We start from the raw sequence: 103,391 nt of genomic DNA, 5'->3' as shown, positions 1-103,391 counted from the left end.
GTATAAGTACGGGCGAAATTTGGTCACTTCCCACACAATTGCCAAGCATTCTTTTTCAGTCGTGGAATAGTTCGCCTCCGAGCGTGACAAGGTGCGGCTGGCATATGCGATTACGCGTTCGAGACAATCCTGCCACTGCACAAGGACCGCACCGAGGCCGATGTTGCTGGCGTCTGTGTGCAGTTCAGTGTTGGCTGACTCGTCGAAGTGGCCAAGGTACTTTGCAGACGAGTCCGGAGGTCTTCGAAGGCCTGTTGTTGCTCCTGGCCCCAGGAGAACGGTTCGGCATCTTTCGTGAGGCGGATGAGGGGCTCAGCGATCTGGGAGAAGTTCCGCACAAAACGCCGATAATAGGCGCAGAGACCCAGAAAGCGGCGCACACTTCGCTTATCGGTTGGCGTGGGAAAAGCAGCGACAGCGGCTGTCTTATCGGGATCAGGGCTAACTCCTTTAGCGCTCACGATGTGGCCCAGAAACTTCAACTCCTGGAAAGCGAAGTGACACTTTTCGGGCTTCAGGGAAAGACCAGCCGAACGAATGGCGGCGAACACAGCACGTAAGCGCCTCAAGTGCTCTTCGAACGTGGTGGAGAAGATCACAATGTCATATAGGTACACGAGGCAGGACTGCCATTTTAGGTCGGCAAGCACTGTGTCCATCATCCGCTGGAAGGTGGCAGGAGCCGAGCACATTCCGAAAGGGAGCACCCGGAATTCGTACAGACCATCCGGTGTAATAAAGGCGGTCTCTTCCCGGTCGCGCTCGTCCACCTCGATTTGCCAATAGCCACTACGTAAATCTAGCGACGAGAAGTACGTGGCGTGGCGTAGCCGGTCCAGGGAGTCATCATTCTGTGGCACAGGATAAACGTCCTATTTGGTGACTTTGTTTAGACGCCTGTAATCAACACAGAACCGTAGGGTTCCATCCTTCTTCGCCACAAGAACAACAGGCGATGCCCACGGGCTCGTCGACGGCTGTATCACGTCGTCCTGGAGCATTTCTTGAACTTGCCGGCGAATGGCGTCACGTTCCTTCGAAGAGACCCGATAAGGCGGCTGGCATAACGGTCGCTGGTTTCCGTCAACAATAATGCGGTGCTTTGTGATCGGAGTCTGCCTGACCTTGGAGGTCGAGGCAAAACAGTCGCGGAAAGATTCGATAATGCCCTCCAGGCAGCGTTTCTGATGAGACGGGAGGTTCGGGTTCACGTCGGTCTTTATGGGAGTGGTCGGTGCCTCCACTGATGCCGGGATTTCGGACAACGCGTGCTGTCCCGCGAATTCACAAAGTTCTTCGAAGTACGCAATAGCTGTTTTGCCAGGCAAACACTGAGGTTCAGAACCAAAATTGGTCACCAAAAGTTCGGTTCGCCCACTGTTCAATTCAATAATTCCGCGAGCTACGCACACTTGCCGACCCAGGAGCAGCGAGATGTTGGTTTCAGCGATGCCACGAGTGCTGGGGCTGTTATCGCACTCTACGGTAACAAACATGCTGGCTCTTGACGGGATCAACACCTGGTCATTACAGACGCAAAACTTAGCCCTGCGTGGCACGGTATCGTCGTCGACAGGGCCTTGGGTGGAAAACGACACGATTAGCTCCTGAAGATTGATGACGGCACCGTACTCCTGAAGGAAATCCAAACCGAGTATGAGGTCCTTGAGCACTCGGGTAACACAGCAAAGCAACCAGGGAAAGTAACACCGCGGATCTGGATTTGCGAAGTGCAGACACCAATCGGAGTTACGACATGGCCACCAGCTGTCCGGATCTGCGGCCCGGACCAAGGAGTTAGAACCTTCCTCAGGGCTGTGGCTAACCGACTGCTCATTACAGAAAAATCGACGCCGGTATCCACGAGAGCGGTAACGTCATGGTTGTCGGCGGATACCGGAATTTCGGCGGAAACCAGTCGGTCGCAGCGCGTCGTTGATGTCGTCGGGTCACGTCGTCGTTGATCGGAGTGTCGCGGCGAATGTTCGGGTGGAGGCTCTTGACACGTTCCAGTAGCGGCGGCCCTACCCCCGGAGGACGCCGTCTTCAGATTTCCCGATGTGGGGATGCGCCTCTGAACTGGCCAGAGGACGACGGGCGGCCGGGCGAAGAGAACCACCTTGGGGATGGCGATCGGGACTGGCGTCGCTGCGGGGTCGAGGACTGCACGTTATCGGCCAGGTACAGCTCCATATCCGGTGGTCTTTCACCGTAGCGTGGTCGAGGTGCGTCAGGTGAAAACCCCCTTAAACCCATTATGCGGTAGGGGCAGTGACGGAGGATGTGGCCGGGCTCCCCGCAGTGGTAACAGAGCGGCCGATTATTTGGCGTACGCCACACGTGCGCTTTGCTCATGGGGGGCCTGAACGCCTGCGACATGGGTGGTACTGGCATGGCAGGTACTGGCAGAGATGGTACTGGCACGGGAACGACGGGGGAAAAGGCTTGCATCGCTGGCCTAGGACTTCGTAGTGCTTCGCTGTACGTCATAACGGAGGGCGCCGGGTGTGGAGCGGGAGGCGGCTGCACAGCTCGTCGGATTTCGTCACGGACCACGTCCGTTACGGCAGCGACACTAGCCTGTGGAACTTCGAGGCGAAGTTTCGCCAGTTCCTCGCGAACGAATCTTCTTACAAGCTCCCGAAGCTCCTCGGCGGGCAGCGACGTAGGCGTGTACTGGGAAGCGGCTGCTACGGTAGCCTGACGACCGTAGTGCGCACCTCGTTCCTGCAGAGACCGCTCGATACTCGTTGCCTCCCTTGTGAAGTCGGCCACTGTTCTTGGCGGGTCACGGACCAGTCCGGCAAGGAGCTGCTCCTTTACGCCGCGCATTAGGTGGCGCACTTTCTTGGCCTCGGGCATAGCAGGGTCGGCTCGGTTGAAGAGACGCATCATGTCCTCAACGAACATGGTGACGCTCTCATTTGGCTGCTGGGACCTGGAGTGCAGAGCGACTTCCGCCTTCTCTTTTCTTTCACTGTTGCCGAATGTCGCCAGCAACTCACGCCGAAAAACCTCCCAGGTGGCAAAAGAGGTCTCGTGGTTCTCGAACCAGATCTTTGCCGAGTCCTCTAGCGTGTAGTAGACATTCCTCAACTTGGGCTCACCGTCCCACTGGTTGAAGGCTGCCACACGGTCGAAACTGGCCTACCAATCTTCAACGTCTTCAAACCTGTCTCCGTGGAACGTCGGCGGTGACCGGGGCGCGTGGAGCACGAACGGAGCGTCAGCTCCAAAACGTTGAGTGGTCTGGCTGCCAGTGGTTGTTGTCATCTTCCTTGGCAGTTTTGTCAGGCCGCTAAACTCTGGCTGTAGGCCTAGCAGGCGGCGGCTCGCTTTGTGCACGGGGGTTGTGTCTACGCCCTGAGAACTGGCTTCAAAGGCGTCTTCAGAGTCAGTGTACATGGGACGTTACCCAGCCGGCTCTACCAAATATGTCACGGCTAGGCAGTCGGGACGGCCAGGACACGTTTTGCTGTGCAGCGCCAGGTAGCAGCGGACTCCCGAGGGGACCACACAGAAGAGAGGACGAAGAAGCAGCCCTGCCCGCCACCATGGCTAAGGCTAGCCAGAATAGCGGGGAAGGCAGTTCGGCCGGGAGACGGCGCCACGAGAGTACCCAGGAATGTGGCAATATTTAGTAGAAACCACCTATATCAGTCCGAAGCTCAGAAATTTAGTGACAGCCAGTGTCATATAATGGCTGCTGTTCCCGATCTCCTTCCCAGAATACCTAAGTGTAGTACAGTATGGTTTTGACTCGTTCACTTACTGTTACACACAACCATTATTGTAGCGGTTTAATCGCTGCGAAACGTGCAGTACTTCACTGTAGGAAATCATACACGCCGTGGCGTATTTTGTTTGCCATTCATGCATTAGCAGTGTTGTCTCTAAACACTCCTTTACACGAACTATTCGTTACGCAACTGCAGCGCATCGGACGGGAGTTAACGGCGCATGATAGTTAGGTAGATAGCGATGTGTAACTCATGCCGGTCATATCCACAGGTGGCATCGATATGTACTGAAATCAGCTTCCACTTGTGGTGGACAGGTAGAGTGGTTGTTGAATTTTGGGATATTGAGGAGTTCACTCACGAACAGCCGTCACAATGGCGCTTGCTTTGCATGAGCATTTAACTGTCCACAAAAGATTGCGTTGTTTTCATTTGTCATCAGTGCACGTTTTTCCATCCGAAATTTCACATGGAAAATGCCCGTGTCTAGTGCAACCTCTCACGTTTGTCACTTGTTGCGGGCAATGACTGGAAATAAACGAGGCGTTGAATGAGGGTGGCCATGGCCAACCTGGAGAAACAAAATAAATATTGCCGCTACTTGGTTGTGATCCCGCAGCGACGCGAACAGATCAGCTTCCCTGGCCACTGCACGAGATAACTACGCTACTGCCGCAGCCCATCACGCCTCCTATTAAACTGCAACACACTCTCGCACTGATCACGGCACGTCCCCCTACTCGATCTGCGCGCAAATTTCGAAAGGAAAAGAAACGCGCTTTCAATAGCGCTTTGAGGAGCGTGGTGCTGGTGTTCACCTGCAAAAGAATGCCTTCGTTCAATATTTTTTCTTTAGCAAAAATAAACTGCGAGAAATATTTTTTGTAGTTCATTGTAACTCAATGAATTTATTCTTTTTCTCTCAGCAAAGCGGCAAACTTTTTTTTTGGTGGCTTACTGTGCGGCAATCCTGTGTGCTGAACAAAATTCTTGGCAGAGCTGGTTGCTCTATTCCTTAGGAACAGTGCAATTGATGAGAAACAGTAAGTAGGATACCCCACACCTTTGTTGCGCTCTCGCAGCTATAATTCGCTAAAAGCGCTGTGGCTAATTAATATTGCCGTCGTTAGTACTTGCTAGCTTCTTTTATTGTTTCTTATTCCGCTTTTCAGCCGTGAAGCCATCACGCATGTATACTCATCTTAAGTGAAGTGCTTTCTACGACCAATAATATGACTACATACATTAAGCGCCAAGCTTTGACCAGTCGTGGACATCACTGTATAACATGGTTTACGCCTCTGTTTCTGCCAGCGTGACGTTACTGGCTAAACTAAAACACGTCTATCGCATACATTCTTTCTATTACACAATACTCATAACAAACAGAAATTTCACTTTGCAGTCGTTTTCGCAGAAACAGTGACGAAATCAAAACGTTCTAATGTAGGCTGCTTAGAACAAGCACAAGATGAAGTAAAGGAAAAAAATTGCTGCCGATAAAGGGAACAATAGACTCTTAATACCTAATATATTTGCAATTACTAATCATGCCCGAGGTTTTAGGTGAAATTCAGTAAAATTGTACAGCTTTTAAAACGTATTTTAAGGATAAGTTTTAATGCACAAAACAGACAAGATTTTTTTGCCTTGGTCAAATATTTTTTTAATTCTGCAGGCATTTCCGTCTGACCTTTACTTGCGTTAAAATTTCAATTTGTGCTTTTTGCCGCCATCACCTGACAGTGCACAATAGAAAACCCGTTATGAAAACTGTGAGCTTTGCTGGGCTGTTGGCGACGTCATGTCAGTGGGAAGAAACGCTGGCCTGTTTTCTCGCAGCTCTCTTTGTTTCAACTTCACTTGAACGCCTGACAAACCACATCGGGAAGAAATGCTTTCCAATAATGCTGACAATGAAGCCGTATCCTCCTGGTTCTCTCGCTATCAAGGTAATGTTCCTTGTCCCCAATCGCAAAAAATGTAAAAGAAGAAAGTGGCGTGTAAGGACCTGTAATTAGTGCGTGTCGGCAGTGTGTGCCATCAGAGCGGGTCCGCACGAACTGTCAATCATTCATTACCGGATTAATTAATAAAATAGGTTGTTTATTAAATATTTAATTAAAACGGATCAATTATTAGGTCACTAAGATGACAGTAAATAATTAGTTTGGTGAAATAACTGATTACCTGAGTTAATAAATTACTTAACAAATCAAGCGGTAATTTAATAGAGCCTGTGAATTGGTACTTATTTATATAAATAAAGAATTCAGTTGCATTAAATTCAGTTGTCATCGAAATTGTTAATAAATAGGTTAATTAAATTATCAATGAATTAATCATCCCAATTAGTAAACCACTTCTTCAATTCAATGGCAATTCAACCTAAATGCTGATCAATTAATAAAGTATTAATTCATTAAATGTTTAGTACTATGGTGTGCTTGCTAGACAATCTAGCAACGGGACCAACGTCCTCGGATGAGAGAGAACCGAAGTTCGAGCGAAAACACGAGTTCGAAACTGCAAAGGCGTGAAATAACGAACACGCAGCAACAGGATCGGCAGCAGTCAGAGAAATTTTTTCGCATTACTACACATAAGAAAACTTGAGTGCACCCTTGTCATTTTTGCTCAGTGAGAAGAAAGACAAGTTCGACATCGCGCTTTTTCTCCTCCAATTCAGCCATAAAGCACTGGCTCTCCGCATGAAGCAATTGTTTCCCATCAAGCGGTGTTTATTCTAGAAATGTATTGTGATGGGTGTTGTAAAGACCCTCGTATTACCTTGAAACTCGCCTCGATTCTGCCGTAAGTAATAAGGTTATGTACCATCGCCCCATGAGCACAGCCTTTCGTAGCGAAAGCTACATTGGCTACGAACTTGCGATTTCACTGTGGCGGTGCTCCGAGGAGGCAGAGAGACCAACCTTGAGCCGTTGCCTAGCAACTGCCGCAGCTGGCGGACGCTCCTCGCTCGGAGCGCCATCTGGCATGAGGTCACACCGCGCGCCACGTCGTTGCGCTCGCCTCAGCTCCCTTCGCCAGCTGTGTCGCATGCCTGATAAGACGTCGGATTGAAAAGGAGAGCTCGCGTGCATCGCAACCACAGTTGAGGCGGCAGTATGGCAGAGTATCTCAAGCGCAAAAGGGCGGCGGATGCTGCCCACGTCTCCGCGTCGACAACGGCCATTGGTTTGGTTGCCTTTCATTCCGTGTAACCTGGCTCAGCCGAGCTGAGTCAGGGCCATTTTTTCCTTTCGGGTAAGTATTCTTGTCTAGTGCAACTGTGCTTCGTTTGTGTAGAGTTCAGTGTAAATCTCAAACTTTTCTTGGTGGTGGTGAAAACTTTATTTGGAGGGAGGGGAGTTTGGGACACGTAGGTCCTTGGGCCCCCGCACGGCCCCACTGCACTCAAACGTTTATTTCCCGGAGGCTCATGACGCTGGCAGCCCGGCCTGCGGCGATGGCTTGCTTAGCCGGGTCCTCTGTTTTCTTTATGGGCAAGGTACTCTTGTATGATGTGCGCTTGTGGAGTTCGCTTCTTACGAAAGCGTGTGGGGGATGATCGCACACTGCGGGGAGGTTGCATGATGGTGGAAGTGGTTTGAGCTTGTACGGCGTCCCTGGTAGTGGTAGTCCCTGGCACACGATTTCAAGGTATCAAATCACAAACTCAAATCACATTAGTAATGGCCTTAATGGATGCGCGTGGCTGACTATGGGTAGCAGAAGTGCTCTGGAACTGTACTGATTCTAAGGGCATACGCCATGTCGGCATAGGTCTTATGTATTCACGGCGAGGCTGATTGGTTTCAACATAAAAGCGACTTATGGGTGATGCTCTGTACACGCCTGTTGCAAGACGCAGACCCAAGTCGTGCGCCCCTTCTCACAGTTTTAGGTAAGATGACAACGCTGATCCGTACTTCGTACATTCGTAACACCTAACATACTAGAGAATGGTGAATGTGTAAAACACACTCGGACTCCCAATGTTGGAGGAAGGGTATTGAAGGCAATGGCAGTTGCGCACTTCAATGCAGTTGCGCAACAAATGTCGCCGCTTTGTATTTCCGAGCATCTGAGGCACAAGTTGTAGTTGTTGCAGACGCCGCTGACGTGATCGGTCCACATGCAGTTCCTGCACTGCAGTGGTATATCTAGGAAAGGTCGAACTGGGTGCCAAAAGTGCCTAACCTTCACGTATTTCAGTATACAGTCACCCTTGATGGTCCGCTTGATGCATTTAGACCTTCTGCTGTGCCGATCATGAATTATTGAAATGCTGTTGATGGCCGTCGAAACATGGACAAGTCGCTGTGATAGATCGGGATGTCGACGTTGCAAACTACGCCAGTTGAAATCTCGCTGTCTTGGAGGATAACAGCGCGTATGCTGATATTTTATAGTTTCGTGATAGAGGTTGGACATTCTGGTGCGCTTCACTCCTAGACATCAATGTCAATGACGTATTTATAGGGGTTTGCAAATTCGTAGAAAATATAACTGGCTTGCCTGGTCAGGAGTTTCAGGCTATCTGTTGGTTGCATTGGCACAAACAAACCAGTGAGGGCCGGGGCACTTCGCGCTATCATGATCGTTGACGGGACATGACTCGGCTTGTCTGCATCGCCTGCCCTTTTCCTTGCTGCTAATGACCGGTACAAACCCATCGTAAATAGGTCCACGAGAACATGCGGAATTTGTGCTGCCTCAGCAGCTCTTTCAGGCTGGATGAACGTAGCTGCATCAGATATTTTCAAGATAAACGCTAGGTGGATTTCCACCGGCGCGAAGTAACCCCCTCCCACACTGCAACTCTTACAAGGATTCATCGAAAGCTTCGTTCTTCCAAGCCAGGAGGGGAGAGGATAAATGCACATGTACATTTCCTCTCATCGAACATTTATTTCACGAGCAACAATTTTGTTCGATAAATTTATGCTTTGTCTCATGGTGCCTCGGTACGCAGCAGAGGTGGAAAACCCTGGCGTTGCTGCGGCAAGAGGATGGCTAGTCCATGTTGGTAGTGGTTTACAGGCACTGCTATGTGCTCATCCTTTTCTAGCCACTGCCATGCTCGTGTGTTGTCCCATGTTGTCCATCAAGCCAGTGCGCGTTGACATGGTACTCGTTTTTGTCATGATGAGAAGCGCCAGCTTGCTTTTACTGCAGGACAGCTGCAAATGCAAAGCACAGAAAAAGAACATTCGACAGCGCAAGCTGTGCGAAGCACACGAAGAAAAGCTGAGTGCGGACGCTAACTATGCCGGAAGGTGCACTAACTTCGTGGTCTGTAGGTCTGTGCGGCTGCATTTAAGAGCGTTCAATATCGCTATCTCTAAAAAGTCAAAGCAGTGTTTCAACTTTCAGGCAGTGTTTGAGAAAGTAACCCAATGTGACTTATCGCTGCAAGTGAAGCCGAGTACAGAAGTGACAAAAATACACTGGCTGCTAGTAATTCTTACCAAGGACATGCTGCTCAGCTGCGACCCAAGTGGTACAACCCCGGGGAGCCAAGCAGAGCCAAAGAGGGCTTCTGGACACCTAGTGCTCTCAACAACTCTCAAACTGTCAGCCCTTGTAGATGAATAAAGTTTTTCCTTCTCCGCTCGCTCCAAAGGACATACTGAAATGATGCACAAATACTCATTTCGAAACCGACGCCATTGGTGCATTCCGGGTGCATCACTACGTTCACAGTGAAATTACTACATAACACCCCTCACCAATATGTCCTCAGTATCTGCATTACTGGGCATCACAAGGATGGTAACTGCTAAAACTAGTCACGTACATGCACATATAGTGCAGCTCTTATTTATTAAGACCAACCAGTTTAAAATATATTGTTATACAACACAGTAAAATAAAGATAGTTCTGAGGCAATAAATGTTAGGTCTTGATAATAAAGCCTTCAAAATGCATGCGCCGCGGACTTCTTGACCAGCTCTGGCTGCAAGCAATGATGCGCTCAATCGCGGAGGCAACGCATGTGCACACTAGCTACCAGGTACCGCCATCAGATGGCGCCCGAGGCTATGGCTCATCATCATCAACTTTTCCCTCTGTCGTGACGCCGTGAGCTCCCGCTATATATATTGCCATCAGTATCACCAGCTCCAGCTGCCAAAGGCACAGGAATTGCGGTAGCGTGTTAGTGAACCGTAGTTGTGGCTTTCGCGTGCTGCCACCAAGCGTTGCAATTATAGCATGATGGATAAGCAGCATAGTAGCTACACGGATGAGAGTTAACCCTCGAGCACTGCAAGCGTGTGGCGGGGAGGAAATTAAACGTGGCCGAGAAGTGCGTCCGAGGATGCTGGAACCAAAAGGATGCATTCAGAAACAGAGGCTGCAAAAAGGGCGCTTTCCAAGGCAAGCCGTGCGAGTTTCCCGACCTGGAAAAAGAGCTGCTCTGATATGTGATGGAAGTGCGGAACAACACCTACGCGCTGACAACAAATATGCTGCGCAGCTTGTTGTGGGATGAGCGTGCACCAGATCGCACTATCAGCTCGGAGTCGAAATAGGTTTGGTTTGGTTTATGGGGTTTAACGTGCCAAACGACTAAGGCTATTAGAGACGCCGTAGTCGAGGGCTCCGGAAATTTCGACCACCTGGAGTCGAAATACTCCGCTGGTAACGATAAGTGACGAATGGTCGTAGAATAAATGCCCGTCATTCCCTTATTGGTGTGTTTGTACTTCAAAAAAAAAATTTCCCGCACATCGCGTGTATGGGCCACACCCCGAAAACTGGCCCTCTAATCTGAAAAAAAAATGGCGGCGCTTACACGTACGCGTTTATACGGTATATCCACATGGGTTGGTCCCTTTTAACGGCCATGCACCTAAAACTCATAAACAGCAAGATTTAGAAGACATATCTTGTTATTTTATTAATAGCAAGCCGGTACCCAGATTGGGAACAGGTACAATGCTTGCACGTATTAAGGGTTGATCAAATGTTCTCAAGAGACACTATCTGCTCTTCAGCACTGTAGCCAAGCAATTGCTACATCCCCAGAGTATCCTATCAAAAACGGGGAGCAGTGTCATCCCAAGGAGCTTTGAAGCTTCATAGGCACCTCACGTGCCCTCGCATGTATGTCCACATGCCGTCGAAGGCATATGAAAGCTTGCTTTGAAAAAGCAATTAAATTTTTTTCTATGCAAGGCATGGCTTCAGATTTATTCCAGCAGTCTGTTTCTTATGGAATCCACATTCGGCTGCATATATATTACATTCCAGGCTGTGTTAAAGAAGCCGATTAATTTATTTTCCTCCAGTTATTCTTTCCCACAACTGCGCGCTGCGGATATACCAACGTGCGAAGTTTTGTCTGAAACGCTGAAGTGCTAGGCTATGGCACAGAGTAAGTGAATTAAAACCGCAACTGTTTCGTCAAGGACACCTTTCTCGTGCTTCTCTTGCTTGCATGGCTGTACAGCTTTGCGTTAGTGCAATAAGTGTCCATGGGGCCCAGTGCCTTTTCCAAATATTTAATTTGTTTGCACCGCAGAGGTCAGCGTAGGTTCTCTACAAGCAAGCGGCTTCGTGTCTGTGCACAAAAATAAAAGCCATTAATATACTTGAGTGTAGACATCCTACACACTCTAAACTTACACCGGGGTGTGGGTACGTTTCCCTTCTGTACAGCTGCGATGTTTTAGCGCAACTCATGGAGCAGACTTGTTCATTGAAACCGTTTAGCGCAAACTGTGCTAGACTCAAGAGACATGAATGATTGTCCCTATTGGGCGGAACATTGCACGGGCAGCGTATTCATAACTGAATGACCAGTGTGGCGTGGCAAAGCCTACTTCGAGTGCCTTAGTAGGTGGGCCAATAGATACCAAAGAGGTGATCGGTGGTTTATGCGACGCTGTAGCTCAAGATTTTCTAGCTAAATTTTTCAACAATTGCAAATCCCTTGCCTTGGCCATTAGAAACGCACCTCCTATTTTGAGCAGATGGGGTTCGCCTTCGGTGCCTCCTTTGTTTGCACGCATTACGTCACCTAGACACCTTGAACGAGATATGTAGAGTTTGAAATCTCCTCACGGCTCGTCACAGATGTTGCCTACTTTCAATGCCTCAAGATATATCAAACCCAAAGAAAAATTATTTTTTTCTTTGTTTTGATTGGACAGTGTTGAATGCATAACTTCACCTTGACGCTGAAACCTGCGAAAGAGATTCAGCCAACATATCAGTCGCAAAGAGTTCATGATAGGCTACGTAATGTGCTAAACTAGGCGGAAGCTGTGGTCGTGCTATTCGTTGCCGTTTGTTCGCGCCTATGACGGCATGTATAAGTTTATGACTAACTTTGTGGCCACCTTGCCATCACTACGTTCACAAGCTCACCTCTCGTCGTGATTGCGTGAGGTAACGTGAACGAATGTCGAATGTCTACGCCACGGAAGTTTTCTTAGAACAGTTTATGTTGTAAAAAATCACATACCAGTGTTTTAGGACAATAGTTGCATGCGAAGCTTTCTTAAATCAAGATGCAGGTTGGTCAAATGACCGAATAGTCTGTAGAGGGCTACCTACTTCTTGTTCTCACCGCTTTGTATCGGTGGCTGTTTTCATCGTCCTAGCTGCTGAAGCGGGCTGGCTCTTGTCGCGTCATCCATGAGACGACTGCACAGGTTACAATGCAACGGGTGGACCTTCACTGATGGCTCGATCAGCAGAGGCTTTTCCTCCTGCTAATTTACAAAGGCAGAGCATGCTCATTACAAATTCAGCTGCTACTGCAGCTTTACAGGTGATAACAAAATTACTAGGAACAAGAAAACAATAAAAGCTGCAATGCTTTTCTGCTTAGAGATGTCACCATATATCATGCGTTGGGGTGCGCAGGTTGATGTGTAGCGAGGAATATTCAATTCTGGTGAAAGAATGAACAAGATAGTTTTGTGGCCCACGCCGGCTCCGGTCTACACTACGCAGTTGGGCAGATGAGATCTAGAAGTCTGCGGATTAAAGTGCTATGTCTGGCGCATGAAAGGGTTAATTTTAGGAATATAAGAGAGATTTGACATGCAATGGATGTATTTTGGCTTATCACGCTAATTACTCATGTAAATTGTCACATTTAAAGCCCCAAAAGGCTATGGAAATGCCGTAAAGTGCGATTGAATTCAACCACCTGATACTCTTTGATGTGTACTGAAGCTGAGCGGCATGCGGGCGGTTTTGCAATTCACCTCCATCGTAATACAGTGAGCTTGAGGAAGCGGGTACGTTACCCCAGGGGCCTTGAGATAACAAGCCGAGCGCCAAAGCCATTCAGCTACCGTGGCGGGGCTACTACAGACACCCTGAGATTGTTTAATGTGCTCTAGAATATCATTGCACATCCGTGCTTTACGCCTTTGCCTCTATCCAAACAGAGCTGCCACGGAGAGTATGATCTGTGGAACTCGCCAAAGTAATGAATATTTTATATTACTTTTGGGCGGTGGAGCATTGTGCCTCTCAGCAGTTGTAAGAGTGTAGCCAACACACATAAACACCTAGCTGAGAGACAAGCACTCAATGTTCCTGTGCACTTCGAAAACTTCACAAAAATATTACAGATTGCACATCGCCTGGAAAACAGGAAAAACCTCAAAACGTCACAGCAAAGTGTCGCGCCAATACACAACGGGAGTGGTCACAGCGATAGTTAGATTAGAGCAGATTCATGTACTGGAGCAGTGCGCTCACGAGAAGTCGCTGCAGGCAACGAAGAGCCCACTGCTGCAAGCGGGGAGGTGCGAAGCGGCCGGCGATTGTGCTCAGCCTTGGCTTCCAAAGAGGACGCAGAGTCTGCGCTGGAGAAGGCGGTGAACGATGTTAAAGACATCGCGGATGGATACGTACATTGGAGAAAAGTTGGTTCGTAGCTCAAAACAGTGTAAATTCCCGGGTTCAGTGTAAATCCATTGTAGAACGCGGACCCTGGTGAGGTGGCTTTTACGAGCGGCGTGTCGGACGCACGGAACTAGCCTTGTAGAAGACTCTCGGGATTGGCTACCTAACTATCGAGGAAACGCCAACTACTCTGACCGAAGTGGAAGCTGTACTGAATTCCCGCCCACTTACTCATGTTTATACAGAGCCATATGAACCTGAGCCTCTTTGCCCCGCTATGTTTCTGAATGGACGATGACTGACCTCTCTACCGGCGCTGCAACGAAAGGAAATTGCTGCACTGACATGCAACCACATGCGACATGTGATGTCGACTCGTGGTAAAGCGTTGGAGAGGTTCTGGAAGCGCTGGTGCTCTGAGTGTTTAAAGGAGTTGCATCTGACGCATTCCAGAGGCATTCGAAGTGGAAAACATGTTGACATTGGCGACGTGGTCCTCTTAAAAGAAACTCTGCAGCCGCGCCAACTGCGGAAGCTCGGAGTAATTCAAAGGGCTTTCACTGGAAGAGACAACAGGGCAAGAGCTTTTGAGGTCCGAATGCCAGGGAGAACAAAACTTCGGCGTCTAATTCAATTAATATACCCTCTGGAACTCCCTGGTTAGCAAATGACTTCGTCATTTCGGGGAGAGTGTCGGAGACGAAAAGGGAGATAAGATGCGGCGCCATTCGACATGCAATTTCGTCGGCCAGGGACCCTTGTGCATGTGCGCGTGTGTGAGCGTGTGCGCGCGAGCCGACCAAGCGGCAGGCGCCTGAAGGGGGTTCCCGCGGCCGTCCCTCGGCGACCGTCCCTGAACCGGGCGGCGGGCTGTGAGGTCGGGCAGCGCGGTTGCCGGTCGCCGTTTTCCGGGAACTCTGACTGTCCAAGGTCGGCGAGACGGGAGCGGTGGCAGGAGAGGGAGAAAGCAGGACTCGGCCCGGCATCGAAAGACAGTGGTTTTGTGAGACGCTCAACGGAAAAGCCGTGCTTCCAATCTGTTCTGTAAAGTTTTCTTGTTTTACCGTTCGTGCTTCCAACCTGTTCTGTAAAGTTTTCTTGTTTTACTCTTCGGCCAATTAAACCAATCAAGTTTTATCGGAGTTCCTTCTCTGTGAGCGAAACTAACGAACGCGTACGTAGAGCACGTACTCTCTCACGTACAGTTAGAATAGGCGCACGCAGTCATGAACAGCACCACACAAGAAACCTAATGAAATATATCCAAATGGCAATGCAGGCAATTCGTGTGGTGCACACAGTGCCAATCCTGGCAACCAACTGCATGCCTCCACTGTTGCTGATGTCACGAGGCGCATGAAATTTCCCCGTATGCTTGTGGCCTCGAGGAGTTAAAGAGGCCGATGCTAAATTGTTCCCGAGACTATGTTGCCGAGAACAAAATACGTCAAACAGTGGGGCACTTCGGAAGGCAGTCAGCGTATGCACTGGCTTGTGATAGCCTTCATGTGAAAATGAAGGCTGTAAAAAATATGCACAGGGAGGTCAGCGGACGGCCTCGCAATAAGACGGTAATGCGTACCTCGACAGACATGAGATAGCCGATGGGTGATGGAATGGTTTGGTTATACTAAAACTTGGTTATGGCGTTCAGATAATTATTTGCAATATTTCACACAAAATATACACACATAATCCACTCAGAATTCACACAGAATATACAAAGGGTCTCAATTGCTCAGGGGCTGCGCCATTCTGATGCTCAGCTTAAGTTCACGAGCTTAATTACGACCGCTGCAGCCACTGCTGAATTTGGATGGAGGTGAAATGAAAAATTACCGTGAATCGACACTTTCTGGAAAGGTGCGCTCAACGGCGGAAAAGGTCATTGTTAGAGCAAAACTTGATAGTACTGCGCTGAACTGTAACCATAATGAATGCATTCACAAATACAGCACTATTTTATATTACTTGTAAGCTGTCAGAGTATCAAAGTATCTATATGTGCCAGGAGATGGCGTTATTCAATGTATCTAGTCAGCCATGTAGCGGTGTTTGCAAGGGCTTTAAATTGTCCCACTTCAAAGCTGCGTAGAGCGGTGCTTCTAGACTGTCTCGGGTTGCGACGTTGAGAAACTCGACAGAACAGACGTGGAATCATCTGAATGAGAGGCGCAACAGCTGTTGCCCTGTATGACTACTTTGGTGCTTTTACTGCAAATGATGCCTTACTCAAAGGCGTGGCTGCACCAACCAGCAAAATTTGCTGGAGGGTGAATGATGCTGGTAGTTGGTGCACGGGTATTGGTGGAGGTGGGTGAAGGCAGGATGCGGAGTTGGCTTCTAGGCGGTGATCCACAATGGGCAGCTGGATTTCCCACTAAGTCTTTGATCTTCATTTTACAAATCATGTGCTTCTCCCTTTGCTGCATGGGTTTCTAACTGGTGAAGGTCTTGTGGAAGGTGTAAGTAGGTGGATTAATGCTGGGTGGGGTGTTTGGAGGGTAGAGTAGGGACAGTGGTTGGTGTATGGAATGTCTGGAGAGTGAAGGTGGGCGAAGGTGGATTGCAGAAGTGAATTGAAGGAAGTAGTAGGCGGTAAGCACCCCAGAAGGTGGGGGGAAGTAGGTGCGGAGGTGCTACTGGAGGCGACAGAAGCTGCATGCTGAAACTCATCGCAGGACAGCTCTGATTGTGCAGTTCATCAAGGGCTATAGGGCGCCTGGCGCCCTACTCACGGGCTATGTGTGTACACTGCAGAGCCCAGTGCGACAGCTGGTTGTGCCTGCGCGTGACGTGACGGTGGCTTTCTAAAGGGCCCGGAATAGCGGCTGGTGACACCTGCAGAAAAGGAATGATGGATATCAGGCATGGCGCTGCAGCAACGCACTGACACAACGTCACACTGAGACGCGGTTCCTCACAGCACTGCAGATCGGCCCACAGTGTTCAGGAAACAAAAAAAAGGCAGTAAGTACAGAAAATACGGCTATCTCACGCGTGTTCTGAGAAAATTCACGATGCTAAATGTACTTATCATACAATGCGCCGATAAAGTGACCAGTGGTATGCGGCAGCGAAAGCGCAGACAAGGCAGGAAATCCAAAGCATAAAAGCTGTGGCAACGCCTCGACGCAAGTCCTGCTCCCTTTCAAAATGGCATTCATGCAGATATGGTTATGGCACAAATATTTCACAGGCAAAAAAAACAAAAGGAAAACGGAAGCATTACCAAGATTGTAAGCAGTTATTGAGGACGCAGCAGGCATTGAAAATGAAAGTGAGTGGGCATGTACAAACAATTGTCACTGAATAGAATTATATTGGAACGACTAAAATATACTACACACTTCGCATAGGTAAAGACGTCAAAAAAACTTAATCATGGAAATACGATTACAAAAAGGATCAAACAACTCTTCCTGCAACCGATTTAAGAAGAGGGAAGCTTGTAAGGTAATGATTCCTTGGAGTAGTTTTCCCGTGACATGGGTACATTCCCCGTTTCACCCTGACGGGTCTGACGACAAGATTCATTCTTTTTCAGCCACCAAGATGTTATCGCTGGTTTTAACCGAGGACTTGAAGCATACCAGCAACCAGTATCTATAGATTTTGAAATGGGAGAAATATCATATATAGCAAAAACAGATCATGGGAAGTATAAGGGTAAGGAACATCTGCTAAACATCTCAAGGCTTTTTTCTAGAGTAAGTGCAGATTAGGCAAATTTGTGTCACCAGTAGTGCCCCAAACCAGGTAACAATATTGGAGTCAAGACATCACTTGGGAATTGTGCAGCATGATTTTGAATTTTTCGGGAAGTATGCTTTTGACTCTGCATAAGACATGTACAGTAGAGGCTACTTTAGAACAAAGATGTTTTATGTGCTTATTCCATCTTAAGCGCACTGAAAGTTGACACCAAGGACCTTTACAGAATCAACTCTTTGCAATATATTGGTGCCTAACTGTATATTAAGTGGCTCGGAAATGTGTTTTCCTTTCCGCAAGTATAGCACAATCTTTGTTTTATTTGAATTTATCCCAAGATGATTTGCATCAACCCGTGTCTGAATGTCGGCCAACACTTTATTTGCACAAAGTTCGATGCCACTTTCACAACTACCTGTATTCAAAACGGATGTATCATCCGCAGAGGATACAAACTGCACATTGTTTGTGTAGCGGATTACGTCGTTTATGTAAATGGAAAACAAAAGTGGTACTAGAAAGCTCCCCTGTGGTATCCCGGAGTTAATGTGCGGTGTAGATGACTTCACATTGTTTAGTTCTGCATATTGCGTTATATATTGGAAACAATTTCAGCAAGGCTTGCGCGCTCCCAGGGAAACTGTCAGTGTGAATCTTGGAAAGGAGTATATTGTCATTGACTGAATCAAACGCATTTTAAAGTTCATGTATACAGGGTGCCCCAGCTAACTTGGACCAAGATTTATAAAAAAAAATCTAACCGTTCCTCAGAACTAAAATCGCGTGGATTTTGTTTATTTTAAGTTACAGTACCATTTTTTTCGCGCGTCCTATTTGAATAATTTCTCGATATAAATAAATTAACTTTTTAAATATAGCTTGAAATGTTCAGGCGTCAATAGGAAAGTTGTGGAGCTCCACAAATATTGTCCGACCCAGACACTTCCAACGAGATAGAATTAGCGTGACTGTTTTTATTGGCGAAAACGAAAGCCCGCAGAGTTTAAAAAATACCACGTGACAGCGCGCTCCGTGCTCCCGGATGCGCCGCGATTACAGCGCTCTCATCCGTGCTTTGCGAAAAACGTCACTCGCTTCTCGCCTTTCGTGCCGCCCAAGACAGAGCGTCGTGTTGTGCTTGGTTCCAAGATAAGCGTCAGTGGGTACGGGCGGCAGTTGAAAGAAAGCACGGCTCCCGTTTCTGCGGTGATAATTGCATTGTCACGTTAGCAGAATTCATGCGGAGGAACGATGGATATTTCATAAGTTCGAATTTGGGAGCAAGATCCCAACAAGCAAAGACATATATAACAAGCCTGATAACGTCGTGTGAATTACGCTGAAAAACAGGAGCCGCGCTTTCTTTGAATTCAAGCCCGAACCCACTGGCGCTTATCTTGGAACCACGCACAACGCTAAGCCCTGTACTGGGCAGCACGAAAGGCGCCAAGCGAGTGTTTTTTACAAAGCACGGATGAGAGCGCTGTAATCCCGGCGCATCCGGCGCACGGAGTGCGCTGTCACATGGTATATTTTCAAAATACGCGGGCTTTCGTTATTCCCGAATAAAAAAATGCAACGCGAAGTCTATCTCGTTGGAAGTGGTGCCTGGGTTGAACAATATTTGTGGAGCTCCACAACATTCCTATTGACGTCTGGACGATTCAAGCTAGATTTAAAATTTTAATTTATTTATCTCGACTAATTACTCAAATAGAAGAAGTGAAGAAAATGGTATTGTAACTTTAGATAAACCCTAACAACATCCTTGTCATTTCAGTTCTGAAGAACGCTTAGTTGTTTTATGAATCTTGGTCCAAGTTAGCTGGGACGCCCTGTTTATACACGCACACACCTGGCAGAGGTTGCCGACCGCCCGGTGTGCAGTCTTCAGGCGCACTGTTCCCACTTCGCGTTATTGATCAATTCGCTCTCGCCCTACCATAAGCTTGCCGTCCCGGTTAGCTCAGTTGGTAGAGCGACTGCTCCGGTGAAGCGGTGGTCCCGGGTTCCAACCCCGGACCTGGACGAATTTTTCTTTAACTAAGAACTTTCTGAGAAAGCTGTATAGCTTTCCTTTGTAGCCGTATGGCTGCGCTTGGGTGGATGCCAATGAGTAATTACTCCCTTATTACAAATTTACTCCACCTTGGGGGTTCCCCTAAAACATTTGACCAACACTGTTCCCACTTCGAGTTATTGATCAATTCGCTCTCGCCCTACCATAAGCTTGCCGTCCCGGTTAGCTCAGTTGGCAGAGCGACTGCTCCGGTGAAGCGGTGGTCCCGGGTTCGAACTCCGGACCAGGACGAATCTTTCTTTAACTGCGAAGTTTCTGAGAAAGCTTTATAGCTTTCCTTTGTAGCCGTATGGCTGCGCTTGGGTGGATGCCCATGAGTAATTACTCCGTTATTACAAATTTACTCCACCTTGCGGGATTCCCCTAAAACATTTGACCAACACTGTTCCCACTTCGAGTTATTGATCAATTCGCTCTCGCCCTACCATACGCTTGCCGTCCCGGTTAGCTCAGTTGGTAGAGCGACTGCTCCGGTGAAGCGGTGGTCCCGGGTTCGAACCCCGGACCAGGAGGAATGTTTCTTTAACTACGAAGTTTCTGAGAAAGCTGTATAGCTTTCCTTTATAGCCATATGGCTGCGCTTGGGTGGATGCCAATGAGTAATTACTCCCTTATTACAAATTTACTCCACCTTTGGGGATTCCCTTAAAACATTTGACCAACACTGTTCCCACTTCGAGTTATTGATCAATTCGCTCTCGCCCTACCATAAGCTTGCCGTCCCGGTTAGCTCAGTTGGTAGAGCGACTGCTCCGGTGAAGCGGTGGTCCCGGGTTGGAATCCCGTACCAGGACGAATCTTTCTTTAACTGCGAAGTTCCTGAGAAAGCTGTATAGCTTTCCTTTGTAGCCGTATGGCTGCGTTTGGGTGGATGCCAATGAGTAATTACTCCCTTATTACAAATTTACTCCACCTTGGGGGTTCCCCTAAAACATTTGACCAATACTGTTCTCACTTCGAGTTATTGATCAATTCGCTCTCGCCCTACCATAAGCTTGCCGTCCCGGTTAGCTCAGTTGGTAGAGCGACTGCTCCGGTGAAGCGGTGGTCCCGGGTTCGAACCTCGGACCAGGACGAATCTTTCTTTAACTGCGAAGTTTCTGAAAATGCTTTATAGCTTTCCTTTGTAGCCGTATGGCTGCGTTTGGGTGGATGCCAATGAGTAATTACTCCCTTATTACAAATTTACTCCACCTTGCGGGATTCCCCTAAAACATTTGACCAACACTGTTCCCACTCGAGTTATTGATCAATTCGCTCTCGCCCTACCATAAGCTTGCCGTCCTGGTTAGCTCAGTTGGTAGAGCGACTGCTCCACTGAAGCGGTGGCCCCAGATTCGAACCCCGGACCAGGACGAATTTTTCTTTAACTACGAAGTTTCTGAGAAAGCTGTATAGCTTTCCTTTATAGCCGTATGGCTGCGCTTGGGAGGATGCCAATGAGTAATTACTCCCCTATTACAAATTTACTCCACCTTGGGGGATTCCCCTAAAACATTTGACCAACACTGTTCCCACTTCGAGTTATTGATCAATTCGCTCTCGCCCTACCATAAACTTGCCGTCCCGGTTAGCTCAGTTGGTAGAGCGACTGCTCCGGTGAAGGGGTGGTCCCTGGTTCGAACCCCGGACCAAAACGAATTTTTCTTTAACTACGAAGTTTCTGAGAAAGCTGTATAGCTTTCCTTTGTAGCCATATGGCTGCGCTTGAGTGGATGCCAATGAGTAATTACTCCCTTATTACAAATTTACTCCACCTTGGGGGATTCCCCTAAAACATTTGACCAGTCTTACGATGAACTAAGAAAAAAATGCTAAGCGCCGGGAATGCCCAATATAAACACTATCGCACTAATAATTGCTGCAATTCCGACCAGAAAGTGCCATAGCATGAATGCTGCAAAGCAGGGCACTGCTAAAAATTCGCTGTGGCTTAGCTTGGTTAAGCCCGGTAATTGCGAAAGCAATATCCGTACCTACGCCATGGGACAGCTGGTAGTGTAGCTGGTGGTGGTGCTTGTGGTTAGACTTGTGGTGATGCATCGTTTATACAATACAATCCAATCTAAACCAATCCAATCCATTCCAATGCAATCCAATCCAATTCGATCCGCTCCAATCCAATCCACTCCTATCTAATCTAATCTAATCCAATCCAATCCAATCCAATCCAATCCAGTCCAGTCCAGTCCAATCCAATCCAATCCAATCCAATCTAATCCAATCCAATCTAATGTAATCAGGGTCAAATGAAGGTCAATGGTGGTGACCGCCGCGGCACGGCAAAGGCGTGAAAGTGCAAGTAGTATTGCTTTGGTGGTCACCGGCGCGGCACGATGGTGGTCAACGCCGCGGCCCGGCAAAGGCGTGAAAGTGCAAGTAGTATTGCTTTGGTGGTCACCGCCGCGGCACGATGGTGGTCACCGCCGCGGCACGGCAAAGGCGTGAAAGTGCAAGTAGTATTGCTTTGGTGGTCACCGCCGCGGCACGGCAAAGGCGTGAAAGTGCAAGTAATATTGCTTTCGCAATAAAAGAGAGAGGAATAATGAGGAAGAGGAATATATGTAGCACGACACTGCGATCATTGATTATTGGGCTGGTGCTCCGTGCGGTGCGGTGAAAAGGCTCACCCCTCTCGTGTGCTGCCTGAAGCGGCCCCCGTCTCTCGCAGTGCCTGGCCCAAGTGGTTGTCGGCCGACGCTTCGGGGCTGGGCAGCTGCCGAGATTGGTTAGCCACCACCTGGAGTGAAGAATGATTTCCACAAATGGCAACTCAATGGGGGATCCGATTAAGGGGCGGATAGGTACAAATGTCGCACAGTTGCACTCTTACGGGAATGAGGAACAGGTGACAAAATTTCCGACTGGGTCGTTCCTCCCGAAATCTTTGCCCACTTAGAAATTGAATGCGCAAATGCTACACATAAAAAAAAGTGCCAGCTATATACATTTCCTTTGCTGCAGTATGACTGCGCTTCGCTTGATGGAAATAAACAGTCACTACCATATTTTGAACATTTGTGTACAGTCTCGCACGCCTAACGAAGCATACATAGGTAATCCCTTCGAGAGAAACTTACAACACACTATTGATCAATAACATCCCTTAGCGAAAAAGAGGATGTGCTAAAAATGCATTTCAAACGTATTGTATTAATTTCATATTTATTTCGCATTTTTTTGTCCCTATGCTTAAACTGCAATACGAATGCTTTCTAAGTATACTAGGAATAATATTTTAAACGTTCTTAAAAATACGTGAAAAGTACATTTTTGCCCGCTTAGCATATTTATAATGCATTAAAAATATAATAAAAATATACATTAGAAATGTACTAAAAATATACATTTAATACATTAAAAATATGTTTACTCGGGCTTAAAAAAAGTCTACTGGGCGGCTCCATGGAATGACACGGGTTAATTCTTCAACTGGAGAACAAATCGTACGTGGGTATTTATCATTAATCAACAGGAGTCTGATATTATAAGGTAACGTGATTGAATGGGAACGGCAGATACCTACACAAAGCATACCAAGACGACAGCGACACAGCAAACAACAAATCCTACGACAAGCGCTATACTTGGCTTGCCGTATATATACCCAGCGAAAGCGACGCACTATTTTCCACGGTGAGGCCTTTTTTTGCGCAAATACTGTGGGCTGCCAAATTATCGCAGAAGTACCCTACTGGTCGCGTTCGAATCTCGGGTTAATTGAGAACGGAATTGCTAGTTGAAACTCGCGTCAGGCGCAGGTCAGGAGTCGAACTGTCAACCAACAGATACATGGGCGTGTAATGGTACGTCCACACTAGCGACAAAAACGCGCGCGACACGCCGCGCGCGGCGAGCGGTGCTGTCGCGCGCGCCAAGATTCACGAAACGCGGCAGCAACGCGCGGCAAACGCGCGAATGGGTGCGAGACCCATTTTTCGCGGCAGCCGCAAAACGACCACCAATCAGAAGCGAGCGAGCCGCGCTGTTGTGGCGCCACCTGTGGCATATGCTAAGAATCATAATGTATGGGCTCCGTGACCCGCGACGGTAAATCTCAGAGGCCATTTCCAGTCAAGGGGGCTGTTTTTGTTAAGCCTTCCCACACTGCCACCGAGACGTTCGACGACGATGGAAGCATTTTTGGAAACGGTACGCGATTATCCTTGCCTGTACGATAAATCGCACATCGATTTCAAGGACAAGGATCTGCGCGCAAACCGCTGGCACATTATTGGGCAGCAATTTGGGATGACAGGTGAGTAATTGGTGAAATTTTCTTAATGTTTCGGGAACATGTGTGAGCATGTCATTGTGTTTGTATACCATGCAGGCGAGCAGGCAGCGGGGAAATTCAAAAATTTCCGCGACCGCTGGCTGAAAGTAGCCCTCGAGAAGAGGAAGGCCTACAAGAGTGGTGCTCCTGGCAGAGACGGGAAACCGAAAAGCGATTGGACATATTACAATCTGCTTGACAGTTTCCTGTGGCAAACTCCGTACTACGCCGAAAAGTAAGATGCACTTGTGAAGTGTGGTTCACCTCTGTTCCCGCTCGCCCAGGGACCTGATCTGGTGCATATATTGGAATATCTGCTCCCTGGGTAAATGTATGCTCGCTAGTGCATGGGTGCATTTGCTACCGTATTCAGAAATGCGACTTAGCTTTGCCGTGGCTAACGTGAACGGCTGGCGCGCCGAAGGAAGCGAAATGACCCTTTCGGGCATGTTCATTACATACGATTCTTGATCTTATTTTGATCAAGTCCAGTCGCGGAATTAATTTCTGAATCCGGCCGCTCTCTTATCATGTTCAAGAATGGTGCTGTATTGTTAGATACATTGAAGAGGCAAGTGCCTACGCGCCGTGCGCGAGGCGCATTCGTGCGGCGCACGGCCGGACGTATTTCTTCGTTAAATACGGAGTTTTCATCCTAGAACACATTCATACATGTCATTTTTACGTAGAAATAATAAACTCGGTTGCTCGCGGTTTTCTTTTCTGCCGGCCATGCGCTCGCCCTTTCTCCATGTTGCAGCATTTAGCGACTGCATTTGTTACCACATACCTACCACTCCAATTTTCAATATTTTTCTGCCCCCGTCGGATGGCTGCGAATCCCGTGCTTGCAAACTCATATTTCACTCCTCTCGCATAGGCGACATTATCAAAGCAGTTGTTATGAAACTATTAAATTACTCTCACTTTTTTGTTGCTCGGATTTTTACGGTACGATGCAGGACATCGTTTATTATTTGCATATAGCCGCATAATTGAGAAATGTTAACCTATGTGCGTGTATCGTGAAATAAATACTCGCTGTGTGGTTGCTTTCCAGATTAACCACGAATATCCCTTTGCCACAAGATGGGTAGGTGCTAATCCTATGTTTAACTATGTTCTTGAATGCTTAAATTAGGTGTTTACATAATGATTCCTGCCCTCACAGACACCTGCAGCAGGCCGAAGAGGCAGTGTCAACTTGGAGTGCTGCAGGCGATTGGTATTTTGTTTCTTTCTGTTTACGTATTGGGACCTGCATGTGGTACTGTGACAAATATTCATTCAACATAGATAAATCATATGCAGTTGGCCCAGCCCATCGCCTGCTGAACAAGTACTGGATGAAATGTATGCTTTGTTACATTTTATTAGCACTACCATGTATCACGTCTACTTACTTCTGTTTATTATTTGTTGATGTCAATGCAGATGCTGTGGGAGAACTACAGGCAATTCGGATGAAGACAGCTGTAGGTGGGTATTTGTGAATTTATTGTGAATGATCAATCATAGAACACACATGCATGAAACACTCTTGCTAAATGAAATAGTTTAGTGCTTACAAAGACGTATAATAATGCATTGAATAAATTGTCTTGCTGGCAGTAAATGCTGTGCACCACATATTGGACGTTTCATATCCTGTTGTCACATCGAAACACATTCTCTATGTATTTCAGCTTGCTCGGTCCAACTCCGACTGAGGCTGAAGCATCTTCCGGGTGAGCTTGTCTCAAGGAATGTTACATTGTATCTCTCTTAACGGATGATATTTTTCTTTTCATGCGTCACCAAGGTCCAACGGTGGCACAAGCACAGCCCAGCCTCCAGCGCAGCCTTCCCAAGTGCGAGTTTCGTCGACACCACAGTCTCGGTAGCTCTGCTGTTCATTTTTCCTGCAAAACATTTTATGTGTGAGTAACTGCCCATGAAAACTGCGGCATTGTCATTACAGAAAAAGGAGAAAGAATGACACTTTTGAAGAAGCTGTCCAGGAAGCACTGGGTAGCTGCAGCAGCACACTGAGAACAATCGAGACTGCTAGGAAGGTGGCAGCACCCAGGGCCAGCCCACCAGACGAATGCCAGATGGCGGCAGACTGGATGGCCACAAAGCTGAGAAAGCTTCCGGCAAGAAAGCGTGCAGAAATACTCTTCAAAATTCATTCCCTTATTTTTGAGGCCGAAATGGAGCTGCCCGAATGAGTACATTCCGGCAATAAAGAATGCTCTCCAATTTGTGCAGCATTATTGTGAATTTATACGCCTGCAACATATGTTTTGAGCGAATGATTCAAAACTGCATCATTACCTGTATTCCCGCGCGGGTCACTATCCTCTCCTGCCATGGCACCCGTCCTTCATTCATGAAGTAGGTTGCCAAGTGGTTGCGCATATCCATAGCTGTCCTGCAAAAGCAACAAAATGCAGCACCATCAGTGGCCAAACAAGGGAATCCTGATTGTGCATGCTTTCACTTGCGAGATAGTTTACCTTGCTGAATGATATCCAGACATAGTGATGAGGTCCCCCATGCCGAGCAGACTGTCACTGCCAGCTCTCCAGGATCCTTCTACGATGTTCCCTTCCCAGTCCTCATGATCAGTGAAACCCGGTGGGCTGTATGCAGATCGCGATTGCGGAAAACTCAGCAGGAAGTTGTGCAGTACAACACATGACTTAACAATATTTTGTGTCGTTTCCTCCGATGCCCGAAATGGTCGCCGAAAAATTCTCCATCTGCTTGACATGATTCCAAAGGCATTTTCAATCAACCGTCTTGCTCGGCTCAAGCGATAGTTGAATGTTGCCCTTTTCAGGTACTCTTGCCGCTGAGCTGGGTCATTCCTGAACTTCTGCAGCTCTGAGAAAAAGGAAAACTGTACACCTCAAGCAATTCATTTTACTATATGTGATAAGTGGCTAAACCAGTGTTTTCTATCGTGCAGACTTATATCTCACTGATTTATGTCAACTGAAAGGGTTGCAATTTAGATGTAGAGTTCAATGTAGCTTTATTGATCATTATAAAAGGATCAGAACACCATACTTTACTTGAAAAGCAGCATAAAGAGTGTGTTAAAGGCAGAGATATCAAGTGGAAATAACTTCCAACTGACCTCGTCTTGGATAGGGCCTCATCATGAATGGCTTCAGCGGAAAAGCTTCATCGCCAACCATGTGGTATGGAATCGGACCTATTGAGCCAATGCTCCTAGGCTGAGGAATGCCCAGCAAACCCTTTTCCAGCACTTCCAACAGAGGTGATCGCTGAAAGATCCCGCTGTCACCTTCACCGCCGTAATGGCCAATGTCTACATAGGTGAACCTAGAAGTAGACACACATTAGTACAATAAAGAATACACCCCAGTACATTCTCTATTTATTTTGCAGTTGTCTACGAAATTGGGTACTGAATTTGTTATTCTAAGTTTATAATAAACACAAAGTTTGCAAAGGCTTCTGTTGCAAATTAGAGCACACTGACAGTTGAGCTTGCTGTGGTGACATGAGACCTCTTGAGTGCAAGCTGAGGAAATCAACACAGCAAAGTTCCAAGCATTGAAAGAATTGACTTACTTGTAATGTGCATCACACACAGCTAGGAGGACCACACTGAATGTTTTCTTATAATTTAAATTCATCGATCCTGAGTTGTCTGGGCATTGGATGTGCACATGTTTACCGTCGATGCTTCCTATGCAATTGGGGAAGTGCCAAAATTCTTCCATGTCTGCAGCGATCTGAAAATAGCAAAGGCAACCCTATCACTCATATTACGTACTCGACCATTACAAACTCGTGGTACAGAACGATGTCATATTGAACTATTACATGGTATCCTTAGAAAGCACTGCTATACCTTGTTTACTCAGATTTCAGACAACATGAATTACACAGCTTCTCTGCTTACCTTTAGCCACTCCTGGGAAGTTGCCGGAAACCTTAAATACGTTGACTGAAGAACGTCCCAAAGTACGGAAGTTGTTTCTCTGACAATTTCACATGCCGTTGACCTCCCTGTTAGAAAATTGTACGATAAGCTCCTGAAGGTGTCTCCGTTCGCAAGGAACCTGTAAAAAATTCATATAAACCTTTATTTTGAAATTAACATTCAACACTGTTCTCTACAATATATTATTTGGGTATTCCACACTAACAATGCAAATATAATTTCAATAATAACATAAACAGTTAAGCAAATAATTGCTGATTAGCCTGCTCATTTTTGCACAACCGAAAATACCGAATGAAGATAAACTCGGGCTTGACGTGCGAGAACAATGAACTGACAATGTGGCACGCCATAAGTAAGCGTGTGCGTGCGTGCAGAAGCGGGGGGGGGGGGATTTTTGGTCGCCTACGGTTCTTGAGCGTGTGCACCAATGCATGGGACACAGGTATTTCGGTGCGTTGATCTCGCACTGAAACCATGGGCTGTGCGCTAAGCTTCCCGTGCGTAAATACGATTCCATTTAGGTGTCGGTACAAGTGTAGCATATACATTCGGTATTCCTGCATTACCGAAAGAAATAGGGTTGAAATAAATCTTACCGTATCGTCATCGCTAGCCGATCGTGAGCAGAAATGGGATCCCGGAACGGTTTCACCTGCCGCTCTATCAGGGGCCGCACGAGACCGAGCAAAGTGTCGAAGACACTCAGCGGCATTCGCAGGTAGCTACAAGAAACGGCGCAATCATTTGTGAAACTCTACGATCTGCAGGTGGCACGCACTTAATCGAAGAAGTAGTTATCGATCCCACTTACTCTCTGAAGTATCCTTCGTCTCTCGCGCGCAAGCGGGGAAGCAGAGTATGCGCCTGGCCCTCGGTGTCCCTGTACCGCCATATAGGGCGCACCCAAAACCTTCTCGTCCGCTTTCTGGCACGTCGGCGTCGCACAAGTAAAGCACAAATAAGTATTACAGTGTTCACAGTCACGAGTAGCTCCTCGTCCGTATCCGACATGCCCGAGCGTGGTCGGCAGTGGCGCAAGAAAACACAGACGCTTCCGATGGAACGAAATCGGCCGAACAGAGAGCGCGTTGTCACGAGAAGTATCGAATGGAACGAGACAGCGCGTGACTCCACGCGCCGTTGCCGCGTGCCGCAAAACGCGACTGTGGACTTGCCCGCGCGCGTCTGCCGCGCGGGGGCTTGCCGCGCGCGGCGTGTCGCGCGCGTTTTTGTCGCTAGTGTGGGCGTACCATAAGGGAGCCGGTCTGCCCTGCCAGACGGGGTCCTTTCCGCTGGCTTATTCGGACCCAGAAGTACCCAAGGCGCTTTTGCTGGTATAATGCTATCACGTTCTCACACGGAAATGTTCGAATGACATTGAGTGGAATGACATTCGAGAATAGGAATGACATTCGGACTCGACGGACTGCCGCGGTGCTGCACGACACTTTCGAAACGCATTCGAAAGCCTCAGCTCGTTTTCAGTGTACAGCGACGACGACGACGGCGGTCACGCTAGTCCGACAACGACAGTATATATCACGCTGAACAACAGCATGTAATTATAGTGAAATATCTAGTTTACTATAATATGATTCTAGAGGGACACGTTTTTCAGGCCAACGACACCGACGAATCCGGTCGGCGGACGGTCAGCCTTGTCGGCGGCCTAACTCTATGTCGGCGGCTGATCGAGAGCACGGTGATGAGGCGGCGGTGTGTATATGCTCGCGCTTCTAAATGAGCGAAACGAACGGCTATATTTCACGTGTGCACACCTGAACACTCACCAGCGATAAGCGCTTGCCAAATCAATTTCAGTCGACGACGGCTCTGTTCCCTTCCGCGACGACTAAGCCCAGCGAGTTCGCAGGGTTGGATCTGTGATTTCGGCGGTTGTGAAGAGCGCATCACAAGCTTTAGCGAATGCAAATAGTCACCAGGTGTAGTTTTGGCAACAGTTACCTGAAATCAACTATTGCTTACATCGCAGGGCACGCGTACGATGAACGGGAATCGCCGGTGTGACCCAGACTGCTGAGCCGTGCTTTACGGCCAGCAACAGTCGTCGCCGTCGCTAGCTTGTGGATAACAGTCGCCAGACATACTTCTGGATAAAGTAGTTTAAAAAAAAGTACTGGTCACGTCGGAGAAAGCCGGGACAAGAAGCGAGAAGCGCCAGTCCTGCGCGATGCCAATAACCCGGCTTTCTCAGGCGTGCGATCGCATCATCGCTTCCCACACATTGTCGCACTGCGTAAACAAGCCCGAGTACAACCATTAAAAAAAAAACAGATTGTTTAATAGAACGAAAGCGCAGATTGCGTTTTATGTTATGTTATGTAAACAAGCGATGTAAACAACAGTATGAGTGCAGTCGTCCTCATCGGCGCACTCCCGGGGAAATTTCATGCTGACGCGGTTAATATTCATTGGCGTAATATTATCTTCAAGCACTCCCTTAGACAGAACACGTGTAGCATCGTTAGATGACATTCGGTTGGAAGGCATTCGAAGCGCCCGTGTAGCAGGGGTATAAGTGGTGATCACCTTCCTGCTAGAAGTTACCATAAACGAAAGGATGACAAGAAAAGGAAAGTTTTCACTCTTCGCTGAAACGTCATTTCGAGCCCTAGATTGTTCCACGGTAGCTTGAAGTGTAATGCAAATATGTTTACGCGGCCAACCCATTTGTTAGAATTTAAATATACTTCAGACGGATTAATTGCGTATTTACGAAAGTACACTTTAAATAGATGGCCAGCACCAAAATGCGATCCCGAAACTCGATTTTGAGCATTAGATTGTTCAACGGCAGCTTGTAGTGCGCTGCAAACATGCTAATGCGGACTGCCAATTTGCTAGAATTTCAGTGTTCTTTGGACGAATTAATTGCGTATTTACGGAAGTACACTTCAAATACATTGACGACACGCAAATGCCATTTCCCGAAACGCGATTTCGAGCACTCGACTGTTCAACGGCAGCTAGAAGTGTGCAAAGACGTTTAAAAGGACTGCCCGTTTGTTGGAATTGAAGTATATTTCGGATGAATTAATTTCATATTTACGAAAGTTCACTTTTAATACATTGACATGATGCTAAAACTACATACATATACGTTTACAAGGGCTGCCCGTTTTCTAGAATTGAAGTATACTTTCGATGAATTAATTTCATATTTCCGAAAATACACTTTTAATACACTGACAAGATGCTAAAACTGCATACATATTTTTTCACGTATTTGAAAAGTGCTCGAAGTATGCTTTAAGTGAGGTATCTTTGGTACATTTTAAAAATATATTTCGAATACCAAGCATGAAATTTCAGGAACGTATTTCCTACATATTTTTAGTGCATTCATGAATACAAAATATGTTTAAAATACAATTTAAATAGCCCACCGTATATTCCAAACGTATTAGTTTTTTTAAGGGATTTCAGGCACGTATGCTCTTGCAGATATTTGGTATTACAAAACACGGTGCCCTTTCAACATGCACTGATTACAGATGCACAACAACGCAAACAACACTTATCTACCCGCTCACATCCGCGCACGCCTCTGTCCAAGGAAAATTACAAAATGGAAAGAGCTGAACTTTTTAAGCCGGAATATGTTTTAGCGCAGCACATAAAGGAAACAAGCGTGGACTGGAAGCGTTTTTTTATCAGATAAAAGGCTGATGTGTTTATCAGCGACACCTGAGTGTGGCTGAAACGAAAACGATATTTCTCGGCGATATAGGCGTAAGATTGTGAAGGTTATTGTATAACGAATCACTGCATTACTCGAGATATGTTCGCGCGTTGTTTCTAAACAGTTGTGAATTTTAACACATATCTTGTTCCCTTATGTGCTGCACTAAAAAGTATTCCGCTTTGAAATCATGAACCAAGTAGGCCCTAAGCAAACGCTGCTTAAATAGCTGAGATTGAGACGCTATAAAATCGGACGACAAGGAGAGTCGAGTACAGCCATGTGCACAAGTTTACAAGACCTCGACTTTCCTAATAATGGTATGCAGCCCTTACGCGCGACCCAAAGGAGGAGCAATGCCCCCGTGTGATTCAGACAATCCATACAGTATTTCTTTTCTCCCTACAGCTTCAATTTCAGCTGACTGACGCCGAATGTCAGTGCATAAAACCAGTACACACGTCGCCTACGTATATTAAACAGTGGAGCTTTCACAGTTCCGTCATTTGGTGGGAGCACACGTTACTAGCAGCGGGTCTGTAGAGTTACACTTAATGTCACAGCGCGCGTAAACAAAAACGCCAACGGGGGTGGCACGGCAAAATCCCAGCGCTATTTAATTGCCTGCAGCACACTGGAACATATCTTTTGCAGTTGTTTCATTACTGGAGCGCTGGACACCACTAGCACGAAACTACTCCCTCGCTTTGCCCTTCTAGTTGGTGGTCGGACGAAATGTTCAGTCGACTTATGTAAAACTGCTTCGTTCGCACATGCCACTTGCAGAGAACATCGTTTGTGGTAAATAAAACAGTGGTTACATCCAGGTTTAACTCTACTGTTCGTGCCGGTTCTTCCAACGCAAAGACTAGTCGAAGTCGCGAACGACGTACGCGGACATGAAGCACCGCCCACCTTGCTGGTCTGCAGCACGGAAAGGCTGAAGCTCCTTCGCACAGGCCGCACAATGGCACCTCCCACTGAGCGATGTGTGGGAGATGGTGTCTGCATCCTGGCTGGCATCTTCTTCTGCACCTATAACGGGATACCAAAGCAAAAGTGTCTATAAGCGCGCTCATGAAGTCACGTCTCGGGGTACGGAAAGAAGTGGAGTCCAGAGCCGGTGAAAAAGCGCATCTCCGAGAGGCGCTGTAATGGTTGGCAAAGCGGCAACACGCATGCCTCCTGTTCAGTGGAGCGACTTCCTGCATATGAAGAGCTGCGCAGAGCGTGAAGACTCCACAGACAGACACAGCCATTTGAAAAATAACACTAAAATAACGTGCTCGTATTTGGATGCAGTGCTATATGGCACGTCGTCGTCAGTGGCTTACACACGCTTTCGAGCTGGAAATTGAACTGTCCCCAGAAAATTGTGTCCACACAGTATCCGAAAGCTTTTGAGTTGATCAGACCCTTTATGTATTTATTTGTCTGTGCTTCATCTTGTCGTAAAGCAAGCCCAGTAGCACGCAAGCTTAAACATAGTCCGGCCTTTCAAGCTTTTAGCAAATAACAGATGAATGAGATCATGCTTAGGCTAAGTGTGCCTTCATTGTTAGGACTCGTTCACCAAAACGCTCACTAAGCCGCTCGAGCAAATTAGGACACTGTTCAGGTCATTATTTATCTTCATCTCCACCATTAATCTTCGGCAGGGAAAAACAAAAATAACATATTCAGATATCGAGCAACACAAAAGTAATTCAGCGCAAAATAATTTTTATCACTCATGTAATTGTACGTTTCATTATTTTTCACGCCCATATTCAGCCATCACTATTACCAACCAAAAGGTGCCACCACCTTCGCAGGCAAACATCTCCTTTCAACACATATTGTTACGTGACGGCAAGCGAATGAAAACAGAGCTGCACGACATATGGCGAAAAAATGATTTAATATCGGCGGCCCTGGCGCAGGCGCCCGTGCCAACTTGGTCGTGTTCCATTCCGTGACAATGTTGTTATCCTCGGCAGTCCTGGACTTAATAACTCTGCGAACAACTTTGCCATCAGGAAAATTATTGCTGCTTCCGTAGTTTGTCACTCTCATTAAATAATTATTGTCTGTTCAATGTTTATCCACAATAAAACTTTTCCTTTCTTTTCGAACAATTTTCATTGAATAACCAGGTTCTCGTTTCAAGGTCGTGTTCGTTTTAATTTCTGTCGTTTTGTGCCTTTTTCCTACACAACTACAATGTTCTGTGTGAATACTGTGCTCATTTCTGTTATGAGGATATTGCGGTCTAAAACATTAGCGTTTTTTCCCTAAATTTCTGACTTATTTTTAAACCCTCCCCCCCAAAAAATCAATAAATAACAGCCGCCATTTCCGACAGCTTAACGCTCTAGTACGAAGATCTCGAAGCAGGGCGGTGGTACACAGCCATAAAAACACGACAGGCACAATTAAGGCTGCTTACGTGCGAGAAAGCACAAGCCCTCCCGGTCAATTTATGAACGCGGTCGCCGCGCGCGCATCGGCGCGATGTAACCCGATGATACACATCTGGGAATTCTACCTCAGCATGGCTCTACGCAGCCGCCGCAGCCGTCCTGGTGGCGCGCTAATCTTGTGAAGGCCGTCGCCGCCGTACTGCGGTCCGCGCTCCACCTTAAGGGAATGGCGTGATAGCTGATGGGTTGATGCCCGTATATGACAGTACAGATTCCTAAGAGTCCTCTTGGCGCAGTGCAGCAGCGGTTAAGCGCAGCGTCACTACCTTCAGATGGAAGGTGCTGCCGCCCGTGGGACTTGTACGATCTAGGTAACTCTTTCCCAGCAACCTCGCGTGGCCGATCATAAATTTAATCACCTTCTTTTAAGCGCATCAACGAGTGTTATCACACACACACATGCACACACAAGAAGGCAGGTTTTCTCACAATGGGGCAAGTAAGGCTGCCGCCTGAATAACAGTTAAAAGGATAAGCTGCGTAGCCCGATGCTGGTATCATCTGATTTACCTCACTCCGCCCTTTGTCCACTCTGGTGGAATTAGATGAAACCCGGGCTGCCTGCGCCATTCGTTCGACAGGCCGCGAAATGAGCTCGACGAGAGGCCCACGGGGATCAGCAGGAGAGCTTGGCACAAGCTGGCCTCGGCTTGCCTGCATTTTGAGAGAAGCATGAATTTAGTAGAGAAAAACTCGGAGTGTGATCCAGCTTAACGGCGGCGCTGTACACGAGACACCATTGCATGCTTCCAGAAGGGAGGAACAAATGTACATTGGCAAGCAAGGCCATTTCTTCGAAAACGCCGATCGCTTTCACCTTGACTTCATGACAATGCCCTAACAAAACAACCCACACTGATGTTCATACTTACTTGTTTTGGTTACACACGCATACATAGGTAATATGAGCTTGGAGCATAATAGCCTTAGCTGTTTATGCGCCATTAAACCCAACACAAGAAAACACATGGGTGTTAACTGAGAGAGAAACAGATAAAGAAATTATCGATGAACACTTCGAACACTTATCAAGATTCGCATTCGCATTCTGTAATGCGCATTCTGTAATGTTCGCATTCTGTAATGCGAACGAAGGCCGAAATGACCACTTTATAATCTTTACAATGAAAAAGAAAAGGGCTCTCGAGAAATGAGCAAGGGACCGGGAGACACCACAACAAAAATGCGGCAAGCGAAAGAAACATTGACGTGAAAAAAAAATTCAAAAAAAGGAAATAGAACTGCCGTTATCGGGAATTTGCCACGCTACTAGCAGCGCCCCTAAGCGTTACAGCCTCTGCGGCTTCATTAGAAAAAGTGGTATAATTTGGTACAACTGATCGTACAGACAACGGACGAGGTTTTTTCTCACGGGTTAGATTCTATAGCTTACCCCCAGTATAACTCACACCCAGCCACGTTTCAATGTCTCGTCCATTCTTCGCCCGAAAACCATTCTACGTTTAAACAATGCGCGCCTATGGAAATGACCAATATTCTGAGTAATTTTGGGTGCCGATTTCTGAATGATGTACAGTTCTGATCGCTTTTGTTTCAGGAGCTTAAAATTGATCAGGATCTGTATGACCATTACAGTTCGCGGGGCGCGCCACGAAGAAGAACAAACACAGGCAGACAAACTATTAGCAGAGTGGAAAGGCCGGCGTGCCTTATAACGCAGCAGGTCAGCCCCGGCGCCGGATGGCTAAGAGCTTATGCGCAAAAGCGACCCGGTCAGCCCGTTGGACGAGTCGAACCTGAAGGCCTAGCTCCGAGCTGCGCAGCCCGGTCTCTCGCTGCTGCTCGGTAGTGATTAAGTGGGAAGAGGGGTGATAGGGCAGGTCCAGATGATGTGGGACAGGGTAGCGTGGCCACAGCAGAATGGCAGTTGGGAGTGGAGAGGGCAGGGTGGATATAGGAGAGAACTGTGATTCGGAAAGGCGTTGGTTTGAAGCTGGCGCTAGGAGATTTCGTGCGGTGTAGGGGCCTGTCGAAGTCGGTAATTTCGAGTATCCTTATAAGGGGTTAACCAGTCTCTCGCTAACATCGCTCCGTGGTGGGGATGGGGGTTGGGCTTCGCCCGGATACATACAGCTTCGGGCTTGTGAGTGGGCCGTACGTTCCATTCAAGGGAGGAGTGTGCGTGATAGATTGTAGGATGTGGAGGGTGACGGGATAGATGCGACATTTATAGAAATTATTGCGCTCTTGGAGTCACTGATAATAAATTTGGTGATGAATTTATGCTCTGCAAGCCGCGCGCAACCATAGGCGCATCTCAGAGCAGGGCCCATGTCTTCCTCTCCCCGCGACCTTGGGGAAGCAGGGCGCGCGCGGCCCTCTCGAGGAAGGAGCAGGAGGGAGACGCTGCTATCAAGGAGTGCTTCGGTGACTCCTCTCTTTCTTGGAACAGCCACCCGCTTCTAGAAGTTTCGGATAAGGTGACTTAAGAGCTTGTTGCGTGCTGTTATGTGGTTCTCGGTCAGGCTTCGTCAAAGGAAGTGGAGAGGTCCCGGCTTTCGAGAAACAGTGAATAGCGGGCATTGAGATCGAAGGCCCACTTATTCAGTCAGTCAGCTTAGGAAGCTCTCTCCAAAGCGTCTGGTTCTTCTTTGTATATTTCTTTCTATATTGTTTTCATCGGTGTCCCATCGCTCGTCCATCTTCTGGCTGTCTGCTTCGCGTCCAACGCTGAATCGACGCGCACCCTGAAGTAGTGTTCCGCGAAAAGAACCTGAACTTTAATAGAGATTTCTATTGTTCAGTACTAGATATGTCAAAACAAACTGAAAAGTCGAAATGTGACTTTCGCAAAAGTTACCCAACCTAAGCTTGCAGAGCTACAAGCCAGTGCCTCCACACACACGTATGCGTGGACGAAAGCCGAGTGGTCACGTTCTTACATATAGCCTTTGCTGCCGCCGGGTATTCTTCTTTTACAGAAAAATATGCAGCCGCTATTTTCTTGTCGTGCCCCACCTGGTGGCGAAACAAGTGAATTAGACCGCTTTCGCGAATTCCTGGCAGCGATGGCTTCAACGTCAAGTCACCTCATCGCCAGTCCGTTCGCATTATTCGCGAAAATGCTCTCTATACAGTCTCTACAAGCCTACCGTATAACATCTGCACAGATTGTTTCACCTAAGACATTCCACAAATTGTAATAACAGGCTTTTGGAGTTAGAAGTGCGTTTTTTTCCGCATAGCATTGCCAGTGATGTGGTACATCAGAATAAAGCTACGACGTGCTAATTAGCGTGCTGATTAAGTAATACCGAATGGCTAACTTTTTTTACTGTTACTGCTAGGCTTCTTAATTACTGAGAGGCGTGTACCCCACCGTCAGTAATACCCGTTTCAGTTTTTGAAATGTCAAAAACGCGGTTGACCTCGGCGCTGTGATCAAATAAATTTTTGCCTATTTTGACGAGTTATACATGCACCGGACAGGTTGCTTTGTGTGGAAACTTCTCGAAAGCACATCTATTTTTGGAGCGATGTAGCCAAAATTTGTTGGGCCACAGCGCCGAGGCTAACCGCGTTTTTGAAGTTCTAAAAACTGATATTACTTACCGTGGGCTACACGCCTCTCACTTATTTAAAAGGACCCAATTGTGGTCGCTAAAAAGCTCACTGTTAAATGTTATTCAAAGCTATGTTTTAACTCAAAAAGCCTACGTTTAAGAATTGTGTGATGTCTTACGTGAAACAACGTGTATATTTGTGTAACGGCAATCCTTGAAACGTCAAATTCAATCATTCCTCATTTGAAGTGCAACATCGAAACAAGGCATCAAATGTAGGTACGCACTCCGCTCCGTATGCATACTGATTATTTTTTACATTTGAGCAAATAAGCACCGAATACCTATGCAAAGTATAGATTACATTTTGCATTATAACAAAAACTGGTGAAAATATTTCTTGAAGAACGCTAGTAAGTGCAGTTGCCTTACCCAGTTTGACATCAAGCTCTTCTATGGTGCTCCCATACTTTAGTGAAGAGCCCGAAAATGTCATGTTAACAGATGTCTCCACAATGAGACGACAAATTCTATTCCGCAAACATTGGGAGCGAGAGCACGTCACTGGTCAACAACAGTTCCTGAATTCGCAGCATGTCTTCTGACCCGCAAACGTTTTCCCGACCCTGCTTTCATCATTCCACACTCGAAGTTCCCCACCTTGCGTTTCCCTCCCACCCTCCCGAGTTGTAAGAAAAAATCTCGGACACGAGCGTACATAGCTTAGAATTCTGCCGTCCACTGCGGCAATACCGAAGCTGTGCCCGCGAGGAGCTCTCGAAATGCAAATCCCGCCCACACGTCCGGTCTAGTATGTCAGAGCGACGACCCCTTTCATTGGCACGCGATCTGATAAGCCTTAAAAGCAAGCCGCTAACCCATAAGGCAGCCAAAATGCGTTTGTGCTCAATAATTTGGCACCTATTAAAATGTTTCTAAATCTATCACGACGTAAGCTGCGGTGACGTATCGACACCACCTGCATTGCTAAAATAAAAATAAGAAGTCCTCCTGGAAGACATCAGTGATGAGTACATATTACACAAGCACGCTTCTCATCTTCAGGACAAGGCTCAGGAGAGAGAGTACTGCGTGCAAAGTACCACTTTGCCCTTTCCATTTCTTCTTATATATAGAACACGCTTGCAGAAGCCAGAGCAGACGGCTCGGATGCAAACTGCCGGATATCGACATGGAATATTTCGCCACGGTCAGAGGAACTAAAAAAATTGACACACGATTACGGTAGCGGGCAATGCAAAATTTGAAGACAGCTCTTCACACATTCAATTTTGGGTTATGCTGAGGTAAAGAATTTCAGGCAGGCGTGTTTCTATATCTGTTGCCACCCTTCGGAATCTTCCCATGGCAGCCATCATCCTGGCGTCCCTACTCCTTCTCTCGCCGTTTCAGGTGGCGTGTCACTGCTACTACCTGCCACGGCTGTCAGGTGGCTGTCAGGTAGCGTGATACGCCGATTACGCCAACGCCGACGACTACAACGCGGAATGCAGAAAAGGGTGCCTAAATGTTGCGCTCTCAATTAATTATATGCATCCTGCATTTTTTTTTCTCAGACGCTTTCTTAAGCAACGCCCCGACATGTTCCATTGTCGGGAAAAACTAAGCGGGACACAAGTATTTCCAAAGAACAAAGAATAATTTTAGAAAAAAATATCGGTGATAAGCAGCGTCATCTATTCGAAGCGCACTCTGAACTTTACGATGCCTACGAACTTTACGATGCCTACGACACATAGCGTATCACAGCACCAGTTATCGCGGTACCCGGCTTAGTTCATCAGCACCTCTTTATAGCCTCACCTACACCTTTTCCTGGGCTGAATGGCTTAAAACAGCTTTACACTGTCGAGCACAGAAGTGATAGTGCCCAATGCTGCTTACTCTAAGATATAAAAATACCAGAAAAATTTCTCTAGAATTTCAAACCGAAGTGATCCGCCCAGCCCTCACGGGGGAAACCGGACTTGCGAACAATTGTCGTCTTCGTTGTGTGCGGTGACGTTCACTTTTTCGATGTCACGAAGCGGATTTCTCCACAGGCTTCTGTCGATTCATGCTTGGCCGGAAACTGCCTCCGTGTCGTTTTTCGCGCCCTAACTTCGGTTTGCCCAAGTTCGAAAGGGCAAACCTGAACGTGGGCAGCTTAAGGCATGGGAAATGAGGACATGAGTTTGAGATCATCATCATGAGCCTTTACTGCACGAGGAATCCTTCTGCTGTACACTCCTAGAGGTTAAGCAGAAAAGATGGAAGTGGGCCTACACTCTAAACACGAGTACGCCTAACAGAATGTTAAAAGGGAGCAAGCTGTTCTCTGGCGTACTTATTTTATATAATAGGGAGTGCGCTGTAGAACATCTTAATCCGCATTTACTCCTTCCTGTTTAGAGAGCAAGAACTACTTGGAGAGCCCTCGACAGAGACCTCACGAGTGCATCATCATCATCATCATCATCATCATTATCATCATCATCATATGTATTTTAATGTGCGGACATTTAATACGACCTTGTCGAAGACGCTAATTTAAACACTAGCAAAATTACACGAATTTACGAGCAGAAATCGTCTCCTGACTAATGGGTATAAAACAAAAGCTGTATTATTTGGAACTAAAGACAAGCATACTAGTAAGCAAATCTATCTCATTAAATGCAACACTACTGAAATTACTTCCAGTATTAACATTAAATGCATCCGCCAATGCTCTCCCCCCCCCCAATGTTTTACCTGCATTCTCGATAACACTGGGGTGTTTTTTCATATTAGGATGCAGAAGAGTGTTCAACTTTTTCCAGTTTATAACAGATCAGGACATTTTGTCGTTGCAGAACATATTTATACAGTAGATGTCTTCGGATTTTTTAACATTGCTGTTAGTTTATTGCGGAATGATTTGAACTCTTTGAATATTAATGGATCGTTGAGAGGTTAGCAGTTCTGAGGCAGCTGCGACTTTGAAGGCTTCATCAATGCATTCCTCGTGGTCGAAATCAGCACTCTAGGCACACACCTGTTATAACACGTGGCGCACACGTTCAGGCAGTTGGGAGGAACAAGCCGTCAAGTTTGTGCTTTAATTGAGATTTCCTGCACGGCATCTAAACATCTCTGGTATATTTTTAAAACTTATGTGTCAATTTGGCAGACGACAAAGATGGCTGAATCTGCTTAAGAAAAAAAAATGGATCAGTGAATGTTGCTAAGGCTAAAGAGAGACGCGTTGGAGGAAACTGCTTGCACGAATGAGTCGGTGTTACTATAAAGTTTGACAGCCTCTGTGCACGAAATTTTGAGATACTCTCCACTGATTATGTACCTCCCAGTTTGATATTGAAACTCTTGCCACGTGATGCATAGCCGAAACATCGCCGATTTTGAGAACGCCATACATACCGGTGTCTCCATGGGCTCGGCAAGGAGGTGTGGCCCCCGCACCTCCACTCGTCGACTGGGCATCGTTCAGGGATGTCATGATGACCAGAGAGCACTGGTGGCATTGAAAACAAGGCGGCTGCTGTAGCAAGACAGCTGCCGAGTGGCAGCCTGTGGCATGTCAATGCCTTTTGAAATGCCCACCTGAAAAGTACAATCAGTATTTTTTTTTAAATATGGTTAATGGTTTATGGGGGTTTAACATCCCAAAGGAACTAATGCTCTGATGGACGCCGTAGTATAGGGCTCCAGAAATTTTGAACACCTGGGGCCCTTTAACATGCACTCACATCCCACACTGCATGGGCTTCTAGAATTTCGTCTTCATAGAAATGCAACAGCCACGGCAAGGATCGAACTCGCATTTATTGTGTTTATTACCGGAGAGGGGCCAGTAATGAAACCGTTGTTAGGACCTCCATGTTGATGGAATAAAACAGCATCAAGCAATTTTGACACAAGTATGAAGCAACCAACAAAAATCATGCACAAGAAATTGAATACATTGTGTTTAATGCAGCCATGTTTAAGGAATGCATAATTGTCAGTAGTGAAGGAGTTCCGGAATATGTGTGGGTGTTTTGGTTGGTTGGTTTATGGAGTTTAACGTCCCAAAGCGACTAAGGCTATGAGAGACGCCGTAGTGGAGGGCTCCGGAAATTTCGACCACCTGGGGTTCTTTAACGTGCACTGACATCGCACAGTACACGGGCCTCGAATTTCTCCTCCAAAGAAATTCAACCGCCGCGGCCGGGATCGAACCCGCGTCTTTCGGGCCAGCAGCCGAGCACCATAGGGTGTTTTAAAATGAATACTTGCTTTAGGAGACTTTAACGCATCGTTATGAGCATTCATTTTAGGAGAAGGGAGACTTGGTTTGAGTGCACGCCGAGATTTTTCGCACGCATATGTGCGCTGCAATGTGCGCAGAGAACAAAGTTTACACACTTGATTTCATCCGCATAACTCTTGTGTCTCGTACAAATACAACGGGAATTACCTGAACACGCGTCATCATACAGTGCGTGGAAGATTCAAAGGAAGCATCTTAACCTCACCTCTTGCACTGCAGCCGCCTGTGGCTGGCCGCGGATGCACCACTGTGAGTTGCATCCGCTGAAGTGACAATGTGCGTGCAAAGGCAGGAAAGTCTGCTTCAGCTGGAGCGATTGAGCCAGGCATTGGCTTCGAAGGAAGACAACCAGACTGGAAGGCAGAAGTGAAGCCAAGATTTAGAAATGCAACACAGAGTAACTTGGGCATTCCGGCTAGAAGAATTGCATATTACGCGAGACTGACGACAGTGTACGTTTTTCATTGCGGTAATTGTGCTCTTGAGTAGTCCCTAAAGTGAACTATACTTGAAATATAGGAGGAGTAATTACTCATCAGCATCCACAGAAGTGCAGCTTTAGGGCTCCAAATAAGGCGAATTGAAGTGTGAGTAACTGGTTTCAACTGGGAGTAACTGGTTCCAACTGGAATCCAGCTGGTTCCACCCGGAGACCTAGTTGCGGCCAAAAGGGCAGCAAATCTGTCTAGTTTGCCGCCAAATGGGAGACATCAGTTTCCAGTCGAGAGCCATATGGGAGGAACTGTGGACCAACTGGGAAGTAAGTGGTTCCATTAGTGGGTCGAGTGGGACAGAAAAATTCTCATTCAGGGCCAACTGGGCAGAACTAGTCATGGGTAAAAACCAAATTGGAAGTTTTAACGTGCGAGCATTAAACAACAGCCCCATGCCGAAGAAAAGCCGGTATCGTCAGCAGCGTTGGCCATGAGCAAACAATCAAAGAAACATTAATAAAGAAAACTGAGTACAAAATTGGCCGAGGTAAGTAATCGAAACCAGGGCCCCCGGAATGCGAGACGAGCACGTTAACAACTTCGCCATGCCATCTCAATGGTTTCGACTGAACAAAGGCACGTCTAGTGAATACGCTGTTTACTTAGAAGGGTGCTTTAGAGGCATGTACTGCGGTGTGTATTAGTAATTATGAGCATGGAAATTACAGAAGTCGCAGTTAAGCTAGTAGCAAAGTACGTTTCCGCTACTTTCCCTCTTCGCCTGATGCACACGTAGCGCCATCAGGCGGTGCCCTCTGAAACCGCTCCCTCCTCCTCTTCCTCTTCGCAATGTACGCGACTGCCCCAATAGACAGCACGGGACTGCAGCACCTCCCGCTCGTCTTGTTGGGCGCAGTGGGGCCGTGCGGGGGCGCAGGAAACAAGCGGCAAACAATACACTAAACATCTAAGGTTCGTTCGCCACAAAGCTTGCGACTTGCTGCCCGTTCGTTCGTCGTGGAAGCTACGCTGCCGTTTGTTGCATCGGGTTTGTCGAGAACAATGTGGCGACGAACTACGACTACAACTTGACTTTAGGTGAGAAATGAGAAAGAAAAGGAATGAGAACAGGAACAATGAAGGAGAAGGGAATATCGCGTCTACTCTTAAGGCGAAGCTTAAGCGTCCTTCTGATTTTATTAAAGTCCCTGGCAGTCTTCCTGTGCAATGACATTATACCAAATCGCGCAGAAAATTTGGCGCTTCAGTTCCATCGCAAATGAGGTCCTTGTGGCAGCAATTCTATTTTAAGGACTAGCGCTCAGTAGCGAACCGCTATAGTCCCCAGCCTTGGCTTCGAGTGCTGCTGAGAGATTTAAATGTGAATCGTTAATTGTGGCTTTCCAAGAGTGATACATGAGCTATAAAAGACGGCGCGCTTGATGGCTCCGTATTCTTTAGACCATGAGTGGTTCTTTAACGTACGCTGGCATCGTGGATCAGATGGGAGCCTTTTACATTTTGCCCCCGTCGAAATGTGGTCGCATGTGGTTTCGCTCGAGGTTACTTCTCGCGGGGCCGCAACGTACTTCAAACAAACTTTATTGCTGCTGCTTAGACCCTGACATAGGAAGCAGCAACCGGAAAAAAAAACATGCTGTTTTACAGTATATGGCAGAAGTGCAGCTGAACTGGAGATTTACTGTCCTGCACAGTTCAATTGGCTGATTGTCATTAGGAAAATAGTTACTCCTTCGTGGGTTCGCTGTTAAATTCAATAGGCCTGTTTACATTACAAAAACAGTTACTCCCTCGTATTTGCCTGTTGAATTCAATAGGCTAGTTGACATTAACAAACAGTTTCTCGCTTGTAGCTTACTTGTTAAATTTAATAGGCCGGTTGACATTACAAAAACAGTAGCTCCCTTGTAGGTTCCGTGTTAAATTCAATAGGCCGGACGACATTACAAAAACAGTTACTGCCTCGTACGTTGCTTGCTAAATTCAATAGGCGTGTTGTCATCACAAAAGCAGTTACTCCCACGCAGGTTGCTTGTAAATTTAATAGCCCTGTTGACATTACAAAAGCAGTTACTCCCTCGTAGATTGCGTGTTAAATTCAATAGGCCTGTTAACATTGCAAAGACGGTTACCGCCTCGTAGGTTGCTTGTAATGAACCACGAAGGGCAGTAGATATGCAAAGTACTATACCGGGCACTGCAGAATTATCTTTAGCATTTGTTGCTTGTGCCATAGAGTTCCATCGAGTGCAGTGGCCTGCAAAATGCGGCGGCGTGCAGGACGCTGATCAAAGAACTCATAATTTCACAAGAAGCACTTAATCCTAACATAAAGTTAACGTCTCTTGATTTTGTACTGAGTCGATGCCATCGCGTACCGTGGAATCAAATTGTTTTTGAAATTTCTCCCATAATGATATTTTGCGCATGCCCTTACACGCCAACTATTTAATTCTGAAAGGGGAGCAGTATACAATACTCCTACAGCTGCACTTCCCCACCTTTTAAACACTGCAAGCGCAAGCGTCGTCCGCCCAATAGAGCAGCGCCCTCTCATGTACCGACCCTTTTCTGGATGGCAGCGCGACCAGCAGCTTCCCGTTGCGGCAGCTACGCATATGAGGGGAATTGCGATACGGTTTCGAAGGAGGTTATGGCACATTCCGAGACGACGTTAGCTGGTCGATGTAGACGCAGCCCCACTTAAAGAGAAAATGGTTTACAGAAAGCTCATTTGAATATTTAAAAATCGAAAGACAGTTGAAAGACTGCGGCTAAAGGCTGACGCTGTTTAATTTGCCGCACACAGAACACGCATTGCCCAGCATCGTTGGCTCTGTGTTTCGACTGGGACAGGGCGAAATTATACCTCCGATCAGTCTCGTATCGGGCGAACGGCCCATGCGCTTTCGAGCTTGCGATTCTCTGGCACCATCTCTGGCCAGCGGCGCCTATCTTACCTACGAACAGACCACGGCGCGTGCTACACTGGTGCCGCGGGTGGCAGGCCCACAACCTGCTTGCAGCCTATCACACCCTTCTCTTCAAGCTTCCGTCGCTATCAGCAGGGGGCGTGTGCAGAGAAAAGCGCGTATATAGCGGAAGGTAAAACCACCAGCCTAGAATTATCAAACTGCGCAGCCAAAATGTAGAAGATAAAACAAATTTATACAAAATCACTTATCCACAATGAATACAACGAGTAAGAAATAGAAAAATGAAGTAGTGTCGTATGCGAGTAAAAAGAACAGTACTGTTGAGAGCCGTGTGACAGACTTCAGTAACTTTCTTCCTAGTTAATTTGTGAAGTGATTACAAAATTTGTAAATACTGCTATTCGACTAAAAGTGTAAATTCGCAAGACCTAGATCACGTGAAAAAGGCGCAACCTGAAAGATTAAGAACAAGGTACCATTTATGAACATCTTTTGAGAAACAAAAAAGAAAGCCTACGGAATACAAAAGTGATAACGTTGTAACCGTGTTACTTGAGTGCGCCATGACGCGGTTTCTGGGGACAACAGATACCGCTCATCGTCAGAGTGCGTTCCCCGACATGACTGCGTTTGCAGTGGGCCCAAGATACCCAGCAGTAACTGTACGCTCGTCGGCGGCATTCATTTTGGGGCGGTTAGAGAATGTACGTATATGATACTATCTTATAAACATTCCAGACTGCCGTTTTTCGTACGAACTACAACTTCTGCATCCATAATATTTTCCCGAAGACAATAGTAAACAATTAAGGTAATTAGCCTTCAGTGTTCAACAGATTTGAAAAAACGAGCATTATCGACGACTAGGACAAACGACTCTTAACGTGTGCGTATAGCAGAACGTTTTATTTTAAATAAAAACTTGCTTACATTTAGCTGACGCAGCCGGTACATTTTAAACATACGGCTAAATTTGTAGTAATTTAATGTGGCTCATTACCAAAATTTTATTGCGATACATAGTAAGAATAGTAATTCTTATATTGATACTTATTTGCTCACATACTTGAAGATTTATTTATTTTTATCAATATATAATACAAATTTTGTGCCCCAATGTAGCAAGAAGAGGAGCATATTTAAGAAAAAGTATGCTAAATACTTTACCTTGGCTTTAAAAGCCCAAGAGTTGCGTCGACCGTCCGTCCACGTGACGACTGCGGTGCAGATGATGGCGGCCACTTGGTTGGTTCGGTGAGCTCTCCGGCGGCAGCCAGCACCAAAGCACGTCCCTGCTATGAAAGGAAGGAGTACTGTGAGAAACCACTTCATAATAGGCTGGCAATGGAATGTACGTGTCATAATTACAAACACACGAAACTTTATGCTAGGCCACCGCCATTATTTAACTCCTTTTCAAGAACCATCGGGCCAATATTTTGCAGCTGTCCGCAATTCGTCGATATGGGCCTTTTCTTTCTACCGTACACGCATGACTGTCGCAGAGCCTTGTTTAGCATCGGAAGTACGGAGAGCAACTGAGCGAAGCACACCTGTGTTTCAGCAGGGGTCTTGCCGTGGAATTGCACACATTTCCTCCTTCCCTGGTTGATTCCTTTTCTAATGACACAAAAAAAGCTTCTTGTTACTGAACAACTAGTAAAACTGACTACTTAATATTTTGCTTTCACTAACAGAAATGGAACGAACTCCAAACGGTAGGGGGATGGCTTAATATGGGAAGTTCCTCGCCAACCCCAAACGTCGTGCATGCGTTTGATTAGATGGACTTAGCGTCAGCTTTGAGAGTGGAGACCTCGAAACAAAGGCTTGTCACAAGTATTCCAGCGAGTGCAAAAGCCAGAACTCTGACTCTCTTTATGATTCCGAACAACTGCGCTCACTTACTGAAATGAGAAGGAAGGCTAGGAACTAAGTGCAGTGCTTGCCGCGCGTATTTGAATAATTGGAATTGCCTATCCTTCAGCAGCACGCCTAACAAGTTTCAGCGAAGTCAATTCCCATCCTGTTTGTGTTTAGGCTTGCACTCTGTGCCTCAAATTGCACGTGTAGCATGGAAGACTGAGCTATGGCTGCGGCTACTGCTTGCACAAAGCCACTGGCACTCTTCCTCACCTTCAGGACGCCTTTCCCACCATAGTGGGCAGGGAATGGGCGCTGTACAGGATTCAGAGGTTAGTGGTGCTCTCGTGATGATAACAGTCCAGTCACAGCAGGCGCATCTTGCTCCCACACTTGTGGATGGCTCGTCCCAGAGTCAGACTGTCCATCAAGAGAGAGAACGTTAGTGGCACGGTTCCAGCTTGCGTTTGTCTAGTTTAAGGAGCAATGACAAAAAAAGTTATTGCAGCCTCGACGTGACTGGCTATAATTGCCGTCACATTTGAATTATGGGTTTAACTTCCCGAAATGATGCACTGGATATGAGCAACGTCATTATCGAGGGTCTCTAACTAATTTATACTACCTGCGGCTCTTCGAAACGTGCTAATATCACATACCGCCTGCGCGCCTTTTAGTGCAACAAAATGCATATTAATTTCTCCTACACACCCATATGTACTGCAGAGTGGGTGATGCAGCATCAGAAAGGGGCATAATTATTCACCAAGAGAATGTCAGAGGTAGAGCAAAGTTATCCACATACCCATCATCGTGGTTACGCCGTGAGGCTGACGCTACACAGGAGCATCAGTCATCTGCAGAAGAAACGATGAGAAATTAACACATGTGCTAACTCACCTGCAATAAAAAAACAAAATAGTGCGATTTGCCTAAGGTGTCGGTAGTGTTTCTTTTGACCAGTACAGGAAAGTTGCCATACAAAGGTCAAGAGTAGCCAAATATAGCCAATCTTTTCTGTCAGCGCCAAATTTGACGCCATTGGCGTGCAAACATGTGCTACGCCATGTGATGGCACATAGAAAACAGTTCGTGTTAATTTTCTGCAAAAGGCCTCTTGGACCCTGAAACTGTGACGAAATTTTGCCCTGCAACCGCAATTAAACATGAGTGTCAGAACAGCCACTATTTTATCCAGCTCTATATAGTTCCGGTGCTCGGTTTCCGTCAAGGCTTCTCACGAAAAAAACGGTCCGACAGACCTTTTAAACGTGGCGTCCAGTTGCATCATCCTGTAAATAGCAAAAATTATCACCCCTCACTTGGTTCATATAGTCCTTACAATGAAACAGCACAACGTTCTCTTGCAGAGAAATAGGTGGAGCTGATTAAGAAAGCTTTAACACTTTATCGCAGAAAACTGAAAATAAATCAAACGCAGTACATGACACCTACATCTCACTAAAGACATGTTTTGCACCGATCATGCACTTTCAGTTTCTTAATACATTGATAAAGCTGAACAGCAGTGATAGATATTAAGAATATGAGCGTGCTTAGTGACATCTACCGCAAAAAAAAGCTTGTAAGTTTCACCCCCTCTTTATTTCAGGTAAAACCATGCACGGTGATTCCACTGGAGAAAATGGCAGTGCAGTACACGGCACTCGTATATCACGATTTCCGTAAACTTGATTTTGAGTTTCCAGCTATGGATTTTAAGTTATTACGAAATTCTGTTTATTCGAGCCTTGCCTGAAGTTTTTTAGTTGTGGCCTTCAGACCGTGGATCACCGAGTCGTGTTTGCATCTGCTACGTGGAAAAGTCACGTGCAACCGTACTCACTTTCAGCCAATATTTATGCACGGCCGACTCAGTAAGGGCTGCTGTACAATGGCCGGCCGTCGGCGGCACCCACGTGATGATAACACTCCAGACGCAAGAGGTGCCCCCGGCTTGGACGGAGGGCTTGGCCAAGGGCTCGAGCTGCCAATCAGGACGAAATAAAAAGAACGCCAGTGACTGACTTACGGAAAATTTAACTTCTGCAGTATTCCAAAACAACCCACAACAGGCGGTGGTTTAACGTCCCGAAGCGACACAGGCTACGGGAGGACACAGTAGTGAATGACTCGTGGTAAATCTGGATGCCCAGGGGGTAAGTAATGTGTAGTGATTTCGCAAAGGATGCGGGCGCTTTTGCGTTTTGCTTCCGACCAAAGGGACGCCTCAGGGAGCAATCCTTTCTCCAATGCTCTTCAACGTTGCTCTCATGCACCTGCCGGAACAACTTAGTGCCATAAAGGGAATCCGGCACGCCCTATACGCGGATGACATAACCATATGGGCAACGGAGAGAAACTTTGGACAGATGGAGGAGGCCCTCCAAGAGGGTGCCAGTACGGTTCAAAAGTATGCAGAAGAATGCGCACTGCGCTGCTCCCCGGACAAGTCGGAGCTCCTCGTCCTGCGAGGGAAGGGGGATACTGCATCACTGGAAATGTCGGTCGACGACACACCCATTCCCGAGGTGGGAACAATACGAATTTCGGGGCTGCTCATTAACAATAAGGGTGTGAACGCAGCAGCGATCAACAAGTTCCGAACGGTGTGCGAACAGGTCATCCGTATGATATCTCGGATCACAAGCAAGAAAAACAGCATGGAAGAACAGGATACCCTAAGAGTAACACAGGCCTTTGTCATCTGCAGGATAGTGTACGTGGCCCCGTACCTTCGTATGAGGAAGACCGATCTAAGCCACCTGGACGCTATTATTAGAAACGCTTATAAGAAGGCACTCGGCCTACTCATGAAAGCATCTACGGAGCGTATGTTAAAACTAGGGGTACACAACAAGTCTGATTAATTGATTAGCGCCCATCTTACAAGCCACGTAATGCGACTGGCCACAACTACAACCGGCAGCAGGGTCTTAGAAGATTTAAACATTAGCTTTCCGCAGCAAGTGGCTGGGAGACCAGATGTACCTAAAGAGTTGAGGAGCAAATTCCTTACGCTTCCGCTTTCCAAAACCATGCACCCGGAGCATCATCATGCTGGACGAGAGGCGAGGAGCAAGAAGATGAACGAGTGCTGTTTAAGAGAAGAAGGAGCCTTCTTCGTGGAAGCTACGGGTCCTGTACAAGGAATATCAACAATATCAGTGGTGCACCAACTGCAGGCCGTGGACGGGCTTTAAGTTCGTAACGGGGATACACAGGCTATGGAGGAAGTAGCGATTGCCCTAGCCGCGACGCACTCCGTATCGAAAGACATAGTTACAGATTCCCAGGCGGCTTATAGAAACTATATGCCTGGCAGAACCACGCCGCTAGCCTGCAAGATTCTCAGTCAATGTAGGACTTCAGCTGAACGGAAGGATTTAAGGAGTTAAAGAAACGAGCGCGCACAGGCTTCGGCCAGAGATTTATTTCCCCTGAATCCTTCTCCGTCCTCCCTTACTGATTCAGGCTCCCCCTCTCCGTTTTCAACATATTCAGAGATATTACAGAATTTGCGCCTTGAAAGGCACTCCCGCGGCCCACGAATGGTGTAATTAAATAAGAAGAATGTCACCTTCGAAGGCTACAAACTATGTCGTTCAATAATCCAGGTAAGCTTCACGCCATTGAGCCCGAGTACGTTTCGGCACAGTGCAATCTTTGTGGCCAGAAGAAAAGCCTATACCATATGGTATGGGCTTGTCAGGCAAACAGAAGTATTGACATCATAAATCAGCCAAAGCGGGAGGGCTGGGAGGCGGCCCTGTCCAGCTCGGACCTCGAGGAACAACGAGCCCTCGTCGCCAGAGCACGGGCAGCGGCTTTTACAAAAACGTCCCGGACTAAGGACCCGATCAGCCTTTCCTTAAACTAAGTCATTGTGGCTTTAAATAAACGTTTTCATCATAACCATCGACCAATTGAAAAAAGAGTCCTCCAGTTCAGCACGGAGTGCAGTAACCACCGAGTTGTAATAAAGTGGCTTGTGTTATAACGTTCACATTACTTAAAAAAAATTGCGCCTCATAACATATACGTTATGTACATTTTTTTTACGCAGCAAAAAAAAAAGCTGTAAATACCAAAGTGATACCCCAGTAATTACTAAATGAAGACATAACAAAATATTCACATTCATCTTCAGGAAATCGGAATGCCTTAAAGCAATGAAAGGCAGCAGGCTAGGATATACGGATATGATCCGCATCGCATGAACACTTATGAACTAAAGAAGCGGAAACTGTCGCATGATTGAGGATTGCGGTGCATTTTGCGCTATAGTATTCGTCAGGGCTACGGAGTGTAATAAATGTCGAAGTCCTAGTTCTCACCGAAGCCAGACCTCTTATGCACGGATGCAACCCTACAGACAAAGGGCACAAGAATGAGTGAGTCCACTCTATGAGGGCCTCGGGAATGAAACCACCGGTGTTGATGCTAGTCTCACGCCACTAGCGTTTCAAGATTAGGCTAGTTGCTACTATCAAAAGAAAGAACACAGCAGAAATGAAGTTACCATTCACTTCAGGTGACTAGTTTTTGAAGGTTAGGTTAGTTATTAGTAGCAAAGAAAAAACACAGCAGAAATGCAGTAACCTGTCTCTTCATGCCACTAGCTTTTGCAGGTTACGTTAGTTATCAGTAGCAAAGAAAGTACACAGGAGAACTGCAGTCACCTGTATCGTTATGCCACAAGTTTCTGAAGGTTACTTTAGTTATTAGTAGCAAGGAAAGGCCACAGCAGAAATGCAATAACGTGTCTAATCATGGGACCAGCATTTTTAAGCACAAGAGAAAGGCAGGAACATGTCTCCTAATTTGGTAGCTATTAGTAGCAACAAAAAACACAGCAGAAACGCAGTAACTTCTGTGTTCACGCCACTAGCTTTCCTAGGTTAGGTTAGCTATTAGTAGCAAGAAAGAACACAGCAGAAACACAATAACCTGTCTCCTCATGCCACTAGCTTTTGAAGGTTTAGTTATTAGTAGCTAAGAAAGGACACAGTATGTTATGAATGCAGTAACCTGTCTCGTCATGCCACTAGGTTTTGAAGGTGAGGTTAGTTATTAGTAGCAAGGAAAGAACACAGCAGGAACCCAGCCACCTGTGTCATCATGCCACTATCTTTTGAAGGTTAATCCAGTTGCAACATCCTGTAAATAGCAAAAATTGTGACCCCTCGCTCGGTTCATAGCATCCTTATAATGAAACAGCACAACTTTTTCTTGCAGAGAAGTAGGTAGAGCTCATGAAGACAGCTTTATCACTTTCTCGCAGAAAACTGAAAATAAAGCAAACGCAGTACATAACACCAAAATCTCAATAAAGAGATGTTTTGCGCCAAACGTGCACTTTTAGTTTCTTAGCTACATTGATTCAGCTGAACATCGGAAGTGGATATTAAGAATACGAGCGTGCTCAGAGATATCCACCGCAAAAAAAAAAAAAACTTGTTAGTTCTACCCCCCCCCCCCCCCTACCCTGTATTTCAGGCAAAACCATGCACGATTATTCCAGTGAGGAAAATGTTAAGCTGAGCAGTGCAGTATTTCACGATTTGCGGAAATGTGATTTTCAGTTTTATGCTGAGGATTTTAAGTTATTACCAAGTTCTGCATATGTCTAGCCTTGACTGCAGTTTTTTAGTTGTGCCCTTCAGACCATGGACCACAGAGTCATGTTTGCATCTGCTACGTACAAAATCATGTGCAACCGTACTCACTTTCGGCCATTATTTCTGCATGGCCGAGTCAGTAGCGGCTGCTGGACGACAGCCGGCCTTCGGCGGCACCCACGTGATGATAACAGTCCAGACACAAGAGGCGTCCGCGGCTTGGACGACAGGCTGGCCAGGAGCTCGAGCTGCCAATCAGGACGAAAAATCAAGAACGCCAATGACTGAGTTACTGAAAATTTACCTTCGCAGTGTTAAAAAAAAAAACTACAACAGGCGGTGATTTAACGTCCGAAGCGACGCGGGCTACGGGGGACACAGTAGTGAATGGCTCAGGGCAAATCTGGATGCCGGGAGTTTAGAAATGTGCAGTGATTTCGCAAAGGAGGCGGGCGCTTTTTCGTTTTGCTTCCGACGAAACTCTGTCGTCTCGACCGGATTGAAAAAGAAGTCCTCCAGTTCACCATGGAGCACTGTAACCACCGAGTTCTAATGAAATGGTTTCTGTTACAACGTGCACATTACATGAAAAAACTGCGCATCATAGTATGTACATTATGTACATAGTATGTACAGTATGCTCGTTTCATTTATTCCGACTACTCACCTTTTATTAGTGTCACAGCGTTAAAAGCTCGTGCTGGTCTTGACAGCCTTTCCCATTGTCGTAAACTCTCCCGATTAACTCTTTTTCACAAAATTTACCATCATCCATTGCTTCACGACGACTGTTGCTGAGTACCAGTTATTGCTCTTTTCTTGCTTCTTTTTCTTCCCTGTTACTCATGTTAAATGTTCCTTCTATGTATAAAATTTGCAATTTTTACCACCATCTATGTAATACCCTCGTGAAGAGGGCCTTTAAGGGTATCTTAAAATAAATGAATAAATAAAATTTTGTGCGTTTTTTTACGCAGCAAGAAAACTGCAAATACCAAAAAGTGATATCCCAGCGATTACTAAAGGGAAACAGGACAAATATTCATATTCATCTTCAGGAAATAAGAATGCTTTAAAAGTGATGAAACGCAGGAGGCTAGGGTCTACCCAGGAACGATCCACATCGCACGAATACTTATGAATTAAAAACGCGGAAAATGCCGCATGATTCAGGAATGTGGTGCATTTTGCTGTGTAGTATTCGTCAGTGCTATGGAGTGTAAATAAATGTCGAACTCCTAGTTCTCACCTAGTCTAGACCTCTTACGTTTACTCTGGATGCAACCCCACAGAAAAAGGGCACAAAAATGATTGAGTCCGCTCTATAAGGGGCTCGGGAATAGAACCAGCGGAGTTGATGCTGGTGTGAAAAGGGTATAAATAATTATCAGGCTGTTCATGGCCATGGGTGCATTCCAAGCACAACAATGACTAATTTCATAGCTCTGCTAGTAAACTTCAGTTTCTTCCTGCAGGACTCCTGCAGAATAACACGCAAACTTCCCTTCCCGCTAACAAAGGAGCATCTAGAGGTCGCTCTGCTGGCTGGAACAAAGACAGGCTCTACAACTCATTTCGTGTTCTTCCCTTCTTATCATAAAACACTTCAACAGCAAAGTTCAACTAGGTCAGCAGCAGGTTTCCTGGAAGATGTCAAATCTGCTCTCGGTTCATTCGCTGTCGTTCACGCAAAACAACGTTCGCTCAATATTTGTATGTCACTTCTGTCTGATGAAAAAAATCTTTCTTGCATCTGAGGGTGTCAGGATTCTTCTTATTAAGAAGTTTAATTCGCCGGATTTTTTTTCCCGAAGAGGTAAGAACAGTACAATGAATCAAATAGACGCAGAAACAGCAGTGCGGCAGCTACTGGCACTTACTCCTGTTCATAGACGAAACAAAATGGCTAGATCTTTTCTAGTGCATGTTGTGCTTCTGAGCTGTGCAGTGTTGCACCGAAGGAACACCTGAAACTAGCGAGCAAAAGTGCTGATACAGATAGGAGTTAACGAAAAATTTTAAGTAATCTGCAATTCGCTCATGGCATCGCCTTGCTTAGTCATACAGAAGATGAACTGCAAAGCATGATCAATGAGTAAGACAGGCAGAGGAGGACAGTGAGTCTAAAAATTAACATTCAGAAAAACAAAGTAACGTTCAACAATATCGCGAGGGAACACAGTTCACTATTGGTGGTGAGGTGCGGGAAAAGGGAATATGTCTACTAAGGACAGGTAGTGATTATTGATCGGGATTATGAGAGGGAAATAGATAGAAAAAAGGGGGTGGAGAACATATGGGAAGTCCTTCCAGATCACGAATGGCAGTTTACGGATAACTGTCAAGACCAAAGTATACAACAGCTTTACCTCACTGGTACTCAGCTATGATGCAGAAAAATGAAAGCCGGTTTGGTTTGGTTTATGGGGTTTAACGTCCCAAAGCGACTGAGGCTATGAGAGACGCCGTAGTGGAGGGCTCCGGAAATTTCGACCACCTGGGGTTCTTTAACGTGCACTGACATCGCACAGTACACGGGCCTCGAATTTCTCCTCCAAAGAAATTCAACCGCCGCGGCCGGGATCGAACCCGCGTCTTTCGGGCCGGCAGCCGAGCACCATAGCCACTGAGCCACCGCGGCGGCTAACAATGAAAGCTAACAAAAAGGGTTCTGGTTAAGGACAGTGCAGCGAGATATGGAAGTTAGAAGACCGGAGTTAAGTTAGGAGACCAGAAGCAGGCACAGTGGTGAGGTAACAGACGCGGGTTAAAGGCAACCTAGTCGAAATCAAGAGGAAGAAATGGGCTTGCGTATGACATGCAATGTGAAGGCAAGATAACCACTGGCCCTTAAGAGTAACATAGTGGAATTAGAGCGAAGGCAAGTGTAACAAGGGGCGGCAGAAAGTTAGGTGGGTGGATGAGATTAAGAAGAGATTAACTAGCTGGCAAAGAACAGTTTTAATTGGAGAGGCAAGGGAAGGGCCTTGCCCTGCTGTGGGTGCAGCCAGGATGATGATGATGTATATGGGTCTAAAGCAAGCCACGTGACATAAGACGAATGACGCTGCATATGCTAGTGTTATACAATAAATACACAGAGAAAAGAATGTTTTTTAATAGAGCATGGACTGTTTGGTTGAGGGTAGCCCAAGTAATAAGTGCTAAAAGATTTTCAGGGCAAATAATGGCGCAAGAAAATTCGCGTACTGGCTCTTTGCCAGACATTCAGGCGATAATTATTTATTGCGAAAGACTTTGATGAAGGGAGTTTTTATTGCAGATGAGTTTTACCCCTAAGTTGATGCCGATGATTATCTTACAAGAACAGACTTTAAAACGCAATTTTCATCAGTGGCAGCATTGTTTCGCCAAACATTGACAGCGACACAGTTCAGTAAAGAGAGAATGTTTAGACAATGGACTAATATTTATCAACTTCAAAAGTGAAAGATATTAACAGAAGCCAGTCGTCTACCGAGAGACTTGGATGCCGCTAATATTCGTAGTGAGAGACTTCCATAGCCAAATATATTTTCGGGGACGGAGTGTTTACAGCATTAAATATTTTGGGTAACACCTTCATGAATAAAAATAACTATGATGGTGGCAGGATTGATCGTCATCTCTTATCCAATTGCTAAATTTATAGGGAGAATTGGTATATCTCTTTATACATACCCGAGAGAGCTTTGTCCTTTTTAAAACTTAAATGCAATGTATACCAGGTGCTTCAGGAAGGACGGCCCCACTAATCCGAGGTAAAGAGTCCTTGTGGTAAACTGAAGCTTTTTATGGAATAGCAATACAAGTGTTTGCTGACGTCAGAAAACAGAATCATGTTAAAATTCGAATAATTATAATAGCTAACGTTTTATGCATTACCGAGCGGCACCTGATTGCACTTTGATATTTCTAGCCTGTGATTAGTAATAACCATGTCAGTTTTTAGGATTCTTAAATCGCGATAATCCTTGCCGATGTGGTTAAAATATTTTGGACCATTTCTCGCGACATCCGAAAACCATGCGTTTGTGGGAGGGCGCAAAGTGACATCAATCCAATTGCGACACTATGTGCCGCACGTGCCACGCGACACACTGAGCCCCGCTCGAGCTGCAGTGCTCCCCGCTGCTCGCAAATGTGTTGCTGCAGCACTGGTGATGTAGAGAATGCCACGTTCTACATGTCTAACGGAGCGTCGACTTTTAACTGGCGCAGCTGTGTGCCCTACAAGGACGCGGTTTTTGATTGGTGCGAGAAACGGCTCAAATTAATAGAGCCACAGCGGCAAGGGTAACAGTGTTTTCAGAACTGTAAAAACTGGTATGGCTACTATTAGCGCTCGACTACGTATCCCTAATTGCAATCAGGTGCCGAGGTGTAATAGTTTAAAAATGAACTATTAGAATTTTAGCTTTTCACTTTACTAAGTAATTATGACTTCCTTCTTTTTTGGCATCCACAAACGAGGCCATTACTATTCAGGAAAAAGCTCCTCTTATCTTCAAAAACCCTATGTTTAAAAATTATTAGCCGGCTTGCCTAAAAAACCTGGCATATGCTTCTCCCCTTTATGCTTCAGCTTTTTTTGACCAGCTAAGGATGCATAGTTGCGTTTTGAAAATGTTTTGCTAAAGCACTCAAAACCCCACATGCATAGAATGATCCTCTGCTTATGAAAGCATTACAAGAGTGCAGCTTTAGGTTTAAAGGAGCACAACCTGGCTTGGAATGCTTCCGCAGATGGCACAGTTACTCGCAGCAAACTCTTGTCAGTGCGTTTCGCGAGGATGTAGACATAGAAATAAGTGCGGGAAACAAAATTTGGCGGTTAAACTTCAGATTTTCTAAGTGAGCACGCTCAGGCATCGCCGTATTGTGTGCACAGTAAACTTGCAAATCGTGAAAAACAGTTAGAAGAATGGCTATAATTTCTACAGCAAGAGCAGGAATCCTCCGAAACCGGATTTCTACCACGACCGCAGATACGTCATCGCGCGTTCTCTGAAAGAAACCGCAGAGTGCACAATCGTACTAACCTCCTATCTCCCTTCATATCTTCGCTCACAGTGTACTTCAGGTTCACATACAGAACAGGAGAAAATGACAGCGCCTTTGCTTTCATAATATTAACCATCATCGAGAGCCCTTAATGACGCGCTTGGTTTCAGCAGCGGCTCTTTATGCGCGCTTTTTTTTCTCATTGCATATTTCCAATTCCACAATATAATATCATGCATTCAAACAAAAATTAAAAAGTAGCGCCTCATTTAGTTGAAGTAATGGTCCCTTAAGTGCACTTTGACCCAATCACTCCCAATTACGTTCAACATGTTCAAAATTTTCTGTGCGGAATAAGAAAAAGATTAGAGACCTGGTACAGTTCCAAATAGGGTTGTATGTATAGCTTTGTTAGGCGTCAACGGCATACTGAAGTGGTAAGAGAGCGCCCCCATTCTTGGGCTGCTCGCTTGATCCAATTGAACCCAATTATTCAGGGTGCTGCTCACCTCTAGGCACCAATTTTACTCTCCTCATCGTTGCAGTGGAGAGGAAGCGGGCCTGAGCTTCCGCTAGCACCCACGTGACGAATGCGCCCAGTGCTGCCAATGCACATGGATGGCTTCTTCCGTCTCAATGAGAGTTCGATGAGCTCGGACTCTTGCCACTGCTGGAAGACACAAGGAATAAGATCAGTATTCATATCACAGTGACTGGCGCAGCTCTAGAGAAGGCTTAACCAGTTTTGGGAACGTTTAGTTTAGTTTAGTTTATTGTTTCGTTTAGTTTAGTTTATAGGGGCTTAACGTCAAAAGCGACTCTGGCTATGAGGGATGCCATAGTGAAGGGCGAATAAATCTATTATCTAGAGCACTTACTGACGCACTTGGATTCAGTAACGTCAACAGCACAGTTAAGCGGTATGAGAGAGCGCCCCCATTCTTGGGCTGCTCACTTTATTGACTTGAACCCATATATTCGCAGTGCTGCTCACCTCTAGGCACCACTTTCACTCCCCTCATCGTTGCGGTGGCGAGGAAGCGGGCCATAGGCTCCACTGGCACCCACGTGACGAACGCGCCAAGTGCGGCCAAGGCGAATGGCTTCTTCCTTTCTGAATGAAGGTTCGATGGGCACAGACACCTGCCACTGCTGAAAGACACAAGAAAGAAGGTCAGTGTTAATATCATAGCAGCCGGCACAGCTCGCAAGACGGCCAAACCAGTTTTGAGAACGTTTAGTTTAGTTTGGCTTATATGGGTTTAACATCCCTAAGCACCTGGGGGGTGCCACAGTGAAGGGCGAATCAATCTACTATATGAGATTACTACTTAGCCTCTACACAATCGGCGACATGTGCCTACAAAAGAAACCGTGATCTATTATCTGCTAAAGGCAGGATAACACGGACCACAGAGGAGTCAAAAGGCGGCACATGGCACCTGCAATGTGAAAAATTTCGTTTTGTTTGCTGTATGGGGTTTAACGTCTCAGAGTGACTTGGGCTCTGAGGGACGCCGCAGTGGAGGGCTCCAGATGATTTCGGCCAGCTGTGGTTCCTTAACGTGGGTTAACATTGCACAGCACACTGGCGCCTGGAATTCCGCCTCCATCTAAATGAGAATGTCCCAGCCGGGATCATACCCGCATCTTCTGAGACAGCAGCCAAACACAATAACTATCGAGCCATCGCTGCAAAAATTCGCTTTGAGTAAAGTAATGGCAGTTAACGTGGGCATTAAGCACAGACACATATCTATCTTCACTTTCCTATCTGATTTGGACAAAAATCGGTTGATGCACTTGAACACGTGCTAATGCATGTCCCATAAGGCGCATTATTCATACTGCACAACACTGCCTCTAAGAACTAAAAATGAATGTAACTCGAGCATTTCATCCGGCGGTGGGCTCATTAACTACTTATATTTTATGCTGTGCTCGCAAGTAATTACATCCCATGAAAAAAAACCAAACAGAAAGGAAGAGTTACGTACTTTTGGAAAAGAACAGGTCTCCGAGAACCATCAGTTCTTTTCGAGACTAACCGCAAGCGGTTTAACAGTTTATCCCTATAAAAGTACAGTATAACAGTATAGTAGTGTAGTAGTATAAGAGTATAAAAGAAACAAAAGTCTTACTAAGCGCGACGTGACACGCGGGAGGAATTTTCCACGGGCGTGTTTGGAGCATTCTATGAAATGCAATTGACCAAAACATTATCACTTCTATGTCTGAAAAACAACCAATACGCTTATATCGTAAAATTCGCGCAAGCGCTCCCGCCCCCGCAGGTCGAAATTACTGGTAAAGTACGGGGGGTCCTATCCTGGAACAGCGCTGAAATTCAAGATGGCAGCGACATTTTTTTTTGCCAACTTTTTTTTTTGACATAAGCAGAGTAATAGGTACCAACAAACAGTGCCCACATTCTCTTGTTGGCCAGGGAACCGCAGTGACTATAGGACAGGACGAATTCATCTCGTCCTAACCGTCTTCCTTACCTGTGGTCTTCGGTTTCGCTAGTTTCATCACCTTACACTGTAAACAAAAATATACCCAAAAGGGAGTAAAAAGGGTGGCGGCCACCCTTTTTACTCCATTTGTGAAAACATTTACTCCATGAGTGGGGAGTAAAAAGGTGGACTGTCCTCCATTTCACTCCCATGAGGGAATAAGGGAGTAAAAATGAGGATTTACCAGAATTTACTCCAGTCTAGAAAGGGAGTTAATTGTGCCAAATACACCACCAGTGCCGAAATGGTGTAAAAAAAACACCAATTTGCGCAATCCGCCCCGCCACCTAGCGTCTCGTCTGCTTCTGGTCAGTCGTCTGATAACGGCGGTGAGTGAAGACCGCTTGGTTACCATCGTCGCCGGATCTCTGCTGACTTCTGCTCCTTCACGGGCGCCTGCCGCGGTACAAGATATCGGCTTGTCACCGTTTTCCGCTACAGTACAGTACATAATTGAATTGCTCCTGTGAAGCCTCCAGTGCTCTAACCATACCTAACTTTCCTTGGTTTGTGTCGCCACCCCGTTACAGCCCCCGTTTAGGCCTAATTCTCACAGGCTTTTTTCAGTGTGGTCCTAGCAATGTGTTGCATGATCATGGAACTGTGATAGAACATAGTGTCAACGCTGAGCTCTTGATTGAGCTCATGAGGCCACATTTTTCCTAAGCCATGTTTAAAATCCAAGCCTTAATGACGCGAATATGAAAGCAAGCACTGCCTTTTCCTACTACCATCAGGTGTATTTTGATCTTTTATGCTCTGGTTTTGGGTCAAATATAGCGTGGTGCATGACCGTGAAAACTACCCAGCGTCTCCTTTTCAGTTTTGAACTACTGATTATAAGGTTACATCCCTTTATCTACGAACATGGCCAACGAAACGAGCTCGTACAGCAAAAGGAGACGACAAGCAGACGACTCCTACCGCGTACGCCGCCGCTGGGCTAGCAGACGGCGGAAAGAATGCGTGACGCGGGGTCTAGGGCAGCGCAGTTTCCCAAGTTGGGTTAGCGGCGGCCCGCAGAGCTACTGCCCGTTTCCGCCGCTGTCACTGCTGTAAGAGTGAGCCTGAATGAGGATAAATAAACATGACGCCATTTTTGGGCTTCATTTCTGTGGGTAGTGAAAAATTTCCTCCTTTTTCACTCCAAAATAACTCCCTTTATACTCCACAATAACTCCCTTTTATAAGGGAGTAAATAAAAAACACCATACGTATGGAGTAAAAAAAACCTCTTTTTGGGTGTGCGTTAGAGGACAAGCCATTTACTCCCTTTTGGGTGTTTTTTTGCTAACAGTGTACTGCCGATCGAAATCGTGGGCGTCAGCATCCGGCAGCACCCACGTGACAACTGCACAACGGACGCTGCCGACACATGCACCGTCTGCATCCACAAAGAAGGTATGATCAAAACAGGCTCCTGCTGCTTTTGCTTGAAAACAAACATCAGTACCGCGATTATATATGTCCAGCAGCACTGAAGCTTTGCAGTTACCAAAGAACTGTTGGAAAAATAGCAGACTGGAAAATTGGCAGTATTCGCTGCAAGGAGGCGTCGCCAGTCACAGCGTTATGATTTAAATGCACAGTGCACCATCCAGCTCCTCGGACACCGTGAGACTGCCTAGCAGGGCTATCGGTGCCTTCATTGACTAAGCTCTTGAGTCCCAGCAGTGGAAATATTATCCGGAATGTTCTGCAGTGGAATCCCAGATGGGCAGTCTCGAAAGGAGGCTGCTTACTGTAAAAAGTGGTATATTAATGTATGATGGGGTAGGGTATGGGCAAGGTTTTGTAAGACATGATGGTATGGTTTGGTGTGATAAGATATGGTAAGGTATGGTAAGGTATGGCAAGGCGTGGAAGGTACGGTAAGGTACGGTATGCTTTGGTGTGGTGTGGTAAGATATGCTAAGGTACTGTAACCCTTCGCTGGACAGCGGGACTCATAAATCCCGCTTTTTACACAGTCATGTTTTGCTTTTTGGGCTCAAAACCGCTCAATTAATTTCACTTAAATTTCCGCTGCAACCTAGTAGATGTTGAAAGAAGCTTTTTTAGTAGCTATGTTGAATGTAGACGCGCGCTTAGAGCACGGACATGCGTCTGAAACGAACCGTTCCACTTGCGCGCGCTGCGTGCTGGTTTCAGCAGATTTTGGCGCTCTGTGCAGCCGGCTCGTTATGAACGATAAGTTTCAAAAGTTTTCTTTTTACTGACTAATTATGAACGATAAGTTTCAAAAGTTTTCTTTTCACTGACCAATTCTGAAATCTGCTTTATACATCATTGCCTTTTGTCCTGTGTGTACTTTTTGTAAAAAAAAAGTTTTGCGAAGTCAAATTAAAAGGTTGTGAGCAATATATTTCTTGAAGCATATCCACTATAACTTTGTGTGCCGCCCACAGTGCATGGGAGTTTCATTTTGCTTCATGCACGTAAGTCTCTGTCCACGCAGGAATTAGTTGAGCTGGTGTTCAGACTCCTGGACGTCTTAGGTGACAGTGAAATTTATGCGACAGCGTGGAGGATGAGGATGATGCGAATCCATCGTTGGCGACTCACATGTCCCACTTTTTTCGTGGTTATACTGACTTTTGAAGTGGAAACCTCGCGAATCAATTTCGTTTTAATTTCTACTGCCACCTCATGGATGTTCAAAGAAGGTGTCTTGATGGCTGTTTAGGAGATTGCTGAGCGGTGGCAGCACATACCTGCGTCTCAAGCGAACCGATCCCCTTGCGTGCGCTGCATGTTGATTTAGAACATAGTTAACCTGCAAAGTCTGTGACGTGCCCCTTTGTGCAACTTGCTTCTTGCCTTTCCACGAAAGTAAGTAGACAGCGGAAAGCACGCCAGTGTTCGTTCTCCGAATGTGAAATGAGTGCATGGATGTAGAATGACATTCTTTAGATTTTTTGTCTTAGAAAGTAGGGTTTTGTATGCTCTGTGCTTTGTTGCTTGTATTCCCACAGCAAATTCAAATCTCAAAACAAAACTACTTTTTTTCTTCTTAAGCGGCTCTCCTTCAGAGGTCAGTGGGACACATAGGTGCCACTTTCTCAAATGCACTCATGGCGCGGTGGGACTCCCCAAAACCGCTAACTCTAGAGAACTTGAATTTTGCATAGTTCATAAGAGGCTGATAAGAACAAGAATCCCACCGTGAATAGCCGGCGTGAATTGCTCCCAACTTCATGTCTCATTAAGGGGTAATGCAGTATGGCGTGGCAGGGTGAGGTAAGGTAAGGTATGGTATGGAATGTGATGAGGGCTTTACCTCTGACTAGTTAACATCGGCTCTAAAAGACGCCGCATGGCAGGGCTTCAGATTAATTTCCACGAATTGGGTTCCATGAATACAAGTTGACAGCAAAGAATGCGGCGCCTTGGTATTGCACAAAATATGCGTTGTTATATTCTTAAAAAATGCGTCGTTTCCTAACACATGAGCATCTGTTAAAAGGGGAGGCCGGAGTCAACGTGCCCAATTAGCGGTGGCGGTCAAAAAGCGCAGGTGAAATAAAACGCGTTTCAGTGCGTCACAGAGCAATTTCGAGCACCAAACTAATAAGCATACATTACCGTGATGGTAACTCTGGGCTTCGTGCGCACTTCAATAATTTCAATATTTTCAGATAGTTCATGCACAGAAATTCTAGACTAGCGTGTGTTTCAAGGGAAACTATTCATGAATGAAAATTTGTCATATATCGCGAGATTCCACTTCACAAAAAAATATCCGAAGATCTCTCCTCGGCAGGCTGGTATTTTTGCTCTTAATGTTTTCACTGTTGCCAGAAACGTTTCTCATTGCTTTTCTGTGGCTGTCTTAACTACTCAACACTTGCAATGAACAAACTCCTTAAATAAAGATTTCTTACGCACAGGAAAATTGAACAAATATCTTCAAAATTTGCATAACCATGCCTTATAATATTCCTGAGTTGCCTCAAAATAAAATAGGTGTCCATGAGTGCTGTACTTGTGGCCATTTCAATGCACAGACTGAAAGTTCCAAGCACCTTTTGAACCTACTGCATTTGTGCAGTATGAACACTGTGCAGTATGAGCATTTGTGCAGTTAGAACACATTTAGAGGGAGAATTTACTCATGTCTGAACAGAATATATGGCAGCACGGTTGGAGTAGACACAAAGCCACAAGGTGTCTTCAGGAAAAACATGACCAGTTAGCATTAAAAAAAGGATATAAATAATGCACGAAGCGCAAATTTTGCACCGAATGACATGAGAGAAGCAAAAAAAAGAAATCAGAGGAATCATGGTCCAGTACAATGCAGCAGCTTGATTTACCACGTTGACACGCCAGAGAACCAGAGCGCAAATACGCGTATTCCGCTTCACAAGGCGCACACGGTAGAGATCAAAATATTAACGAAAGCCAAATGGATGAAGACACGCTCTGGTGCATGGCCCACTGGAATCCGTAGCACAGGGCATGGGGCATAGGTCAGTAACTGCGTCCGGTTTCGTAACCGGTGCGCCAAAGTCGCAAAAACGCAAGCAGTATTTCGCTGCTTAGTTTAGAACTCTATATACAAAAAAAAATTGCCGACGATTATGTTACTTCCTGATGCGAAATATGAGCGCAGTTCATCAGCTGTTTCAGCTTTCTGATAGAATGAGGCGAAGAATTCGAGCAAGACATATATGTACAATTACAGGCAACTTATTTTAAACACATAATCCTTCCTCAAGAAATACTCCACTCTTGTCATGAAGGAAGCTTTGCGGTCGGACAAATACATGGCTAATATCCCCGACTTGCTGCACCAATGCACGATTCTCAAAGACGAGAGGTCTATGCAAGTATTTCGCGAGGTAGGGCTTTACGAACGAGAGGAACGGGATGTTCTCCCGCATAGACGGTAAGAAATTCCTGTTTGTCTTCATATCTACATTGAAGTCCCCACCCACCCTGCCACCCTTGCAGGTGTCAGATGGTTGATCACGAGAGTTCTATCATCGTTGTGAGCGCTAACGCATGCATACTAGATCTTTCTCATCACCCCACCTACTATCGCGCTCAGTGTGAGCTACATAGAGCGCGATAGTAGGTGGGGTGATGAGAGCTACACTGAGCGCGACAGGCACTTATAAGCGCGGTCCAGGCATATCCACTCACCCAGGGAGCCAGTTATGCGCACTTTCTTTAAAATTAGCAGAGTGTAAAACGTTGTCATCGCCAACAATGAACGCCGACGGCCTATGGCTTCAGCGCCGCGTTTCTGGCACAACGTTGTCAATGCCAACGCATGCAACGCACATCCGTAACTACCGCCACGTAGCTTAAAGCACCATTCAGGTGTCCACTGTTACAATAGGGCAGTTCATGTAGGGCTCGGTACCTTGAAACACCCGACGTTTTCTATAACGAGGTCACGTTCTAGGTGCTGTTTCATCGTATAAAAACGCTACAGATAATTATGTGCGGCACAAAATGCGCATTGGATGAAATAGTGCTCCGTAACGCGCGGTAACCATAGCGGCACAATCAGGGTTAAGGATTCGAGCTGTTGATTCGTCGAATCGAACGCGGTAAAACATTCCACGCGGCACAAAGCGCGCATCGGTTCAAATAGGGCTCCGTAACGCGGGTTCCCGTAGCGGCACAATCAGCGATATGGATTCGAACTGTTGCTTCGTGGAATCCAATGCGGGAAACATTCTGCACGGCATAAAACGCGCATCGGTTGAAATAGGGCTCCGTAACGCGGGGTAAATGTCGCGGCACAATCAGGGATATGGATTCGAACTGTTGCTTCGTCGAATCTACACGGTAAAACATTGCACGTGGCACAAATCGCGCATCGGTTCAAATAGGGCTCCTTAACGCATGGTAACCGTCGCGGCACAATCAGGGATATGGATTCGAGCTGTTGCTTCGTCGAATCGAACGCGGTAAAACATTCCACGTGGCACAAAACGCGCATCCGTTTAAATACGGCTCCGTAACGCGGGGTACCCGTCGCGCCACAATCAGGGATATGGATTCGAACTGTTGCTTCGTCGAATCGAACGCGACAAAACTTTCTACGCGGCACAAAACACGCATCGGTTCAAATAGCTTCGTAACGTGGGGTACCCTCTGTGGCACCATCAGGGAGACGCAGTATCGCTTGGTTCTATCGGACGCGATAGAAAATTGTACGCGGCGTCAAACTGGCTGTGGTTTTAATACATTTTAACGCAGGGCACCCGTCGTACAACAATTAAGATGACGCACTGGAAGTGGCTTCTTTCTAACGAATGGGACAAATTGTTATGCGGCCCCAGACAAGCATCGGTTCAAAGAGGGCTCCGTAATACTGGCATCAGTCGTGGCACAAGGGAGACGCGCTCAATGTGTCGCTTCGCAGTAAGGAACACGACAGAAATTCTACACGCCGCAAAACAGGGCTTAATTAGTTCAGATTTAGAACTTAACACGGGGCATCCGTCATAGCACAATAAGATGACGCTTTGCAATATAACTTCGTTTTAGCGAACACGACAGAGAAATATCATGTAGCGCCAGAGAAGCATCGGTTTCAAGAGGGCTCCGTGGTACGGGAACCCCTCGTGGCAAACTGTGACAACACATCCCGAAGTGCCGCTTTCGCTTGAGGAACGCAGCAAAAAATTATGCGCAGTGTCAAACAGGACGGAAATATTTCTTCGTAACGCAGAACACCCGTCTTAGTACAAGCATGGAGACGGGTTTGTTTCTTCGTATCGGTACCGACTGAAAATGTAATGCGATGCCATGGAGGCACGGTTTCAAAGAGCGCCGTTCCACTACGAACCCGGCGCAACGCAGCCGAAGAAACGCGCGCTGTCTGGCTTCGTCGTGCCGAATACGATTGAAAAATTACGTGTCTCCAGAGACACTAGAGCTCATAAGGTGCGATAATAAGGTGCGCCCGGCGCGGCAATTTCACGGCTACGCGCTCTCGAATACAATAGGAAAATCAATAGAACGCAAGAGACGCTGCGATTCGTAAGGCCTGACATATAGCCCGACGGGGCCCAACCACGCGGCCCAACCACGCAGACGCTCTTTATGTCTGACTTCTTCCCGGGAACATTAAAGCACATTTTAGGAGATCTCAGACGCGGATTGCTCGTAAGATACCTTAAAGGGAGCGCCTGGGTGTGACGGAACGACGGCCTCTCTAAGCCTTGTTTCTTCGTCTCGAACGCAAACATTTTATGTGGCACTATATACTGCGCCTGGGTCGTTGGGCTTGGTAGAGCGGGGCGCCCGGACGTCGCATTCTTGCTTCGCTGTGTCGCACGCGATAAAAATTTCAGTGCGACGCATACACACGGCCACATACCACAGCTCATGCAGCTCCATCAGATATCGGCTCTATCATATCGAATAGAGTACTCAGGTCGCAAAAAGGAAGCTCACCTGAACAATTCGTCGTGACATACAGAAGGATAGCGCAAAATGATGAGCTGTTAAAGGCGTCACAGAAAAAAAGCTTTTTAAATCACTCTACTTGCTAGCAGAGTAACGAACTCACCACTGAACGTTGACCGGGAATTCCGCATTCGTCGGCACCGCTGTCGGATGGACAGGTCCTTGGCACAGGCTGTCTTGGGCATGTGGGCGTCCGGAGTTCTCGAACATCCGGCAGTCATTCTACGCTGACGAGTCGTCGTTGTGACTGAAAGACGAATGGGAAGGAAACTGCACGGGCCTGTCCACTGGCTGGCGATGACCTGCAATCGCTGCCACGTGCAGAGTTAAAATGAGACGCACGAGAGAAGATTGTTGGTAGAGGCGCGTCCCTCTCGCGTTCTGCTTTTATAGCTTCGGCGTTAGGGGAACGTTTGTGACGAAAGGAAAGGCGCCGAAGTTTCGTCACATTTCGGTAGACACCCTAAACGCGCTGTAAGGGAAGGGAAGAAAGTGAGTGAAAGAACAGACAGACAGCTGCCTTCCCTACGTTCTCACAGAACCTGGTGTGGCTGACGAGGCTGTACCCGCCACGGTGGCTCAGTGGTTAAGGCGTTCGTCTACTGAGGCGGAGTACCCGGGTGCGAACTCGACCGCGTCGGCCGCGTTTCGATCGAGGCGAAACGCAAAAGGCGCCCGTGTGCTGTGCGATGTCAGTACACGTCAAAGATGGCGAAGTGGTCAATAATATGCCGGTTTTACGGTGGCAACGATCGTCAGCGGCCACGGCAATCTCGTGACCAATTTGCGCGGGCGGAGCATAGAAGTTGTCGAGGAATATGCGATCGCGTTAGCTTGCGTTGGAACAGAAGCGAAGTTTGTCATCTGTGACAGCAAAACTACCATAGAAAATTTTAGCAACGGAAGGATCTCGCCATTAGCGGCCAAAATCGTAGCCAGAGGAAACTTGATAGGCAAATTCACAACAATTTGGACTCCGGAGCATGAAGCCGTCCCCGGCAACGAGGCGGGCCACGAGCTGGCGCGAGATCTCTACCGCCGAGCCCCTACAGGGCCCCTCGATGACCGAGGGGGTGGAGAGCGCATACTTAAATAAATTCAGGGGCACTTTGACTGTCTAAAGTCCGTAGAGGCGAAAGCGTTTCCCGCACCACTTTGCCTACGTGACACTGGTGACGTCACGGTCATCTAGGTGGATACCAGAACCGCGCCGTACAGGAAAAGAGGAACGCCACCACCCGTTCGGCGCGATGTCTTCCCCTTTGAACGCAACGCTTTTTGAGGAAAGGAAATGGTGCACTAATTTTCTGTCATATCGGTGACCACCCGAACCGCACCGTACAGGAAGGGGGGAACGCCACCACAGGTTCGACGCGATGCCTTGCCCTTTGAACGGAATGCTTTTTGAGGAAAGCAAATGGCGCAGTAATTCTCTGCCATCTCGGTGGACACCCGAACCGTGCCGTACAGTAAGGGAGGAAGTGGGAGTGAAAGAAGAACGAGAAAGGGGGGCCGTAATGAAGAAACTGAAAACTGTATTTGAGGAAAGGAAATTACGCAGTAACTGTCTCGCATATCTCGGTGGACACCCGTCAATACGCGGACACATCTGCCGACACGGCTGTCGACACGGATGCCGACGCGGCTGTCGACGCGGCTGCTGACGACAGTATGAGGCATTAAAGGCTTTCGCCTTAATATGGGAAGACTATGTAGCATTATAGATTGAAGCGTATAGACTGGTAAGATCGCCAGACGCGAAGTTAAACAATCAGTCGCGTGGAGGCGACTGCAAACTTGTACGTATCCGCACCCGATAATGGCGAACCACATGTTCCCCGATGCCAGGAGCGATAAATGTAACCTTTGTGGCGCGAGAGGGACCCTCGACCACATAATATGGGAATGCCCGTACTCTCCCGGGGGGACGGACAATACAGAGAGTAGACACCTGGGAGACCCTGGTGCGCAGCTCGCACTCTGAGCTCCAGCTCCTGCTCGTCCAACTGGCTGAAGAGTCTGCTGGGACCCAAGACCTCCTAGCCTGCATCTGAGGCGGCGGGACCCCCGCAGCGCGCCCGGGCTGCGGCAAACGCCAGTGGGGTACCAGACTAGGCATCCCACCTAGTGGTTGTAAGGGCGTGACCCTTCAAGTCACGACCCCCAACACCTCTCCCTATGATTTAATAAATGTTTTCACCACCACCACCACCACCACCACCCTTCCCCTGACTTGCGTGTCGGGAGGTGGGTAGATCACCCTATCCATTGGACAGTAAAGGTTATTCCATCCATCCGGAGACTGCCACTACGGCACCTCTTTCTTTTGGGTGTATTTGGGCTCCTGGCCACCAGGGCTTACGAGGTAATGAGGCCGCTGACGCGGCTGCCCGAGCGCTTACTCACCGGGCTCCTCATCCCAGCTCTTCTGGCTCGGAGACTAACCAGCCGCTGCTGCGATTCAAGGATATTATAACGCATTATAGCGACATCCACCGCCTTTTCCCGGCCCCTGCAAAGGGGCTGAGTAAGACGCAGGAGCGAACTTTAATGCGCCTGCAGACAGGTACTCTACTCTGTCCTGCAATCTTAAAGCATTACGATCCTAACACGGATGGGCGATGCCCACACTGTGGGGAGACCTGTGATATCTTCCACATGGTGTGGGCATGTACTCAAAATCCCCACCTCCCCCCTTCCCCTACCCCTTCCAGAGAGGCATGGGAGACTGCCCTTCTCAACTGCTGCTCGCTTGAGTCCCAAAGGGCTCTGGTGAAACGGACTAGGGACGCCGACCATGTAGCGGGGCCACGCTGTGGCTCCCAAACTCTATTTCAGTAATTAAAAGTTTTCACCACCACCACCACCACCTCTTTCTTCTTTCACTCCCGCCTTCCTCCCTTCCGTTCCGGCGCGGTTCAGGTTTTCCACCAAGATATGTGGCAGATACTGCGTCATTTCCTTCCTCAAAAACCAATTTACCAACCGTTTGCCGCAGAATTCTAGAAGTGTGTGATGAGAGGCTAGTTGGTAAGACATACTGAAGACACAAAACTACGCAGGAAACAGGACACAGAAAAGAAGCAGACAGGACGAGCGTCCTGTCTGCTTCTTTTTTGTGTCCTGTTTCCTGCGTAGTTTTGTGTCTTCAGTATGCCGCAGAATGTTCCGGGCGGTGTCATAACGATTCGTCGTTTCATGCAGCATTAACATACTGGTTTATGGTTTATTGGGGTTTAACGTCCCGAAGCAAGTCAGGCTATGAGGGACGCTGTAGTGAAGGGCTCTAGAAATTTCGACCACCTGGGGATCGTTAACGTGCACTGACATCGCACGGTGCACGGGCCTCATTAACATACTAGTTAAAGCCTAGTTCGCGGCAGGGATTCGAACCGGCGACCTATAATGGGAAGTTGCGTGTCATGGACGCGGCTCAGGTGTTCACCAGGAAAAGTAAGACTGCTGCATTTCGTTCCCTAAAAAAATGGCTGAGGCTTAGCTAAGGTTAAGCCTAGTCAGATGCGAAGCATATTGATAGCTAGGCTTGGTAATACATGGCTTTCTTTGGTTGAATACTTGGTCATTTTAATACAACCACTAGAATCCTTCGTCGTGGGGGAAGACAACGGCATGGCTACAGCGGAACGCCGACTAACCCCGAGACGCGCGTTGGGTGAGCGCCTGGATTTCCACGGAAGCCGCGTCCGCCTGCCCGGTGGAGCGAGCGTTTCACCTACACCGAGTGTGAACGCGCGTGTTCGAAATGCGCGGGAGTGTGACGTCACCATACCACGTGAATCACACGGTGTGCAACCGCAGTGACGGCACAAGTTGGAGCCCCGTCATCATCATCATCAAAACGTTTATTTCCACCGAAATGAGACTCCTTTTTGGAGCCCCCGGCACGCAGGCCTAAGGGAGCCCTACTTAGGAGCCTCGCAAACTAAGGTCTGGTGAAGACACATTGTCTCTTCACGGCCTCAGCCGCCAGGCGGATGGCTTGTTGCTGCTTAGCGGGGTCCTCGCTCCGCAGCAAGGTCTCCCAGGCTTCTCTGTCTTCTATATTTTGCTCGGCGCCCGGGCTTCCAGCACATTCCCATATGACATGGTCGAGAGTGCCCCTCTCCCCGCACGTTATACAATATTGGTCTTTCTCCTCTTTGGAGATTGTTATGTATACCCAGAAGGGGCTTATATGATTCCCCCCTTGCAATCTTCTCCACGCAATTGCCTCCTCTTTTGCGAGGGAACGGTCGGGCGGCGGATAGACCCTCCTGCTCAGCTTATAATGTTCCGTGATCTCGTGGTATGAAATTAGGCTATCTTTCATGTCTATGCGGGAGGGCTGCTCTGCGGCCGCCCGGTGATAGAGAGCTCGGGCAAGCTCGTGTGCAGCCTCATTTCCTGCAATAGACTCATGCGCTGGGATCCATATTATCTCTATGTTACGTTCTATCGGCCTCGCCTCGAGGACGTGTTTGGCCTCTTCCGAGATTCTTCCTTTCGCGAAGTTTCTTACTGCAGTTTTGCTGTCACTTAAAATCGTCGTGGCCTTGGTACCGACGCAAGCGAGCGCTATCGCCAACTCTTCCGCCGCATTGGCATCTCTCGTGCGGCTCGAAGCCGCTACCGTTGGTACTCCTGCCCCGTCGACCACAGCGGATACAGCCGCCCCGTGCTGTCCGCACTCCGCGTCTACGTACGCCACCTGGTCTGCCGGTCGCTCCTTCATCTTCCTCTCGTAGGCCTTAGCCCTATGTTCTCGCCTTTCCTTGTTATACACGGGGTGCATGTTCCGCGGCATAGGTGGGACGCATATCTTGGCCCTGATTCCTGCCGGGATGTTTACCATCTTGTGCGTGCTACTTTCTGGCCGGATTCCTACCCATTCGAGTATTGTCCTGCCCGTTTCAGACTGGCCGAGCCGTTCTAATTGGGATATCCTCACCCCCTCTGCCAGCTCAACCCATCTGTTGTGTACCCCCATTTTTTCAAGCCGCTCCGTCGACGTAGATATCGGAAGTCCCAGAGCTCGCTTGGCGCATTTCCCCAATATTCTATCTACCTTCTCTATTTCTGCCTTGTTCATGTTTAGGTACGGCGTCGCGTAGCAGATCCGACTGATTACGTACGCCTGCGACATTCTCAGGAGATTCCTTTCTTTTAGTCCTCGCCCTTCTACCGCTACCCTCCTGAATATGCCTACCACTTGGTCTGCATATGTGGCTAATTTCTTTATGGTATTGGTGTTGTTGCCTTTCTTGTTGATAAACATGCCTAGGATCCTCATTTCCTCGACCCTGGGCACCTCCAGGCCTCCCACCACCACTTTAATTTCTACGTCTCTCTTGTTCCTGCTGTTGCTATAGTACACGAAGAGCTCCGACTTCTGCGGTGAGCACGCCAGGCCTCTTTCGGCCGCGTACTTCACCACTACGTCTGCTGCCCTTTGAAGACTCCACTCAATTTCCGCGTCGCTTCCGTTATTCATCCACATGTTTATGTCGTCCGCGTACATGCTGAATTTTAGATAAGGGATCTTGTTCAGCATGGCCGGGAGACTTCTCATCGCTATGTTGAATAAGAAGGGGGACAGTACGGCGCCTTGCGGGGTACCTTTGCTGCCCAGCCTTATGCCGGGGGACTCTGCGTCGTGGAATTTAATCACCGCCTTCCTCCCTTGGAGAAAGTCCTTGCTGTAGTCGTATGTTCTCTTGCCCACGTTTACCTCCTCCAGACCTCTGAGCACCGCCTCGCGTCGGACGTTGTCGAAGGCCTTCGTGAGGTCAAGACCTAGGATCACCTTGGCATCTAATCCTTTCTTCCTCTCCACCTTTCCCTCATTAAAATTCCTTTCTCTCTCTTAATCCTTTCTTGTCTACAATGTCATGTTTGAGTCTGAGCATTACATCCTGCGTGCTGAGCTTAGGTCTAAAGCCCACCATCTCGTGCGGCCATAGGTTTCCATCTTCCATGTATCTCGTTAACCTCGCTTGCACTACGTGCTCCATGAGTTTCCCCACGCAAGACGTTAGCGAGATCGGTCTTAGGTTTTCCAATTTTGGTTCTTTTCCCGGCTTGGGGATGAGAACAACCTCTGCCTGCTTCCATTCCTCTGGCAATTTACCTTCCGTCCATACTTTGTTCATGTACCGCGCAATTGCATCTATCGAGTCGTTGTCTAGATTCCTGAGCATGACATTGGATATTTTATCCGGGCCAGGGGCCGAGCGATTTTTTAGCTCAGCGATAGCTGTTCTGATCTCCGCTACCGTAATGTCCGCGTCTAGATCTTCATTTTCCGCTCCTCCATATTCTGCCTGTCGTACTTCTGTCGCGTCCCCTATGTAAATGTCCCTGAGCCTGTCCATCAGCTGTTTGTCCGTCCCCTGGAAAGCATGTCTCGCTTTCACTTGGTTAGCGCTCGCTGCCTGTTTAGATTTTCCCGGGTCGAGGAGATGCCGCAATATATTCCACGTCTTTGCTAGGCTCATGCCCCTTTCCATTTCGTCGCACCTGGCGTACCAATTTTGCTCGTTTAGTTTAATAGCATACGTTTCCATTTCCTTGGTGTGTCTGGCTAACGAACGCCATAAATTTCGGTTCCATTTTTGAGACTTGAGTCTCTTCTCGAGCCTTTCCTTCTCCTTCCACATGCTCATTAGTTTGCTATCCATTATCTCCGGTGCATCTTCCCCTTCAGCTACTGCTTCCGCGTGCCTGGCATCTTCCCTCAGCTGTTGTGTCCAGTCTCCTATGTCTCCAATTTCCTTAGCTTTGTGGCTTCTGCGAATCTCCCGGAATTTGCCCCATTCCACTATTCTCGCCTGTTTGAGTTTCCGTAGCTTGATTCCTTCTCCCAGCTTCGTAGCTACGATGAAGTGGTCGCTACCCAGATTTTCTCTGGTGTTTGCCCATTCTACCCTGCCTGCATTTTTACTGAAGGTGAGGTCCGGCGCGGTGTCTCTACTTACACTGCTACCTACCCTAGTGGGCGCACATGGGTCGGTATGCAAGGTAAGTCCGAGATTTTGGGACTCCTCAAGGAGATGTCTGCCCTTCGGATCTTGCCTCGCGTACCCCCATTCCTGGTGTGCCGCGTTAAAGTCTCCCACGATCACCAACGGGCTCTGGCCGGCCAGTTTGATGGCTTTTCTAAATATCGTTCCGAATTTCATTTTCTTCTGCTTCGGGTTGCTGTAGATGTTAGGCAGAAATATGCTTTTTGCTCTCTTGCGTCCCGTAATCATTTCTAGCATTACCGCTTCTATGTCCCCCGTACTCACTTCGTGCTCTAGGGTTGCTATATTCCTTTTCACCAGCGTGGCCACCCTGCATTTTTCACCCCTATCGCTATAGAAACTTTGGTATCCGGCCAGTTTTACCTGATTTCCCCCAGTTTCCTGCAGCGCTATAGCAATTGGTTTGTCTTCCCTTGAAGAACAGACCACTGATTTTCAAACTGTACGACAAGAACTTTCAAGCAACAGCTACCTGACCTCATTTGTGCAATCCGTGGAAAAACAGTTATGTCGCCCAGCAGGCGATACTCCTCTGTCACCCTTGAAGCGTGCTGCCGTGCCCTATGCTCCCGGAATAAGCGAGGCTTTAGCGCGCATCATGCGCACCTTTGGCGTCCATATCGCCCATGTTCCGACAAGAAAACTGCGCCATGCGTTGGTAAACGTCAAAGACCCCCTTCCCAAAGAAAAATATCCTGGCGTAGTGTATAAGATTCCTTGTTCCGACTGTGACTACGCATACATTGGCGAAACCGGAAACTTCGAAAGGCGGCTAAAAGAACATAGTAACGATGTACGTAACAAAAAAGTGGATTCCAATGCTATCGCCGAACACGCAGTATCTACAGGCCATGACATCGACTGGGGTCGGGCACACGTGCTTTCAACAGAAAAGAAGCTACGCCCTCGCCTGCACTTGGAATCATTAATCATCCAAACTACTAGTCACACCCTTAACCGCAACGACGGAAATCTTAACCCCATCTACGCACGCTCCCTGCGCCCTCTTTTCAAACATATGTAATGCCACTCAGCTGCTTGCTTCATTTCAATGTGAACAAGGCTCCCGTACGGGAACCGATACGTCTGTTTTTGTTTTTGTTTTTTCTTTGGTCGGCGTTCTTTCTTCATCGTCAACATGTTTGTCCCCGACCAGACGAGTTTTCGTCGAACTCTCGACTTCATTGTCTTCTACATGTTGCACGTGGTGCTGTAATAGCGCTCGCTTCCGTCGGTACCCTCGGCAATTCCATTGCCAAATGGTGGCGTTCTCTTTCTTACTTTGATTCCTGTCCACGTCTGTCATCTGTGGTGACGTCATTGTGTCACGTGGTGTGAAGTCACCATACCACGTGGTCTGAACGGCGTGCAACCGCAGCGACGCCACAAGTTGGAGCCCGGTCTCTCATCTGTCGTGACGTCATTGTGCCACGTGGTGTGCACGGCATGTAACCGTCACGAAGGGCTTGGGTTACCTATTGTAATATGCTTCGCATAAAACCAATATTTCAATTTTTCCGACGGGCAAGGTGTCGCGCAGAACGGGCGAGGGTATTCCGTGGGCTCCCTGGCAGCGCTGCAAGACGCTGTCGCGTTCCACTATTAAAGGCGAAGCTTAAGGCAGGTAGGTAGGAAAGACTTTTATTGCTCTAGAAAGACGTGCTAGTAGCAGACGAGAAAGAAGAGGTACATCCTCTTTTTCACACGGTCGGTGCCCCTATTCCAGAACTCCCCACAGCTTCGCTGCTCGTTGGGCGTGCTGGATCAGACCTTGTTGACAACCCAGATCGCCGCTGGAGAGCCGGCTCTCCCGCTGTTCTGCACTGGGGTCTTTGCGAAAGCTGTCGTTCATTATGCATTCCCACGTGATGTGGTACAACGATGGTTTGCTGCCACGCCACGGACAAGTGTCCCGATATTGCGTCGGGTAAATCTTGTTAAGGATATGTGGGAATGTTCCTGTCTGCAATCTTCGCCAATACACTGCCTCTAGATTTAGATCAGGATGAGGCGGCGGATAGCGGATCTGTGCCCCCTTATAGTAGTTGAGAATGTCTGAGTACGTAGGGCCGACTCGGTCGGGTAGATCGTCCGATTGGGAGGAAGCTCGGCTCGTATACCCTCGAGCTACCTCGTCGGCGCGTTCGTTCCCCGCTATGTCGGTGTGTCCTGGCACCCAGTAAATGCAATGTGTGACTTTTGGTGCGGTCGCGCTATGGAGGAGCCGGAGCACAGCGCGACCTATGCGGCCGTTCATGTAGTTACGGCACGCTTCTCTCGAATCTGTAAGGATGGTAAGGGATGTGTTGCTTCAATAACCGACTACCGCCGCTAGAGCTTAGAGCTACGGCCAGCTTCTCCCCTTCGGTTACCGTGCAATCCCTGACTGAGGCGCTAGCTAATTTCTTTAGGTTAGAATCAATAGCTACCGCCACTGTGTTGTTATGTGAGCTTCCTGTATACGGAGCCACGTCCGTGTATACCGTTATGGATTTTGTAGCTAGGTTTTGTTGTACATACCTCGCCCGGGCTGTCCTACGGGCCGCATGCAGGTTGGAGTCCATGTTCCGGGGAAGGGAGCGAACCTTTAGCGTCTGGCGAATTGCGTCCGGTATGCTCGCAGTACGGTTCACGATTTCCGCACCTGCGCCAGCCCCAGTCGTCTAAGAAGCGAGCGCCCCGTAGGAGTCTGAGAGAGAATGGCTAACTGCGTGACCAGTTGGGCTTCTTTGATCTCTTCGAAGGTGTTGTGAATTCCAAGAGCCAGTAGTTTTGCGTTGGAGGTGTTCATTGGTGGATGCAGGGCTGTTTTGTAAGCTTTGCGGAGTATGGTATCTGCACTATCCACTTCTCCTTTGTTGAGGTTGAAGTACGGGAGGGCGCAACCCACGCGACTGACCACCAGGCTCAGAACCAGGCGCAGGGTATCCCCCTCTCGCATGCCGCTCCGCTTCTGCGACACGCGCGTGATCATTCTGGCGACCTGAGTGGTCGATTGCTTGAGAAGGCCTTGCGTATGGCCGCATCGCTGGTTGCTCTGCAGCCACATTCCCAAGATTCGTATCTTGTCTCGTTCGGGAATTAGCTGACCTTCGAGATAGACATTGAGGGACCCTTCCTTGTGTTTCCCTTTGTGTACTCGCAGGAGTTCGGATTTTTCGGTGGAGCAGGCGAGGCCTCGTGCACTGACATATTCTTCCACGCAGGTAGCCGCTGCTTTCAGTCGTTCTTCTTTCTGGCCGAACGACCCAGCGGTAACCCAGACCGTGACGTCGGCAGCGTATATTGCGTGCTGTATGCCTTCGATCTTCTCGAGTTGTCTCGCGAGTTCGATCATGGCCACGTTGAAAAGTAGTGGCGAGACGACGGACCCTTGAGGTATGCCTTTGTTGAGGGTCGAAAATTTAGCGCTGCGAAGGTTTCCAAGCCCAACCGTTGAAGTGCGGGTGGAGAGAAAGGCCTTCACGTAGCTGTGAATCCTCTCGCCGCAGTGGAGGTTGTCGAGTCCTTCCATTACAGCCGTGTGGCTGACGTTGTCAAAGGCCCCTTTGATGTCGAAGGCCATAAACACGTTCTCGCCTACGCTCGGGACATTGGTGAGGACTTCCTCTTTGAGTTGCAAGAGGATGTCATGGGTGGAGAGGTGGGCTCGGAAGCCGAACATACTGTGGGGGTACAGGTCTTCGTCTTCCATGTAGCTTTGGAGCCTCCGAGTAACGACTCGCTCGTAAAGCTTGCCTAGGCAGGAGGTGAGTGAGATAGGTCGGAGATTTTCGATCTGGAGTTTCTTACCCGGTTTGGGAATCATTACGACCTCTGCATGCTTCCACTCTTCAGGAACCGTTCCTGCGGCCCAGTGCCCGTTGAGGAAAGTGGTCAGTTGGTCGACCGCCTCGTCGCAGAGGTTGCGTATGAGTGCGTTCTGGATCTTGTCTGCTCCCGCCGCAGTGTTGCGCGTGCATGCCTTTATTGCAGCGAACACTTCTTCCCTGGTGATCAGCCTGTATAGGTGGGTGTTCGGTTTCCCCAGGTATGGTTTCGCGTACGCCGCAGGCAAGGTCGTGCCGTAGCATTTCGCTTTGGCTTTAACTAGCAGTTCCTCTTCCGTACCTTCGAAGGTGTGGATGCGTCTGCGGATAGCTTTCCCGCTTTCGGCCCTGGCTTGGGTAGGGTCGAGGAGGGTCTTGAGTATAAACCACGTTTTGACCGTGCTGAGGCTACCGTCCAGCGAGCTACTGAACTGCTGCCAGCTCTCCCTGGCCAGTTGGGTCGCGTACTCCTCCGCTGTCTTGGTGACTTCTGCGATCTTGAGCTTGAGCTTCCTGTTAAAGCGCTGTTTCTTCCAGCGCTTGGTCAGTCCTCGACGTGCCTCCCATAGCCTGAGGAGCCGAGGGTCCACCTCTGGTGTTTGCTTGGTGCGATCCACTTCCTGAGTGTATCGCTTTTGGATGTCTTTAAGTTGTTCACACCAATCATGTATGGAAGTAATCCCCCTTCCAGGTCCGTGCAAGCCTTGCGGAAAGCCGGCCAGTTAGTGATCTTGGCCGTGCCGGATTTGCGCTTGATGTTGGTGGCTGCTATCGTGGTCTTCAGGATATAGTGGTCACTGCCTAGATTCTCCAACAGATTCTCCCACGTTGCGTGTTTCACTCCCCTGACAAGCGTTAAGTCCGGACACGTATCTGGGCAGATCGAAGTGTCAAGGCGCGTGGGTTGAAGTTCGTCTGTTAAGAGGGTACATTGGATCGCTTCCGCCGCGTCCTCGACCTGAATACCTTTCTGATTATTAGTGGGGTATCCCCATTGCTGTACACGAGCGTTGAAGTCGCCTACAATGAGCAACGAGTTGCTTTTCGCAAGTTTGCTGGCCCCTAGAAAGAGTGTATGAAAATTCGCGTCCCGCTGGCGAGGCGGGCTATAGAGGTTTACGAGAAAGACACTCTTTTCCTTACGCTTCTTTTTGGGAATAATTTCCGTCACTAAGTGCTGAATTTTGGTGTTGGGAATGGGGTCATGGGCTATGGCTACCAACTTTTTGCTGACCAGGGTTGCCGTGCGTCCGCTATCGTTGCACGTATATCCCCTGAGTGACGGTGTCGTATTAGTTTCCTGTAAAGCTATTATATCGGGTGTGGAGTCTTGCCGATGTAAAAACTGCATTAGGAGTCTCTACTTTTCGCGGTACCCCACGCAGTTCCAGGGCCAGATTTCGGGTGGAGTTTGTTTAGCCATGGTTTTGGGCATTGTTCTGACTGGAGCCTTCAGTGCCGAAACGGCGCTCGTGTATGATCCTATCCCGGGCCACGTTTGTTATTCGTTGCGTATTTTGCCTTTTGACGTGGTTGCTGAAACTTTGGTCCTGCAACCCAACTTTTTGCTGTAGTAATGTGACGTTCTATTCTGACAGGTTGAGTTGGACCTGCATAGCATCTAATCTTGCATGAGTTTGGCGAAACTGTCCTTCGGTGCGAATCATGAAATCCTCCACGCGCTGCATGAAAGCTCTTAATTATTCGGGGCTCACTTCTAAGGGGGTTGGAGATCGTTACACCTCGACCGGCGGAGTCGGGGCTGCGGTAGCTGCCCTGTTCTCTGAGCCTGCATCTCTTTAATGAGGTCGTCGATTTTTTTTTTTCGGAGAGATGCATTCTCCTCCCTTAGAGCTTTAATCCTTTTCGAGTTACGCGTAATGTTCGGTTGATCCGAGTGGGGAATCAGTGGGTTTGGAGAGCCCGCTCCCCAGTTCACCTTGACGCCGCCCTTCTTGTGTTGTTTCTGCGGTGGCTGCTGCTGCTGCTGCTTCGGCTTGGCCGTTGATCGGTTGAGCGGCGGGAAAGAGTCATCCCTGGATCGGCTCTGGCTGCGATCTCGCGGGGTGCTACAGCCTCGGCTCGAGGAGCGGCCATGGTCCCGCTCCGAGCTAAGCCACCTGGGTCGGCGCTCTCGACTCAGGTTCTGGTTCCGCTGCTGCTGCTGCGGTTGTTGCTGCTGCGGCATTTGCTGCTGCTGCTGCTGCCATTGTTGTTTCCGGGACTGCCGGCCGCCGGTCGTGCTGCCAAGGAACTCGTCAGTAGTCTTCAGGCGTCGACGGCACTCCCTGGTGACGTGGTCGCCTTCGCACACCATGCATTTGGCCTTGCAAGGGTGACCTTCTGGTGGGTCGTGTGTGCCGCACATCCTGCAGAGCCTGGTGTTCGGCGTTGGACAGGTGTCCGGACGATGACCTTGCTCTCCGCACACGTAGCAGATATGCCTGGTAGGACGATATTGGTAGGTCTTGAATTCTCCGGAGCGGTAGATGACCCACTGCGGGATATAAGGGCCGTCGAACGTGATGAGCGCCGTTTCCGACTTCCCAGCATTCTCACTTCGAGGATCTTCACTCCTTGGGATCGAAGCCGCAGCCTCGATTTTAGTAGGGCCGGTGATTGCCCCAGCATGACGCTGTGGATTACCGCACGCTTCAAGTCGTACGGTAGTGCTGGGTAGGTGTTGGTTGCATAAGTTTGGTCATTGAGCGTGAGCTTTTCGATTTTCCTGAGCACGTCGGCGATGTCCACGTCGGGCGTGCACGCAATCATGATGTTCGATCCGGGTCGGAGTCTCATGATGAAGTCTTCTTCCTTGATCTTTCCTCCGCTGGCCTCGACGAGGGCTTGCGTTGCCTGGTCGACACGGATTTCGGTGATTTTGAGGCCTCCCTTGGGGCGATAAATGATCTTGATATCATCCTTCGGTAGCGACGGCGGACGTGGCCTTATCTGCCGCTGCGCTACCGCCAGATGTGGTTTTAATGTAGAGCGCGTCCCGCCACTCGCCTGCGTCTCTGCTCCGCCAGCTGCGGCTGTCCGCGCTATTTTGTTGCTTACTTCTTCGCGGGGATCACCGGGCCCCTTCGAACCTTTCTTCGAACCTTTCCTTTTTGGGCGCCGTTTGTAAGAAACAAGTTCCCAACGATCCATATCTTCGTCTTGCAGTGAGTCGATGTCGGCCCCGTCATCCCGCTGCGGTGGCGATGTCTCCATGGCCTCGGTCACTGCGTCCCCGAGTCCGGAGCTCGCATTGGTCGGCGGCGCGGCAGAAGATTCGTCCGTATCTTGAATAGTCGCCGAACATTGGGCCGAGGTCCGGGTAGGTTCATTCATGATAGGGTCGTCAGCGTCCCGGTGTTCCATGCTGGCTGATGTCGAGACACGCAAGCACCGCACGGTACCGCCCCGGGAACGCGCTAGGCCTGCGCTAGGCTCAGCTTTCCGGCCGCGGCTGGCCACTAAAAAGTCCTTGAAAAGTCCAAAAAATGGGCCTACCGGCTCAAGAGTGGTGTCGCGGTGGTCCAGGTGACGTTATCCGTCGATGCGAAGCTTAAGCGTCCTCCAAATGTTATAGCGCAGCTCTTCGGCTCCCGTTTCTGCGTTTCACGACGTCGCCGTTGCCGCCGCCGTTGCCCCTTGCACCCGTTGTAACCAGCAGTGGACACCTTATTCCCGCTTTAAGCGGTGAAACCGATGGAGCGGGAGCTTGGAAAGCAAAGGATAAAAATTGGCAAATTGGATTTTGAGGGATGGAAATGGCGCAGTATCTGTGTCACACATCTCTGTGGACACCTGAACCAGAGTTAAGGCGCATAATTACCCTCTTGGAAGACTGGACACCTCAATTGTGCTTTAAGCTACGTGGCGGTAGTGACAGATGTGCGCTGCATGCGTTGGCAATTACAACGCTGTGCCAGAAAAGCGGCGTTGAAGCCATAGACAGTCGACGTTAGTTGCGTTCATTGGCGTTGGCGTTGACAACGCTTTACACTTCAATCATTTTAATGAAAGGAAGTGCTGATAACTGGCTCCCTGGGTCAGTGGACGCCTGAATTGCGCTTTTAAGCACGTGGGGCGATGAGAGAGAGAGAGAGAGAGAGAGAGAGGAAACTTTTATTTAAAAACAGGAAGGGTGCTCGAGCAACTTGGGTGGCACCCCTAGTCCAAGGCGCCACTGGCTTTAGCTGACTAACGGACTTGCTGAACCAACTTAAGTTGCTGATCCAGGGTCTCGCTGGTCAGGGCCACCTCCCACTGCTCATATGTCGGGTTGTATACAGTTAAGTGTTTTGGTTTCGTTGTACATTCCCACGATATGTGGTAGAGCGTAGGGCAAGCTCCACAACAAGGGCATGTATTCGGATATTGAGTGGGGCTAATCTTGTGTAGGATGAACAAGTTAGGGAAAGTGTTGGTCTGAATTTTCCTCCAGTCTATGGCTGCGGAGGAGTCTAGTTTTATGTGAGGGGGTGGGTATTTTCTGCGCTCCAGCCGAATATGTTCTAATCTGTCACCATAGGTGCTAGGCATGTGCGTGGGGTAGGGATGAGGATCCGCCCGGTGGGTTAAATCTCGGGCTAGATCGTTGGCTACCTCATTTCCAGCTAGTCCTTCGTGACCAGGTGTCCATGTTAGTCTGTGTGTTAGGCTGAGATTGCCAAGTAGCTGTGTTGCTCTTGAGGGAAGCCTGCCATTAAGAAAGTCTCGGCAGGCTTGTTGGGAGTCTGTTATAACGTGGGAGGACTCTCCTCTTTGGTCTTTATGTTTGATGGCGATAGCTATTGCCAGAGCCTCTGCAGAGGAGGGGTTTTCTGCATATATAGTAGCTTGGAGAGCCGGTGTTAGTTGGTGGTCAATCGCAGCGACTGAGAACTTTCCCGGCGTGGGGTAGGCCCCAATGTCTACGTAAACGGCTTTACAGTCGCTTTCTAGGTGTTTCTGAAGTGCCTTTGCTCGCGCTTGTCGTCTGCCTTGCTGATGAGCATGATGCATGTGACGTGGGATTGGACTAACGGTGATCTTTTCTCGGGTTTGGAGTGGAAGAGAAGTTTTACTGCCTCTTGTCTCCAGCCCCGGCCATGTCCCTAATTTAGTCAGGATCGTCCTTCCCGCATTGGTTTTTAGAAGGCGTTCTTTTTGGCTTTCCAAGAGGGCTTCTTGGAGCTCGGTAAAAGTGTTGTGCAGACCAAGCTCTAGGAGTCGTTCTGTAGAAGTGGCTATTAGAAGATTGAGGGCAGTTTTGTAAGCCCCTCTTATGATTGTATCGATAGCTCTAGTTTCCACAGTGCCCAGTTTTTGGTAAGGGAGGCCGTATGTTATCCTGCTCAGAACTAGGGCCTGGACGAGTCTAAGGGTGTCCTCTTCTCTCATACCCTTGCGGTGCCAGGTAATGCGGCGGATCATTCTTGAGATTTGATTAACTGTTGTTTTGATGGTTCTGATCATGTGGTCGGATCTGAGGTTACTTTGAAGCCAGAGCCCCAGTATCCGGATCTTGTCCACTTCATTAATCTTGCGTCCACCCAGGAAAAGCTCAACTTCTCCTGGGGATGTGTAAGGGAGTTTGTGGAGTCTAATGACCTCAGACTTCTCCGGGGCACACTCCAGACCACTTTCCGCAGCAAATTCTTCAACCCTGTGTATGGCTTCTTGTAGGGCTTCTTCTTTTTGGGCTAAGGAGCCGTGTGTGGCCCATAGAGTTATATCATCGGCATAGACCGCGTAGCCTATGTCGGGCTGCGTTTGAAGCTTTCTTGCTAGCTTTAGCATGGCAATATTGAAGAGGAGGGGGGATATTATAGCCCCTTGAGGAGTACCCCTGTTAGGCATGGGGAAGGGATGAGAACCGACTTCACCAATGCCTATGGTGGCGGTTCTGTTGGAGAGGAAAGCCTTGTTGTAGTTAAATATCCTCTCTCCACAGTTTAGACCACACAGCTCCTCTAGGATAGCCTGATGGGAGACGTTGTCAAAGGCTCCTTTTAAATCCAGGGCTAAAAGAAGGTTTTCTCCGTGGGTGGGTATTGTATTAAGCACTTCTTCGCTAATCCTTAGGAAGGCATCTTGTGTACAGAGACCTTTTCGGAATCCCACCATAGTGTAGGGGTAAAAGTTGTTATCTTCTATATAGTTCTGGAGTCTGGTGTGTATGATTCTTTCATACAGTTTGCCCAGACAGGAGGTTAAGGAGATTGGGCGAAGGGACTCTACTGCCGGGGGTTTCCCGGCCTTTGGAATCATAATGGTGTCCGCATGGCGCCACTCAGCTGGAACCTGGCCTTTCTCCCATAACTCCTTGTTAATGTATTCTGTTAGGTCTTTCAGATGGTCGTTGCTGAGGTTTCGAATTATAGCGTTGGTAACCTTGTCTCCGCCCGGTGCTGTGTTCCGCTGAGCTATTCTTGCTGCAGCATAAACTTCAGATACCGTTATGGAGGCGTCTAAGCTTGGATTTTGTTGTCCTTCATAGGTCAGGGTGCATGGAGGGGTGTGGTCTCCTATGTACTTGCGATGCATGGCTGTTATGAGGTCTTGGTCTGTGCCTTGAAACTTATGGGCAACTGTTTGGAGAGTTCGGCTGGTAACTGATTAGGCCTTATTCGGGTCGAGCATTTATCTTAAGATGGTCCATGTCTGGGCTGTGCTTAGAGTGCCTTTCAGGGAAGCACAAAACTCAGACCAGTTTTGTCTACACAGTTGTATAGCATATGCTTGCGCTTGCTGTGTAATCTTAGCAAATCGTAGTTTTAGTTTTCTATTGAGACGCTGCTTTTTCCAGCGTTTAGTGAGGCCTTTTCGAGCCTCCCATAGATGCAATAGGTGGCGATCTACGTCCGGTGCTTCTACGGTCCGTTGGATGGTTCGAGTGTTGCTTGAGTGGGCATCTTTGATTAGTTGAGTCCACTCTTGAATATTTTTAATGCCTCCTTCTGGCGGCGGGCAGTCTCTGAATTTTGTCCAGTCCGTGATGTGTACATTTCCCAGAGCTCTTCTGATTCTGGCAGTTGGTATAGAGAGACCTATGATGTTGTGGTCGCTGCCCAAGGATTCCCCTAGGTTAGTCCAGGTTGCGTGATTAATGTTCTTAATGAAGGTGAGGTCTGGGCAGGTATCTCGGCTAATACTGTTCCCTGTTCTAGTAGGAGAGGTAATATCAGTGACGAGTTCTAAACCTAGCAATTCCACGGCTTCAAGTAGATTAGCACCTTTTTGAGAGTCGCTTATGTAGCCCCAGGAGCTGTGTCTTGCATTCATGTCTCCCAGAACCACCAAGGGGTTGTCCTGGGCGATTCTGGTGCATTCTGTTAGTATAGGCAGAAAATCTTCCTTCTTGCGGCTTGGAGGGCTGTAGATATTTAGGTTAAAGATGCTCTGCTTTCCCCTCTTTTACGGCAGAACTTCAACTAGAACATGGTTAATATCTATGAAGGGGAGTTGATGTGGGACTGTCGTAACTGATTTGGCCACAAGAGTAGCTACTCTCGGCGAGTGCGTAGGTGCCATTGTATAATATCCAGGAAGGTAAGGAGCCACGCGGGTTTCCTGGAGACAGATTATATCCGGGGGTATAGGAGACTTTTGAATGAACATAAGCAAGGAACTGTCCTTATTTTTGAAAGTTCTACAATTTTATTGCCAGATTTCTAAGTGGTTTTGTGCTTGTTTAGGGGAGGGGGCCATCTTGACTGCTAGCAACGGATTCACAATCGCTGACGTCAGCCACGCTTGTATGTCTTCTGTTGACTTTGGCCCGGGGGTTGTCAGTCAGTCCTGCGCGTTTCCTGACTCCCTGCGTGACGACTTGGATTTTAGAATTGAATTCTTCTTGCACAGCGGAAATTTGCTGTTGCATCTGGAAGGATTGTTGTTGCATTTGTTGTTGCAGAGCTTGCATCTGAGCCTGGATTTGGACCATAATTTGTTGGAGAGTTGGTTGTTCAACATTTGTGTCAGGGGGAGGATATTGAACAGAGGCTTGGGGAGTTGTGTTCTGCGTCTGAGGCCGTAGATTGCTAAGGTCTTCAGTTTACATGCTTGCTGGGGCTGGTAATGCTTGTACTAGGCTAGGTGTTGCTGAGGGAGAGCTAAGAAGTTGGTTGACCTTTTCCTCTAACCTTTGTATGCGTTGGTTTTGCTCCGCTATTTTTGCTCTGAGCTGTTTGTTAGTATTTTCTAGCTGTTTGCAATCCTGGCATGTATTAGTATTGTTTTGAGCAGGGGAGACGGCAACCTGAGACCACCTTACCCTTTTGTCGGGGAGTCCATTTTCTTGCCTGGTGGAGGTCCTTGGCCCTGGCTGGTCTTGGTCTCCTGCTTCGCATTGTCTTGCTTGTGTTTTGGGAGGGAAAGGTCTCCTGGCCTTGACTTGGACCGGGAACTAGATCGCCCTCTGGATCTGGATCGATAGCTGGAGCGGTCGGTATACTCGGCCTCCTCGTCTTCCGATGAGAACTACCTGAAATCTCGCTTGGACTTGTCGATTCGGCTGAGCCTGCCTTGCTTTTTGGTGTTTTGGGGGGAGGTGGGAGGAGTAGTGTTGGTCTTCAGACGCTGTTTGCACTCCTTGGATCCCGTTGGGTGTTTTCCCTCGCAGATAGCACACTTTACTGAGCAGGGATGGTCTTGCTCGGGGTTATGTTGGCCACAATTCTGGCATACTTTGATGTTGGGGGTCGGGCAGACGTCCGATCTGTGCCCCAGTCTCAGGCACACATGGCATACTTGTTGGGTAGGTCTGAACGGATAGCAGGCCATCTCACCCTCGTAATATATGACATAGCGGGGAATGATCGGGCCGCGAAACGTAATGACCGCTGTTTTGGTGTGGCCCAGCATGCGGGCTTGTAGTACTTCTGCTCCCTGGGTTCGGACACGGAGGTTGGCCAAAAGTTCTTCGGACGGTATTCCTGGGTCAACTCCGTGAATCACGCCCCGCACGACGTCTTCCGGCGCTGCCACATAAGCATTGACGTGATATTCCTTGCCCCCTAGGACCAGCTTGGTTATGCAGCGGAGAGCCTCAGCCGTGTCGTCGTAGGGAGTACTTGCGATGATTATATTGGAGCCCATGCGAAGTCTCACCAGGAATTTGGGAGAGATATGTGGGCTGAAGGCAGTGACAACGTTGTGCCAGAAACGCGGCCCGGAAGCCATTATGTTCATTATGTTCATTGGCGTTGGCACTGACAACGTTTGACACTCCGATTATCTTAATGAAAGGAAATGCATAACTGGCTCCCTGGGTCAGTGGACGCCTGAATCGCGCTTATAGGTACGTGGGGTCATGAGAGAGAGATGTGGTCTGAACGCGTTAGGGCTGACAACAGCGAGCGAACTCTCGCGATCAACCATTAACTGCCACCTGCCACGGTGGCAGGGTGGATGAGGACTTTAATGTAGATATAACGACAAACAAAAATTTCTTACGACTTATGCGGGAGAATATCCTGTTCGTCTCGCTCGTAACGCCTCCCACGGTTGTGACAACCTCGCGAAATAGTTGCATAGACCTCGTCTTTGAGATCCAAGGATTAGTGCAGCAAGTGGAGGATACACACATCTACGTATTTTCCGACCACAAAGCTTCCTTCATGACAAGTGTGGAGAGTTTCTTGAAGAAGGAATATCTGTGAAAAATAACAAGTTGTCTGTAATGCATATACATGTCTTGCTCGAATTCTTTGCCTGGATCTATCGAAACGCTGAAACAGCTGATGAGCTGCGCTAAAATTTCGCAATAGGAAGTAACGTAATCGTCGGTAATTTTTCACGTCCAATTTCAATAGGCCGCTGGCGTTAATTGAGTTCATTGGCATTCTCGTTCTCAAGTTTTAGGCAACATTGATTGAGGCCATGCAATATGGTGCCGCTTGGAAAGATGGCGCTACATAGAGCTCCGGAATCTGCCGAGCATAGCCTTGGCGTCGCCCGCGGGGATGTCAGGGATGTGGTGTTTGAGTTCTAGAAAGACGTCCTGGGTGGATAAGCCTAGGCGGAAGCCAAGCATGCACGAAGGCATGAGGTTGTTATTCGCCAGATATCAGGGTGTGGCGAACGTACTCCATGAGCTTGCCCACACAAGACGTAAGAGAGATGGGACGAAGGTTAGCGGGGAGAAATGGTTTGTCGGATTTGGGAATAAAGATTACTTTGGCGTCTTTACACTTAGGCGGGTGGGCGCCACGCATCCAGAATTCATTGAACTAGTTGGTTAGGGCTTTGCTGGAGGGTGAATCGAGGTTTCGGAGTGCCTTGTGCACTCCGTCGGGGCCAGGAGCTGAGGACGTGTTGAGGAGTTGAAGTTCTGCCCTGACTGCCGCCTCGGTGGTCAGTATCTTCTGTATCCACCTGACAAAAGCTTTCGACAACGTTACCCAAGCAGCTGCCCAAGAAGGCCTCCACACCCTAGGCATTGGCCCGCGGATGTAAAATTACGTCCGTGACTTCCTCTCCGAACGAACAGACGCACTCACCCTGGGCGATCACCAGCTTCCCGGTGTCTCACTTGGAGCACGGCAACGCCTCACGGTGCTGTGCAGTCTCCTATCCCCTTCAACTCGTCTTCAACATAGCCCTTCTCCAACTCCCCCACCAACTCTCCCAAGATCTCGACATACATTTCAGCCTCCATGCTGAAGACATCACTGTCTGGGCCAATCGACGCAGTGATGCCAACATGGAACACAACGTACTGTCGGCCCTCAGCACCATCGACTCGTACGTTCGCAAACGCGGCCTAGCCTGCTCCCCTTCCAAATCAGAACTCTTCTTTCACCGCCCCAGGCCGCACGACCCCACCGACCCTCCCTCCTATCTCACTTACGCTGCGCTAGGGAACCACCCCATTCCGCTAGTCTCCATGATTCGCATCCTGGGCCTCGTCCTTCACTCCCACGGCGCGCACAGCGACACCAGCCCAGCTCTCCAGATCTCCAGACCCAAACCCAGCAAGTCACCCGTAAGTGCCGTAGAGAAATTATCTGCAAGTCCTCAGACATCGTTTGTGTAGCGGAGGTGCTTCAGTGCAAAATTTCCAGCTCATTTCCGGTGGAAGCATCCATTCCCGAACAGCTTGCATGTGTCAAGGGTATTTATTGTACGCGGTGTCGACCCAGCATCTTCCCCGCAAGAAATTCTACAAGAGTTTCAGGATGCAGGAGTTGGAGTCCTTTCAGTTTATCGCTGCAGTGGAGGGGTAAATGGCTCGCGTGTCTGCTACTGAGTCTGTAACAAAAAACTTCTTCTGGCTCTTTTCTGCCCTGATGAACTGAAAATGTGGCCGATTGTATCCGTGTAGACAGGCTGCAACCGCACCCTCTTCAATGCATCAACTGTTGGCGGTTCGGGCATAGCAGCAAAGTATGCAAGTCCGAGTCCCGCTGCCGTTTCTACGGAGAAGGTGATACTGCTGATAACTGCACCTCAGAGCAGCCTCATTGTTGCATGTGCAGCAACAAACACCCAGCCGATGGTGCCGATTGCGTAAAACGAAGTGAAGAGCGTAGCTTGTTAGATAATAGCAAAGAGAAGGTGCTCACGACAGTCCAGTGAACAATATGGCAGCGTCAAGGCTCCCTTATTGCAAAGGAAACATGAAGAGAAAACCTGAGCCCCTAACTTGAGCCACTGCAGTTTCGACAAGCTGGTCTGCAAACGGGTACCAACGAGGAGGAACACGGCCAGCGGATTCCGCCACTGTTTCTTGAACCGGTTGCAAGAGGTTTTATTGCGAAAGCAACACTACGCCAGGTCTAACCCCTCGTCGCGTGGTCCGTGGCCCGTGGACTCCTCTGCTCCTCGAGGAGCCGCCATCGCGCCTAACAGATGGTGTGACGTAAGCCTCTCCGTTGCTATGGTGACGCATGACGTCAGCTTGCTCTCTTCATCGCCGCCAAGAGGAGCCGGTCGTACCGCACTCCTCGAGGAGTCTCGCCAAAGAACTCACCGACAAAGAGTGTATATCTGAATCTAGTTGCTCTACTGCTTCTGCATTGTATTGCTTTCGCAACCAACTAGGTTTAACCAGAGCTAAACCACACCAATTTTATTTTTGCGGCGCCCTTACAGCGAGCGCACGTGGCGTATACACCAGGTCTTATAATGTTCGGAGGTAAGATTTAGCTAAATTCAGCGTAGATTTTCTAATGTATTTTTCCTCTGGTGCAACATCATGCCATTCCGCCGTTTCTTCGTGTTTCCCCGATAACATTCGCCAGATTATGTCGTAAAGAGTGCTTAATGAGTTTAGGGCTCAGCACCCTATAAAATTTGGCGCAGGTATTCTCTGAAAATTTGTAAAAACATTTACTGATCTCTGTGACTCTACCTTCCTTTTTTCACCCATGTTTTTGTACAATTTCGGCCAACTAAGGAGAATTATGGGCTGAAGTAGTTATCCCTGAAATTTCGCATTACGTGCGCATGGGTATCTTTATTTCCGCGAGCAATTCTTCGTGCCCAGATTATTTTTTTTTCTGGCATCTGACGCATAATCTCACTAATCATCGGAGTAGTATTTTTTCCGGCTGTTTTGTGCATTTTTTGCATAAAGTCATCACTACAGTTGACGCATTGTTTACTGGAACATATTGGCTAGCGCTGCCTTATTCCATGTCCTATCCTTTTTTGCATTTTCAAAATGTGCAATTACATTTTCGTTTCTTGCGCAAGATTTATTCTTCTGCATAAACTGTCGTCCTTTCCGTCACTATTCTCACCCAGAAAGGAGGGTTAAGATTTAAAAGTATATACAACACGTGAAATAAATTATCACGTAATGTTACTTGTTTACAAGGTGCTCGATGGTCAGCTTGTTATTCTCCTGCTTCAGCAGGGTATAGTGGAGGTGTCTCGCGCAGCCTGGTCCAGTTAATCTTCCCCAGTTTTTTTACTTTCTTTAAAGTCATATTCTTCTCTCGCATGTGTCAAAGCCAGCGCATTCGCTATGGCCGTAGAATGACAGGTGCAGCAAAAAAAAACAAACTTCGTCTTTTTTGTTTCAGCAGATAGGCACGAGCGTGAGCGATTATTCATTAGGATACCCAAAGGTTGGAGAGAAAAGACAATAGCGCAAGATAATTATCAAGGAGTAGTGTCACGAGGCGTCGTGACAAGAAAAACAGCTGCAGTGCAGGTGCTTTCACTTAAATATTTGCGTATATGTTGCCATCACCCATCACTCTCGCTCAGATCTTGGGTATCGTAAAGGCTTTCAGGAGGCATGGAGCAAGTGCGTAGCTGGTGGGCACTGTGCTTGCTTTCTACGATCGCAGCTACTGCACAATCCTGTGCTTCGGACCCAAGGGATGGTAAGTGACTGAACAGTGGTGTCAGAGTTAACATTAAGCTCTAAAGTTTAGATCGCAGTTCACCATGGTTATCGTTCCTGCGGTGTAAAACACCTACGTGGGCTGCTGTGTAGAATAAGCGAACGTTTACTTGTTCGTCGAGGAGCTGTGCTGCTTATGTATACGTTCTTGCACACTTATTCTCTTGGGTAGAACACATTCTTGGTGTACGGAAGAGAAGCGTGTGTTCTGTTTAACCCTGTTTCATGAACATTATGGTCTCCCCGTAATAAGAAAACATTTGGACATACAATAAAATTCCCAACTATCAACGTATAAGCCTCATCGAAATTATTTGCAGCCCTCTGAAACCAAATTGTAGTCAACCTCAGTGAACACTGCTTTAGAATGTGAATTTTTCAAGGCCATGTTTTTATGCCAGCTTATGAGACCATTCACTATTCAACACTCACTTTTTTGCACAGCGAGATAGCGATACGACGCAAATTTTGCCTAGGCAAGCCTGCAGAAGTTACATGCTGCGACATAATTTATTGGAACACAAAATATTGTCACGGCTAGACAGTCGAGACGGCCAGGACACGTTTTACTGTGCAGCGCCAGGTAACAGCGGACTCCCTAGGGGACCACACAGAAGAGAGGACGAAGAAGCAGCCCTGCCCGCCACCACGGCTAAGGCTAGCCAGAATAGCGGGGAAGGCAGTTCGGCCGGGAGACGGCGCCACGAGAGTACCCAGGAATGTGGCATTGCTCCCCCCCTGTGGAAAGCGCCGCCCTCGGCGCGGCTGGTCGTGTGGACCGACGGCGGCTTTCCCGCGCACGGGATTTTGGCACACTAGCACCTGCTGTTCATGGGGTGCCCGTGCAGAGGGGCAGTAGTCCTGGTGCACGGAGCAGTTATCATCGACGGGCGCGGAATCCCGTCTCGGCCGTCTTGATCTAGTATGCGAGGAGGGAGAGACAGCTCTCAGTAGTCTGGACATTTGCTACTTCCAGTGCGAGCAGCACGCGGTCGGTGAGCGTTCCCGAAACCGAGCCGTGGGTACTCTGTCCGACGGAGTATTCAAGCGGCAGCGTGTTGTGGTTGGACAGCAGGGCGAGTGTTGGATTCCATAAGGCGGTTCTGGCCGACCACCATCTCGACGGGCGCGTACGCTGAACACCTTAGTGTTCGGCGCCCGCAGGTAGAGACGAGTGAGCTGCTAGCGGGCGTGGTACGGCTTCATTCGTGCTACATGCACAACTTAGGACGTTGGTCGTCGAGAGGAACCAACAGTTCCTTGAGGGAGAACTTCGTAGTTTACCTCGCCGACTTGGCGTATCACTATATAGGGGCCAAAGTACCGCCGAAGCAGCTTTTCAGAGCGCCCTCGTTGGCGGATTGGGCTCCACACCCAAACGTTTTCTCCGGGCTGGTATGTGACATCCCTGTGGCGATGGTTGTAACGGTGAGCGTCTTTTGCTTGTTGATGCCGGATATGTTGCCGAGCAAGTTGGCGGGCGGCCTCAGCTTCGTGAACAAAGCGGTCCGCCCCCACGACAGCGGAGTTTACACTACCAGGAAGAAGCATTGCGTCTAGCATAGTCGTGGCTTCGCGACCATGGACTAAGCGAAACGGTGTGAAGTGAGTCGTCTCTTGCAGGGCAGTGTTATATGCGAAAGTAACGTAAGGGAGTACTGCATCCCAGTTGCGGTGGTCGTCGTCGACATACATGGAAACCATGTCGGCGATCGTCTTATTTATGCGCTCAGTGAGTCCATTAGTTTGCGGATGATAAGCTGTTGTTCGTCGGTGGCTGGTGCCGCTGAGTCGCATAACTTCCTCTGTCAGCGCCGAGGTAAAGGTTGTCCGTCTTTCAGTTATAACGATCGTGGGTGCGCCATGACGAAGCACGATGTTGTGCATGAAGAAGGAGGCAATTTCGGCAGCTGTTCCACGGGGAAGAGCTTTCGTCTCACAGTATCGACTGAGGTAGTCGGTGGCGACCACAATGTACCGGTTACCCAGGGAAGACTCCGGAAAGGGGCCGAGTAAATCCATGCCGACTTGGTAGAAAGGAACGTGTGGTGGATCAATAGGCTGCAGTTGTCCGGTTGGCTTAGTCGGTGGTGTCTTGCGACGTTGGCACTCGCGGCAAGTTCTGGCGTAACGCTGTACAACTGCGGCAACCCTGGGCCAGTAGTACTTTTGGCGTATCCGCGCCAAAGTGCGGGAAAAACCCAGGTGACCAGAAGATGGGTCATCATGGCACGCCTGCAGGACTTCGTCGCGCAAGGCCGCAGGTACGACGAGCACATAGAGAGCTTGCGTCGGGTGGTAGTTTTTCTTATACAAAACGCCATCGCGCAAACAGAACGACGACAGTCCACGAGAGAAGATTCGCGGTGGAGACTCAGCGCTTCCTTCAAGATACTCAATGAGAGGCTATAGTTCACTGTCGTCTCTTTGGTGTTGAGTGAGGACGGACGTGGAGATGGCGCCGAGAAAAACAAAAGCGGTGTCGGGATCAGCTCGGTTGTCCTCAACAGGAGCACGAGACAGGCAGTCGGCATCACTGTGCTTCCTGCCGGACTTATAAACGATGGTGACGTCGAACTCTTGAAGGCGAAGGCTCCAGCGTGCAAGCCGTCCCGAGGGATCTTTGAGGTTCGCCAGCCAACACAGCGAATGTTGATCACTGACGACTCTAAAAGGGCGGCCGTATAAGTACGGGCGAAATTTGGTCACTGCCCACACAATTGCCAGGCATTCTTTTTCAGTGGTGGAATAGCTCGCCTCCGAGCGTGACAAGGTGCGGCTGGCATATGCGATTACGCGTTCGAGACCATCCTGCCACTGCTCAAGGACCGCACCGAGGCCGATGTTGCTGGCGTCTGTGTGCAGTTCAGTGTTGGCTGACTCGTCGAAGTGGCCAAGGTACTTTGCAGACGAGTCCGGAGGTCTTCGAAGGCCTGTTGTTGCTCCAGGCCCCAGGAGAACGGTTCGGCATCTTTCGTGAGGCGGATGAGGGGCGCAGCGATCTGGGAGAAGTTCCGCACAAAACGCCGATAATAGGCGCAGAGACCCAGAAGGCGGCGCACACTTCGCTTATCGGTTGGCGTGGGAAATGCAGCGACAGCGGCTGTCTTATTGGGATCAGGGCTAACTCCTTTAGCGCTCACGATGTGGCCCAGAAACTTCAACTCCTGGGAAGCGAAGTGACACTTTTCGGGCTTCAGGGAAAGACCAGCCGAACGAATGGCGGCGAACACAGCACGTAAGCGTCTCAAGTGCTCTTCGAACGTGGTGGAGAAGATCACAACGTCATATAGGTACACGAGGCAGGACTGCCATTTTAGGTCGGCAAGCACTGTGTCCATCATCCGCTGGAAGGTGACAGGAGCCGAGCACATTCCGAAAGGGAGCACCCGGAATTCGTACAGACCATCCGGTGTAATAAAGGCGGTCTCTTCCCGGTCGCGCTCGTCCACCTCGATTTGCCAATAGCCACTACGTAAATCTAGCGACGAGAAGTACGTGGCGTGGCGTAGCCGGTCCAGGGAGTCATCAATCTGTGGCAGAGGATAAACGTCCTTTTTGGTGACTTTGTTTAGACGCCTGTAATCAACACAGAACCGTAGGGTCCCATCCTTCTTCGCCACAAGAACAACAGGCGATGCCCACGGGCTCGTCGACGGCTGTATCACGTCGTCCTGGAGCATTTCTTGAACTTGCCGGCGAATGGCGTCACGTTCCTTCGAAGAGACCCGATAAGGCGGCTGGCATAACGGTCGCTGGTTTGCGTCAACAATAATGCGGTGCTTTGTGATCGGAGTCTGCCTGACCTTGGAGGTCGAGGCAAAAAAGTCGCGGAAAGATTCGATAATGCCCTCCAGGCAGCGTTTCTGATGAGGCGGGAGGTTCGGGTTCACGTCGGTCTTGATGGGAGTGGTCGGTGCCTCCACTGATGCCGGGATTTCGGACAACGCGTGCTGTCCCGCGAATTCACAAAGTTCTTCGAAGTACGAAATAGCTGTTTTGCCAGGCTAACACTGAGGTTCAGAACCAAAATTGGCCACCAAAAGTTCGGTTCGCCCACTGTTCAATTCAATAATTCCGCGAGCTACGCACACTTGCCGACCCAGGAGCAGCGAGATGTTGGTTTCAGCGATGCCACGAGTGCTGGGGCTGTTATCGCACTCTACGGTAACAAACATGCTGGCTCTTGACGGGATCAACACCTGGTCATCACAGACGCACAACTTAGCCCTGCGTGGCACGGTATCGTCGTCGACAGGGCCTTGGGTGGAAAACGACACGATTAGCTCCTGAAGATTGATGACGGCACCGTACTCCTGAAGGAAATCCAAACCGAGTATGAGGTCCTTGAGCACTCGCACGGCCGCTCAATGGAGAGCGCACTGGGTGCGGCCCGTCGCGTCGCCCGAAAGAGCCGTATCGCGCCTAGTTCTCATCGCCACCGCTGCGGCGCCACCGCTCCGGGACGAGTCCGGGCGGAGAGCTGCGCGCAGCGGCCGAGGCAGTGCTTTCGTTTAGGCGTCCGCGCGGTAGGCGGTTTATAATTTTACCATTTAAAAGCTGCTTTTCACAGATTATGATGGTGCCACGTGCAAGTTTGCTATTGATAGCGTGATAGCGGCATGTCACCATCACTGCGCTTTTCCAAATCGCCCGTGCGTTTACAGCGAGAATCGAGGCAGAAGTGCGCTTCGCCGAGCGGTCACCCATTCGGTGACAGGCATTTCAGCCACTGTAATAACATATTACATATTACAATCTTGAACTCGGGACAAGGTTTCGGAGGAACTCGGGACAAGGTGGAGGCTCTTGACACGTTCCAGTAGCGGCGGCCCTACCCCCGGAGGACGCCGTCTTCAGATTTCCCGATGTGGGGATGCGCCTCTGAACTGGCCAGAGGACGACGGGCGGCCGGGCGAAGAGAACCACCTTGGGGATGGCGATCGGGACTGGCGTCGCTGCGGGGTCGAGGACTGCACGTTATCGGCCAGGTACAGCTCGATATCCCGTGGTCTTTCACCGTAGCGTGGTCGAGGTGCGTCAGGTGAAAACCCCCTTAAACCCATTATGTGGTAGGGGCAGTGACGGAGGATGTGGCCGGGCTCCCCGCAGTGGTAAAAGAGCGGCCGATTATTTGGCGTACGCCACACGTGCGCTTTGCTCATGGGGGGGTCTGAACTCCTGCGGCATGGGTGGTACTGGCATGGCAGGTACTGGCAGGGATGGTACTGGCACGGGAACGACGGGGGAAAAGGCTTGCATCGCTGGCCTAGGACTTCGTAGTGCTTCGCTGTACGTCATAACGGAGGGCGCCGGGTGTGGAGCGGGAGGCGGCTGCACAGCTCGTCGGATTTCGTCACGGACCACGTCCGTTACGGCAGCGACACTAGCCTGTGGAACTTCAAGGCGAAGTTTCGCCAGTTCCTCGCGAACGAGGCTTCTTACAAGCTCCCGAAGCTCCTCGGCGGGCAGCAACGTAGGCGTGTACTGGGAAGCGGCTGCTACGGTAGCCTGACGTCCGTAGTGCACACCTCGTTCCTGCAGAGACCGCTCGATACTCGTTGCCTCCCTTGTGAAGTCGGCCACTGTTCTTGGCGGGCCACGGACCAGTCCGGCAAGGAGCTGCTCCTTTACGCCGCGCATTAGGTGGCGCACTTTCTTGGCCTCGGGCATAGCAGGGTCGGCTCGGTTGAAGAGACGCATCATGTCCTCAACGAACATGGTGACGCTCTCATTTGGCTGCTGCGACCTGGAGTGCAGAGCGACTTCCGCCTTCTCTTTTCTTTCACTGTTGCCGAATGTCGCCAGCAACTCACGCCGAAAAACCTCCCAGGTGGCAAAAGAGGTCTCGTGGTTCTCGAACCAGATCTTTGCCGAGTCCTCTAGCGCGAAGTAGACATTCCTCAACTTGCGCTCACCGTCCCACTGGTTGAAGGCTGCCACACGGTCGAAACTGGCCAACCAATCTTCAACGTCTTCAAACCTGTCTCCGTGGAACGTCGGCGGTGACCGGGGCGCGTGGAGCACGAACGGAGCGTCAGCTCCAAAACGTTGAGTGGTCTGGCTGCCAGTGGTTGTTGTCATCTTCCTTTGCAGTTTTCTCAGGCCGCTAAACTCTGGCTGTAGGCCTAGCAGGCGGCGGCTCGCTTTGTGCACGGGGGTTGTGTCTACGCCCTGAGAACTGGCTTCAAAGGCGTCTTCAGAGTCAGTGTACATGGGACGTTACCCAGCCGGCTCCACCAAATATGTCACGGCTAGGCAGTCGGGACGGCCAGGACACGTTTTACTGTGCAGCACCAGGTAGCAGCGGACTCCCGAGGGGACCACACAGAAGAGAGGACGAAGAAGCAGCCCTGCCCGCCACCATGGCTAAGGCTAGCCAGAATAGCGGGGAAGGCAGTTCGGTCGGGAGACGGCGCCACGAGAGTACCCAGGAATGTGGCAATATTTAGTAGAAACCACCTATATCAGTCCGAAGCTCAGAAATTTAGTGACAGCCAGTGTCATATAATGGCTGCTGTTCCCGATCTCCTTCCCAGAATACCTAAGTGTAGTACAGTATGGTTTTGACTCGTTCACTTACTGTTACACACAACCATTATTGTAGCGGTTTAATCACTGCGAAACGTGCAGTACTTCACTGTAGGAAATCATACATGCCGTGGCGTATTTTGTTTGCCATTCATGCATTAGCAGTGTTGTCTCTAAACACTCCTTTACACGAACTATTCGTTACGCAACTGCAGCGCATCGGACGGGAGTTAACGGCGCATGATAGTTAGGTAGATAGCGATGTGTAATTCATGCCGTTCATATCCACAGGTGGCATCGATATGTACTGAAATCAGCTTCCACTTGTGGTGGTCAGGTAGAGTGGTTGTTGAATTTTGGGATATTGAGGAGTTCCCTCATGAACAGTCGTCACAATGGCGCTTGCTTTGCATGAGCATTTAACTGTCCACAAAAGATCGCGTTGTTTTCATTTGTCCTCAGTGCACGTTTTTCCATCCGAAATATCACATGGAAAATGCCGGTGTCTAGTGAAACCTCTCACGTTTGTCACTTGTTGCGGGGAATGACTGGAAATAAACGAGGCGTTGAATGAGGGTGGCCATGGCCAACCTGGAGAAACAAAATAAATATTGCCGCTACTTGGTTGTGATCCCACAGCGACGCGAACAGATCAGCTTCCCTGGCCACTGCACGAGATAACTACGCTTCTGCCGCAGCCCATCACGCCTCCTATTAAACTGCAACACACTCTCGCACTGATCGCGGCACGTCGTCCTACTCGATCTGTGCGCAAATTTCGAAAGGAAAGGAAACGCGCTTTCAATAGCGCTTTGAGGAGCGTGGTGCTGGTGTTCACCTGCAAAAGAATGCCTTCGTTCAATATTTTTTCTTTAGCAAAAATAAACTGCGAGAAATATTTTTTGTAGTTCATTGTAACTCAATGAATTTATTCTTGTTCTCTCAGCAAAGCGGCAAACTTTTTTTTGGTGGCTTACTGTGCGCCAATCCTGTGTGCTGAACAACATTCTTGGCAGAGCTGGTTGCTCTATTCCTTAGGAACAGTGCAATTGATGAGAAACAGTAAGTAGGATACCCCACACCTTTGTTGCGCTCTCGCAGCTATAACTCGCTAAAAGCGCTGTGGCGAATTAATATTGCCGTCGTTAGTACTTGCTAGCTTCTTTTATTGTTTCTTATTCCGCTTTTCAGCCGTGAAGCGATCACGTATCTATACTCATCTTAAGTGAAGTGCTTTCTACGAACAATAATATGACTACATACATTAAGCGCCAAGCTTTGACCAGTCGTAGACATCACTTTATAACATGGTTTACGCCTCTGTTTCTGCCAGCGTGACGTTACTGACTAAACTAAAACACGTCTATCGCATACATTCTTTCTATTACACAATACTCATCACAAACAGAAATTTCACTTTGCAGTCGTTTTCGCAGAAACAGTGACGAAATCAAAACGTTCTAAGGTAGGCTGCTTAGAACAAGCACAAGATGAAGTAAAGGAAAAAAATTGCTGCCGATAAAGGGAACAATAGACTCTTAATACCTAATATATTTGCAATTACTAATCATGCCCGAGGTTTTAGGTGAAATTCAGTAAAATTGTACAGCTTTTCAAACGTACTTTAAGGATAAGTTTTAATGCAAAAAACAGACAAAATTTTTTTTGCCTTGGTCAAATATTTTTTTAATTCTGCCGGCATTTCCGTCTGACCTTTACTCGCGTTAAAATTTCAATTTGTGCTTTTTGCCGCCATCACCTGACAGTGCACAATAGAAAACCCGTTGTGAAAACTGTGAGCTTTGCTGGGCTGTTGGCGACGTCATGTCAGGTGGGAAGAAACGCTGGCCTGTTTTCTCGCAGCTCTCTTTGTTTCAACTTCACTTGAACGCCTGACAAACCACATCGGGAAGAAATGCTTTCCAATAATTCTGACAATGAAGCCGTATCCTCCTGGTTCTCCCGCTATCAAGGTAATGTTCCTTGTCCCAAATCGCAAAAAATGTAAAAGAAGTAAGTGGCGTGTAAGGACCTGTAATTAGTGCGTGTGGGCAGTGTGTGCCATCAGAGCGGGTCCGCACGAACTGTCAATCATTCATTACCGGATTAATTAATAAAATAGGTTGTTTATTAAATATTTAATTACAACGGATCAATTATTAGGTCACTAAGATGACAGTAAATAATTAGACTCAAAAGAAAACATTCGACAGAAGTCTGTCTGGTTGGGAAATTTAATGTTAGGAGAAGGTAAGTGACGCCAACCAAGTAAAATACAGGAAAAACACGACGTTTCGGGACCGGCTCGGCCCCTTCTTCACGGTGTGACTACGGGCGAGCGCAGCTTGGCTTTTTTAAGCCCCTGTGTGGAGGACCTGCGGGAAGCCAAGCTGCGCTCGCCCGTAGTCACACCGTGAAGAAGGGGCCGAGCCGGTCCCGAAACGTCGTGTTTTTCCTGTATTTTACTTGGTTGGCGTCACTTACCTTCTCCTAACAGTAAATAATTAGTTTGGTGAAGTAACTGATTACCTAAGTTAATAAATTACTTAACAAATCAAGCGGTAATTTAATAGAGCCTGTGAATTGGTTACTTATTTATATAAATAAAGAATTCAGTTGCATTAAATTCAGTTGTCATCGAAACTGTTAATAAATAGGTTAATTAAATTATAAATGAATTAATCATCCCAATTAGTAAACTACTTCTTCAATTCAATGGCAATTCAACCTAAATGCTGATCAATTAATAAAGTATTAATTCATTAAATGTTTAGTACTATGGTGTGCTTGCTAGACAATCTAGCAACGGGACCAACGTCCTCGGATGAGAGAGAACCGAAGTTCGAGCGAAAGCACGAGTTCGAAACTGCAAAGGCGTGAAATAACGAACACGCAGCAACAGGATCGGCAGCAGTCAAATTTTTTCGCATTACTACACATAAGAAAACTTGAGTGCACCCTTGTCATTTCTGCTCAGTGAGAAGAAAGACAAGTTCGACATCGCGCTTTTTCTCCTCCAATTCAGCCATAAAGCACTGGCTCTCCGCATGAAGCAATTGTTTCCCATCAAGCGGTGTTTATTCTATAAATGTATTGTGATGGGTGTTGTAAAGACCCTCGTATTACCTTGAAACTCGCCTCGATTCTGCCGTAAGTAATAAGGTTATGTACCATCGCCCCATGAGCACAGCCTTTCGTAGCGAAAGCTACATTGGCTACGAACTTGCGATTTCGCTGTGGCGGTGCTCCGAGGAGGCACAGAGACCAACCTTGAGCCGTTGCCTAGCAACTGCCGCAGCTGGCGGACGCTGCTCGCTCGGAGCGCCATCTGGCATGAGGTCACACCGCGCGCCTCGTCGTTGCGCTCGCCTCAGCTCCCTTCGCCAGCTGTGTCGCATGCCTGATAAGACGTCGGATTGAAAAGGAGAGCTCGCGTGCATCGCAACCACAGTTGAGGCGGCAGTATGGCAGAGTATCTCAAGCGCAAAAGGGCGGCGGATGCTGCCCACGTCTCCGCGTCGACATCCGCCATTGGTTTGGTTGCCTTTCATTCCGTGTAACCTGGCTCAGCCGAGCTGAGTCAGGGCCATTTTTTCCTTTCGGGTAAGTATTCTTGTCTAGTGCAACTGTGCTTCGTTTGTGTAAGTTCAGTGTAAATCTCAAACTTTTCTTGGTGGTGGTGAAAACTTTATTTGGAGGGAGGGGAGTTTGGGACACGTACGTCCTTGGGCCCCCGCACGGCCCCACTGCACTCAAACGTTTATTTCCCGGAGGCTCATGACGCTGGCAGCCCGGCCTGCGGCGATGGCTTGCTTGGCCGGGTCCTCTGTTTTCTTGATGGGCAAGGTACTCTTGTATGATGTGCGCTTGTGGAGTTCGCTTCTTACGAAAGCGTGTGGGGGATGATCGCACATTGCGGGGAGGTTGCATGATGGTGGAAGTGGTTTGAGCTTGTACGGCGTCCCTGGTAGTGGTAGTCCCTGGCACACGATTTCAAGGTATCAAATCACAAACTCAAATCACATTAGTAATGGCCTTAATGGATGCGCATGGCTGACTATGGGTAGCAGAAGTGCTCGGGAATTGTACTGATTCTAAGGGCATACGCCATGTCGGCATAGGTCTTCTGTATTTACGGCGAGGCTGATTGGTTTCAACATAAAAGCGACTTATGGGTGATGCTCTGTACACGCCTGTTTCAAGACGCAGCCCCAAGTCGTGCGCCCCTTCTCACAGTTTTAGGTAAGACGACAACGCTGATCCGTACTTCGTACATTCGTAACACCTAACATAGTAGAGAATGGTGAATGTGTAAAACACACTCGGACTCCCAATGTTGGAGGAAGGGTATTGAAGGCAATGGCAGTTGCGCACTTCAATGCAGTTGCGCAACAAATGTCGCCGCTTTGTATTTCCGAGCATCTGAGGCACAAGTTGGAGTTGTTGCAGACGCCGCTGACGTGATTGGTCCACATGCAGTTCCTGCACTGCAGTGGTATATCTAGGAAAGGTCGAACTGGGTGCCAAAAGTGCCTAACCTTCACGTATTTCAGTATACAGTCACCCTTGATGGTCCGCTTGATGCATTTAGACCTTCTGCTGTGCTGATCATGAATTATTGAAATGCTGTTGATGGCCGTCGAAACATGGACAAGTCGCTGTGATAGATCGGGATGTCGACGTTGCAAACTACGCCAGTTGAAATCTCGCTGTCTTGGAGGATAACAGCGCGTATGCTGATATTGCATAGTTTCGTGATAGAGGTTGGACATTCTGGTGCGCTTCACTCCTAGACATCAATGTCAATGACGTATTTATAGGGGTTTGCAAATTCGTAGAAAATATAACTGGCTTGCCTGGTCAGGAGATTCAGGCTATCTGTTGGTTGCATTGGCATAAACAAACCAGTGAGGGCCGGGACACTTCGCGCTATCATGATCGTTGACGGGACATGACTCGGCTTGTCTGCATCGCCTGCCCTTTTCCTTGCTGCTAATGAGCGGTACAAACCCACCGTAAATAGGTCCACGAGAACATGCGGAATTTGTGGTGCCTCAGCAGCTCTTTCAGGCTGGATGAACGTAGCTGCATCAGATATTTTCAAGATAAACGCTAGGTGGATTTCCACCGGCGCGAAGTAACCCCCTCCCACACTGCAACTCTTACAAGGATTCATCGAAAGCTTCGTTCTTCCAAGCCAGGAGGGGAGAGGATAAATGCA

General features: G+C 48.2%; 3 protein-coding genes and 1 non-coding gene across 5 annotated transcripts; 2 read left to right on the top strand and 2 right to left on the bottom strand.

Annotated features, from left to right (window-relative positions):
- Positions 1–8,258: 8,258 nt before the first annotated feature.
- LOC149327955 (uncharacterized) lies at positions 8,259–68,043 on the bottom strand. Of its 2 annotated transcripts, XM_089563043.1 has the most exons (16): positions 67,582–68,043; positions 58,526–58,683; positions 58,041–58,201; positions 52,636–52,775; positions 48,753–48,893; positions 47,712–47,763; positions 47,180–47,326; positions 46,211–46,338; positions 41,858–42,005; positions 40,761–40,943; positions 34,327–34,470; positions 32,270–32,389; positions 22,042–22,151; positions 16,356–16,458; positions 12,310–12,467; positions 8,259–8,926 (listed from the first exon to the last, which is right to left on the bottom strand). In XM_089563043.1, exons 10-15 carry the CDS (start codon positions 40,862–40,864, stop codon positions 12,446–12,448), a joined length of 603 nt encoding a protein of 200 aa, XP_089419169.1. In that variant the 5' UTR covers positions 40,865–40,943; positions 41,858–42,005; positions 46,211–46,338; positions 47,180–47,326; positions 47,712–47,763; positions 48,753–48,893; positions 52,636–52,775; positions 58,041–58,201; positions 58,526–58,683; positions 67,582–68,043; the 3' UTR covers positions 8,259–8,926; positions 12,310–12,445. The 2 variants fall into 2 exon arrangements, with proteins under 2 accessions (XP_089419169.1, XP_089419170.1); XM_089563044.1 differs by lacking the exons at positions 8,259–8,926; positions 12,310–12,467 and adding an exon at positions 13,445–13,572.
- Positions 19,850–19,923, top strand: TRNAT-GGU (transfer RNA threonine (anticodon GGU)). The gene has a single exon. It is a non-coding gene; the product is annotated as a tRNA-Thr (tRNA).
- LOC149327956 (uncharacterized) lies at positions 23,543–25,443 on the top strand. Its single transcript, XM_089563087.1, has 6 exons — positions 23,543–23,669; positions 23,745–23,922; positions 24,748–24,780; positions 24,859–24,912; positions 24,999–25,166; positions 25,373–25,443. Exons 1-5 carry the CDS (start codon positions 23,543–23,545, stop codon positions 25,108–25,110), a joined length of 504 nt encoding a protein of 167 aa, XP_089419213.1. The 3' UTR covers positions 25,111–25,166; positions 25,373–25,443.
- A 3,347-nt stretch (positions 68,044–71,390) lies between the features above and the next one.
- On the bottom strand, positions 71,391–72,621 carry LOC149327954 (uncharacterized). Its single transcript, XM_089562631.1, has one exon. It carries the CDS (start codon positions 72,619–72,621, stop codon positions 71,422–71,424), a length of 1,200 nt encoding a protein of 399 aa, XP_089418757.1. The 3' UTR covers positions 71,391–71,421.
- Positions 72,622–103,391: the final 30,770 nt, after the last annotated feature.

This window comes from Amblyomma mixtum, chromosome 10, assembly GCF_055824585.1.
Source record: "Amblyomma mixtum isolate Tamu chromosome 10, ASM5582458v1, whole genome shotgun sequence".
Classification (NCBI taxonomy): Eukaryota; Metazoa; Arthropoda; class Arachnida; order Ixodida; family Ixodidae; genus Amblyomma; species Amblyomma mixtum.
This window is presented reverse-complemented; position numbering and strand designations above follow the sequence as displayed.

What these genes read in the sequence shown, in the direction of transcription:
- LOC149327956 (XM_089563087.1), top strand. Translation starts at nt 23,543, where the DNA reads ATGGAAGCATTTTTGGAAACGGTACGCGATTATCCTTGCCTGTACGAT. An exon ending in GCAGCAATTTGGGATGACAG is followed by an intron (nt 23,670 to 23,744) that starts GTGAGTAATTGG and finishes TATACCATGCAG; the next exon opens with GCGAGCAGGCAGCGGGGAAA. An exon ending in TGGAGTGCTGCAGGCGATTG is followed by an intron (nt 24,913 to 24,998) that starts GTATTTTGTTTC and finishes AATCATATGCAG; the next exon opens with TTGGCCCAGCCCATCGCCTG.
- LOC149327954 (XM_089562631.1), bottom strand. Translation starts at nt 72,621, where the DNA reads ATGTCGCAGGCGTACGTAATCAGTCGGATCTGCTACGCGACGCCGTAC.
- LOC149327955 (XM_089563043.1), bottom strand. Translation starts at nt 40,864, where the DNA reads ATGCCACCAGTGCTCTCTGGTCATCATGACATCCCTGAACGATGCCCA. An exon ending in TCAGGCAGCACACGAGAGGG is followed by an intron (nt 16,459 to 22,041) that starts GTGAGCCTTTTC and finishes CCTTTTCTGCAG; the next exon opens with GTGTCACCAGCCGCTATTCC. An exon ending in GCAGTGTACACACATAGCCC is followed by an intron (nt 12,468 to 16,355) that starts GTGAGTAGGGCG and finishes TTTGTAAATTAG; the next exon opens with CAGGAGGAAAAGCCTCTGCT.